This window comes from Barbus barbus, assembly GCF_936440315.1.
Source record: "Barbus barbus genome assembly, chromosome: 22".
Taxonomy (NCBI): domain Eukaryota; kingdom Metazoa; phylum Chordata; class Actinopteri; order Cypriniformes; family Cyprinidae; genus Barbus; species Barbus barbus.
In genome coordinates, this window is record NC_136750.1 from 5,001 (window position 1) to 130,000 (window position 125,000).

At 41.1% G+C, this 125,000-nt stretch overlaps 3 protein-coding genes across 4 annotated transcripts in view; 1 reads left to right on the plus strand and 2 right to left on the minus strand.

Annotated features, from left to right (window-relative positions):
- Positions 1–27,521: 27,521 nt before the first annotated feature.
- Positions 27,522–53,899, minus strand: LOC306888144 (uncharacterized protein). Its single transcript, XM_079446298.1, has 15 exons — positions 53,745–53,899; positions 53,300–53,444; positions 40,950–41,134; positions 40,772–40,876; positions 40,578–40,692; positions 40,317–40,452; positions 37,718–37,847; positions 37,000–37,155; positions 36,879–36,916; positions 36,739–36,768; positions 34,478–34,650; positions 30,829–31,250; positions 30,277–30,376; positions 28,057–28,306; positions 27,522–27,969 (listed from the first exon to the last, which is right to left on the minus strand). The coding sequence occupies exons 2-15, from the start codon at positions 53,429–53,431 to the stop codon at positions 27,905–27,907; spliced, it is 2,037 nt and encodes a 678-aa protein (XP_079302424.1). The 5' UTR covers positions 53,432–53,444; positions 53,745–53,899; the 3' UTR covers positions 27,522–27,904.
- An 11,916-nt stretch (positions 53,900–65,815) lies between these two features.
- On the minus strand, positions 65,816–79,330 carry taldo1 (transaldolase 1). Of its 2 annotated transcripts, none has more exons than XM_079446300.1 (8): positions 79,126–79,330; positions 77,278–77,401; positions 77,094–77,201; positions 68,722–68,853; positions 68,384–68,559; positions 67,545–67,742; positions 67,322–67,467; positions 65,816–67,028 (listed from the first exon to the last, which is right to left on the minus strand). In XM_079446300.1, the coding sequence occupies exons 1-8, from the start codon at positions 79,220–79,222 to the stop codon at positions 66,996–66,998; spliced, it is 1,014 nt and encodes a 337-aa protein (XP_079302426.1). In that variant the 5' UTR covers positions 79,223–79,330; the 3' UTR covers positions 65,816–66,995. The 2 variants fall into 2 exon arrangements, with proteins under 2 accessions (XP_079302426.1, XP_079302425.1); XM_079446299.1 differs by having other exon boundaries at positions 66,492–67,028; positions 78,642–79,293.
- Positions 79,331–114,159: 34,829 nt separating this feature from the next.
- tspan4a (tetraspanin 4a) overlaps positions 114,160–125,000 on the plus strand; it is a gene marked incomplete at both ends in the record, with an annotated part of 16,855 nt that continues 6,014 nt past the window's right edge. Inside the window, 3 exons of the mRNA XM_079446442.1 lie at positions 114,160–114,213; positions 116,409–116,600; positions 123,344–123,418. Coding sequence (XP_079302568.1) covers positions 114,160–114,213; positions 116,409–116,600; positions 123,344–123,418 — 321 coding nt within the window. The remainder of the gene's footprint in view (positions 114,214–116,408; positions 116,601–123,343; positions 123,419–125,000) is intronic.

The window sequence follows — 125,000 nt, forward strand, 5'->3', positions numbered from 1 at the left end:
GTTTTAAAAAAATCATGTGTTTCAGATGGACATTTTCATAAATCATGTACTGGAGCAAAACCCAGACCGGATTTTCAGGACGACCGGATTCTACGGTATTCTGGATTGCAGGAAAACCCGGACCGGATTCTGCGGACGATCGGAATTGGACTTTGTTTTAATTTTTTTTTAAGCCCTAACCCTGTTTCAGATGGACATTTTCATAAATCGTTGTCATAAACCATATATTTCAGATGGAAATTGTTTTCAAAACTCATGTGTTTCAGATGGACATTTTCATGAATCATGTATTTCAGATGGAATTTATTTTTAAATCATATATTTTAGATGGACATTTTCATAAATCATGTATTTCAGATGGAATTTTTTTTTTTAAATCGTGTTTCAGATGGACATTTTCATAAATCATGTATTTCACATTGGAAATTGTTTTAAAAAAATCATGTGTTTCAGATGGACATTTTCATAAATCATGTACTGGAGCAAAACCCAGACCGGATTTTCAGGACGACCGGATTCTACGGTATTCTGGATTGCAGGAAAACCCGGACCGGATTCTGCGGACGATCGGAATTGGACTTTGTTTTAATTTTTTTTTAAGCCCTAACCCTGTTTCAGATGGACATTTTCATAAATCGTTGTCATAAACCATATATTTCAGATGGAAATTGTTTTCAAAACTCATGTGTTTCAGATGGACATTTTCATGAATCATGTATTTCAGATGGAATTTATTTTTAAATCATATATTTTAGATGGACATTTTCATAAATCATGTATTTCAGATGGAATTTTTTTTTTTAAATCATGTGTTTCAGATGGACATTTTCATAAATCATGTATTTCACATTGGAAATTGTTTGAAAAAATCATGTATTTCAGAAGGAAATAATTTTCAAAAATCATGTATTTCAAATTTAAATTGTTTTAAAAAATCATGTGTTTCAGATGGACATTTTCATAAATCATGTATTGGAGCAAAACCTGGACCGGATACTCAGGATGACCGGATTCTTCGGTCTCCTGGATTGGAGCAAAACCCGGACCGGATTCTCAGGACGACCGGATTCTGCGGTGTCCTGGATTGGAGCAAAACCCGGACCGGATTCTCAGGACGACTGGATTCTGCGGTATCCTGGATTGGAGCAAAACCCGGACCGGATTCTGAGGATGACTGGAATTGGACTTTTTTTTTTTTTTTTTTTTTTTTTAAGCCCTAACTCTGTTTCAGATGGACATTTTCATAAATCGTTGTCATAAACCATATATTTCAGATGGAAATTGTTTTCAAAAATCATGTGTTTCAGATGGACATTTTCATAAATCATGTATTTCACATTGGAAATTGTTTTAAAAAAATCATGTGTTTCAGATGGACATTTTCATAAATCATGTACTGGAGCAAAACCCAGACCGGATTTTCAGGACGACCGGATTCTACGGTATTCTGGATTGCAGGAAAACCCGGACCGGATTCTGCGGACGATCGGAATTGGACTTTGTTTTAATTTTTTTTTAAGCCCTAACCCTGTTTCAGATGGACATTTTCATAAATCGTTGTCATAAACCATATATTTCAGATGGAAATTGTTTTCAAAAATCATGTGTTTCAGATGGACATTTTCATGAATCATGTATTTCAGATGGAATTTTTTTTTTAAATCATATATTTTAGATGGACATTTTCATAAATCATGTATTTCAGATGGAATTTTTTTTTAAATCATGTGTTTCAGATGGACATTTTCATAAATCATGTATTTCAAATTGAAATTGTTTAAAAAAATCATGTGTTTCAGATGGACATTTTCATAAATCATGTATTGGAGCAAAACCCGGACCGGATTCTCAGGACGACCGGATTCTGCGGTATCATGGATTGGAGCAAAACCCGGACCGGATTCTCAGGACGACCGGATTCTGCGGTATCCTGGATTGGAGCAAAACCCGGACCGGATTCCTTGGAAAACCGGATTCGGCGGTATCCTGGATTGGAGCAAAACCCGGACCGGATTCCGAGAAAAAAACGGATTCTGCGGTCTCCTGGATTGGAGCAAAACCCGGACCGGATTCTCAGGACGACCGGATTCTGCGGTATCCTGGATTGGAGCAAAACCCGGACCGGATTCTCAGGACGACCGGATTCTGCGGTATCCTGGATTGGAGCAAAACCCGGACCGAATTCTCAGGACGACTGGATTCTGCGGTATCCTGGATTGGAGCAAAACCCGGACCGGATTCTCAGGACGACCGGATTCTGAGGTATCCTGGATTGGAGCAAAACCCGGACCGGATTCTGAGGACGACTGGAATTGGACTTTTTTTTTTTTTTTTTTTTTTAAGCCCTAAATCTGTTTCAGATGGACATTTTCATAAATCGTTGTCATAAACCATATATTTCAGATGGAAATTGTTTTCAAAAATCATGTTTTTCAGATGGACATTTTCATGAATCATGTATTTCAGATGGAATTTTTTTTTTAAATCATGTGTTTCAGATGGACATTTTCATAAATCATGTATTTCACATTGGAAATTGTTTTAAAAAAATCATGTGTTTCAGATGGACATTTTCATAAATCATGTACTGGAGCAAAACCCAGACCGGATTTTCAGGACGACCGGATTCTACGGTATTCTGGATTGCAGGAAAACCCGGACCGGATTCTGCGGACGATCGGAATTGGACTTTGTTTTAATTTTTTTTTAAGCCCTAACCCTGTTTCAGATGGACATTTTCATAAATCGTTGTCATAAACCATATATTTCAGATGGAAATTGTTTTCAAAACTCATGTGTTTCAGATGGACATTTTCATGAATCATGTATTTCAGATGGAATTTATTTTTAAATCATATATTTTAGATGGACATTTTCATAAATCATGTATTTCAGATGGAATTTTTTTTTTTAAATCATGTGTTTCAGATGGACATTTTCATAAATCATGTATTTCACATTGGAAATTGTTTTAAAAAAATCATGTGTTTCAGATGGACATTTTCATAAATCATGTACTGGAGCAAAACCCAGACCGGATTTTCAGGACGACCGGATTCTACGGTATTCTGGATTGCAGGAAAACCCGGACCGGATTCTGCGGACGATCGGAATTGGACTTTGTTTTAATTTTTTTTTAAGCCCTAACCCTGTTTCAGATGGACATTTTCATAAATCGTTGTCATAAACCATATATTTCAGATGGAAATTGTTTTCAAAACTCATGTGTTTCAGATGGACATTTTCATGAATCATGTATTTCAGATGGAATTTATTTTTAAATCATATATTTTAGATGGACATTTTCATAAATCATGTATTTCAGATGGAATTTTTTTTTTTAAATCATGTGTTTCAGATGGACATTTTCATAAATCATGTATTTCACATTGGAAATTGTTTGAAAAAATCATGTATTTCAGAAGGAAATAATTTTCAAAAATCATGTATTTCAAATTTAAATTGTTTTAAAAAATCATGTGTTTCAGATGGACATTTTCATAAATCATGTATTGGAGCAAAACCTGGACCGGATACTCAGGATGACCGGATTCTTCGGTCTCCTGGATTGGAGCAAAACCCGGACCGGATTCTCAGGACGGCCGGATTCTGCGGTATCCTGGATTGGAGCAAAACCCGGACCGGATTCTCAGGACGACTGGATTCTGCGGTATCCTGGATTGGAGCAAAACCCGGACCGGATTCTGAGGATGACTGGAATTGGACTTTTTTTTTTTTTTTTTTTTTTTTTTAAGCCCTAACTCTGTTTCAGATGGACATTTTCATAAATCGTTGTCATAAACCATATATTTCAGATGGAAATTGTTTTCAAAAATCATGTGTTTCAGATGGACATTTTCATTAATCATTTATTTCAGATGGAATTTTTTTTTTAAATCGTGTTTTCCATGGACATTTTCATAAATCATGTATTTCACATTGGAAATTGTTTTAAAAAATCATGTGTTTCAGATGGACATTTTCATAAATCATGTACTGGAGCAAAACCCAGACCGGATTTTCAGGACGACCGGATTCTGCGGTATTCTGGATTGCAGGAAAACCCGGACCGGATTCTGCGGACGATCGCAATTGGACTTTGTTTTAATTTTTTTTTAAGCCCTAACCCTGTTTCAGATGGACATTTTCATAAATCGTTGTCATAAGCCATATATTTCTGATGGAAATTGTTTTCAAAAATCATGTGTTTCAGATGGACATTTTCATGAATCATGTATTTCAGATGGAATTTTTTTTTTAAATCATATATTTTAGATGGACATTTTCATAAATCATGTATTTTAGATGGATTTTTTCTTTTAAATCATGTGTTTCAGATGGACATTTTCATAAATCATGTATTTCACATAAAATTTTTTTTTAAAAAATCATGTATTTCAGAAGGAAATAATTCTCAAAAATCATGCATTTCACATTGAAATTGTTTTAAAAAATCATGACATGACATTTTCATAAATCATGTATTGGAGCAAAACCTGGACCGGATTCTCAGGACGACCGGATTCTTCGTCTCCTGGATCGGAGCAAAACCCCGACCGGATTCTGAGCACGACCGGATTCTGCGGTCTCCTGGATTTTAGCAAAACCCGGACCGGATTCCGAGGACGACCGGATTCTGTGGTCTCCTGGATTGGAGCAAAACCCGAACCGGAATCCGAAGAAGACCGGATTCTGCGGTATCCTGGATTGGAGCAAAACCTGGACTGGATTCCGAGGAAAACCGGACTCTGCGGTCTCCTGGATCGGAGCAAAACCCGGACCGGATTCCGAGGACGACCGGATTCTGCGGTATCCTGGATTGAAGCAAAACCCGGACCGGATTCCTAGGAAAACCGGATTCGACGGTATCCTGGATTGGAGCAAAACCCGGACCGGATTCCGAGAAAAACCGGATTCTGCGGTCTCCTGGATCGGAGCAAAACCCGGACCGGATTCCGAGGACGACCGGATTCTGCGGTATCCTGGATTGGAGCAAAACCCGGACCGGATTCCTAGGAAAACCGGATTCGGCGGTATCCTGGATTGGAGCAAAACCCGGACCGGATTCCGAGAAAAACCGGATTATGCGGTCTCCTGGATTGGAGCAAAACCCGGACCGGATTCTCAGGACGACCGGATTCTGCGGTATCCTGGATTGGAGCAAAACCCGGACCGGATTCTCAGGACGACCGGATTCTGCGGTATCCTGGATTGGAGCAAAACCCGGACCGGATTCCTAGGAAAACCGGATTCGGCGGTATCCTGGATTGGAGCAAAACCCGGACCGGATTCCGAGAAAAACCGGATTCTGCGGTCTCCTGGATTGGAGCAAAACCCGGACCGGATTCTCAGGACGACCGGATTCTGCGGTATCCTGGATTGGAGTAAAACCCGGACCGGATTCTCAGGACGACCGGATTCTGCGGTATCCTGGATTGGAGCAAAACCCGGACCGGATTCTCAGGACGACTGGATTCTGCGGTATCCTGGATTGGAGCAAAACCCGGACCGGATTCCGAGAAAAACCGGATTATGCGGTCTCCTGGATTGGAGCAAAACCCGGACCGGATTCTCAGGACGACCGGATTCTGCGGTATCCTGGATTGGAGCAAAACCCGGACCGGATTCTCAGGACGACCGGATTCTGCGGTATCCTGGATTGGAGCAAAACCCGGACCGGATTCCTAGGAAAACCGGATTCGGCGGTATCCTGGATTGGAGCAAAACCCGGACCGGATTCCGAGAAAAACCGGATTCTGCGGTCTCCTGGATTGGAGCAAAACCCGGACCGGATTCTCAGGACGACCGGATTCTGCGGTATCCTGGATTGGAGCAAAACCCGGACCGGATTCCTAGGAAAACCGGATTCGGCAGTATCCTGGATTGGAGCAAAACCCAGACCGGATTCCGAGAAAAACCGGATTCTGCGGTCTCCTGGATTGGAGCAAAACCCGGACCGGATTCTCAGGACGACCGGATTCTGCGGTATTCTGGATTGGAGCAAAACCCGGACCGGATTCTCAGGACGACTGGATTCTGCGGTATCCCGGATTGGAGCAAAACCCGGACCGGATTCTGAGGACGACTGGAATTGGACTTTTTTTTTTTTTTTTTTTTTTTTTAAGCCCTAACTCTGTTTCAGATGGACATTTTCATAAATCGTTGTCATAAACCATATATTTCAGATGGAAATTGTTTTCAAAAATCATGTTTTTCAGATGGACATTTTCATAAATCATGTATTTCACATTGGAAATTGTTTTAAAAAAATCATGTGTTTCAGATGGACATTTTCATAAATCATGTACTGGAGCAAAACCCAGACCGGATTTTCAGGACGACCGGATTCTACGGTATTCTGGATTGCAGGAAAACCCGGACCGGATTCTGCGGACGATCGGAATTGGACTTTGTTTTAATTTTTTTTTAAGCCCTAACCCTGTTTCAGATGGACATTTTCATAAATCGTTGTCATAAACCATATATTTCAGATGGAAATTGTTTTCAAAAATCATGTGTTTCAGATGGACATTTTCATGAATCATGTATTTCAGATGGAATTTTTTTTTTAAATCATATATTTTAGATGGACATTTTCATAAATCATGTATTTCAGATGGAATTTTTTTTTAAATCATGTGTTTCAGATGGACATTTTCATAAATCATGTATTTCAAATTGAAATTGTTTAAAAAAATCATGTGTTTCAGATGGACATTTTCATAAATCATGTATTGGAGCAAAACCCGGACCGGATTCTCAGGACGACCGGATTCTGCGGTATCATGGATTGGAGCAAAACCCGGACCGGATTCTCAGGACGACCGGATTCTGCGGTATCCTGGATTGGAGCAAAACCCGGACCGGATTCCGAGGAAAACCGGATTCTGCGGTATCCTGGATTGGAGCAAAACCCGGACCGGATTCCGAGAAAAACCGGATTCTGCGGTCTCCTGGATTGGAGCAAAACCCGGACCGGATTCTCAGGACGACCGGATTCTGCGGTATCCTGGATTGGAGCAAAACCCGGACCGCATTCTCAGGACGACTGGATTCTGCGGTATCCTGGATTGGAGCAAAACCCGGACCGGATTCTCAGGACGACCGGATTCTGCGGTATCCTGGATTGGAGCAAAATCCGGACCGGATTCTCAGGACGAATGGATTCTGCGGTATCCTGGATTGGAGCAAAACCCGGACCGGATTCTCAGGACGACCGGATTCTGAGGTATCCTGGATTGGAGCAAAACCCGGACCGGATTCTGAGTACGACTAGAATTTGACTTTTTTTTTTTTTTTTTTTTTTTTTAATCCCTAACTCTGTTTCAGATGGACATTTTCATAAATCGTTGTCATAAACCATATTTTTCAGATGGAAATTGTTTTCAAAAATCATGTGTTTCAGATGGACATTTTCATTAATCATTTATTTCAGATGGAATTTTTTTTTTAAATCATGTGTTTTACATGGACATTTTCATAAATCATGTATTTCACATTGGAAATTGTTTTAAAAAATCATGTGTTTCAGATGGACATTTTCATAAATCATGTACTGGAGCAAAACCCAGACCGGATTTTCAGGACGACCGGATTCTGCGGTATTCTGGATTGCAGGAAAACCCGGACCGGATTCTGCGGACGATCGGAATTGGACTTTGTTTTAATTTTTTTTAAGCCCTAACCCTGTTTCAGATGGACATTTTCATAAATCGTTGTCATAAACCATATATTTCTGATGGAAATTGTTTTCAAAAATCATGTGTTTCAGATGGACATTTTCATGAATCATGTATTTCAGATGGAATTTTTTTTTTAAATCGTGTTTTAGATGGACATTTTCATGAATCATGTATTTCAGATGGAATTTTTTTTTTAAATCATATATTTTAGATGGACATTTTCATAAATCATGTATTTCACATTAAAAAAAATTTTTAAAAATCATGTATTTCAGAAGGAAATAATTCTCAAAAATCATGTATTTCAAATTGAAATTGTTTTAAAAAATCATGTGTTTCAGAAGGACATTTTCATAAATCATGTATTGGAGCAAAACCCGGACCGGATTCTCAGGACGACCGGATTCTGCGGTATCATGGATTGGAGCAAAACCCGGACCGGATTCTCAGGACGACCGGATTCTGCGGTATCCTGGATTGGAGCAAAACCCGGACCGGATTCCGAGGAAAACCGGATTCTGCGGTATCCTGGATTGGAGCAAAACCCGGACCGGATTCCGAGAAAAACCGGATTCTGCGGTCTCCTGGATTGGAGCAAAACCCGGACCGGATTCTCAGGACGACCGGATTCTGCGGTATCCTGGATTGGAGCAAAACCCGGACCGCATTCTCAGGACGACCGGATTCTGCGGTATCCTGGATTGGAGCAAAACCCGGACCGGATTCTCAGGACGACCGGATTCTGCGGTATCCTGGATTGGAGCAAAATCCGGACCGGATTCTCAGGACGAATGGATTCTGCGGTATCCTGGATTGGAGCAAAACCCGGACCGGATTCTCAGGACGACCGGATTCTGAGGTATCCTGGATTGGAGCAAAACCCGGACCGGATTCTGAGTACGACTAGAATTTGACTTTTTTTTTTTTTTTTTTTTTTTTTAATCCCTAACTCTGTTTCAGATGGACATTTTCATAAATCGTTGTCATAAACCATATTTTTCAGATGGAAATTGTTTTCAAAAATCATGTGTTTCAGATGGACATTTTCATTAATCATTTATTTCAGATGGAATTTTTTTTTTAAATCATGTGTTTTACATGGACATTTTCATAAATCATGTATTTCACATTGGAAATTGTTTTAAAAAATCATGTGTTTCAGATGGACATTTTCATAAATCATGTACTGGAGCAAAACCCAGACCGGATTTTCAGGACGACCGGATTCTGCGGTATTCTGGATTGCAGGAAAACCCGGACCGGATTCTGCGGACGATCGGAATTGGACTTTGTTTTAATTTTTTTTAAGCCCTAACCCTGTTTCAGATGGACATTTTCATAAATCGTTGTCATAAACCATATATTTCTGATGGAAATTGTTTTCAAAAATCATGTGTTTCAGATGGACATTTTCATGAATCATGTATTTCAGATGGAATTTTTTTTTTAAATCGTGTTTTAGATGGACATTTTCATGAATCATGTATTTCAGATGGAATTTTTTTTTTAAATCATATATTTTAGATGGACATTTTCATAAATCATGTATTTCACATTAAAAAATTTTTTTAAAAATCATGTATTTCAGAAGGAAATAATTCTCAAAAATCATGTATTTCAAATTGAAATTGTTTTAAAAAATCATGTGTTTCAGAAGGACATTTTCATAAATCATGTATTGGAGCAAAACCCGGACCGGATTCTCAGGACGACCGGATTCTGCGGTATCATGGATTGGAGCAAAACCCGGACCGGATTCTCAGGACGACCGGATTCTGCGGTATCCTGGATTGGAGCAAAACCCGGACCGGATTCTCAGGACGACCGGATTCTGCGGTATCCTGGATTGGAGCAAAACCCGGACCGGATTCCGAGGAAAACCGGATTCTGCGGTATCCTGGATTGGAGCAAAACCCGGACCGGATTCCGAGAAAAACCGGATTCTGCGGTCTCCTGGATTGGAGCAAAACCCGGACCGGATTCTCAGGACGACCGGATTCTGCGGTATCCTGGATTGGAGCAAAACCCGGACCGCATTCTCAGGACGACCGGATTCTGCGGTATCCTGGATTGGAGCAAAACCCGGACCGGATTCTCAGGACGACCGGATTCTGCGGTATCCTGGATTGGAGCAAAATCCGGACCGGATTCTCAGGACGAATGGATTCTGCGGTATCCTGGATTGGAGCAAAACCCGGACCGGATTCTCAGGACGACCGGATTCTGAGGTATCCTGGATTGGAGCAAAACCCGGACCGGATTCTGAGTACGACTAGAATTTGACTTTTTTTTTTTTTTTTTTTTTTTTTTAATCCCTAACTCTGTTTCAGATGGACATTTTCATAAATCGTTGTCATAAACCATATTTTTCAGATGGAAATTGTTTTCAAAAATCATGTGTTTCAGATGGACATTTTCATTAATCATTTATTTCAGATGGAATTTTTTTTTTAAATCATGTGTTTTACATGGACATTTTCATAAATCATGTATTTCACATTGGAAATTGTTTTAAAAAATCATGTGTTTCAGATGGACATTTTCATAAATCATGTACTGGAGCAAAACCCAGACCGGATTTTCAGGACGACCGGATTCTGCGGTATTCTGGATTGCAGGAAAACCCGGACCGGATTCTGCGGACGATCGGAATTGGACTTTGTTTTAATTTTTTTTAAGCCCTAACCCTGTTTCAGATGGACATTTTCATAAATCGTTGTCATAAACCATATATTTCTGATGGAAATTGTTTTCAAAAATCATGTGTTTCAGATGGACATTTTCATGAATCATGTATTTCAGATGGAATTTTTTTTTTAAATCGTGTTTTAGATGGACATTTTCATGAATCATGTATTTCAGATGGAATTTTTTTTTTAAATCATATATTTTAGATGGACATTTTCATAAATCATGTATTTCACATTAAAAAAAATTTTTAAAAATCATGTATTTCAGAAGGAAATAATTCTCAAAAATCATGTATTTCAAATTGAAATTGTTTTAAAAAATCATGTGTTTCAGAAGGACATTTTCATAAATCATGTATTGGAGCAAAACCTGGACCGGATTCTCAGGACGACCGGATTCTTCGTCTCCTGGATCGGAGCAAAACCCCGACCACATTCTGAGCACGACCGGATTCTGCCGTCTCCTGGATCGGAGCAAAACCCGGACCGGATTCCGAGAACGACCGGATTCTGCGGTCTCCTGGATCGGAGCAAAACCCTGACCGGATTCCGAGGACGACCGGATTCTGCGGTATCCTGGATTGGAGCAAAACCCGGACCGGATTACTAGGAAAACCGGATTCGGCGGTATCCTGGATTGGAGCAAAACCCGGACCGGATTCCGAGAAAAACCGGATTCTGCGGTCTCCTGGATTGGAGCAAAACCCGGACCGGATTCTCAGGACGACCGGATTCTGCGGTATCCTGGATTGGAGCAAAACCCGGACCGGATTCTCAGGACGACCGGATTCTGCGGTATCCTGGATTGGAGCAAAACCCGGACCGGATTCCTAGGAAAACCGGATTCGGCGGTATCCTGGATTGGAGCAAAACCCGGACCGGATTCCGAGAAAAACCGGATTCTGCGGTATCCTGGATTGGAGCAAAACCCGGACCGGATTCTCAGGACGACCGGATTCTGCGGTATCCTGGATTGGAGCAAAACCCGGACCGGATTCCTTGGAAAACCGGATTCGGCGGTCTCCTGGATTGGAGCAAAACCCGGACCGGATTCCTAGGAAAACCGGATTCGGCGGTATCCTGGATTGGAGCAAAACCCGGACCGGATTCCGAGAAAAACCGGATTCTGCGGTATCCTGGATTGGAGCAAAACCCGGACCGGATTCTCAGGACGACCGGATTCTGCGGTATCCTGGATTGGAGCAAAACCCGGACCGGATTCCTTGGAAAACCGGATTCGGCGGTATCCTGGATTGGAGCAAAACCCGGACCGGATTCCGAGAAAAAACGGATTCTGCGGTCTCCTGGATTGGAGCAAAACCCGGACCGGATTCTCAGGACGACCGGATTCTGCGGTATCCTGGATTGGAGCAAAACCCGGACCGGATTCTCAGGACGACCGGATTCTGCGGTATCCTGGATTGGAGCAAAACCCGGACCGAATTCTCAGGACGACTGGATTCTGCGGTATCCTGGATTGGAGCAAAACCCGGACCGGATTCTCAGGACGACCGGATTCTGAGGTATCCTGGATTGGAGCAAAACCCGGACCGGATTCTGAGGACGACTGGAATTGGACTTTTTTTTTTTTTTTTTTTTTTAAGCCCTAAATCTGTTTCAGATGGACATTTTCATAAATCGTTGTCATAAACCATATATTTCAGATGGAAATTGTTTTCAAAAATCATGTTTTTCAGATGGACATTTTCATGAATCATGTATTTCAGATGGAATTTTTTTTTTAAATCATGTGTTTCAGATGGACATTTTCATAAATCATGTATTTCACATTGGAAATTGTTTTAAAAAAATCATGTGTTTCAGATGGACATTTTCATAAATCATGTACTGGAGCAAAACCCAGACCGGATTTTCAGGACGACCGGATTCTGCGGTATCCTGGATTGAAGCAAAACCCGGACCGGATTCCTAGGAAAACCGGATTCGACGGTATCCTGGATTGGAGCAAAACCCGGACCGGATTCCGAGAAAAACCGGATTCTGCGGTCTCCTGGATCGGAGCAAAATCCGGACCGGATTCCGAGGACGACCGGATTCTGCGGTATCCTGGATTGGAGCAAAACCCGGACCGGATTCCTAGGAAAACCGGATTCGGCGGTATCCTGGATTGGAGCAAAACCCGGACCGGATTCCGAGAAAAACCGGATTCTGCGGTATCCTGGATTGGAGCAAAACCCGGACCGGATTCTCAGGACGACCGGATTCTGCGGTATCCTGGATTGGAGCAAAACCCGGACCGGATTCCGAGAAAAACCGGATTCTGCGGTCTCCTGGATCGGAGCAAAATCCGGACCGGATTCCGAGGACGACCGGATTCTGCGGTATCCTGGATTGGAGCAAAACCCGGACCGGATTCCTAGGAAAACCGGATTCGGCGGTATCCTGGATTGGAGCAAAACCCGGACCGGATTCCGAGAAAAACCGGATTCTGCGGTATCCTGGATTGGAGCAAAACCCGGACCGGATTCTCAGGACGACCGGATTCTGCGGTATCCTGGATTGGAGCAAAACCCGGACCGGATTCCTTGGAAAACCGGATTCGGCGGTATCCTGGATTGGAGCAAAACCCGGACCGGATTCCGAGAAAAAACGGATTCTGCGGTCTCCTGGATTGGAGCAAAACCCGGACCGGATTCTCAGGACGACCGGATTCTGCGGTATCCTGGATTGGAGCAAAACCCGGACCGGATTCTCAGGACGACCGGATTCTGCGGTATCCTGGATTGGAGCAAAACCCGGACCGAATTCTCAGGACGACTGGATTCTGCGGTATCCTGGATTGGAGCAAAACCCAGACCGGATTCTCAGGACGACCGGATTCTGAGGTATCCTGGATTGGAGCAAAACCCGGACCGGATTCTGAGGACGACTGGAATTGGACTTTTTTTTTTTTTTTTTTTTTTAAGCCCTAAATCTGTTTCAGATGGGCATTTTCATAAATCGTTGTCATAAACCATATATTTCAGATGGAAATTGTTTTCAAAAATCATGTTTTTCAGATGGACATTTTCATGAATCATGTATTTCAGATGGAATTTTTTTTTTAAATCATGTGTTTCAGATGGACATTTTCATAAATCATGTATTTCACATTGGAAATTGTTTTAAAAAAATCATGTGTTTCAGATGGACATTTTCATAAATCATGTACTGGAGCAAAACCCAGACCGGATTTTCAGGACGACCGGATTCGACGGTATTCTGGATTGCAGGAAAACCCGGACCGGATTCTGCGGACGATCGGAATTGGACTTTGTTTTAATTTTTTTTTAAGCCCTAACCCTGTTTCAGATGGACATTTTCATAAATCGTTGTCATAAACCATATATTTCAGATGGAAATTGTTTTCAAAACTCATGTGTTTCAGATGGACATTTTCATGAATCATGTATTTCAGATGGAATTTATTTTTAAATCATATATTTTAGATGGACATTTTCATAAATCATGTATTTCAGATGGAATTTTTTTTTTTAAATCATGTGTTTCAGATGGACATTTTCATAAATCATGTATTTCACATTGGAAATTGTTTTAAAAAAATCATGTGTTTCAGATGGACATTTTCATAAATCATGTACTGGAGCAAAACCCAGACCGGATTTTCAGGACGACCGGATTCTACGGTATTCTGGATTGCAGGAAAACCCGGACCGGATTCTGCGGACGATCGGAATTGGACTTTGTTTTAATTTTTTTTTAAGCCCTAACCCTGTTTCAGATGGACATTTTCATAAATCGTTGTCATAAACCATATATTTCAGATGGAAATTGTTTTCAAAACTCATGTGTTTCAGATGGACATTTTCATGAATCATGTATTTCAGATGGAATTTATTTTTAAATCATATATTTTAGATGGACATTTTCATAAATCATGTATTTCAGATGGAATTTTTTTTTTTAAATCATGTGTTTCAGATGGACATTTTCATAAATCATGTATTTCACATTGGAAATTGTTTGAAAAAATCATGTATTTCAGAAGGAAATAATTTTCAAAAATCATGTATTTCAAATTTAAATTGTTTTAAAAAATCATGTGTTTCAGATGGACATTTTCATAAATCATGTATTGGAGCAAAACCTGGACCGGATACTCAGGATGACCGGATTCTTCGGTCTCCTGGATTGGAGCAAAACCCCGACCAGATACTGAGCACGACCGGATTCTGCGGTCTCCTGGATTGGAGCAAAACCCGGACCGGAATCCAAAGAAGACCGGATTCTGCGGTATCCTGGATTGGAGCAAACCCCGGACCGGATCCCGAGGAAAACCGGATTCTGCGGTCTCCTGGATTGGAGGAAAACCCGGACCGGATTCTGAGGACGACCGGATTCTGCGGTATCCTGGATTGGAGCAAAACCCGGACCGAATTCCGAGGAAAACCGGATTCTGCGGTCTCCTGGATTGGAGCAAAACCCGGACCGGATTTTGAGGACGAACGGATTCTGCGGTATCCTGGATTGGAGCAAAACCCGGACCGGATTCTCAGGACGACCGCATTCTGCGGTATCCTGGATTGGAGCAAAACCCGGACCGGATTCTGAGGACGACCGGAATTGGACTTTTTTTTTTTTTTTAAGCCCAAACCATGTTTCAGATGGACATTTTCATAAATCGTTGTCATAAACCATATATTTCAGATGGAAATTGTTTTCAAAAATCATGTGTTTCAGATGGACATTTTCATGAATCATGTATTTCAGATGGAATTTTTTTTTTTTTAATCATATATTTTATATGGACATTTTCATAAATCATGTATTTCAGATGGAATTTTTTTTTTTAAATGTGTTTCAGGTGGACATTTTCATAAATCATTTATTTCACATTGGAAATTGCTTTAAAAAATCATGTGTTTCAGATGGACATTTTCATAAATCATGTACTGGAGCAAAACCCTGACCGGATTCTGCGGTCTCCTGGATTGGAGCAAAACCCGGACTGGATTCTGCGGTCTCCTGGATTGGAGCAAAACCCGGACCGGGTTCTGAGGACGAGCGGATTCTTCGGTCTCCTGGATTGGAGCAAAACCCGGACCGGGTTCATTTTGTAAATCTATTTTAGACATGAAAGATTAATGTCTGTATGGGTAGTTGAAATAGAGATTCAACACAGTATAAATGAGGCCTTCATAGATTCATGATAAGATCATGTATACATGCTTAAAGCAAAGAAATGATTAAAAAGGTGAATGTGTGAATTTAAACATCAATAATTCAATTTGCTGAAAGTCAAGGAACTCGGATGGATGGTGGGCCCTAGGAGTGGGACCAGAACCGAGTGGGACTGGAAAGTGGACAGAAGGAGTGGAAGGACAGTGCACAACCGAAATTGGACTTTGTTTTAATGTTTTTTTAACCCTTAACCCTGTTTCAGATGGACATTTTCATAAATCGTTGTCATAAATCATATATTTTAAGATGGAAATTTTTTTCAAAAATCATGTGTTTCAGATGGACATTTTCATAAATCATGTATATCACATTGGAAATTGTTTTCATAAATCATGTATTTCAGATGGACATTTTCATAACTCATGTATTTCAGATGGAAATTGTTTTCAAAAATCATGTGTTTCAGATGGACCTTTTCATAAATCATGTATTTCACATGGGAAATTGTTTTCATAAATCATATATTTCAGATGGAAATGTTCATAAATCATATATTTTAAGATGGAAATTGTTTTTAAAAATCATGTGTTTCAGATGTACATTTTCATAAATCATGTATTTCAGATGGAAATTGTTTTCAAAAATCGTGTTTCTGATGAACATTTTCATAAATCATGTATTTCACATTGGAAATTGTTTTCATAAATCATGTATTTCAGATGGAAATCATTTTCAAAAATCATGTATTTAAGATGGAAATAGTTTTCAAAAATCATGTTTTTCAGATAGACATTTTCATAAATCATGGATTGGAGCAAAACCTGGACCGGATTCTTAGGACGACTGGATTCTGCGGTCTCATGGATTGGAAAAAACCCCAGACGGGATTCTGAGGATGACCGGATTCTGCAGTATCCTGGATTGGAGCAAAACCCGGACCGGATTCTCAGGACTACCGGATTCTGCGGTATCCTGGATTGGAGCAAAACCCGGACCGGATACTGAGGACGACCGGATTCTGCGGTATCCTGGATTGGAGCAAAACCCGGACCGGATTCTGAGGATGACCGGAATTGCACTTTATTTATTTATTTATTTTTTTAAGCCCAAACCCTGTTTCAGATGGACATTTTCATAAATCGTTGTCATAAACCATATATTTCAGATGGAAATTGTTTTCAAAAATCATGTGTTTCAGATGGACATTTTCATGAATCATGTATTTCAGATGGAATTTTTTTTTTAAATCATATATTTTAGATGGACATTTTCATAAATCATGTATTTCAGATGGAATTTTTTTTTTAAATCATGCGTTTCAGATGGACATTTTCATAAATCATGTATTTCACATTGGAAATTGCTTTAAAAAATCATGTATTTCAGATGGACATTTTCATAAATCATGTACTGGAGCAAAACCCAGACCGGATTATGAGGACGACCGGATTCTGCGGTCTCCTGGATTGGAGCAAAACCCGGACCGGATTCCGAGGACGACCGCATTCTGCGTTCTCCTGGATTGGAGAAAAACCCGGACCGGATTCTGAGGACGACCGGAATTGGACTTTTTTTTTTTTTTTTAAGCCCAAACCCTGTTTCAGATGAACATTTTCATAAATCGTTGTCATAAACCATATATTTCAGATCAAATTGTGTTCAAAAATCATGTGTTTCAGATGGACATTTTCATGAATCATGTATTTCAGATGGAATTTTTTTTTTAATCATATATTTTAGATGGACATTTTCATAAATCATGTATTTCAGATGGAATTTTTTTTTAAAATCATGTGTTTCAGATGGACATTTTCATAAATCATGTATTTCACATTGGAAATTGCTTTAAAAAATCATGTGTTTCAGATGGACATTTTCATAAATCATGTACTGGGGCAAAACCCAGACCGGATTCTGAGGACGACCGGATACTGCGGGCTCCTGGATTGGAGCATAACCCGGACCGGATCCCGAGGAAAACCGGATTCTGCGGTCTCCTGGATTGGAGCAAAACCCGGACCGGATTCTGAGGACGACCGGATTCTGCGGTATCCTGGATTGGAGCAAAACCCGGACCGGATTCTCAGGACGACCGGATTCTGCGGTATCCTGGATTGGAGCAAAACCCGGACCGGATTCTCAGGACGACCGGATTCTGCGGTATCCTGGATTGGAGCAAAACCCGGACCGGATTCTGAGGACGACCGGAATTGGACTTTTTTTTTTTTTTTTTTTTTTAAGCCCAAACCCTGTTTCAGATGAACATTTTCATAAATCGTTGTCATAAACCATATATTTCAGATGGAAATTGTTTTCAAAAATCATGTGTTTCAGATGGACATTTTCACGAATCATGTATTTCAGATGGAATTTTTTTTTTATCATATATTTTAAATGGACATTTTCATAAATCATGTATTTCAGATGGAATTTTTTTTTTAAATCATGCGTTTCAGATGGACATTTTCATAAATCATGTATTTCACATTGGAAATTGCTTTAAAAAATCATGTGTTTCAGATGGACATTTTCATAAATCATGTACTGGAGCAAAACCCAGACCGGATTCTGAGGACGACCGGATTCTGCGGTCTCCTGGATTGGAGCAAAACCCGGACCGGATTCCGAGGACGACCGGATTCTGCGGTCTCCTGGATTGGAGCAAAACCTGGACCGGATTCTGAGGACGACCGGATTCTGCGGTCTCCTGGATTGGAGCAAAACCCGGACCGGATTCCGAGGACGACCGGATTCTGCGGTCTCCTGGATTGGAGCAAAACCTGGACCGGATTCTGAGGACGACCGGAATTGGACTTTGTTTTAATTTTTTTTTAAGCCCTAACCCTGTTTCAGATGGACATGTTCATAAATCGTTGTCATAAACCATATATTTCAGATGGAAATTGTTTTCAAAAATAATGTCTTTCAGATGGACATTTTCATAAATCATGTATTTCAGATGGATTTTTTTTTAAATCATGTGTTTCAGATGGACATTTTCATAAATCATGTATTTCAGATGGAATTTTTGTTTTTTAAATCATGTGTTTCAGATGGACATTTTCATAAATCATGTATTTCACATTGGAAATTGTTTTCATAAATCATGTATTTCAGATGGAAATCCTTTTCAAAAATCATGTATTTCAGATGGAAATTGTTTTCAAAAATAATGTGCTTCAGATGGACATTTTCATAAATCATGTATTGGAGCAAAACCCGTACCGGATTCCGAGGACGACCGTATTCTGCGGTCTCCTGGATTGGAGCAAAACCCGGACCGGATTCCGAGGACGACCGGATTCTGCGGTATCCTGGATTGGAGCAAAACCCAGACCGGATTCCGAGGACGACCGGATTCTGCGGTCTTCTGGATTGGAGCAAAACCCGGACCGGATTCTGAGGACGACTGGATCGGTTCAAATCCTGAATTGGATTATGATGGGTAACCCATGATTCTTCTTTCTCAATGAAAAGTAATTACGAAGAATATTTTAAAATCTAACCCTTTGAAGAATACCCCTCATAAAATACCCTTAGAAATGTAGTAGATTCATAAATACAATTCATAAACACACTTTGGAAATCTATTTTAGACATGACACATTAATGTCAGTATGGGTAGTTGAAATAGAGATTCTACACAGTACAAATTACGCCTTCATACATTCATGATAAGATCATGTATACATGCTTGAAGCAAAGAAATGATTAAAGAGGAGAATGTGTGAATTTCTAACCATATTTCAGATGGACATTTTTATAAATCGTTTTCATAAATCATGTATTTCAGATGGAAATTGTTTTCAAAAATCATTTCACATGGAAATCGTTTTCAAAAATAATGTAGTTCAGATGGAAGTCATTTTCATAAATCGTTTTCAAATGTAAACATATCCAGTGTTGGGGAAAGTTACTATTAAAAATAATGCAATACAATATTGCGTTACTCCCTAAAAAAGTAACTAATTACGTTACTTAGCTACTTTTTATGGAAAGTAATGAGTTACTTTACTTTTGCTTTACTTTTGTGTTACTTTTTAAATATGAGCAGGGCTTGATTGTTTTTAATACAAGAAGTTCTAATTATAGCAAATGAACACTAAAAACACTTTCACACCAAAAAGTGTAATGAATAAACCTCAGACTGAAGGAAAAGGAAATTCATGTCTGTACAGTATAACTGGGTGGGTGGTGATGGCGCAGTGGATAAGACACATGCCTTTGGTGTGAGAGACCCGGGTTCGAATCCACTGTGAGACACCAATGTGTCCCTGAGCAAGACAATTAACCCCTAGTTGCTCCAGAGGCGTGCGACCTCTGACATATATAGCAATTGTAAGTCGCTTTGGATAAAAGCGTCAGCTAAATGAATAAATGTAAATGTAAATAACGCAATAGAACAAGGTTCAACACTCTTCAGCAATAAAAAAAAACAATGAAGCACAATTGTTAGTTTATCTAAAGTCATTTTTGCTTATTAGTATGGTTGAACTGGATCATCAGAGTTTAGCAGCAAAGACATTGGTTAATAAAATGGGATTAGATACATTTGTGTTGTTTAACATTTAATTACTACAGGTTTGCATCATATTCTGAGTTTGCATTTTAATTCATTATGATGAATACTAAATATGTTTTTTTTCTGAGTGGGATGAATTAATGCACATTCACATTTAGTCTAGAACTACAGTAACAGCATGTTCACACAGTGCACTGTCAGTCAATGGGAAATGGGAAAAATGTAACTCAGATATTTTCTTGTAAATTAAAAAGTAATGCATTAGTTTACTAGTTATTTGAAAAAAGTAATATTATTACGTAACTCGCTTTACTTGTAATGCGTTACCCCCAACATTGAACATATCTATATTTTTACGTTTCTTGTTTGTATTTGCTTGCGTTTGTGTTTTTCGATTTCGCCTTCGATCCTCTTTCTCCTGCCCTCTTTCTCCTGCCTCCTCTCCAACCTGAGCTAGAGTTGCATCTCGAGACCCGTCGCCTGGAAATTGATGCGGATAAGCAGATCAAGTTGCAGGAGCTCGAATTGAGAGTTGCCAGAGACGCACCAGCTCCTCCTGTCCCAATAGCCCCCGCTCTATTACAAGTTCCTCCTCCTGTGCTGGTGGTTCCTCCTGTTCCGAGAGTAGGATCGTCAGGGAGTACATTTGATGTAAGTAAACATATTGCTCTTGTGCCACAGTTTAGAGAGATTGAGGTTGACTTGTACTTTAATGTTTTTGAGCGAATTGCTTTGGCTTTGAACTGGCCTAGGGATGTCTGGTCTCTGTTATTACAGTGTAAGCTAATGGGAAAAGCTCAGGAAGTGTGCGCTGTTTTATCCCTAGAGGATAGTTTGGACAATGATGTTGTTAAAACAGCAATTTTGAGAGCTTATTAACTTGTACCCGAAGCTTATAAGTAGTGATTCAGAAATTATTTTAAAAAAACTCGAGCCAGACGTTCGTTGAGTTCACAAGAGAAAAGTCTATGCTGTTTGATAAATGCTGTGTAGCAAGCAAAGTTACAGATTTGCAGGCACTACGCTAATTAATTTTGCTCGAAGAATTTAAAGGTTGCATTTCTGATCTATTGCAGTTTACTTAAATGAACAGAAAGTAAGGTCATTGTCAAATGCGTCTGTTCTTGCTGATGAGTTTGCGTTGACTCATAAAACAATTTTTACTGCCCGTGCTGAAAAAGTTCCTTCTATCTCTCCTGTTTCGAAGGACCAGTTACGTTTTAAGTCTACCGGTACAAAAGTTAGGGAAGAGAGACAGTGTTTTTATTGTCACAAATCTGGCCATGTGATTACAGATTGCCTTGCTTTAAAATGCAAGTCGCAAACTAATCCTCCAAATGTTGCTTTTGTAAAGGGAAAGGGAAAGGGAAAGGGAAAGGGAAGTGGTGTGTGGCCAAGTATGGTGACCCATACTCGGAATTTGTGCTCTGCATTTAACCCATCCAAGTGTACACACAGTAGTGAACATACAGCCGGAGCAGTGGGCAGCCAATGCTGCGGCGCCTGGGGAGTCTTTGTAAAGACTGTTGATGTGATTGAAGATGAAAATCATGATAAAACAGATGTGGGCTATCAACCTTTTTTGATGGAAGGATTAGTTTCTACTGATGCTCAGTCCACAGAATAGGTTAAGGTGACGATGCTCAGTCCACAGAATAGGTTAAGGTGACAATGTTGCATGATACAGGTGCCATGCAGACTATCGTGGCTAAAGACGCGAGGTATTGGAATGAAGACTGTTAGAGTCCCTTTGCATCAGATTCATTTGCGGTCAGAGTTGTACACTGGAATGATTAAGGTTAGAGTACGAGAAAGTGTGCCTGTGTGCGTGGGAAAATTTATCCATGGTAATGATGTGGCTGGTGGAAAGGTTATACCTTTTTTAGAAGTTTGTGACAAACCCAATTTGTTCGATCAGCTTGATGAAATGTCTGAAAGATTCCCTGAAGTCTTTCCTGTTTGTGCCGTGACTCAAGCACAAGCTCGTAAACTTGTTGATGCAGATGATTTGGCTTCCACTTTTATGGCATCTACTTGGAGCGTGGTATTCTGATGGCTTATGAAGCTAAGCCAGAAGAAAAACCTGAGTCAATTTTGAATGATGTAGTGTTACCAGTGACTCGAGATAACATTGTTGCAGCTCAAGAAGCTGATGTGACTTTGTGTAAATGTTTCTCTTCTGTTGTGCCTTTAGAGATAGCAGGTGAAAGAAAAACTGCTTATTATATGGACAATGGGTTGTTAATGCGTAAGTGGTGTAGAAATGTCTTGGATGATTTTGAATGTTAAATTGTTGTTCCTGTATGTTACAGACAAGCTGTACTTTCGTTGGCCCATGATCATGCCTTGTCTGGACACCTGGGCATTACGAAAACTTATCAATGAATTCTGAAGTATTTTGTGTGGCCAAGATTAAAATCTGACGTAACGAAATATTGTAGAACCTGTTGTACTTGTCCGTTTTCAGGGAAGCCGAATCAAGCTGTTACTGTGACAGCTCCTATAAGACTCCAGATTGTGGTAATCTATCGTCCGCCGGGCCAAATACCACCAACCTTCCTAGACGAGCTGGACGGACTGCTGTCGTCTTTCATGGAGGATGGCACTCCACTCTTAGTCTTCGGCGATTTCAACATTCACCTAGACAGGCCTTATGCTACAGACTTCCAGTCACTCCTAGCTTCATTTGATCTCAAATGCCTCACCACTACTAGCACGCACAAATCTGGTAACCAACTCGATTTAATTTATACACGCAATTGTTCTACAGATAACATTCTGGTACAACCACTCCATATCTCTGACCATTTCTTCATTACATTTACGTTACATTTTGCAACTCAGGTGCCACAATCTCCCTTACCGGTTACTTTCAGACGCAACCTACGCTCCCTTTCCCCCTCCCTTCTTTCCTCTGTAGTATCCTCCTCTCTTCCCTCGCCTACCCATTTCTCTTCTCTGGATGTAAATGCAGCCACTGACACTTTATGCTCTACCTTAACCTCTTGTCTAGACGACATCTGTCCTCTCTCCTCTAGGCCAGCACGGGCTGCTCCTTCTAACCCCTGGTTATCCGATGTTCTTCGAGAGAATCGGACCAAACTCAGAGCGGCAGAGAGAAAATGGCGCAAATCAAACGATCCGTCGGACCTGAGTAGGTATCAGTCTTTGCTTTCATCTTTCTCTACTGAAGTCCACACTGCCAAATCCTCACATTTCCACAACAAGATCACCAGCGCTCCAGACATGCGTAATCTCTTCAGAACATTTAATTCTCTCCTCTGTCCCCCTCCTCCACCTCCCACCACTTTGATAACCGCTGATGACTTTGCCTCTTTTTTCACAGACAAAACTAGAACAATCAGCAACCAGTTCTCAACTCCGCAGGACCTCCGATCAACCACATCCACCGCTCTAGCTCCCATCTTCTCCTTCTGTCCCCTCACCGAGGCAGAAGTATCCAAACTTCTCCTCTCCAGCCATCCTACAACATGTCCTCTCGACCCGATCCCCTCACATCTTCTCCAAACAATCTCTCCCACACTCTTACCGGCACTCACACACATCATCAACACATCTCTCCTCACAGGCATCTTCCCCACAGCATTCAAGCAGGCTCGGGTAACCCCACTGATCAAAAAACCTACATTAAATGCTTCTCTTTTAGATAAATACAGACCTGTCTCTCTCCTTCCATTCATAGGGAAAACACTCGAACGAGCTGTCTTCAACCAGCTCTCGCGGTTTCTTTCACAGTACAACAAGCTGGATGCTAAACAGTCAGGTTTCAGGAGTGGCCATTCAACAGAGACTGCGCTACTCTCAGTCACTGAAGCCCTGCGAACTGCAAAGGCTGATTCCAAATCGTCAGTCCTCATACTGCTGGATCTCTCTGCTGCTTTTGACACTGTCAATCATCAGATTCTCCTGTCTACACTCTCTTCACTGGGCATCACTGGAATTCTACTTCGCTGGTTTGAATCCTATCTCACCGGTAGATCCTTCAGGGTGACCTGGGGAGGGGAGGTATCCAAACCACATCAACTGATCACTGGAGTTCCTCAGGGATCGGTTCTTGGACCCCTCCTCTTCTCCACGTACACTACATCGCTGGGTCCCATCATACATGCACATGGCTTCTCCTATCACTGCTACGCCGATGACACGCAGCTCTATCTCTCTTTTCAACCAGATGACCCAACGGTAGCTGCACGGATCTCAGGCTGCCTGGCGGACATCTTGGCATGGATGAAAGAACATCACCTACAGCTCAACCTGGCAAAGACGGAACTTCTGGTCTTCCCTGCCACTCCGACTCTACGGCATGACTTCACGATTCAGTTCGGCTCATCAATGATCACCCCATCAACTTCGGTCAGAAATCTTGGTGTAATCTTTGATGACCAGCTGACCTTCAAGGAGCACATTGCAAAGACTGCTTGTTCCTGCAGGTTTGCACTACACAACATCAGAAAGATCAGGCCCTTTCTGACAGAGCATGCTGCGCAACTTCTTGTCCAGGCCCTGGTTGTTTCTAGACTGGACTACTGCAATGCTCTTCTGGCTGGTCTGCCATCAAACGCAATCAAACCTCTACAAATGATTCAGAATGCAGCGGCACGACTGATCTTCAACGAGCCCAAAAGAGCGCATGTTACACCTCTCTTCATCTCCTTGCACTGGCTACCAGTGGCAGCTCGCATCCAGTTCAAGTCACTGATGCTTGCGTACAGATCTACCACAGGCTCTGCACCCTCCTACTTCCACTCACTATTACGAACCTACATCCCCTCCTGAAGTTTGAGATCTGCTAGTGAGCGACGCCTTGTGGTACCATCACAGAGAGGCTCAAAATCACTCTCCAGAACATTCTCGTTCACCATTCCTGGCTGGTGGAATAATCTTCCCACCCCTATCCGGAACGCCGGATCCCTGGCAACCTTCAAGCAACAACTGAAAACTCATCTCTTTCGGCAGTACTTGACTTCATCCTAAACTCAAAAAAAAAAAAAAAAAACTTTCCCTCTATCTTTCTCTCCACCTACTAGCTTGTACTTATTTGAACAATGACTGAGACTTGGTGTTACGAGCACTTCCTCTGCCTGACTGCCTCTTCAAGATGAATCGCTTTTTGTATTCCCCAATTGTAAGTCGCTTTGGATAAAAGCGTCTGCCAAATGACTAAATGCAAATGTAAATGTAAGTTGTTCTGCGCGCACCGCTTGTTCCTATACCTGTGATGGGGGCACCATTTGAGCATGTCATTATTTATTGCATTGGTCCCTTGCCTAAGACAAGGACTGGGAATCAGTACTTGTTGACGATAATGTGTGCAGCGACACATTTTCCAGAGGCGATTCCGCTGCGGAAAATAACGGCTCCTGTTATTATTTGTGCACTCGTGAAATTCTTTTCAACGTTTGGGTTACCGAGAATTGTACAGATTTTCTGTCTAAGCTTTTTGTTCAAGTATTAACAACTCTCATAGAATTGCAAGTGCGTACCACCTAGAAAGTCAAGGGGCATTGGAACGATTTCATCAAACACTAAAATCTATGCTTCGTAAGTACTGTATAGAGACTAGCAAGGATTGGGATGAGGGACCACCTTTGGTTTTGTTTGCGGTAAGGGAAGCAGTGCAGGATAGTTTGGGGTTTAGTCCTGCTGACTTAGTGTTTGGACATACTGTGAGAGGCCCGTTAAAGATGCTTAAAGACATGTTATCTCCTCAGACTACTTCTCAAATGACTGTGTTGGAATAAGTGAGTAAATTTCGTGACCGTTAGCATCACGCTTGTGCAATGGCGAACGAATCGTTATCAAAAGCGCAGGTCACTATGAAAGGCAAGTTTGATCATAAATCCGTTTCCCGTCATTTTAAAGAAGGAGACCAAGTGTTAGTTTTCCTGCCTGTTGTTGGTTCAACTTTGTCTGTGTGTTTTTCGTACGAAGTGATGAAGAAACTGAGTGATACAGATTATGTAATTCGAACACCTGATCGCAGAAAAAAATCTTGTGTGTGCCATGTCAATATGCTGAAGGCATATTGTGCGAGAGAGTCATCACCAAAGGTTGTGAGTATAAATGAGTCTGAAAGTGCTCATCCGCCTATTGTTACTCTTACTTGTGATGTTGTTACTGATAGTCCTGTTGACGAAGACGATGGGGTGATAGTTCGGCATACATATCAGCAGTGTGCCAGACTTGAGAACTCTGAGGTTTTGGCTAATTTAGATTTTTCCCTATCTCATCTTTCAGTTTCTCAGAGAGGTGATATTGAACAGTTAATTCATGATTTCCCTTCGTTATTTCATGATGTTCCGACTCATACAACAGTATTACAGCATGACATCCATGTAAGTAATGCCGCTCCTATTAAGCAACATGCTTATAGATTAAATACAGTGAAAAGTTCTGTCATGAAAGAGGAAGTTGCATATCTGATGGAGAATGGCTTGGCAAAGCCGAGTTGCAGTCCATGGAGTTCACCGTGCTTATTGGTTACCAAAAGCGACGGATCCGCCAGATTTTGCACAGATTATCGCAAGGTAAACGCTGTGACCAGGGCCGGCGCCAAGGGGGGGCACTCGCGAGCCATGCCCCCCCAAACGAGTTACCGTGCCCCCCCACTTTCCATCCTCTCCCCTCCTTGCTGAACGCAATCAATTTTGAAAGCGAAAGTACCGATAAAACAGCGCACATAAGAAAGCGATTGCACGCTTTAGCGAGCGTCAGCAACTGCACACGATCACAGATTGCACGCTCTGTGTTATTAATGAGAGTAGTTTAGCTTGGGTGTCAGATAAGCCGAAGCTTGCGGTTTTATTTCTACCTTTTTTGTTTGGTAGTTAGATTAGTTGGGTTGGGGTTTAGTAATTAGGGTTGTTTTGCTTTTGATAATTTCTTTGTTTTGGTGTCACTAATTTTTCTCTTTTTTTCCCCATATTTAAAGTAAAAATTCTTTAACGATTGTAACTAGTATTCCTCAAAATAAATTGAACTTGTTAAATGTGCTTACTTGCCCCCTGCTCATTTTCTTCCATGGTTGCTCCAGCGTCAGTTGTGTCTCACTTAAATGTTACGAGACATCCCCAAATATATCAAACACGTAACAATATATACACATGTCTGGCTGGGAATATATGTAGTATGTGCTGGTTTACCCATCTAGAAGTCTTACTGAAGCAGAGCTGTCTCTCATAAGCAAAAGCTCCGATCCATCATTCTGTTCTCTGACAAACAGAAAGTGAGTCTTCTCTACTTTCAGTACATTTTTTAAAGAACATGTCCTGCTGGCTTCTTGTTTTCAGAAGTGAAATATGGTGTTAATTCATCAGAAAATATAAATTCTTGGCCCTCATTAATAAAATGTGCCAAAATCCATCAACATTCATATTTGTAAAAATGCTCTTTGACATGGATAAGTCCTTAGTGCCTTGTCAGGGCCTAAGTAGATATACACCTCTAAAAGAGAAGAGAAGCATCAACATTCTGATAATCATCTTTATTCTTTCATACTGGTTTGGAAAACATGAGGGAGAATAAATGCCAGAAGTTTCACATTTTAATTTAAATCTTGATTTCTTTATTCTTGATAAAAAAGGCATAATATTATAAAATTGTATAATGTTATTATAGTTGCTTAAAAATAAAAGATAGGAAGAGCAGGGGTTGATGTATTTCTTGATGCTACCCAAAATTTGTGAATGACCGTAAAATCATTAAGTTTGTTTTACTACAATGTGTTTTTACGTGATCAAAGGATATATAATGAAACACTGTAATGCAGGTTAGGAAAGAAGAAAAGATTATTTTCGGTTAGTCACTGATGAACTGCTCTACAAAGTTGTCCAATGCGTCTTCATAGCTCATAGGAGATGCATGAGCACAAGCAATGACACAGCGACTACCCAGAATGCACCTGTATCTAGAGCTGAAACAGAGAAGAGCAAAGATACTGTGATATGTGGTGTGTCACAGAAATGTGCACTATGCCAATATTAGTGTGTAAAACACTCACGGCGAGAGGCAGCAGCTGTTGTGGCCTGGCCGGTGGAAGGCTGAGCGACTGGAGTAGCAGATTGCGGTTTAGCCGTTGTAGCGCTGGTTTCTGTGACTTTAATGAGGGAAACGGGCCCTGAGCGCACAGTGTAGCTGTGGGTCTGAACGCTGTCTACTATGGTCGGGTCCGGCGTTCCCATACAGGGATCAGAACATCTGTCGGTTTGTTTGGTGGTAACACAAAGGTGCACTACACACTCAGCATACATCTAGAGAAACAACACAACAGGGTTTAACAACAGACATGCAGGAAAGATCCACCTGAACACAGAATGGACATCATCACCAGCTACAAAACACCACCCCCCAGCACTCTGGAGAATCAACACCTGCCAGATGACTTAAACGAGTTCTTTTGTCGTTTTGAACGATCACCCCACACCCGCCCAGAACACCCCTCCACACAACCATTCACACCTCCAGCAACCCCTCTCTCCCCCACACCTACAATTCAAATCAGCGAAGAAAATGTGTGCCAGGTCTTCAGGAAGAACAAAAGAAGGAAAGCACCTGGTCCAGATGGTGTGTCACCAGCCTGCCTAAAAATCTGTGCTGAGAAGCTGGCCCCCATCTTCACACAGATCTTCAATAGATCACTGGAGCTGTGTGAAGTCCCCTCATGCTTCAAACGCTCCACCATCATCCCCGTCCCAAAGAAACACAAAATTACTGGACTTAATGACTACAGACCTGTGGCCCTAACGTCTGTAGCCATGAAATCATTCGAAAGACTGGTTCTGGCTCATCTGAAGGACATCACTGGACCCTTACTGGACCCCCTGCAGTTTGCCTACAGAGCAAACAGGTCTGTGGATGATGCAGTCAACATGGGACTGCACTTCATCCTGCAGCATCTGGACAGACCAGGGACTTATGTGAGGATCCTGTTTGTGGATTTCAGCTCTGCTTTTAACACCATTATCCCGGAAACCCTTCAAAATAAACTAACTCAGCTCTCCGTCCCCACCTCCGTCTGCCAGTGGATCAACAGCTTCCTGACAGACAGACAGCAGTTAGTAAAGCTTGGCAAATTCACATCCAGCACTCGCACCATCAGCACTGGAGCTCCTCAGGGCTGCATTCTCTCCCCACTGCTCTTCTCCCTCTACACCAACGACTGCACCTCTAAAGACCCCTCTGTCAAGCTCCTGAAGTTTGCAGACGACACCACACTGATCGGCCTCATCCAGGACGGTGACGAGTCTGCTTACAGACAGGAGGTTAAGGAGCTGGCTGTCTGGTGCAGTCTTAACAACCTTAGTGGATTCAGGACAAACCCCCCTGCTCTCCCCCCACTCACCATCATGAACAGCACTGTGACTGCAGTGGAGTCATTCAGATTCCTGGGCACCACCATCTCTCAGGACCTGAAGTGGGATATTCACATTGACTCCATTGTCAGGAAGGCCCAGCAGAGGTTGTACTTTCTTCGCCAGCTGAGGAAGTTCAACCTGCCACAGGTCTTACTGAAACAGTTCTACTCTGCCATCATTGAATCCATCCTCTGCACCTCAATAACTGTCTGGTTCAGCTCAGCTACCAAATCTGACCTCAGAAGACTACGGAGAGTAGTCCGGACTGCTGAGCGAATCATTGGTACAACCCTCCCCACTCTCCAAGAACTGTACTTATCCAGAGTGAGCAAAAGGGCTGGCAAAATCACTCTGGACCCCTCACATCCAGCACACAACCTCTTTGAACTGTTACCGTCTGGTCGACGCTACAGAGCTCTGAGCACCAGAACGACCAGACACAGGAACAGTTTCTTCCCTCAGTCAATACATCTCATGAACACTCAATAAATAAACGTGGAACACACAACTAATTCATTATCCATTCACCACACGCACTTATTTTATTTTTATTTTTCTCATTTCTAATTTGCACATACTTGACCTGTACATACATAGTCGCCTATATTATATATTATATATTGTGTATTTTTTATTTTTTTGCTGCTTTGTACACTGGTTATTGGCTATTTCTTGTTATTTTGTTTTATTACCTGTGTCCTGTCCTGTTACTGTCTTTCTGTTGCACTGTGGAGCTTGTCACTACAACAAATTCCTTGTATGTGTAAACATACTTGGCCAATAAAGCTCATTCTGATTCTGATTCTGATTCATTCTGAGAACACGAGTTTATAGGGCATAATGAAAGCACAGGTAATGAAACATACCGTGTCTCCCTTTATTCCCAGAGAACCAAGATATAAGCGGAAAATCCGAACAGTTGAAGTTGATGTCAGGATCTCCAAGGTTCCATTTCCAGATACACAGCTGAAAAACAGAGAGCCATGTGACTGAATAATTCAGATTAATGATGAAAAGATGTGATTAAAAAACATGGAGTACATGAAGCATGAGGAGAGGTGCTATTAAATCTGCTGAATTATCTTAATGTGAAATTCCACCCATTATATCACAAAAAAAACTTAGAATCAGAACTGCCCTGAATCTTTTGCTTTTTACAATTATTACATATAGTACAGAAGTCTGTATGATACAGTCATGGATTTATGGCGGTGCAGAAAGATATGGAGGCACAAAAGGTTTCTGAGGTTTTTAGTGTGTTTCTATTCGCCACTACTGAGTTCTGGGTGGTTGCATACAGACCCAAATGAAGTCTTTACGATATTCTTGTCTCCCTTCTTTTGAGCACTTGTTCAAACGACTAACAGAAACTATTAGCAGTAGAAACAGTTTTTGATTCAGCTGATGTTGCTACTAACCCCTGGTTCAGCAGAGGCCTTGTGTTTGTGAAGTCCTCTGTTTCTGACTCCACACAGCGGCCGACCATGAGCTCAGCACGAGCCAAAGAGCAGTTGGAGAACACATGCAGGTCCAGCATGTCCATCCGGTCTGTAGAACGTATCTCTCGAGCCGCACGCCCCAGCGGTGAACCGCGTAAACGTGGCAGACGTGTCTTGTCAGCCATAGGACCCTTTCCAGGAAAGTGGAACTCCAGCCAGAAGGACACGGCACCAAACGTTTTGACTTCTTCAGGAATGGAGATTTTAAAAGCTGGACCTTTAGCTTGTTGAGCAGGAATCCTGCAGGCGAGCGGCAGGACGAGAGTGGCCACGCGGCTTATAGTGGAGTTAGGATTGATGCTGCGTAAAATGTTGGTGTACAGCAATTCTGATCCTAAATGCTGGAAAATATAAAAGAACAGATAATCAAATTAAATTAAAATGAAACCACAGAAGATGGGACATTTAAAATAAGCAGCATTCATACTTCATGCTGTTCAATGACTTTCTTCATTAACCCTCATTCTGTTTGTAGATGACATTTTTTCATGTGCGAGTTTAATTTCTCAGCTCTTTCTTGGAGTTGGAAATTAAACTCACACATGACATTTTAATGCTATTTTAATGTATTTCACTCTTTGTACACACACTACTTTTGTGATATAATGTAATGAGTATTATATTCAATTATTTGTTTAATAAATGTTCATAAAATTTAATTTCACCAACCATAAAATTTTGAACTCATTTAATAATATTGTTTACATTATGAGAAATTACATTATTGTTACGGTTGTGTGTGTGGCAGGAAGGGAAGGACGCAGCAGACAGCAGGTACAGTTCACCAATGCTTCTTAGTTTAATAACATAAATAATAAACAAAGCCAGACGGGCAACAAAACGTAAAAAGACAAGTGAACGGACAAAGACTCAGGACTTATAAACACAGAACGTAATCAGTGAAAACAGAAACAGGTGAGGAGTAATCAAGGAATAATCAAATTAACTTAACAAGAACAGGAAAATAACCAAATAAGGAAACTCAGGAAGGACAGGGGAAAAACAAGAACAAGGAGTCCAGAACCATGACATGGAGGCTAGACCAGGATGGAGACACGGGAGACCTCCAGGGCGACGCAGGAAGCTCGGACGGCCATGACGGGTCCGGGGACTCGCGAGGCCATGGCGGATCAGGTGAGTCTGTGGCTTTGGCCCTTGGCCTAGCCACTATGGCCATGACGATATGGACCCCCAAAAAAATTTATTGGGGAAGTCTATAACATCTTGGCGGCACTCGGGATGCGCGGGCACTTGAGGGCACTCGGGAGGGCACTTGCGAGGTGCGGGCTCTGGAGCGGGCACTGGAGGGCACTCTGGGGTAAGGAGAAGTGGCGAGAACTCCGGGGGTAGTGCCGTATCCAGGAGCTCTGGGGTTGGAGCCGGCGGGTTCAAGGGAGCCACGGGCGGCGGCTGGCTTGCGTTGGACGTGAACGGCGGTCTTGACTGAGCCACGAACGGTAGGCTTGACTTCACCACAGACGGCGGCGAAGTTTAACCTGTTAACGTTCACCAGAGCGACGTCGCACTGAACGCTCTTTGTTTGCATGTGTCATTGTTTTCTAATAGAATAAATGAAACGGGACAAAGTTAATCTTGACAAACTATATATCATTCTGAGGGTCTAAGCCTCAAGCATCGACGACAGATCGCTCTTTTTCGATGGAAAGCTTATAAGGAATGAGTGGCACAAATTTGCTACATTTGTGTAAGCAGTACACATCCAAACACGCAGAGTAAAAAAGCAGTACGTACCTTTATCATTGTAATAACGAGCCACAAACGCGTCCACTGCTGAAATCCCAGTTTAGTTAGAGAGGTAAGGGTCCACAGAACAACATCCCAGCGAGCACTTTTAGTCCAGCGAAACAATAACGTTGTAATAAGGATGAATATTCCTTTGTTTACGTTTCATTTCTTCAGAGAGTTATTGTTCGCGTCCGTTATGGAATAAATTACGCTCAAAAACAGCGTCTTGGTGGTAAAAAAACAACACTGTGTTGCAGCATACGGTTTTACAAACATAATGAGACCGTCTACGGAAAAAAAAAAAGTCTCAGAAAAGCGGAATATAGATTATTTGAATTTGGCGCTCCCTCCAGCCGGCAGTGACGCAACTGTCATCTGAGCGGGGCGTAACTTAGCGATCTGCTTTATCCATAAAAAAAAATTTTTTTCTTCTACATTTTTTATATGTGTGTGTGTGTATTGTGTGGGGAATGTGGCCGTGTCTGCATGATTATAATATGTATGGACGCACATCAGCGTGTTTATTAGCGAATCTATGACGGCTATCATTGTGATTCATTGATCAGCTATTATTGATTATATGGCCCATCTGTTTGATTATAATCTGAATGGAAGCACATCAGCGTGTGTTTACTGACTCTATGACCATGTCTGGCAATATCACTTCACGTCTGGCAGTGATATTTATCATTGTAATAACGAATAACGAAGAATACTTCAGTATACATACTATATACAAAGCATTTTTTTTCTATTTTTTTTCCTTTTTTATTACTCAAATAATTATTTTTGTATTTTTTAGTGCTCAAATAAATCTGTCTATTATTTTATAATTGAAAAACTATGCAGGAACATGTATAATGACTAAAATAGCTTGTATAATTCTGCAATCCATTTGGTGGTTATTTTTCCTTCCTTATAAATAGTTTCAGAAAAAATATTGCAGGAATCTCATTTTTCATGGTATCTTCTTCAAATTTGAAATATGAACTCATGAAACACATGGCTTTCGATCCATTACTTTTCTGGATTGCTCCAGGACTTATTTCATGTATTTGTATATGAAATAAAAAAACATTCAGTGTGGAAAAATATTTTTCAAGGCACGTCAGTGCCTATAACTTTTTATCTTTTTGAGCATTATCAACTCTGGATGATAGATAGTAAAGCCCAGAGTCTCTTCTTTCCAAAGATACCTAATTTGTTTGTGTAAGCACACTTTGTCACAAACTGTTACCATTTTAATTTAGGTAGGTTATTTTCACCTGCGAGGCCACAAATTGGGGTGAAGGTTAACAGGTTAATAACATAAATTATAAACAAAGACAGGCAACACAATGTAAAAAAGACGAGTGAACGGACAAAGACTCAGGACTTATAAACACAAAACGTAATCAGTGAGAACATAAACAGGTGAGGAGTAATCAAATAATAATCAAATTAATTTAACAAGAACAGGAAAATAACCAAATAAGGAAACTCAGGAAGGACAGGGGAGAAACAAATAACAAGGAGTCCAGAACCCTGACATTTATTAACTCAAATGGTAAATTTTCCAAAATAAAAGAATAGAATCCTTTAGGACAAGACCCCTTTGCAGTTCCTTTCAGGTTAGAAATGTATTAATTAATTTCATTAACTACAAAAAATAAATAAGTTTTTTAAAAACTTCTCAACATCTAAGTATACTCACAAAGATAAATATTTAAAGAAAAAATAAATAATGAAATAAACTCGATGTGACTGCTAGAAATACAAAGGCACTACTAACTGTATCTATGAAGTATCTAAAATATATCTATGAAGTGAGAAGGTTTCATACCATGGTCTTGGTTCCGCAGCCAGTCAGAGGGAAGGTGGCGGTGATGTGGGTCGAGTTATAAAACACTGGACAGGTCGGATCATTCAGCTGGAGAGCAGAGAAATGCAGGTTCTCCAGGAAAGAAATGGGCAGCACTAGAGACATCTGAAGCTCACGCTCCTTACATTTCAACTCTGACAGAAAAATACGCATGAGAAACATCTTTACATTTGAATGAGATGTGGGTGAGACACTTATGACGAATGAGACTTCTGAAGACAGTCCTGCGCTTTAACTAGTCAGGATGGTTTTGAAACAACAGACACATGCAGAATTGCTAGTGTTTTCTAGCACTGGCACTGTAGCACTGGCCAAGAAAGCACAGCAGCATCTCTACTTCCTCCGCAAACTCAGAAGAGCCAGAGCCCCGACCCCCATCATGTGCACCTTCTACAGAGGCACCATCGAGAGCATCCTAACCAGCTGCATCACTGTGTGGTATGGCGCTTGCAACGCATCCTGCCGCAAGTCACTTCAGCGAATAGTGAGAGCAGCTAAGAAGATCATTGGTGTCTCTCTCCCCTCCCTCCAGGACATTTACAGCACCCGTCTCACCCGCAAAGCCCTCCGCATTGCAGGTGATCCCACCCACCCGACACACAGCTTCTTCAGTCTGCTGCCATCAGGGACCAGCAGACTGAAGGACAGCTTCATACATCAGGCTGTCAGGAAGCTGAACTCCCTCCCGTCCCTGACCCCCCTCCCCTCTTTTTACCCCATACAACACTGAACTCTGACACTATGAGACCCCCCCCCCCCCCCCCCCCCCCTCCGGCTCCCCACACCCCCAGGACCAGCCACCCCCACCTACTTACAAACTGTGACCAGCACCTCCCACTTGTGCAGCATTGGACTGATCACTACCTCATCCAGCATTGACTGCAAACTACCTCCTCGGATAGTCTCATAAAAAGACTGTTCTCCTGTCAATTTAACAGACTGACAAGCTCTTTTTTCACTACACACATATCTGCACAGTTTTTGTTTTATTTAACTGGTTTGCACTCTATCTATTCTGCCATGTCATTATCTATCTTTTTTATTTTTCTACAATGTCCTCAGACTGACAAGCTCTTTTTGCACTACACATATATCTGCACAGTTTTGGTTTATTTAACTGGTTTGCACTCCATCTATTCTGCCATGTGCCTTATGTCACTTTATCTATCTTTTTTATTTTTCTACAATGTTCTCAGATTGATAAGCTCTTTTTGCACTACAAATATATCTGCACAGTTTTGTTTTTATTTAACTGGTTTCATAAGGCGCATCTGCCATGCGCCTTATGCCACTTTATCTATTTATTTTATTTTTTTTCTACAATGTCCTTACTTGTATAGCTATAGAGTTGTATGTACATATGTTTAAACTGTATTATCTGTATTTGAACGTGTTTAATGTTAACTGTTTACACCAAGGGTCTGAGGGTAACGCAATTTCAATTATCTGTATGTATGTGCCGTACATGTGGAAGAATTGACAATAAAGCAGATTTGACTTGACTTGACTTGACTTGTTTTAGGTTTTTCGTGTTATAGTTTTACATAAGTTTAGGTTTTTTGATTCTCTTCAAATAAAATGCTGCATTTTTACATTAGAAATAAAACTGTGCACAAGAATAAAGATAAAATCAATCCAATACCCTTGGATTGTAATGATGACTATAGATGATGTATTAAATGTATACAAGGAACACAAAACAAAGTATGATTCAGAATGCAAACAGACGTAAGAAAATCATCACTCCACTATGCAAACAGTGACAACATTTGCTGACAGCTGAATCTGTCGGGGGAGATTTAAAAAAAATAATCTTATATTTCTTACAAACTAACAAAAATCAAAAACAGACAACACATCTCTAGTGTGATAAATCATTACCGCTGCGGACACGAGGTAGCACTATTGTTCAGCAGGACAGTGCATTAGAGTATGTTTTTTTGTTGGTGTTTTTTGCTCTGTTCTGGCGTGTGAGTATAGTGTCCATGTGCTCTATAAGAAAGCTTTAGTTTGTTTCTGATTTTATTTCAGATGCCTGTCACTGTTACGTACAGTGTTACATAACGAATACTACAACATCTGAGGCTTACAGTATCTTCAAAACCATTCTGCACATTAAGCAGTACAGGCTGAAAACAACTGCGGAAGTGTAATAGTAAAGTGTAAAAATAAAGTGTTAGCTTTAATGATTTACAAAAAAAAACAACTAACAGAATTATTACCTGTTCCAGGCGGCAAAGGATCTGTTTGCGCTGAAAGAGAGTGGAACTACATGAAATAAAGACTACAGGCATTTGATCTCCCATCGCCAGTTTTTTAAATACTAACAGGAAAACACAGAAAATGAGTAAAACAATCTTACTTTGTTGAAGCCATATACATCTGACGTTAGACTGCAGGCTGTGAAACAAACATTAAACAGTTTAACTGAGCTATCAGTTGTGAATTTGTTTTATGAAGAATTCAAGTTGATTGCTGACTACCTCTGAGTATTAGCAGCAAAACAAACGGACAGCAGATGTGCGAACTGATTTTGACCTCGGACCCAGGACAGCGTGACGGAACTCTGGAAACTCTGGCCTATTTCCATTGGTGATACGAAGAGGCCCGGTGGACCAGTCACGGCAATTTCAGACACACTGCATTGAGAAATGACCAGGGATTTCAACTGATATACTGACAAAATTATTTAGCATGAAGTATTATGGTGCTTGTGTTTTTGGGGTCACAATGTCTGAATGATATGAGAGTTTAGATGATTCCCTTATACTAATGAGAAGAATATACATCCAAACTGAAGCGTGCCATCAAAATGAATGGAAATAATCACAGCTACACACTTCAGTGCACTAATGTCTTTATTCTGAATGGAGCAAACTGATCTGAGTAAAAGGAATTAAGAATTAATTTATGCACACTGAGTTTAATGAGCACTCAAATTAAGTAATTTGGGTCAGATCAGGTCGAGGACAGAAAAGAACCTGACAATTCCTCTAGATTATGTCTCAATCTTCTTCAAAATGTCTTTTTTGTGTTCAGCAGTAACAACTGTTGAACATCTGGGTGAATTTAAGCAACATAAATTAACATGGCATTAATCTCTAGAGAAAAATTTAATTTGTTGACATTAATCTGAACATGAAACAGTACAAAACTCAAATATGATTGCCTAAATATAGCTCTCCTGTGCTGTCAGCTTACCTCTGTACTCTTGAGTCCACTGTAATGTTGACATGGACCTCCTCGAAGGGCAGAACGTGGATTACAGCGCCTCCTGCTGGACTGATGCCTGTGAACTCCGGCACGACTGAGCAGCCGGCTCCGCTTTCAACTGCAATTAAACAACATTTCACATTGAAAAACTGCCTACAAAAGTGCATGTCACAGTCCTATCTTATTTGTGTGTACATTTACATTTATGCATTTAGTCTTATAGTCTCATGTAGCACACAAAACCTATAAATACACAGACTGCTTCACTACCTAGAGAACACTAGTGAGATCCATTCAAAACACTTACAAACACCTCCTTTTGGAAATCATCAATCATTTTGCAAGACGGTGTCTATTACAGTATAACAAATATAGGAGTGCAGATACAGTGTAATTCAACAATAAGTTTTATTTATATTACATTAATGTAAAAGATTTTACAGTAGATAAAAACACTAGAAAAGATAAGTTCAAATATAAACCAATTGAATATTAACCCATTATGCAACAATACAGTATAATGTCAATTGTTAAATTCAGCATCCTCTGCCAGATTGCATTACAGTGTTTATTAATGACCTTATTTGTCTAGAGCAGTTTCTTAATATTCTGACAAAACACTCTCTATCACCCCTAGACAGTCATCCTGCAAAAACACCGTACATGTAATAAGTACAGATCAGTTACGAATTTGCAGGTGCACGATGTGCTACAGTACTTATTGCATACAGAATAAAATTTCTCATCAAAATTGTGAACTGTAATTATACTGTATGTGTAATTATTGTAAAATCGCTGTAGATGAGCCTGTAGGCCAGCTTCCCTCATGCTCATTCCTGCACAACCATAGTGCTTTGCATTTCATCAAGAACAAATAACCTTTGACCACATCCCATTAATTTCTCGTCCCCTCCTCTTCCTCTTTATCTCCCACCTCTAGGATTAATTTTCCCGAGCACATATTGGCCTGTGCTCCTGTTTATATCATCCTGATATATCATCCTGAGTTGTGAAGCATGTTCCGAGAGAAAGGTACGGTGGCCGAGAGAGCTCAACACGCTGCAACTTCAGAAAACACATGCAAATAGACAAAACACCAGCAAATCAAGAAAACATCTTCATCATTTTGACAACACATGCGCTGCAAATGCTCACAACACATGCAAATTAATAAACGCTGCAAATGCTCACAACACATGCAAATTGAGAAACGCTGCAAATGCTCACAACACATGCAAATTGAGAAACGCTGCAAATGCTCACAACACATGCAAATTGAGAAACGCTGCAAATCCTCACAACACATGCAAATTGAGAAACGCTGCAAATCCTCACAACACATGCAAATGTCCTTTCTTTCATTAGCCTACTAAAAGAGCCTGAATAAATTTTTAAATATTATTCTTACTGACATTTTTATTTTGACCTGGTTTTAACAATTAATGAAGCATTGCAAATTTATTTTCATTAACCTTGAAATTATATTTAGTTGAGGATAAGTTAGCCATCTTACATAATAACGTTAATCGTGTTATTTGTCATTATTAATCTAATAATATCCAAAAGACAAAGAAATCCCAGCTGGTCCGTCACTTTTTTTGGGTCCCCTTGAAACATTTCCATTGTGGTCCATGCAGCACGTTTTTGTGAGGATTTGCAGCGTTTCTTAATTTGCATGTGTTGTGAGGATGTGCAGTGTTTCTCAATTTGCATGTGTTGTGAGCATTTGCAGCGTTTCTCAATTTGCATGTGTTGTGAGGATTTGCAGCGTTTCTCAATTTGCATGTGTTGTGAGGATTTGCAGCGTTTCTCAATTTGCATGTGTTGTGAGGATTTGCAGGGTTTCTCAATTTGCATGTGTTGTGAGGATTTGCAGTGTTTCTCATTTGCAGCGCATGTGTTGTCAAAATGATGATGTTTTCTTGATTTGCTGGTGTTTTGTCTATTTGCATGTGTTTTCTGAAGTTGCAGCGCGTTGAGCTCTCACGGCCACCGTAGAAAGGGCCTGATCTTCTTAATATTGTATAATGCAAATCTGCAGGACCTCGCCGTTTTAGCAATGTGGTCTGAGAAATTCAGCGTATCATCAATCATAACTCCAAGGTTTCTGGCTGTTTCTGAAGGAGTTATGGTTGATGAGCCTAACTGGATGGTGAAATTGTGATGAAGTGATAGGTTTACTGAAACACTGAAACTACATCTGAAACTACATGATCTTAAGGCTCTAATGCAAGTGTGTGGCAAACATAAGAACATCTTCAGTACTGCTGAATTTAGTTGGTTGAGAGAATCTTGACAGAAAAGAAGCTAAAATTCTAAGATAATTTTGATTTGATTTGTTTGAACATTATCGCTACATAATTCCTATATTTCAGATGGGTTATAGAAGCAGCTGAATTATTTCATACATCTATAATTTTGCTACTAAATGTAACTATTTTGAAATATATGACTGATAGAATGTATATCTGATGTAGTTTCAACCATAGCAGATTTTTCAGTAGTTATATTGTTGACTGTTTATTTTTACTGCTTCAAACAAGAGCAATTGTTAATTTCATGGTGAATATCGAGATGACATGCTGACCTGTTATTAGGAGATGCACAGGTACAGTGGAGAACGGCTCTGCCTCACGGTCAGATGAAGGAAAATCCTCCACCATGATCAGAACTGAATATTGACCCAAAGGCGCTCCAACTTCATACACCAGTGTACATGTCTCCTTTCAGGGTTAAACACAAGCATTTTTGGAAGAAACAATATAATATCAAATATTGAATGTACTGAAAAAAATTATGTTATTTGATTGAAACAAATCCAAATATAGGATGAGTAAAGATGACTGACTTCATTAAGCTGCAGAAATTCACCAAGTTCAGTCTTCTTATAACGGCAGCGAATCTCATCTCCATCCAAATCCATCACATTCACCGGGATATTCTGAGGACAAGCAGCTTGTAACCTGACACAAGAGATGCACAGGTTTCAGACATACAGTATGTTTTCTGTCAGTATTTCTGGACGTCTGAAGCGCTGTTCACCTGACTGGAGGAGGAAGAGCCACATACGGAGGCTGGTTAACACGTTTAGTGTCGGCTCTGACAGACAGATCTGCTCGTGAATGCAGTGGCACGACTCTGTCAGATCTGAAGGGAGTGAACACAGTGTGAGATTTCAGTCACTCCACAGGTGATCGACTCGGACAGTGTGATCTCTCACCCAAGCTGAAGAGCAGTCGTGTGGTGTTTAGGGATGTTCTTCTGCCACTGATGAAGACACCAGCCGGGTGAAGGTAAAGCTCCTGTCAGAGGAAAGGTGCTGAGCTGAATACAGTCTGCTCCATTACACAGCTCATTCAGGGCCGGACAGGGCAAACTGGACACTGCACTGTAATGAGCCCTGACCTGCAACACAGAGACCCCAGAGTTTAAGCCCTGCCTGTGGCTCTTTATCCCTCGTTTAGCCTGTTATAGTTCAGTTCTTTGTCTGTTCTTGTCTATATATTGTGACGAGTCGGCTGCCTCCCCCCCTTATTGTCATCACCACCCCGTCCCGTATTCGCCGCCCTTCACCAGGCTCCCGACGGGAGTGGGTGTGTGAGAGAGGAGGGGCGCTGAAACAGCCAGGGCTGGCGGCGTGTGATGAGGCGCACCTGATGTGAATAGAGCCTCATCACCGCTGCCGTTTAAATGCAGAGCGCGCCTTTCCTCGGGAAACCGGTCTCTTCCCACGTACATGCACGCTGGTGTCCTCGTGGGTCCAGGAAGGGAGCGTCGAGTAGGAAGACTGCCGCACCCGTTAGATGGCCGACGGGCCAGGATGCCGGGCCGTCGAGTCCCCCAGAAGCTCCGGGGGCCCAGGAGTAGGACGTCGCCGCTAAAGGAAGCCGCCGCCACTCGCTCCCGGACACGAGAGGGGAGCGCGTGCGGCCATCGGACTCCGCCCCTTCCCTGGACCCTTCCCTTCTGAACACTGCCCTCCGTCACAAGCCCCGCAGCACGACGAGGACTCCAGATCCCTGTTTATTTTGGACACTTTTCCCCCTTTGGACACTTTAGTTTAATATTTTGTTTAATAAAAACCTCTCCGAGGCCTGACGCCATGCCCACTGTGTCTGTCATTTGCTCCTCCCACCACAATATATATATATATATATATCATCACCACCCCTACACTACATTTGTATATGTAGGGAAGATGTAATGGGTTCTCTCATCCTTTGGGGAGAGCTGTGTGTTGTTTCTTATTAGGGGAGTGAGCCCTTCTTTTCACCCACAGTTCTATTTTCATTGTGAAAGGCTGTCGCCATTCTGTTATGCTGTGAGAGTGACTGTGTGGAGAAAGGAGCCAAATAAAAGGAAGCTGCTCTGTTTGACTCAACGATTTTGGTGTCCTCCTCATTTACTCCTCACTTCAACACAATGCAGACATTTGGGGGAGCACACCGACGAAGAGGCTTACATCTTTGGTGCCGTGACCCGGATCGGAACGGAACGGAAGTAAGCTTTTGTATAATTAGTGTGAATAGAGTGGAGATAAAGTAAAAAAAAAAAAAAAAAGAAAAAAAAAAAGAGAAAAGCATAAGAGGAAAAAAAAATTATTACTGCACCTCGCCTTTCTTTTGTTTTAAAGTGGCATTGTTAAATGTATTTTTGGACTGAACTGAGTTTTGCTTAAGGAGTATTTTTTCCCTTTCTGTTTCTGAGCTCTTGATATTGTGCAGTAGGAGTGTTAATTTGTTCTTCTGAGCAACAAATATGTAAGTTGATGTGCTTTTTGAAACCATATCCTTTTTCTTGTGCATTTGATTAGTATTTGAGTATATTTAAAGTGCTTAAGAAAAGTGGGTAATTATTATTTTTTTCTCTACTTTTATTTACCTTAATTCTCAATAAAGCGCTTTGTGGATAGAGGAAAAATAAGAAATACATAACGCATACACTTGCTGCATTAATTTGCATTTGTCTACATTTTTTCTTAAAATTACCTTTGATAACATTGCACATAGTGTATTGCACACTACATACACATTGTGTGTTGCACAGGCAAGAAGAGTCAAAGAAGTGAAAAGAGAAATGCAGAGGCTCCCTGAAACCACCCCTCATCGACCACCTCCCTGTCCCCAAGTACCACTAAGGCAGCCCTTCCAGGCCACCCCATGGTTACCAGTAAAGCAAGACAAATTCCAACAGTTTGAAATAAGCATGCCTGTCAATTTGAGCATTGAGACTATGTCCCAGCCAGACAATAACTCTCAACAATCTGTCAGGCCAAAGTCGGAGCAGTTAGTAGCGCACAGACAGAATGTACCTCCATCTGCAGTGAGCTGGCATCAGTTGGGAACCCTTGGATTGCTCATCCACAAGCCTCTGATAACGCCCCCTCTGGACTTCCAACCACTGTGCACATGTCTTCTCTTAGCCACCACCCACCTAATGTGCCAAATGCCTCATCACAAACTAACATGCATGACAATGCCACTACCATTCATGTTTCACCAAACATGGCCAGCAGAATGCCAACTGACACGCCCACTTCTCCAAATGACTCTCACATGACCCAAGCATCGACTATGCCACCTAAAGCCCACATTCCTACTTATCCCGACATGTACTCATCTCCATATGGCCTGCATATTCCTGCTGCAACTGTTGTCTCATCCAAAACTAACTTGACTGGCCATCCAATGACCGTTCCAGCCCCTGTATCCTCCTGCTATGGTGTACCAAATGCTATGTACTCGAGACCTTCTGACTCATTTCTGCCCCCAGCACCTCCTGTCTTGTCTGGAACCAGCTTTCCTCAAGAAACAGATCCCGTTCAAGCACACCAAACCTTCAATGATCAGCAGCACATTTTACATTCAAGTTGTGCCACTATGCCAACCCCCCCAACTCCTGTGTATGCTCCTTTGACAGTGCCGGTATATCGTGGTTCAAATATGTATGCACAACAACCGTTCCCCATGCAACTACCTCAGATTGCACCTCCACGGGTGGCTTATCAGCAAGACGCAAACTCCCATAGCTCTGCGATGAACATGCCACAACCCAGTTTTACACAGACACACCAAGTACGAAATGTGCAACTATTCAGCGGTGGTCCTGACTGTAGGATACTTATTGAAGACTGGATACGGGATATGCAGTATCTACTTGATGCTGGAGGGATACCTGCCAATCTGGGTTTTGCTACGGTGGTGCAACATTTGAGTGGTGAACCCAGGAGGCTAGTTCTGAATCTCCCACCTAATGAGCAGACTACTGGCAGGGCTTTTGAAGAACTACAGGCTGAGTATAGTGATATGGAGACATCTCTGGACCCATTAGCAGGCTTCTATGAGAGATGCCAGTGCCATGGTGAATCGGTGTGTTCATATGCCATCGCCCTGGAGGCCACTTTACGTTCAGTAGAAGAAGCACAGTATGGAGGCCAACCTTTTCCAGACGGTGATAGCAAACTGACTCGTCAGTTCTTGAGAGGATTGAGTGATGAAGAGGTTTATCACAGGCTTGCGCCAATGAAGCCAAGGCTTCTAAGTTTTCGTGGGCTTCAAGCGGAACTTCGTAACCTGACTCGGGAAACAAAGAAGTTTCAGTCACAGCCAAAGGCTAAAAAGACGTATGCTCAGGCTTAGTTTACAACTTCCAGTTTTAACCAGAGTGGAGAAAACTCAAGAACAGACAAAGAAAACAAACTGAACTCAGATATGTCTGAACTCACAGCCATGGTAAAGAAACTGATGAGCTGGCAAGAAGATCAGATCAATAGGCTGATCCAGTTAGAGGCTCGAGTTGGAGCCTCACCACACGCTGTACTTCCTCAGCCCCAGAGATCTCAAGGGAGTAGTGACACTGAAGTAAGGGGCGTAGTATGCTATCGTTGTGGAAAACACATTGCACGTCTGTGTCGGACATTGATGATGGACGAGGTGGCCCCAGCTGAAAATGGAGCAGAGACCAGGCAGGATTTAAATGTGTAAGGCCTGTGGTTACCGGGGCAACCACAGGCATGCAACAGAGTCCCCAGCAACATGAGATGGCCACGTCTAAACCAGCTGACACACCGCTGGTAGGTCCGTGTAATGAAGGGGTGGTTGAAGTGAATGGAGAGATTTGTAAGGCTCTCATTGACTCTGGCTCTCAAGTAACCACAATTACTGGCTCACAATTACTGATGAGTTTTGGCGACGACATCCTGTCCTTTGTACTCAGGAATTTCAGCCATCAGACATCCCCATTGAAGGTGCCTCTGGCCAACCTATATCTTATGTTGGTGTGCTTTGTATCAACCTAAAGTTATCGGGAAGGGTCTACTTTAATGTTCCTGCTTTCGTTGTCCCTGTGACAGAGTACCGGTCCAGTGTTCCATTGCTTATTGGGACTAATGTAATAAGGGTTTCCAGAAATGACCTCCAAGCATCATATGCCAGAAAGTATCTGGCCAGAGTAAAGATGACTAATCCTGAGTGGCACTCCTCATTCTTGGCTGTTAGTAAAAGTGAACCTGGTGGAGCTAAGGGTAAAGTGGGTCAAGGACAGTATGCTGGCCACAGAATAACAATACCTGCTGGTAAGGAGCAGGATGTTTTCGGCAGAGTTATGGGTGGACCAAAGAGAGTACAGTACACAGTTCTGGTGGAAAGTGATTCTTCCAAACGGCTACCAGAAGGCCTTATATTTGCCAGGCTGCTTGCTAACGTGAAGGAAGGTTGTGTGCCAGTCCGCCTCTTGAATCTGTCTGAAAAGGATGTAGTCGTCAATCCAAAGACACTACTTGCAGATGCTTTCCTCGTCAAGAATGTCGTTGAGGAAGGAGAAAAGTGCCAAATGCCCTGTCAGAACCAGTTCATGTGCCAAAATCAGTGTGGGAGTTCAGTGACGGTGTCTTTTCAAAGTCATCAGCAGACTACTAGCGTTGAGTCTAATGATGGTATGATATGTGGAGTTGATCTTGGTGCTGCAGCAGTGGAAGGTGAGGAGCAGTTGACATTGCTCCAGGATTTGTTGAGGCGAAATGCGGATGTCTTCTCCAAACACTCTATGGACTATGGACATACTACCACTGTACAACATGAGATACCCCTCATAGACCCAAAACCTTTTCGCCTCCCTTATCGGAAAAAAAACCCCATCTCAGTACCAGGAGGTACGGAAGGCCATATCACAGATGAAAGATGCTGGAGTCATTCGTCCAAGCAAAAGCCCATATGCATCTCTGATTGTTGTTGTCTCAAAAAAAGATGGCTCCTTGAGGATCTGCGTGGACTACAGGAAACTGAATTCCTGCAGTACCAGAGATGCTTTTCCTCTACCAAGAATAGAGGAAGCATTGGAGGCATTGGGACAGGTAAGGTTCTTCTATACTCTAGATCTTACATCTGGCTATTGGCAGGTTGAAGTGGCTGAACACAACAAGCACAAAACTGCGTTCAGCACACCGATGGGATTATATGAGGCCAACAGGATGTTGTTTGGCCTGCAGAATGTCCCATCAACCTTCCAAAAATTGATGACCTGCTGTTTTGGTGATTTGAGTTTTGAGAGCCTCCTGATCTACCTCGATGATATAATTATCTTCTTTAGGACCTTCGAAGAACACCTTGAGCGGTTGGAAGTAGTGTTCACCCGGCTCCGTAAACATGGTTTGAAGCTGAAGCCTCCAAAGTGCAGTCTGCTGAGGAATCTAGTTCAGTATCTGGGACACGTTGTGTCTGCAGAGGGTATTCATACGGATCCTGAGAAGATAAGTAGAGTCAGGGACTGGAAGCAGCTGTCGAATGTGAAGGAAGTGCTGGGGTTTGTTGGTTTTGCAGGGTACTACAGGCGGTTTATCAACGTATACGCAACACTAGTGGCACCCCTGTATAGACTTACCTCTGGTGACCCAAAGAAAAAGAAAAGAGAAGTTAGAGGAACTTCTTGACCTGCAAAGCCGTTTGAGTGGTCAGAGGAATACGAGAAAGCATTTGAAGCATTGAAAGAGAGATTAATTACGGAACCAGTTATGGGTTACCCCAACTACAGTTTACCGTTTGTACTGCAAACTGATGCTTCACGTGAGGGTCTTGGGGAGGTCCTTGCGCAAGTTCAAGATGGTGTGGGAAAGGTGATTGCTTACGCAAGCAGAGGTTTGAGACCTCCTGAAACCCGCTATCCCGCACACAAGTTAGAGTTTTTAGCTCTAAAGTGGGCGGTTACAGAAAAGTTCTATGACCACCTCTATGGGCATAAATTTTCTGTGCTGACCAGAGGTGGGTAGAGTAGCCAAAAACTGTACTCAAGTAAAAGTAAAAGTACTTGTAGAAATATTTACTCAAGTAAAAGTAAAAGTAATAGTCTGAATAGTTACTTGAGTAAGAGTAAAAAAGCATCGGATAAAAAAACTACTCAAGTAGTTAGTTACTAGTTACTTTGGATCATATACTGAATATAGTCTATTTTTATTTAGATATATAGATATTTAGATACAATTTACACACACACACACACACACACACACACACATATATATATATATATATATATATATATATACACATATACATATACATACACACTGCCATTCAAAATATATATTTTTTTATGTAGTTTATTTCAGTGATGCAAATCTTAATTAGCCTTTAAGCCAGTCTTCAGTGTCACATAATCCTTCAGAAATTATTCCAATATGTTGATTTATTATAAATGCTGTTCTTTTAACCTTCTATTCATAAAAAAAATCCTTAACAAAATGTCACGTTCCAAAAAAAAACTGCAAATCCCTGTTGAAAAAACCAGCATATGCTGGTATAGGTATGTTTTGAAGCATGGGATGCTGGTTTGAGCTGGTTTAATGGTCCGACCAGTTTAAGACCAGCACATGACCAGCATAAACCAGCATCCCAGCTTCAAAACATACCTAACTAGCATATGCTGTTTTTTTCAACAACACTGATAATAAATCAATATATTAGAATGATTGCTGAAGGATCATATGACTCTGAAAACTGGAGTAACAGCTGATAAAGATTCAGATTTGCATCACTGAATTAAATTATATTTTAAAGTATATTAATTGTTATTAATGAATTATTATGTATTATTTATATGTATATAACCTCTGACACGGAGAAGAGAAAAATTTCCTCACAAGACCGCTACAGAACATCTGAACATAACGAAATAAATGCATATGATGGATCTTCTTCCGTCTGTTCCGCAAGATGTAAACAAATGTGGCCTTTATTTCTGCAAGCGTAAATATTGTGAAAATATCAATATTAATTGTGTCTAAGCAAAGGCATTCCTCCTGGAACTAACGCGGGTTTGGCGGGTGTTCATTTCATACTCTGTGACAGCTTATTTACTGAATAAATTCTGGATTGCATTTAATGTATAAGGTACATTTATAACTAACTGGTAATGTCATAGTGGTATCGTGTAGTCAGTGCAATCGAATCTATACCTGTGGAACCGACAGCACTGTTCATCTAATAAAGATCTTCAAAGCTAGCAAACCATAGCCTTTTCAGATTTGCTTTCACCTGACTGTAGATCCAGAGCCACGTCTTCATCGCTCTTGATGTTCTTAAACTTTCTGTTATCTGAGAGAGAACCGCTTCAGACGACACTGAACTAATCATTCAAACTGATTCACGAACCGATTCACTGGTTTGCGAATAGGTTTGTTCGAGCCTTCGAACAGAATTGACTCAAAAGAATGAATCATTCGCGAATGGGCATCGTTCATTGCCCAGAGAAAAGTAGACGGCGCGTTTGGAATAAACTGAAGCATTTTTAACTTTATTATTACGTATTGCAAATAAGATAAAGTAACGAGAGGAGCGTCGCCCACAGTAACTAAGTAAAAGTACAGTTTTTTTCACTAAAAATGTACTTGAGTAAGAGTAAAAGTACCCATTTTTCAAAATATACTCTAAAAGTATTAGTTACCCAAAATATTTACTCAAGTAAATGTAACTCGTTACTACCCACCTCTGGTGCTGACTGATAACAATCCTCTTAAATATGTGATGAGCACCGCAAAGTTGGATGCCACAGGTCAACGCTGGGTATCACAACTTGCTATGTTTGACTTTGACATTGAGTAGAGGCGAGGGAAGTCTAATGCTAATGCCGATGCACTCTCGAGGATGTCAAGGCAAGAAGTTACAGAAACCCTTCAGTCATGCCCACAGTGGATTCCCTCCACTCAGCAAGTCCAGTCCTGCGAAGATGATATAGGGGGAAATGAAGCAGTTGTTAGTGAGCAAGCGGAGAGAACTGTTGTATGCAAAGAGGGAGAGTATCTGGACAGTGTGCCAGCTGACCCATTTGATGGAGCGGGAACTGATGCACTGCCTGTAATGACAAAATTAGAGATCAGAGGATGTCAAAAAGAGGACCCTGTCATTGGGCTGGTCTTGCACTATAAAACACTTAACAGAAAGCCAAGACGTGGAGAAAGATCGGAGAAAGGGAAAGATGTGCTGCTTTTATTAAAAGAATGGAGGAGGCTGGTGGTCAAAGATGGGATTCTCTATAGGCAGGTTAAAGATGTTAAGGGACAGTTTGTTGCTCAGATGGTCCTACCAGAGAAAACGAGGCTTCTGGTTAAAACGAGTCTTCATGATGATTCTGGTCATTTATGATTTGATCGTACCTTAAATCTGTTCCGGGAACGATTCTTTTGGCCAAGAATGCATAATGAAATAAAATCCTGGTGTGAGCAGTGCGAAAGATGTTGTCTGAGGAAGACTCCCACAGCTGGAAATAGGGCTCCACTGGTCAGCATTCACACTAATGCCCCTATGGAACTAATCTGCATGAATTTTCTTGTCCTGGAAAAGTCTAAGGGAGGAATAGAGAATGTCCTGGTGGTAACCGATCATTTCTCTAGATTCGCCCAGGCTTACCCCACAAAAGACCAAAAGGCTGTCACTGGTTCCCAGCAAGACTCCACGCAGATCAGGGCAGACATTTTGAGAGTACAGTGGTCAATGAGCTGTGCAAGTTGACTAGAATCACAAGGACTCATACCAGCCCCTACCACCCACAGGGCAATGGGATCACAGAGAGATTTAACAGAACTCTGATGAATATGTTGGGCACTCTTGATCCTGATCAAAAACCCAAGTGGCATGAATACGTTGACGCATTAATACATAATAATAATAATAATAATAATAAATTTTATTTGTAATGCGCCTTTCTTTAACTCAAAGAGCTACAACATGTACAAACAAAATAACAAATCAACCAAAACTACATAATATCAAAATAAATTCACAGTAAATAATCACAAATTAAAAGCTTTACTAAAAAGAAGCGTCTTAGCGTCTTAAGAAGTTTCTTGAAACAATCCAAGGAAGCCGCATTCCTAATGAACACAGGTAATGCGTTCCATAGCTTAGGCCCATTATAAGAAAAAGCCCCCCCCCCATGGTTTTCAATTTACAATGAGGCTGATACAAGGAGAGACAACCAGCAGAGCGAAGAGAGCGAGGAGTAGAAAGAGTGACCAAATCACAGATGTAATCTGGAGCCAGCCCATGCGTACAACTGCACTCAACATGATTCGACTAGTTTCTCCCCGTACTTCTTGATGTATGGCAGACATCCACGACTGCCTGTTGATCTCCTTTTTGGTTTGTCATCTGCAAAAGAGCCATGTGAGTACAGTGAATATGTCCAGACGCTGCGTGAGTGCTTGACTTATCCCTATGGCGAGGCAAACAAAATGTCAAGGCATGCTAAGGACCTTCAGAAGAAGCACTATGATAAGACAGTCAAGAGTAGTGTGTTGGAGCCTGGTGATAGAGTGATGGGGAAACTGTGTTATGTTGAAGGGAAACACAAGCTGGCTGACAGGTGGGAACCATGTCCATATCTATCTGTCTGTCTGTCTGTCTGTCTGTCTGTCTGTCTGTCTGTCTGTCTGTCTATCTATCTATCCTAGAGGCATGCTAATAACTTGCCAATCATGCTAGCAACATGCTAGTCACTTGCTAATCATGTTAGCGACATGCTAATCATGCTAGCGACATGCTAATCACTTCCTAGACATGCTAGTAGCATGTTAATCATGCTAAAATCATGCTAGTGACATGCTAGTAACACGCTAATCATGGTAGCGACATGCTAATCATGCTAGAAACATGTTAAGAACATGCTAATCACTTGCTAATCATGCTAGCGACATGCTAGTATTATGCTAATCAAGCTAGAAACATGATTGCAACATGCAAATCATTTGTTAAACATGCTAGCGACATGCTAATCATGTTAGAAACATGCTAGTGACATGCTTACAAAATGCTAGTAACATGCTAATCATGCTACAGACATGCTAATCATGCTAGAAACATGCTAGTGACATGCTAGTTACTTGTTAATCATGCTACCAACATGCTAATCACTTGCAAATCTTGCTAGCAACATGCTAGTAACATGCTAATCATGATAGCGAGCATGCTAGTAACTTGTTAGTCATGCTAGCAACATGCAAATCACTTGCTAATCTTGCTAGCGACATGCTAGTACTTACTTACTTACTTTACTTTTAGTCATTTAGCAGACGCTTTTATCCAAATCGACTTACAAATAAGAAAAAGTAACTAAAACTAAAAGTTAACACTCTGTAAATACTCTATACACACCCATTTAAGAAAATACAGAAATTAAATAAAATTGACAAATGCATACAACAACATTTCAATAGTAAACATAAAAAAGTAGCATGCTAATCATGTTATTAGCTAGTAGCATGCTAATCATGCTAACGACATGATAATCATGCTAGAAACATGCTAGTGACATGCTAGTTACTTGTTAATCATGCTAGCAACATGCTAGTCGTGCTAGCAACATGCTAATCACTTGCTAATCTTGCTAGCAACATGCTAGTAACATGTTAATCATGTTATAAACATGCTAGCGACATGCTAGTAACTTGCTAATCATCATTTCTGACAGACTGTATTGCCTTTAAAACATTCAAACTTTAAGCTTTTAAAACAACTTTCAGACTGCAAACCATCAAACTTAAAACTTTTTTAAACCTCTTAAACTTTTTAAACTTTTCAAACTTTTTCAAACTTTCTGGTCCGGCTTTCTCAAGCCAACTTAAAGTTTGTCTCCACAAACTTTTCTATCTAGTTATTCTTCTTCTTATTCTTCTTCTGGACAAAAATTTGGCGGGCTACTCCTCCTGCACCGTTTGTCACAGACCCATGAATGAGGTGTCAAATCGACACACAAACACACACACACACACACACACACACACACACACGCGCAGGCCCTTAGGAAGCCTTTCTCTCTCTCTCTCTCTCTTTAACTCACACACACTCATTTGACTCATCTTTTAAGTAACCTATGATCTTCAGAGCCACACCCTAGCAACCACTTACAGCACCTTAGCAACCACCCCATAGACCTCCATTGAAAACAGATCAAAAGGGATATCTTTGGATAGAAGTGTCGTAGAAACATGCAGGTATTGTTCCTTTGACTTGTGATCGCAAACAGGACTTCCCTCAAGCATGTTACACATGCTAGCAGTGAATAGGTACATGCTAACAGTGATTAGCTAAGTGTTAAACTAGGCTAAGAACATACCAAGAACTTTATAAAAATACATAGTAATGATGTCAAATCATGCAGCATATTGAGGAGAGGTGTGCTATATCCTAGGTGGTTGTCCTGCATCTTCAATAAACAAGCTACAGATAGTCCAAAATGCAGCGGTTAGAGTTCTTACCAGGTCAAGAAAATATGATCATATTACCCCAATTTTACAGTCTCTGCACTGGCTACCTATTAAGTTCCATATCAGTTACAAAATATTATTACTTGCCTATTACTCTCCTGCGTACCTAACTCGTCTTCTACCACGCTACAATCCAACCCGCTCCCTAAGGTCGCAAAACTCTGGACTTTTGGTAGTACCTAGGATAGCAAAGACCACTAAAGGAGGTAGAGCTTTTTCACATTTAGCTACCAAACTCTGGAATAGCCTTCGTGATAACATTCGGGGTTCAGACACACTCTGTCTGTTTAAATCTAGATTAAAGACACATCTCTTTAGCCAAGCATTCACATAATGCATCTTATAATCTTGTACTGCAGTTATATCTGATCAAATTTATATAATTATTATTCTTTAGCTTGGGTTGAACAAATCATTTTTGCTTAGATGGAACAGCAGCTACGCTAATTATGTCTCTATTTGTTTCTCTGTTGATTAACATCCCGTGGTAACTAGGAATTACAGAAGCTTCAGTCTGGATCCAACCCTTAAATGATCTGAGATGACCGAACACCTGAGAAAAGATGATGCCAACCCCTCAGAGGACCTTAGAGGATGCCAACGCTCAGACAACATACAGAATTACCAAATTTTGCCATAAGTTAAATATATTAAGGTTCTGCAATATATAAATATATTGTGGAAACTTAATATCCTGTAGAGCTGCTTTGCAACGATTTGTATCGTAAAAGCGCTATACAAATAAACTTGAACTTGAAAAGATGTTTATTAATGTGCGGAACAGAGAAAGCAATATTGCAATTTTGTGATGGTCTCACCGGCTGGGATCTGTCCTGATCAAGCAGCTCAATGTTGACAGCTGCGCCCAAAATAGATCCGGCAGTGATTCGGACCAACGGCAGCAAACCGACGGCCAGAACCCAAACACTGCAGCTCAGATCCAGCTTCATCACAGCCACCGGCCTGATCCAGACCAAGACAAACAGAAAATATCCTTCACATTTCCTTCTGCTGACAGTAATATAGTCAAAGTGTTAACCATCAAAAATCATCTAAACGACATCTTTGTTGACTTAAGTTCCTAATTCAGTTTTATTTTGATTTCTTCTCAAGTAAACATTTTTTCTTATCATGATAAAATATATGCACACGCTTCATTCTTCAGATTTTACAATATCTTTGAAAAAGCTTGGTTTAGCAGTTAAACAGTCCTTTAACAGACGTATCTCATGTCATGACTGTAAAAGAATCAGAAACACTGACCTCCTGATGTCTGTCCGTCTTCTGAACGCTTTCCCTTCACTCTTATTATCACTAGTTTGTCAGTAACTTGGATATTTTGGATAGATTAAACAACGTCCCAAACTCCTGAACATCTTGTTTCCTAGCATCAATGCGAAAGTAAAATGTTGTAAGAGAGGATGCCAAACTGGCTTGGTGAGATTTGTTAAGGCATTGTTGTCTATTGTTAAGCGATTACGTGTCAAGGAATGTGAATGCCAGGAACAGACCATGTGTCGAGAAGCTTAACATAGAAAAAAAAGCCAAACCTGTTTCCTCTTTGAGTCCAAGACTGTAAGGTGTTTGTTATCAAGACACACAAGAGCATGAGGCTTTCTCAAGAGATGTTGAGCTGATTCACTGCTCTCATGCGTCTCATCATCACTGTTGCCAAGTCCCCTTATTATACACGACTTTGGGCTTCTTTTATTGTTAAGTTGTGTGAAAAAATCCCAGGTCACGGGTTGTGGTTTTTTAGGCTTATTTTAAAAAATATGGTTGCTTGTTAGGAAAATCTGACAAGCAACTTTGTTTCTTTACATTTATGGTCGCCATTTCCTCCAGTTCTTTGATTGACTCTTCATCTGCTCTCAACTTACTGATTAGCCAATCAGTGCATTAATATAAACTCTGTAGCCTAATTGGTCAAGCATTCCACCCCCTCCTCCCCCTCCTCATTGGAGTAAAATCACATTCAACATGAAGGCGTGTGATGCTGTAATCACAAGCGAGTAGTTCATGTAATAAACATGAAAATTTCCACAAACATGTCACCAACAAAGTGGTACAAATATGGCAAAAAGTACAACAAAGACAGAGAAAATGATACACAACTTAAAGACTGGACATGTCAAGTGGTCAGTGATTAAAGTAAAGAGGTAATGTAAAATAGAGATTCGTGCTCACCATGCAGATCTCCTACCACATGGAAGCACAGACAAACACAAGAGAAATTCCAAGCCATTTTCGTCAAGCTCATGCAAAAGGAGCCCCTACCAAATATTGAATACATATACAGTAAATTAACATACTTTCCAGAAGGCCAACAATTCACTAAAAATGATTTTTTTTTTTTATTGGTCTTATGAAGTATTTTAATTTGTTGAGATAGTGAATTGGTGGGTTTTTGTTAAATGTGAGCCTAAATCATCACAATTAAAATAACCAAAGACTTAAACTACTTCAGTCTGTGTGCATTGAATTTATTTAATTTAATTTTTACACGACATTCTAGTTTATTGAGATGCACCTGTATATATATATATATATATATATTTTTTTTTTTGTGGTAATAAAAATAGATGCAAGTGAACAATAGCCTTTAAAATTACTTAAAATACATATATAATAGCAATGATGCAAAAATAATTAGATGAAATAAAAGTATCAAAAGCAAGAAATCATGGTTTTATTGAACAAAACAGTTAAAATACATAATGTATTCTAAACAATAGAGCTAATGTAGATTACGCATAACAAAGGCCTGCAGGATTGTTTTTACACATTACTGTGCGATCTAATCCTCTTTAATACTGACCAAACACCATTTAATTCAAATGTCCACGTAATCTTTAATATTTGGCCATTTCTTTAGGACAGAAATGCTACAGCCGCAGTAATTAAATGAATATGTGGACATCAAAACCTGTAAACTCAGAGTGAGGGTTTGAGCTTTTATTTTGAACCCGCAATGTATTCTCCTGTGTTTGTTTAGATTTATAAATGATTTACCTCACAAATCTGATGAAGTGGCACACATTGCATTCCCGGATGAACGTTATAATAAACACAAACTCACAAAAACATGCAGAGATGGACATGTAAATAATAAGAGTTTCTGTGGAACTACTGTGACGCACGAGCTTAACCTATACAAATGTAAATAATTAAAGCGCATATACTGTATTAGAACTGCATCGCATATAATTTTTTTATTAAATCATAGCGTTTGTGAATTTACAATTATGCTTAATTATTTTTAAATGGATTTAATATACCTTGCAGCCTTGGAAAACAGTCTAATAATGTGTTTTATGGACTCTCGTCAGTTAAATGCGTCACTTCCGATGTTTTGCCGGATAGACGACGCCTGCAAAATCAAGTTGAGGATTTAAAAAAAAAATGGAAGTGTCAAAAAAAAACAAAAAAGACGAGTAGACTATTATTAAATATAAATGTTCTGTAGAAACAACAGCAGCTTTCAGTCTGTCACTGTGATGCAAACATGAAATATCAGACATACAGCAGTAGTTACAGGTTTTTTTATTCGATTGCGCTGCTTTTCCATTGTTTTTTCTGTGTAAACATGGACGTGTTTGACTGTTGCGCTCTTGTAGCGTCTCTTGCATGAAACGGCTCTTAAAACGCAGCACTCAAGTTAAAAGAAGTTAATTCCCATCTTCTTGCATTTTTTCCTCCTCTACAAAAGTGCATTCTGTGTGAATGGCGCCGAGTGATATTTATGATGCTTGTGAGCGGTTAATCATGTGTGGTTTGATCATTCTTTTCTCTTTGTTTTCACTGGCATATTGTTATATTGTAAGTTGATGATTTTTAAAAATCAAATAGTCGAAAAAAATCGACAAATTGCGACAGCCCTACTAAAGACCTGGTGCTTGTGTGGTTTGATAGCAGGACACAGTCATCATACTACGGGAAGGGAAGAACGGGATCGTATTAAACTGGTGCTGTAGTATTGTATAGTGTTATAAACCACTGGAGGGTGTCTGAATCATCTGTGGTAGAGAAGTCAGATTAGTTTTGTATATATTAAGATGTATTTGTATTGAGAATTCCCAGTACAATAGCCATTTCATTTCCCAAGCCTGCTCTTTCAGGAACGCTGATTATATAACGCTATGATCCTGGATCCTACAAAACAAGACTTCTGGTTCAAAACAGTAAATAAATCATAATATACAGTTTGACATTGAATAGTAGCCGATAATGACGCGCTTCGCGCTCTGCAAACAAATCTGATTCTGGAGAGCTGTCTCAACTTAAATCTAGTCGTTTGGGTTTATGAGGCTTTGCCTGAAGAAAATCTGAGCCAGTGAATAAGAAATGAGTAATAAGGGAAAATATAAATAATAATATAGTGCCTGCAGACCTCATCCTTTATTTGAGTCTCCAGACGAACATTTAACGCTGAAATGGTGTCGTTCTCATGACCTGCCCATTAACATGAGTTTAGTGTAAATCACTTACTTGTGATAAATAACTATAAATCATTTTAATTAGTTAATCCTAATTAACATAGAAATAACTGAAAATATTGGGACAGGATTGAGTCTACACTTACACATCATGACTTTTCATTTCTTAAAGACTGATGACAGAAAAGGCCACAGATCAAAGCAACACAGATTTTACACTAAAGAAAAACTGAAAGAAAACTGTCAGCCTCCTTTGTCCCAGCACTGATGAAAATTCAATTGTATATTTTTTTCCTTCCGTTCAAGTGTATATTTTTTCCCTTCCGTTCACAAGATGGACTAACGAAACAGAGCAGGACTTACAAGCCTGTTTCGACCTCACTGATTGGACTGTTTTTGAAGCCGCTGCCACCGATCTGGACGAGCTCACAGAGACTGTGACATCTTATATCAGTTTCTGTGAGGATATGTGCATTCCTAACAGGACTCATCTAATTTACAACAATGACAAACCATGGTTCACTGCAAAACTCAGACAGCTCCGTCAGGCCAAAGAAGATGCTTACAGAAAGGGGGATAAAGTCTTGTACAAACAGGCCAAATACACACTGGAAAAGGAGATCAGAGTGGTAAAGAGGAATTATTCTGACAAGCTCAGGAAAAAATTATCTTCCAGTGATCCTGCTTCAGTGTGGATAGGAAGGAAGGATATCACCAGTTACAAGTCACCATCCCCCAGCACTCTGGAGAATCAACTCCTGGCAGATGACTTGAACGACTTTTATTGTCGTTTTGAAAGCTCACCCCACACCCGCCCTGAACACCTCTCCACACAACCATTCACACCTCCAGCAACCCTCCTCTCCCCCACACCTATGATTCAAATCAGCGAAGAAGATGTGTGCCAGGTCTTCAGGAAGAACAAAAGAAGGAAAGCACCAGGCCCAGACGGTGTGTCATCTTCACACAGATCTTCAACATATCACTGGAGCTGTGCGAAGTCCCCTCATGCTTCAAATGCTCCACCATCATCCCCGTCCCAAAGAAACCCAAAATTACTGGACTTAATGACTACAGACCTGTGGCCCTAACATCTGTTAGCCAAAGTCAACGCCAAAGTCTTTTGGATATCAGCAACGCATACGAACATCAACTCTCACCGGCGGCTACTGAGAAGCTAAGAGGCCTTTGTTTACTGCTGGAGCCGGACCTCGAGACCGCGGCCTCGCCTACTGACGCTACCCGCACAAGGCAGCGTCGCAAGCGGGGTGAGAGAGGACGTAAGTGCGGAGGTATACGAGCTAGGCTAAGAGCTAACCCCACAAGACCGGCTCTTCCAACACTCATGCTCTCAAACGTTCACTCTCTGGAAAACAAACTGGACTTAATTCAACTCAGTCGGTCTGCATGAGGCAAGGGATTGTTGTGTGTTTGTTTTCACCGAAACATGGCTAAACGACAACATCCCGGAGTCCGCCATTCAGCTGCACAGACTAACCAACTTCCGAGCGGATAGAGATTCATCACTGTCTGGTAAGACCCGAGGAGGTGGCTTGTGTGTGTATATCAACAAAGACTGGTGTAACAATGCTGTGGTATTAACAAAACACTGTTCATCACTGGTGGAGTTTATGTTTGTGAAGTGTCGACCGTTCTATCTGCCGCGGGAGTTCAAGGTCATTGTTATTGTTGCGGTCTACATCCCCCCGTGTGCAAACGCTAAGGACGCGCTTCGTGAACTGTACAGCGCCATCAGTGAACAACAAACAAAAAACCCCGACGGCTTTTTCATCATAGCCGGTGACTTCAACCACACAAACTTAAAGACAATTTTGCCAAAGTTCTACCAACATGTGAACTTTGTAACAAGGGGAAACCACACACTGGACTTTGTTTACACAACAGTAAAGAACTCCTACAAGGCTGTACCCCGCCCCCACCTCAGGTACTCAGACCACATCATTGTTATGCTAATCCCAGCATATAGACCACTTCTCAAACTCGCCAAACCGGTTCAAAAGCAGATCACCGTATGGCCAGACAATGCCACTTCAGTACTGCAGGATTGCTTCCAGGACACAGACTGGAACATATTTAAAGAGGCAGCCACCTATAACAACCACACAGACCTGCATGAGTACACTGAAACTGTGACTGCTTACATCAAAAAGTGCACTGATGATGTGACAATCACCAAGACCATCACCACACTTGCAAACCAGAATCAGAATCAGAATCAGAATCAGAATCAGAATGAGCTTTATTGGCCAAGTATGTTTACACATACAAGGAATTTGTTGTAGTGACAGAAGCTCCACAGTGCAACAGAAAGACAGTAACAGGACAGGACACAGGTAATAAAACAAAATAACAAGAAATAGCCAATAACCAGTGTACAAAGCAGCAAAAAAATAAAAGATACACAATATATAATATATAATATAGGCGACTATAACAACAGAAGCCATGGATTACAGCAGAGGTTCGTGGGCGGCTAAAGACCAAAGATGAAGCATTCAGATCAGGAGATAAAGCAGCCCTCAAAACAGCAAGAGCCAGTCTGTCCTGTGGCATCAAAAATGCAAAACGGTCATATGCTCAAAAAATCAACAACCACTTCACAGACAGCAGAGACACACTGAGCCTGTGGCAAGCCATTCAGACCATCACTGACTACCAAAGAAATCACCTGTGTCCTGTATCAATGACTACCGTCCCATAGCACTGACTCCAATCATGATCAAGTCAAGTCAAGTCAAGTCAGCTTTATTGTCAATTCTTCCACATGTACAGCACATACATACAGAGAATTGAAATTGCATTACTCTCAGACCCTTGGTGCATACAGTTAACATTAAACACGTTCAGATACAGATAAATACAGTTTAAACAGTTTAAACATGATGAAGTGCTTTGAGAGGTTACTCATGCACAACATCAAAACCAGCCTCCCCAACACACTCTACCCGCTCCAGTTTGCATACCGTCCAAACCGCTCTACGGACGATGCAATTACCTCCACCTGGCTCTTACCCACCTAGAAAATAAAGACTCCTATGTTAGAATGCTGTTCATTGACTTCAGCTCGGCATTCAACACAATAATCCCACAACAGCTCATAAATAAACTAAACCTGCTGGGCCTTAACAATTCCCTGTGTAATTGGATCCTGGACTTTCTAACCGGAAGACCTCAGTCAGTCCGTGTCGGCCACAACACCTCGAGCTCTACCACACTGAGCACAGGGGCCCCACAAGGCTGTGTGCTCAGCACGCTGCTCTTCACACTGCTGACCCACGACTGCACAGCCAAGTTCAGCTCCAACCACATCATCAAGTTTGCTGATGACACAACAGTGGTAGGTCTCATCAGCAACAACGATGAAACGCACTACAGAGAGGAAGTGGCACAGCTGGCTGAATGGTGTGGGACTAACAATCTGTTAGGAGGTTGTGATGGACTTCAGAAGAAACTCCGTTGACCACCCTCCTCTGACCATCGACAGCTCGACTGTGGAGAGTCTCCCTCCACCCATCCTCACCACATTCTACAGAGGCACCATTGAGAGTGTGCTGACCAGCTGCATCACTGTCTGGTACGGGAACTGCAGTGCTGCTGACCGCAAGACCCTCCAGCGGACAGTGAACACAGCTGCAAAGATCATCGGTGCCCCTCTCCCCTCCATCCTGGACATTTTCCTTACACGATGCGCCAGCAAAACCAACAGCATCATGAAGGACTCCACCCATCCCTCCCACAGTCTCTTCCAGCTCCTACCATCAGGAAGACGGTACCGGAGCATCAGAGCCCGCTCCGCCAGACTGCTCAACAGCTTTTTCCCCCAGGCTGTGAGAGCCCTGAACTCAAATCACCCCGCCCCCCTCTGAAACCCCATGCAAACCCCTACCTCCTGAAACCCACCCCCAATGCGGAGCTGAAGTCCACAAACAGGATCAAGTCAAGTCAAGTTGAGCTTTATTGTCATTCCGCTACATGTGGGGACATACAGTGGAACGAAATGTCGTGCCTCGCAGGACCACGGTGCTACATAAATACAGACATACAACAATGAAACACTATAAACCTATACACAACTAACCTACTGACAGATTTAACAATAAGTATACTATATATAAGTATTTACCCTATACAAACTAAAAAATAGAAGATAAAAAATACAAACTATACGAATGCTTCACAAATACTGTACATGTGCAAAGAGAAACATTTTGAGTCAAGCATCTGGTTGGGGAACAGTGCAGGATGATTTGTAGTGCATGAGCATGTAAACATACATATATTGCTGAGTCTTTTGTGGGATTGTGTACACGCAGCAGTGTGTGTAAAGTGTCTAGTGCACATAGAGGAGAGTGTGTTACTATAGGTGGTTTGTACAGGCCCACTCACATGTGTGTACATCCACATGGATTCTTATTGGCATTTTTTATCATTCATCAGCTGGAAAAAAAAAAAAAAACACACACACACACGTATACATGAGCGTTCAGCCGGACACTAGCGGTATATATTTAGTGTTCAGGAACTAGTCAACAGATCAACCGTCTCATCATCATGACAATGCAGAAAGCCACAGAAGGGAGTTTCATCCAGCGCTGCTTCCTTGTGTAAAAACAAACACTGAAATCACTGATCGGAGTTTCACAAGACAGACTTAGGCAATACAATCTGATGCAAGTTACAGCCGTCTGATTCATAGAACAAGACATTCTGGATTTGATCCAAAGCTCATTTCTGTGTCCTGGACAGACTTACAGAGACATACTGTCAAGAGCAACTTACAAACTCTGACAAAGTCAAGTCTGCCTGTTGACATGAGTGGAAAACTGCTTTAAATGCAAACTAAAACCAGACAGAATTCGCACAGTCTTGTACAAAGTTAATGTGTAAAACAAGATTAGGCTTTGCATCAATATTAGTGATTGAGTTGGTCAGAAACTAATACATTTATTATAAGATGAACTATTCTCATGTTTTAATCAATCCGTTGCTTTCAGAACTTCCTACTCGAAGTTATCAGCCAAATTCATAAATATTAATTAAGCCACGCACGTCCTGCAGCGCCATGCACGTAAGAGGATTAATATTAATAAGCAAAGCATTCAGTGATTAGTCATGTGACAATCGCCCACTTACAAAGATCTGCCTCTGGACCAATCAGATACGCCGTCTCTGTAGAACGCTTAATATTCATGAGATGAGCCGCGTTTATCCAATGACTCTTCACTTCCGGGTCTCGGCACGATTCCATACAGTATTTTTTCTTTCCTCACCCAGATTTTGTTTAATTAAACCAATTACCGAGATCACGTGTTTTACTCAGCTCTAGTAAACTCAGCACGACACGTTTCTAAGCTTTCATTCATATCAAGCGTTCCGCTGAACATAGATAACTGTCCTTCATATCTTAAGTGTAGCATAATTGCGAAAACAACAGTTCCTCTCTGCGGGTTAACTTTAGCAATCATTAACCAAATAAAGTCCAAGCGTTCTTCTTAGAAGAAAAGGGAAGAAAAGATGAGAGTTTTGTGTAAACAGAATATTTGATCGCGGCTGTCAGTTATAAACAGCTCTCCCTGAGCGACAAACTGACACAACATCAACAAAAACGTTAATATCTATAAGAAGAGCACAGACATTGCTACGGTAAAGTACCTGTGTGTAGTAGTGCATTATTTCAGTGTCTCATTGAACAAAATTGTTTCAACATTTTTGGGCTTTGTGGATATGGAGGGAGAGACAGCAGAAGCAATCGCCACAACACTGTTTCTTGACAATATTGGTCTTGATTTCAAGAAGTGCTTCAGCATCGGAACTGATGGCTGTAGTGTCATGGTTGCACGGAAAAACTCTGTTTATACTCACCTTCTCAAAAAGAAAGAGAAACTGCAACTGCTTAAGTGCGTGTCATTCAATTAAACTTTGTGTCAGCAAAGCCATTGAAACTGCCTCGCAATCTTGAGTTTTTAAATTCCCATTCACACACTTGGTTTTCTCACATATGACTGCTGTGTTCGTGTACTAAAGCAATGGGATGAGCTGAAGTTACATTTTCACCTGTGCAAAGATGCAAAACGATGCTATGATGCAGAAGTACTGAATGAATGAATGAATGAGGCATTTATATAGCGCTTTTAATGCGTATTGTTGTACACCCAAAATGCTTTACAATCAAATAGGGGGTCTCTCCTCAACCACCACCAGTGTGCAGCATCCACTTGGATGATGAGACGGCAGCCACAGGACAAAGGCGCCTGTGCGCTCACCACACACCAGCTACAGGTGGAGAGGAGAGAGAGATTGAGCCAATCAAGTGTATGGGGATTATTAGGAGGACATGATAGACAAGGGCCAGTGGAGGGAATTTGGCCAGGACACCGGAGTTACACCCCTACTCTTTACGAGGAGTGCCATGGGATTTTTAATGACCACAGAGAGTCAGGACCTCTCATCCGAAACGACGGTGCTCTTTTCACAGTATAGTGTCCCCGTCTCTATACTGGGGCATTAGGACCCACACAGACCACAGGGTGAGCACCCCCTGCTGGCCTCACTAACACCTCTTCCAACAGCAACCTAGTTTTCCCAGGAGGTCTCCCATCCAGGTACTGAACAGGCTCAGGGGGCAACCAGTCTTGGGCTGTAGGGTGATATGGCTGTGGCTACTCTACCAGATGTCCCGTGATCCCTTGAACAAACTGCACCTGGAGTTTCTTATACCCATCTTACATGAGTTTTCTAGAGTCAACAAATTGTTCCAAATTGAAAATGGGAATGCATTCAAAATGCTGGACTGCCTAAAGTCATTTTTTTGTACACTTATCTCAAGAGTAATCACACCCAGCACCATTCCTCCCTCTGATTCAAAACTCAATTTGAATGACAGCCAATCATCTGCCAGTTAGTTTTCTATTGCTCTATCAGTATCAGGCAATCATCTTCCTGGAGAGAAAAACAAAAGATGACTGTCAAGCAGAACAGTTGTGGACGGATGTTCTGAACTAGAATCAGAATCAGAATGAGCTTTATTGGCCAAGTATGTTTACACATACAAGGAATTTGTTGTAGTGACAGAAGCTCCACAGTGCAACAGAAAGACAGTAACAGGACAGGACACAGGTAATAAAACAAAATAACAAGAAATAGCCAATAACCAATGTACAAAGCAGCAAAAAAATAAAAAGTACACAATATGCAGGAAGGACAGCAGTGGGGAGCGGTGTTTTAAAGACCCTGTTTGCACTGCCTCTTCTTGCAATGATTTTGAGAAACGTTGACGTCGAAAGGGTTTTCTCAGATGAACTATGTAAAATCTAAACTGCGGAACAGAATGGGCCAGAAGACTCTCAGTAGCATATTGTGCATTTGCTACAGCCTAAGAAGACTTGGTATTTGCTGCAAGGACTTTGTCCCGAGGCAGGAGATGTATGTTGGGATGTACAGAAATGGAGGAGATGATGGACAGTGTGGCATAGGGGCAGGATTACCTTTCATTTTTACAATGTTTTTGTAATGTATTAATTATCACAGGCTATTATAATAAAAAATCATACTAATACTAACACTAGATACATATGGCTCAAATATTTTTTATAATTAGTGACAGAATTTTCATATTGGGGTGAACTAACCCTTTCATGCGCTTGTCTTTTTCTCCCTGCATCTCTTCAATCCTCTTCTGCTCAGAGATGATCGGAGATGAGTGAAGAGTGCATGCCCTCCCACTTTGTTGCAGTTTGCTGATTTTTGTTCTGTTTGCTTTTTATTTTCAAATAAAAGAGTGGTTTCCTTGCACTGGTCTCCTTGCACTGGCTACCAGTGGCAGCTCGCATCCAGTTCAAGTCACTGATGCTGGCATACAGAACGACCACAGGCTCTGCACCCTCCTACTTCCACTCACTATTACGAACCTACATCCCCTCCAGAAGTTTGAGATCTGCTAGTGAGCGACGCCTTGTGGTACCATCACAGAGAGGCTCAAAATCACTCTCCAGAACATTCTCGTTCACCATTCCTGGCTGGTGGAATAATCTTCCCACCCCTATCCGGAACGCCGGATCCCTGGCAACCTTCAAGCAACAACTGAAAACTCATCTCTTTCGGCAGTACTTGACTTCATCCTAAACTCAAAAAAAAAAAAAAAAAAAAAAAAAAAAAACTTTCCTTCTATCTTTCTCTCCACCTACTAGCTTGTACTTATTTGAACAATGACTGAGACTTGGTGTTACGAGCACTTCCTCTGTCTGATTGCCTCTTCAAGATGAATCGCTTTTTGTATTCCCCAATTGTAAGTCGCTTTGGATAAAAGCGTCTGCCAAATGACTAAATGTAAATGTGGTTTCAGTTTAATATGTTGCAGGCTCATTTATTGATAAATTATTTATCTGCAGTTGTTTATTTGTCTCGCAAGAGTTGGACCTAGTGCTCATCATATAGTCTATTGTAATGCTAGCCAAAGGATGCCAGAAAAAATAAATACTACATTTCATATTTTTAACTTTAAAGCTGCAGTCTGTAACAATTTTTTTTTTAAATGATCTGAAATCCATTTTTGTACATAAGACAGGGTTCAAAATGATCTCCTTACCTTGAACCGATTCACAACAATAAGCTTATGTTTTCTTATTTGAGTGGTACTGGTAGGAATTCGTGGGTAATTCGAGAATGCTGCTGTGTCATTACATCACATCTGAAAACAAAGAATTCCTTCACCTTTGGCCTTGAAATCGTAATAGTTTTTAATACTATTATATTTACAAGGCTTGACAGTTTAAGTTATGTTTGTGTATATGTATTTCTATCTTAATACTTGTGCTAATAAGTTCTATGTATTATTTTTATTTAGGGCTTTCAAAATTAACATGTTAATTTTATTATTTTCAGTTTAAATCGGCAGTCTGTAAGTTTTGCCTCTTGGTCTCCATCTCTGTAACCTGCAAATGCAGTTATTTGTGGAATCTACACTACGTGGGTTGTGCTCCGGCACGGATGAATCTAATGTTTTGAGTTGTGTTATGTGTGTGGTTACATGCAGATTTTAGTTCCCGTACAGTCTAATCTCTAATTGTCATGCAATTCTATTTTCATCTAAAAGAAATGGTTTTAACCCAAAAAGCTAATTATTCTTCTTTAGAACTGGTTCTCTTTCAAACGCAAACTGTGTAATTCCACCTAGGCTATCTGTTATCAGATGCACATTTAAAGCTGGAATATAATCTAACTTCAGTCACTTGGGTTTCATAAACAATCCTTTTGGATAACAATCCTCCATCAAAATGATGTTTAATTATTCCATCTGCTGTTAGAAAAGGCTATAAACCAGGGGTGTCAAACTCAGTATTGTATCGCGTGTGCGTCTACCAGGAACTATCCGGGAAAATACTGATCTATAAGTCTTCCTGTGGTCTAACGCCATTACGCAACACATCTGGTCTTTGAATATGATCGGCTGAGGCGCGTTTTGTAAGATCACAGTAAAGTACAGTGTTTTGGAGCTTATTGCTTACACTGCTGAACAATCACAACTAAGCTCTAGAAAACACAGTAAAGGAAAAGTGTGGATTTCCGTTTATACACTCTGATAGAAGCAAATAGACAACAAATAGAATAAGAAAGAAACCATAACAGCTAGAATGAAGCACTTGTGCTGAAAAAAGGATTTTAATGACAGATACACGATCAATCATTTCTCATCATCAGAACGTGTGGGTGGCTGGATAGACAATACTGATGCACTTCCCATGCCAATTTTGTAGAAATGGATAGAGCTAGTGGATTACAAACTATTAAAGCTACAGTAAACTTCAAAGCCATTGGTCCTACAGTAAAAGCACAAAGTCTGCTGGTCTGCCGAGAGTTAGTCTGGGTTTATGGTTTAATCCGAGCACTCCATTAAGGGTTAAAGGATCAGTTTCCTGTTAAAATGAATGGCTTATAAATACTGCACGCTGTATTCTTTAAGACTGCAGTAATTCACAACTTCTGTCCAGAGTGTGCAGCTAAAGCAGCCAATCAAAGCGGGAGTGAAGGGTTTGGTCCTCGAATGGGTCTCTCTGCTTCACTACTGGCCGTTCTTCACGTTAAACATCCTCTCCTGAAGCAAACAGACGGAAAAAAACATATATATATATATATATAAAATCAATCTGCATTTGAACATCACCCTAAAAGTGCAAACAAGACAACATATGATTTATGGGCTAACCCAATGGGTTTAATTGTACTATAAAACTACAGTTTCATTACAGAGCCTCGTCAAGGAGCTTTAAATCACCCAGCAGCGTAAACAGACTGTCTTCAGTTACAGAAGCGTTCAGATTACACTTCTGCATTCTGCAAATGGGATCACATTTCATTTCTCAAATGAAGAAAAACGTGTTTTTGCACCTTGATCATGGTCTCGAGTTTGATGGCGTCTGCAGCAAATTTGCGAATCCCATCAGAGAGTTTCTCCACGGCCATACGATCCTCGTTGTGCAGCCAGCGGAAGCTTTTCTCATCCAGGTGCACCTGCTCCAGATCGCACTCCTTCGCTGAAAGAGATCAGTTTGCTGAAAATCACTTCACCCAGATGGTTTAGCGTGAGGGAGGCGTGTCAGCTGATGCTCACCTCCCTGCGGCGTGAGGGAACAGGTCACTGCACTGTGGTCCTGGCTGAGCTCTCCCAGCAGCCCCGGGGAGATGGTGAGCAGGTCACAGCCGGCCAGAGCCTTCACTTCCCCCGTGTTCCTGAAGGAGGCGCCCATCACCACCGTCCGGTAGTTGAACTTCTTATAGTAGTTGTAGATCTTGGTGACACTCTGCACCCCTGAGAGAAAGACATGGACACAAGACAGACGCTGACTGACGAGTGAAAGCGTGATATGGTCTGGTGACTCTCTGCTTCACTCCGAGCACCATGTGCGCTCGAGTCGATCAGTGTTTCTGACGCTCCATTGAGTTTGAATTGCTTCGGGTTAACGCTTATAATTATACTAATATAGTATACAAAAAAAGTAAATATAATAAAGTATACTCCATATGGAGAAATGTTTTAGCATCCATCACTTTTCTGAGCCAGGGGTGTCCAAACCGGTCTCTGGAGACCACAGGGAGTTCAGCTGGAACCCTAATTACCCCTGAATCAGCTAATCAAGGTCTCCAGACTTCAGGCAGGTGTGAGGAGCTGAAGTCTGCAGGACTGGACACCCCTGCTCCCTGTTCCACCACTTTTCCATAAGGTAAACGTCAAACCCTTTGCGGTCACTGTTGAATATTTTTGCCTGTAAGTAGGTTAGATTGACTGCTTTGGACTGCTGCCTTGAACCTGAGCAGGAGAGCACACGATACGCCCGGCGTGTGATATCTGTCCTGCTCGAGAGGCTTCACAACACACATTAAGAGAGATACGAGATGCTGAATGTTTCTCTACGAGCTAAAAAGAAAAAGTTCAGTTATCGGAGAACATGCCTGGATCCTCATGGGGCTCGTAGGTTTTGCGGTCTGTGTTTTCTTTGTACCAGTCCAGGATACGCCCCACAAAGGGCGAGATGAGGGTGACATGAGCCTCGGCACATGCGACAGCCTGAGCGAACGAGAACAGCAGAGTCATGTTGCAGTGGATCCCGTGTTTCTCCTCCAACACCCTGATGAAAAGCCAGACACACAGACGTCAGCAGAGAAGCACTCACTGGGTTTATTAACAAACGCTGCATAAAAGAATCATTGATGACCACAAACTAGCAAACAGGTGCAACGCATGAATATTATCTTATCTTAATGGAGTTGACTGTCGTGAATCCACTCACTGTCCGGCCTGAATGCCCTCCCACGTGGAGGAGAGTTTGATGAGGATGCGATCCTTACTGACCCCTGCCTCCTCATAGAGAGAGATGAGCCTCCGGGCACGAGACACCATCTCCTCTTTATCAAAGGACAGCCTGGAATCACACGCCACATCGCCGACACACTCTGATCATTCAAAAGGTATGTTTTTGTCTTTCTTTTGAGTGTGTATTAACAGGTAAATCTCTGGTCCAGACTGCAGCACAGTATGTGGCAATTATGAACATTAACATTTGTGTAAAGAAAAGCAGCAGCAAGCAGCCGGTCACCAGACACAAGGCCTAATCTCATTGCCTCAGCTCCATCTCGTTAGGATGCGAGGAAATGAGGATTCAAAAGAAAACGTATTTGTGAATGGAATATTCTTTATCACTCAAGAGTCACCAGGGCTCGACATTAAGCACTCTCATGTGGTTGTCCTTCAGACAAGTACATTTGCCATTTACTTAGAGTATAAAAGTTACTTGCCTGAAGGGAGAAAAAAAAAAATAAATAAATTGGGAGTTATAAAATATAATTTAGTTACACAAAAAAAAAAAAGTTTTATTTAGATTTTTCTTTTTAAATAAAAAAGGTGTGATACTATTATATTTTAAAATAAAACTGAAGTATTAATTACAATTATATTAAACTTAAAAATCAAATGATAATACACATTTATATATACAGGGTTTCAACACCTTTTCCATTTAAAAATTACATACTTTCAGACTCAAATTTCCAAACCTCGCGGTAGATTTTCAGACCATGTTTAACATAAATGGTTCATATTTTCAGCTTTATATTAGGTATATAGTAGCCATCTGTAAATATTTTTATTTTCTCAGGGTTTTTTTTTCCCCCCTCATTGTCTCGAAGTGACAACATACAGAGTCCCTAATATTTATAAAAAAAAAAAAAAACTGACTTTTAAATGCACACAAGAAACTTTTCACACGTGCATGGGAATTTTTTTTGCATGCTTACGCATTACAACTTCTAATTTTATATAACCCATTTCCTTTGTGTAGTAAGATGGCAGTAATATGAATAAAACGAGAGCAAAGGATGCACATGAATTAATAGATATCTACCAGCTCAATTTTGCTTTTTTTAATGGTAGTACCTCTATCAAGGCCTGTCCAATTTAACATCCTCTGTGGTGCAGAAACCATGACACAAAATGGGCTGATGGCATAACATTTGCCAAGTTCAAGGGTCTCCATTTAAAAAAAAAAAAAAAAAAAAAAAAAAAGTTTAAGATTTGGCTTTGAGTTATGTAATACGGTGCTAAGAATATAGTGTTAAGAAACCCAAAATGCTTCTAACTAGGGCTGGGGGATTTGGCAATTTAAATATCGATTTTTTACCGAAGTAACTTTCTTTACTGACCCTCTAGTTAAAGAAACTTATATTCCCCAAGTGCAGCACACATGAAGCTGTCAACATGTGAATGTTAAACAAATCACTTATTAAATATCTTTGCAGAAAAATTGCATGAACTACAACTACATATTGTACAAACTTGTCTTATACAAAAGGTGTTCAGAAATAATACTAGGAAAATGCTTTATAAAAGAAAAAAAACAAAAACTCAAGTGAAGGTAATTCAAAATGACTAAAGGTATAACTCAAGTAGACTATTATGAACTACAAATGTTCTGTAAAAACAACAGCAGCTTTCAGCCGGTCACCATGATGAAAACATGAAGTATCAGAATGAATTGCGCTCATTTCCATTGTCTTCTCGGTGTAAACATGTGTTTGACTGTTGCATAAAATGGCAGTCTAAAAACGCTGCGCTCAAGTTACGAGGTTCACTCCCATCTTCTTGCATGTTTGTCAACACAAAAATGCATTCTGTGTAAATGGCGCTTAGCGATATTTATGGTCCTTCACAGAGCGCGTCACACATGAGCGATAATCACGTGCGCCAACATGTGGTTGGATCACTCTTTTCCCTTTACGGTCATCATTGGCATCTTGCCAAAGTGTCTAATTCTAACATTTGGTAATATTTCTATTCAAAATCGCGATTCCTCGATTTCTAAAATTAAAATCATGGCAAAACATTAAATTCAAATTAATCGATCAATAAAAAAAAATAAATAAAAAAAGTCAAAAGTCTGGAAACACATTTTTCCATACTTTTCCAAAACCACGTAGGAACCCTGTGCATATGAATTTTCAAACTTCAATTAATTTTTTTTTTATAAATTTAATCAGTGAATTAGTATAATAAGACATTTGGGTGCCTACCAAACAAATGAAATCAGGATCAACAAGATTCATCTTTGCAATGCAGAGGAAACACAGAAGCTGCATCTGAAGTGGAATAGATATACTTAACCACTGTTTAATGCAGCTCTGAAGGACATGGAATGCTTTAACCTACAGTTACAAATGAATAAATGCTTTGATTCATAGAACGTTGAATACTGATATTTGAAAAAAAACAAAAAAAAAACAAAATTAAAATGGCCACTAGGTGGCATCAAGTCACTGTTAATAAGTTAATCATTGCGATTGAATCCTAGATGGCGGCGCAGTCAGATGCAGCGGCTACTCCGGGTCCCAAAGACGGTGCTTTTATGTCTTTATTTGGAGACGAACAGAGGACATTAAGTGTCAGTTTACCGCTAACTCATAAGGCAATCACCCCAAAACTCATCTATGATCGCCAAAGTCTTTTGGATATCAGCAACGCGTACAAACAACAACTCTCGCCGGCGGCTATGGAGAAGCTACGAGGCCTTCGTTTACTGCTGAAGCCGGACAGCGAGACCGCGGCCTCGCCTACTGACGCCAACCACACAAGGCAGCGTCGCAAGCGGTGTGAGAGCGCTTCGTGAACTGTATAGCACCATCAGCGAACAACAAACAAATAACCCCGATGGCTTTTTCATCATAGCCGGTGACTTCAACCACGCACACTTAAAGACAGTTTTACCAAAGTTCTACCAACATGTGAACTTTGCAACAAGGGGAAACAACACACTGGACTTTGTTTACACAACAGTAAAGAACGCTTACAAGGCTGTACACCGCCCCCACCTCGGGTACTCGGACCACATCACTGTTATGCTAATCCCAGCATACAGACCACTTCTCAAACTCGCCAAACCGGTTCAAAAAAAAAAAAAAAAAAAAAAAACACTATGGAACTTTTTGTGCAATTCGAAGTGTGCTACACACAGGTGAGTGTGCCTGTACAAACCACCTGTAGCAACACTCTCCTCTATGTGCACTAGACACTTTACACACACTGCTGCGTGTACACAATCCCACAAAAGACTCAGCAATATACACTCACCTAAAGGATTATTAGGAACACCTGTTCAATCTCATTAATGCAATTATCTAATCAACCAATCACATGGCAGATGCTTCAATGCATTTAGGGGTGTGGTCCTGGTCAAGACAATCTCCTTAACTCCAAACTGAATGTCAGAATGGGAAAGAAAGGTGATTTAAGCAATTTTGAGCGTGGCATGGTTGTTGGTGCCAGACGGGCCGGTCTGAGTATTTCACAATCTGCTCAGTTACTGGGATTTTCACGCACAACCATTTCTAGGGTTTACAAAGAATGGTGTGAAAAGGGAAAAACATCCAGTATGCGGCAGTCCTGTGGGTGAAAATGTCTTGTTGATGCTAGAGGTCAGAGGAGAATGGGCCGACTGATTCAAGCTGATAGAAGAGCAACTTTGACTGAAATAACCACTCGTTACAACCGAGGTATGCAGCAAAGCATTTGTGAAGCCACAACACGCACAACCTTGAGGCGGATGGGCTACAACAGCAGAAGACCCCACCGGGTACCACTCATCTTCACTACAAATAGGAAAAAGAGGCTACAATTTGCACGAGCTCACCAAAATTGGACGGTTGAAGACTGGAAAAATGTTGCCTGGTCTGATGAGTCTCGATTTCTGTTGAGACATTCAGATGGTAGAGTCAGAATTTGGCATAAACAGAATGAGAACATGGATCCATCATGCCTTGTTACCACTGTGCAGGCTGGTGGTGGTGGTGTAATGGTGTGGGGGATGTTTTCTTGGCACACTTTAGGCCCCTTAGTGCCAATTGGGCATCGTTTAAATGCCACGGCCTACCTGAGCATTGTTTCTATGTTAAATGCAGAGCACGAATTCCGAGTATGGGTCACCATACTTGGCTGAATGTCACTTCACTTCACTTCTGACCATGTCCATCCCTTTATGACCACCATGAACCCATCCTCTGATGGCTACTTCCAGCAGGATAATGCACCATGTCACAAAGCTCGAATCATTTCAAATTGGTTTCTTGAACATGACAATGAGTTCACTGTACTAAAATGGCCCCCACAGTCACCAGATCTCAACCCAATAGAGCATCTTTGGGATGTGGTGGAACGGGAGCTTCGTGCCCTGGATGTGCATCCCATAAATCTCCAACAACTGCAAGATGCTATCCTATCAATATGGGCCAACATTTCTAAAGAATGCTTTCAGCACCTTGTTGAATCAATGCCACGTAGAATTAAGGCAGTTCTGAAGGCGAAAGGGGGTCAAACAGTATTAGTATGGTGTTCCTAATAATCCTTTAGGTGAGTGTATGCATGTTTACATGCTCATGCACTACAAATCATCCTGCACTGTTCCCCAACCAGCTGCTTGACTCAAAATGTTTCTCTTTGCACATGTACAGTATTTGTGAAGCATTCGTATAGTTTGTATTTTTTCATCTTCTATTTTTTAGTTTGTATAGGGTAAATACTTATATACAGTATATTTATAGTTAAAATCTGTCAGTAGGTTAATTGTGTATAGGTTTAGTGTATAGGTTTATACTGTTTTTTTTAATAGGTTTAAAGTGTTTTTTTACTTCATTGTTGTATGTCTGTATTTATGTAGCACCATGGTCCTGCGAGGCACGACATTTCGTTCCACTGTATGTCCCCACATAAAGCGGAATGACAATAAAGCTCAACTTGAACAGATTGATTCATTCAGGAACAAAACACCATGTTGCTCAGACAAAACAGTACTGTGGCTGTTTGGAATTATTTTTGTTGGTGAAAGAGCAAAAACAGGAAATAGTGTCTAAAACACAAATCTCTTAATGTTAACTAATTATTAATATTAATTGTAAATTTCCTACAGTAAATATATCAACTTAATTTGATTAGTAATATGCATTGCGAAGAACTTCATTTGAACAACTTTAAAGGAGATTTTCTCAATATTTAGATTTTTTTGCTCCTTCAGATTCCAGATTTTCAAATAGTTGTATCTCAGACAAATATAGTCCTATCATAACAAACCATACATCAATGGAAAGATCATTTATTCAGATGATGTATACATCTCAATTTAAAAAAAATTGACACTTAAGACTGGTTTTGTGCTCCAGGGTCACATATTCCATACAAAATATCCCCACAAAAGTACTGCATCACGATTTTTGGTGGTATAAACATTTTATTCTGAAGCTATTTTTTCCAGTGTTTTATTTACCTTCACAAAGGACAATTTTTAACCTTTTTTAAATGTATGCATCATGTCAAATTAGTACAGTTTATCAATAAATTCAATATACACTATAGGGCTGTTACCAGTAGATGTTTTAAAAACATTTATGAATATGAAAAATGTTGGGGGGGGGGGGGGTCATACTTCAACATACTCACCCACCAGTAGGTGGCGGTAAATCACTTAACGAGCGAGTCAATCAAGTCATTCGCTGAATCATTCGGTAACAAAAACACCGCCAAGTGTAGCTTGGAGATTGTGCAATACTTCTGCTGTGATCTTTGTTTGGAAATATTTTCGTTGGTGAAATATTACACATATATATATATATATATAAAAAGCGAACAAATTATGTGCTCGTGCGACCAACTGAGAAAGTTAGTGGCAAAAATGTGACCAGTGGGAAGAATGAGTCTAGAGCCCTGTGAAAGTAATAAAATCAGAAGAATCAGTCACGCGTTTCAATGCGTCGCTGGGTATTTGTGTCAAGTTATAATCGGGCAAGTTTTAAACTAGCTAGAAGGCTGGTCAGCTTGCTGTAGCTCGACCTACGATTATTATTAGGGATGCTCCGATCAGGATTTTTGCAGCCGATACGGAGTACCGATTTCTTGTCATGGTGATCGCCCGATACCGATGCCGATTCTGATGCTTCAAGCTTTATATAACATATGTAATAATGTTATATAAATAATCAAAAAAATTATTCCTTATACAGTGAATTTTAATATTCCTTTAAAATGGTGTTTATGCATAACGTGTATCAGGATACTCAATATAAGACAAAAATAAATGCAAACAAAATGTTTCTGATGCAACCCAAGACAGAGATTGTCTAGGACTCGAGTCGCATGTTTATAGCCTTCAGACTTGACTTGACCTGAAATGACTCCAGACTTTACTCGACTCGAGGAAAAGGACTTGTGAATATTTAAAAGCAACTCGAGTCTTTTATCCTTAAATACTTCTATAACTGATTTTCAAAAGGCGGACCTCATCCGCACCCTGCCATCCATCCGGACCGCGAGCCGTAACAGCAGCACCATTTTAAGTGAGCAGCATGTCAACAGCAGAGAGATTCACATAACAAGCGCTCAGGGTCATTTATGGTAAATCTCTTTCTGCGCTATATACTCTAGTATTTTTTATCTAAAGCTAAACACTTTATTCGAGCCCTTTCAACTCCGTGCTCTCTCTCCCGACGTGCGTCGGCACCAAGTTTAAGAGCTGCCGCAGTTATTTTAACAACGACAGAAACATGGCGAGAGGCAAAATTATACATTACTTTCACTAAAATACAGCAGCAAAAAAAAAAAAAAAAAAAAAAAGCTGCAAATAGTTATTTTTCTTACTATTTATCTATCATTTAGCCTCATTAATCTACAAGTACATATATATATACACATACATACATATATATATATATATATATATAAACACCAATATGGAGAAGTCTGATGTAACTTATAAGGTTAATACTGTTCAATATAAGACTGAAGAGGAAAAAAGAAAATCGAAACATTAAAACTACTGAAAGAACAAAACTGAGTAGTTTGATCACGGTTATCCACGGGCGCTGCGGATTATTTGCGGGTGGGTCGCAGGTGGATCAAATAAATCACAAATGATGCAATATTAACTACATTTTTGTAAAATAATTTTCTTCATTAGGCAGATGATTTCATTTGTGTATGTGTGTTCGCCTGATCGGGAAGTTGCAGTGACAGAAACGGTGACATTCCAGATAAAGTTTAAAAGGAGTAAAGCCTCTGTTAATGCTATTGAGTAGGCTAATATGGTCAAAGATGATATTATGTTTTATAAATAAATGTTCATAGAGCAGCCGCGATCAGCTCCGGTGCCCGACACGTGCAGTGATCGCAGATCAGCTCTAACGTCACTGAATCTGCTGTTAAAAATGAACCACCCATTCATCATATCATCATGCAAAACATACACCACATAACAAATTTTTCATTGTTTCTCGAAACGTCATAGCATTTCCACACTGGCGATGACTTGCAGCATATGTCCCCACGCATCATATACGTCATCACGCGTTGATCATCAAATTGCGATTGGTTCCTGAGATCGGCCAAATGTACGAGTACCGATCGAGTCATAAAATGTGAATATCGGCCGATACCGATCTCCGGCTGATCGATCGGAGCATCCCTAATTATTATTATTGAAAATATATAAACCAAGAAGGGTAGTTTGGCCTGTATTCTGCTGCAGCAATTTTGTCTTATGACGCAGTAACTACCGCGGGAGAAAAAAAATTAAATAAAAATAATAATCTTCGGTCTGTTGTCAGACTGAAGATGATTTATCAGTAATGTGACCAAACATTTAAGACCCATCGATTCTGAATTTAAGATATTAAGACTTTAAGGCCTTTTATTAGGAAAATGTTAAGACATTAAAGGACTTAGTAATGTATGCGTGTACTCTATAGGTGTGTTTTGTTTGATTCTTGCAATATACTCGATAAAACGATTACAAAATTTATCACAAACGATATCACACACCCCTATAACAAAGGCTATATTATAAATAAAGGCAGTTAATAATGTTTCACTCACCCGTCCAAAACATTCACAAGCGTTAATGTCAAACCCTGGTCACTATAAAGCATCATCAGCTGCACTCAAGGGATCTATTATGTAGTTTGCTCATTTAACAATTAATAACAAGTTGCCCTGTTGAAATAGGTTGAATAATTATACTGCAAGGGTGAGTCAGGTTTTTGATAAGAAACACTTCCACACAGCAAACATCTGTGTATCGTCACGTTGATACAGATTACTGGCATCACTAGTGCAGATCATGTAGACTCTTACCTCGCATCGACTTCAGTGGAGACCCGGCCAGGAACCTTCTTTAAGATTTCCAAACCGAAGTTCACAAACAGCTTGTCCATGGCATTGGTCACCTGCTCCTCCTCACTCCTGCGATTACAGAAAGATGCACATTAGGCCTGTGAGAAGCTCTCTAACAGCACATCTGTGTATGCCGAATCCTTACCCGCCGTTAGCAATGCCGTATTTGATGGCCTGCTCCACCTGCTGCTGGTAGGATGGCATTTTAGCCGCAGCCAGGATCAGAGAAGGATTGGTGGTGGCATCCTGAGGCTTGTACTCGTCAATAGCTGCAGACAAGAGAAAACAAGGAAAATTACAGCAAGTGCAATCTTAAGTGTTCTTGAAGTATTCGGTCACATAAACAACAGATGATACGTCGATCAGAGAAGATGATAACAGCGTTTATTACTTGCGTCAGTTCTAAAGTCTGCCGATGGCTGTGGATAATGGAAGAACAGTATAGTGAAGAGAAAGTAAACGACATCGAGTGTGATGGAAATGTTCTATGTAATGTCCTCAGAAGACGTCTAAAGGGTATTAACAGAAATATAATGATGAGACCGGATTGAGTGTACACTTAACTTTCATCATGACATTTCATTTCTTAAAGCAAACAGATCAAAGCAACTGAAGAAAACTGTCAGCCTCCTTTGTCCCAGCACTGATGAAAATTCAAGTGTATAATTTTTTCCCTTCCGTTCACTATTAATCCCAGTATTTACATAATTCACTGTGATTGAAAAACTGCAGACCAGATGCATATTTACATGCCAAAACAAAGCAATTTGTTGTCTGCCACATGGATTCTTATTGGCATTTTTTATCATTCATCAGCTGAAAAAAAACAAACAAAAAAAACACACTTATACATGAGCGTTCAGCCGGACACTAGCGGTATATATTTAGTGTTCAGGAACTAGTCAACAGATCAACCGTCTCATCATCATGACAATGCAGAAAGCCACAGAAGGGAGTTTCATCCAGCGCTGCTTCCTTGTGTAAAAACAAACACTGAAATCACTGATCGGAGTTTCACAAGACAGACTTAGGCAATACAATCTGATGCAAGTTACAGCCGTCTGATTCATAGAACAAGACATTCTGGATTTGATCCAAAGCTCATTTCTGTGTCCTGGACAGACTTACAGAGACATACTGTCAAGAGCAACTTACAAACTCTGACAAAGTCAAGTCTGCCTGTTGACATGAGTGGAAAACTGCTTTAAATGCAAACTAAAACCAGACAGAATTCGCACAGTCTTGTACAAAGTTAATGTGTAAAACAAGATTAGGCTTTGCATCAATATTAGTGATTGAGTTGGTCAGAAACTAATACATTTATTATAAAATGAACTATTCTCATGTTTTAATCAATCCGTTGCTATCAGAACTTCCTACTCGAAGTTATCAGCCAAATTCATAAATATTAATTAAGCCACGCACGTCCTGCAGCGCCATGCACGTAAGAGGATTAATATTAATAAGCAAAGCATTCAGTGATTAGTCAGGTGACAATCGCCCACTTACAAAGATCTGCCTCTGGACCAATCAGATACGCCGTCTCTGTAGAACGCTTAATATTCATGAGATGAGCCGCGTTTATCCAATGACTCTTCACTTCCGGGTCTCGGCACGATTCCATACAGTATTTTTTCTTTCCTCACCCAGATTTTGTTTAATTAAACCAATTACCGAGATCACGTGTTTTACTCAGCTCTAGTAAACTCAGCACGACACGTTTCTAAGCTTTCATTCATATCAAGCGTTCCGCTGAACATAGATAACTGTCCTTCATATCTTAAGTGTAGCATAATTGCGAAAACAACAGTTCCTCTCTGCGGGTTAACTTTAGCAATCATTAACCAAATAACGTCCAAGCGTTCTTCTTAGAAGAAAAGTGAAGACAAGATGAGAGTTTTGTGTAAACAGAATATTTGATCGCGGCTGTCAGTTATAAACAGCTCTCCCTGAGACACAACATCAAGAAACGTTAATATCTATAGAAATATACCGTTAAAGTCGCCCGTGTCTGCAACGACCACCGTGTATTTCTTGATCTGCTCCAGCGCAGACTCCATCTTTCGCCGTTTGTCCGGTGACACAGACATGATCCCGAAAAACCGAGCTTTTATAGCCGTACACAGAGACACGAGCGACAGCAGCACGGAGAGACAGCGGGAGCGCGCGCGCTGCGTGGGGGCGGGGCCACGGCTCGTGACGGCATCGCGTAACAGCCAATGACGGAGGCATGGAGCCACACGCCTCAGTTTCCTTCACATCTCTATGAACACTAATAAATACTGTCTGTACATTTATGCATATGCACTATAATTGTTTTATATATTCATTTAATACTTGAATATTGTTTTTGTTTTTCCCAAAAAACAATATTTCTATTTTCCTTTATATTTCTGAGTTTCATTTCACAGCCAGCATTCATTAATACAATGACTCTGGATTGCGATAAATAGACCTCTGAAGACTCTTCTGTGTTCTGGCTCAAGAAATAATAACAGAAGTGAAGAAACATTCATCTCTAGACTTAGATTTGGTCATACTGCACTTAATAATCAACACTTAATAGAACAGAACAAAATAAACTGTAGCATGTCAGAAGGATCTGTCCAGGATATAGTAATGAAAAAGTTGAAAATAATGCGTTCTACAGAGAAATGCACACAATCAGAGTTTTAAACTATTAACGGAGTATCTGAACATAATGCATCGCTTCCAAAAACAGATTGTATTGTTTCTGACCCACCAGCAGGTGTCGCTGTTCCCGGCCCCGCCGCCAGAGGGAGACACTCTTGAGTTTATAACAATAACAGTTTGTTCATAAACAGTGAGAAGTGGAGGAGGATATCTGTGGATAAACAGTGCTTCTACGTGTAACCACTGATCTATAATCGAGAAGAGATCAGAGCATCCGGGCATTAGAGCGTCGTTACGCTTTAACACTGTTCGGTGATTTCATCATAATCCAGAAATATAATATCAGAATGATTCAGTTCAGCACACCTACAACTAAACCAACAGCTAAACTGTATTTACTGTGAAATGTTAGATAGCTAGAAGACAAAATATACTGAAGCTTAAATACAAAAAAAGTCTGCCATGAAAGTATTTATTAGCCTACTGTGAATCTAGATTATGTGTGTTTGAGCAGCAGATGTAGTAAAAATGATTATTTCAGTTGATTGAAAGATTGAGAAAGTCTTGTTTGTCTCATCACTAATGCAAACAGCTTTTTAATCTGCACTATATATGAACACCAAGCCTCAACACTGTTACAAACTCATGTTCAGCTTCACTTCAGCTTATTTCTATTGCACTGAGATGTTAGAGGAAAAACCATATTTCTCGTTTGGCTCTGTTCGAAGGCGGTCGCATTTTTCTTCCCTCCCTCCCTCCTGAACTTCCCTGCTTGCTCTCTTGTATTGTCCTGTCCTCTTAAGAGACTCTCGCTGCACTATTTGCAAAACCGAAATTATGGATCTGATCAACTGGTCTCTAAATGCAATTGACACCATCTTCTCGACTAGGAAAGCGGGATCTGGAGAACCGGAATGTCCCGCTGGGACGTTTGCTGCTGGCTACACGATGGACGCATGGGAGAGATGGCGGGTCGTGTGTCTGGCGGCTCTCTCCGTGGAGGACATTGAAGACATCTTCTTATTCGGAACAATGATAACTGGGTTTCTGCTATTTGGATTAGGCGTTGCCCTAAATTATCAGAAAATTAAGGAGATGGGACTGGCTGTCCAAAACCTCTCACGGCTGCCCGTCATGATGGAAGCTGTAGGCAGAGCGGTCGCCTCGGAGACTGAGGCGATTAACCGCAATATGGATTCAATCACGGCTAAGCTCTCGGCTTTGGAAAGAAAAATCGACGGACATGGAGATCAGAATGGACAATGAGAATTAGCTGTGAAACTGGAAGACAGCTGTTCGCACTAAGACAAAACAATCTTATCTCTTTCCGGCTTCCCACAACAGAACGGCTTGGCAAGGCCGCTCTGGTATCAACTCTCCGGTGAATACTGCAGGGAGACGCTCTTTCTTCCATTCCCTCCTCCCAAAAACACCTTGTTATTGTCGGGCGCTTGTGCTCTGTCCAAGGTCGTTTCCATGGCAATTGCTATGTCGCATCACGACCTGCGAACTGTGTCGACTGGTTTGGAGTGCTGGCGAGACGGATTTCAAGGCATACGAACTCACACGAACTTACACATACACACACTCATACACCTCCCTACCCCCATCCCACGCCTTCGTCGCTTCATCCTGTCAGGTGTTAACGGGTCCGTGGGTTGGCGCTGCAATGGCTGCTGGCCGGATGGCTGTTTCGTCTGAACTAGGATTACTATGCAAGTTATGTTTCTGTGTTGACTGTGCTTTATGCTGAGGTTTTTTGTCTGTTCTCTCACTGCACCCTCTTCCAAGGACGTAGTGGGAAGACACTTTTTTTCTCCTCTCTTTCCTCATGTTATGCTGTATCTCTTCTTCTCTATTGCATTTCGTTGCCTTGTACCTACATGTGCAATGACAATAAATTGAATCCAATCCAATCCAATATTCTAGTCCACGCAGAGCATAAAAACAGAGTCTGAGTTAAGAATAAGAGCATTCTTGAGATGCCTGCCGTCAGTCTGACCAGAAGCAGAGCGATCAAACACATGAGAAACTTCACTAATAAACAGCTTCTGAGACACAAATCAAAGACAGCTGCAGAGGTGAGTAAAACAGAAAATCTGTCGTTTTGTTCAGTTCAGATAGTGAATGCTGTTAGACAAAGCAATCATTCAAACTAATATCTGCTAAAATCACATTTCAATACATCTGACTCTATTGCTGCTTGCTCTTTTCTTCTGGCTTCACAGTAAAACACTTTAGTCCAGTTACAGTGGATTCATTACTACTGGTTAATTACTAAAAACAAATGTAAAATAATTATGATAATTGTTTGCAACATCTCTGCCACAATATCAAGTTATGCATCTCACTGAAATAGCTTCACAGAGAGTCTAATGGTTCTTCTAATGGTTGTTGAAAGGAAAACTACTATGAAATACATAATATATTGTGTTAAAATATATCAAAGCAGGCACTAATTTTAGAATTAAAGGGGTCATATGATGCGATTTCATGTTTTTCTTTCTCTTTGGAGTGTTACAAGCTGTTTGTGTATAGATAAGATCCCTGAAGTTGCAGAGACTAAAGTCTCAAACCCAAAGAGATATTCTTTATCAAAGTTAAGACTCATCCACGCCTTCCTAAAACGGCTCATTCAAACTCACCCCACATGCTTTTTATTCTTGGTGCGGTTCGCTTTCACACGGAAATTTTCTAAACAGTCCAAAATTGTTAATACAAGTCACGTGCGAGTAAACTGTCCTCTCATTGGTCCAAGTTCCCCAGAGCTGGAATGATTAATTTGGAAAGAGAGACAAACAAACTCTCTCTCTCTCTCTCTCTCTCACACACACACACACACACACATGTTGGTTTTTGTGGTTTATGGGGACTCTCCATAGGTGTAATGGTTTTTATACTGAACAAACTGTGTGTGCTATTGCCCTACACCAACCCTACACCTAAACTTAGCCCTCACAGGAGACTTTGTGCATTTTTAGATTTTCAAAAAAACACCATTTAGTATGTTTTTTAAGCCTTTTGAATTACGGGGACATAGGCAGTGTCCTCATAAACCACCTTCATATTGTAATACCTCTGTCATACCCATGTCATTATACAAATTTGTGTCCTCATAAACCACATAAATATGCACACAAACAAACACACACACACAGACGTCAGGATGGAACGACAACAGCTTTAAGGGCTTATTGTTTTTTTTGGTTTTCTTTGTAGCTGTCAATATATTTATTAATTTATCATTTTGAGCAGGAGTCCAGGATTCGTTGGCAAAACATTGTTAAGATGCACCTATACGAAGAGCATTAAGACGGCATTATAAAATGAAAGGTGCACTTTGATTTTGATTGGTGAAGACGTGCACAACCACTGCTTTTCACGGAACTTACATAATTACCCAGTGTGATATACCTGGTTCATTGGTCTGTTGGATCGGATTGCTTTCTCACTACAACTGAACCGCTCCAGAGTTCATTTTCAATCTCGTTCAGGCGGTCTCAGAACGATTGTTTTGGATCCGAGCGAGATTGCCGTGTTCACATATGCCCAAATGAACCAAGCTAAGGAGGGAAACGTGCCAGGTTCCGAAACAACGGGCCAGGTGTGAAAACACCCTAAGTCATTAGGTGATTTTATACATATATTTTATGATATATATACATGGGGAAGTCGTGGCCTAATGGTTAGAGAGTCGGACTCGTAATCGAAAGGTTGCGAGTTCGAGCCCCCGGCCGGCAGGAATTGTAGGTGGGGGGAGGGAATGTCCAGCGCTCTCTCCACCCTCAATACCACGACTGAGGTGCCCTTGAGCAAGGCACCGAACCCCCAACTGCTCCCCGGGCGCTGCAGCATGGCTGCCCACTGCTCCGGGTGTGTGTTCACGGTGTGTGTGTGTGTGTGTGTGTGTGCATTTGTTCACTACTCACTGCTGTGTGTGTGCACTTGGATGGGTTAAACGCAGAGCACCAATTTCGAGTATGGGTCACCATACTTGACAATACGTCACGACAAAAAAAAAAAAAAAATGTGTGCTGTCAGTCTAAACCTCTGGAAATGGAGTTTCTCAGTCTCATTGATTCATTCTAGGAGTGACCCCGAATAGTCGATGCTTCAATACGAGGAGCCTGATTCGACTCCCAATCATGCCATTTTGGATATGTGGGGGTCCTCAAATCTTTGATTTCACATAAAACTACCATTTTTTTCCCAATAAGTTAATATACAGCCTATTAAAATAATGCTGTAAATACAGTTTTTTTACAATCACTTTGCTACTATTTTCAGAACCTTGATGTCATTTTTCACAACTCTAGACACAAAACTCACAACCAATGATCAAAATACACATTTTTCAAAACTCTAACCCTTTTGTCAATTGCTTGGATACAATACACATAAAACTTACATCATTTGTTCATTCAACAAAAATCACCTGTTCAATATGACACAACTTAACATCAAAGTACTACTATTTCAAAAGGCAATTCACACATTACATTTCAAATGAGTGTCTATTCATTTCCTTACAATGATCTAACTATCAATTGATACAACTGCTCAAAATGATAAGTAACTGTTGCATTACTCTTAATGCATAGTTGTATGGAAACAGACAAACAATCTTCCATGTTTAAATCATGAAAGTTTCAAGATACTGTAACGAGATTCATTGTCACCAATTAGCATGGAGCATGAACCAATTAGACTACAATATCCATGGATGTAGCCTAATATTTTATCATATTGCTTCATCAGACACTGTGTCTATGGTCCCAAATACTGTACCACCTTTTCAGACTATTTACAGTATTGACAGTACTGCACTGTATAGATGCAGGCCCTTGTAATTGCTTGTCCAATTCTGCCAACTCGTTACTGATGATTGAGTGCACATTGTGGAATGAGTATATAAAGAGTTGATTGGGATCCAATTGCAAGAGAATAGTGATACGTAACATGGAGCCAGCAGGTGATCCAGGTCACAATGGAGGTCAAGCAGTGGTGGGAGGAAGACGAGGAGAGACATGTTTGTCAAAGGAATGGTAGAGGACAGGCACCCCTTCTGAGAGGTGGTCGTGGGCCTCGTTTGAGAGGTGCGGGGGAACGTGGTAGAGGACAGGCACCCCTTCTGAGAGGTGGTCGTGGGCCTCGTTTGAGAGGTGCGGGGGAACGTGGTAGAGGACAGGCGCCCCTTCTGAGAGGTGGTCGTGGGCCTCGTTTGAGAGGTGCGGGGGAACGTGGTAGAGGACAGGCGCCCCTTCTGAGAGGTGGTCGTGGGCCTCGTTTGAGAGGTGCGGGGGAACGTGGTAGAGGACAGGCGCCCCTTCTGAGAGGTGGTCGTGGGCCTCGTTTGAGAGGTGCGGGGGAACATGGTAGAGGACAGGCGCCCCTTCTGAGAGGTGGTCGTGGGCCTCGTTTGAGAGGTGTGGGGGAACATGGTAGAGGACAGGCGCCCCTTCTGAGAGGTGGTCGTGGGCCTCGTTTGAGAGGTGCGGGGGAACGTGGTAGAGGACAGGCACCCCTTCTGAGAGGTGGTCGTGGGCCTCGTTTGAGAGGTGCGGGGGAACATGGTAGAGGACAGGCGCCCCTTCTGAGAGGTGGTCGTGGGCCTCGTTTGAGAGGTGCGGGGGAACGTGGTAGAGGACAGGCGCCCCTTCTGAGAGGTGGTCGTGGGCCTCGTTTGAGAGGTGCGGGGGAACGTGGTAGAGGACAGGCAATAATCAGAACTTTCCGCAATGAGAACCGGTAAGTTATCAGCATGCACTAAACATTATGCTACTCTCAATTGTTAAATGACTGCATACCAATGTGTATCACAGAATAGGTGATGTGACCAAGTGTCTTCTTACTCTAATGTTCCCTGTAGAATTGTGACCAGGCCAAATAGTGGAGGCAGAGGCAAAATTCTAACTGACCAACAAGAGCAGGCTGTGGTCGATTTGGTTCGGGCCAGAAATGATATTCGCCTTACAGAAATTCGCCAGCATATCTTGGACAATGAAGACATGTTCAACAATGTGGGATCCATAAGTTTGCCGACTATTGCACGCATACTGAAAAGGCACCAGGTATCTATAAAACAACTATACCGTGTGCCTTTCAAAAGAAATGCAGAGTGAAGCAAATGAGGACTGAGTATGTTCAGGTAAGTTCAGTTTCAAGATGGCTGTTGTAAAAACATTCCCAAAAATTCTACATTGTACAATAATCTCTAAATCTCTTTCCAAAATGTATGTTTAGAGGGTGATGGAGCTGAATGCTGATGACGACCATCACAAATTCATATATTTGGATGAGGCAGGTTTTAATCTGGCCAAGATAAGGAGGAGAGGTCGGAATTTCATTGGCCAGCGGGCAACCATCCAAGTACCTGGACAACGTGGGGCCAACATTACCATGTGTGCGGCTATATCAGAAGATGGTGTGGTGGGACGCAGACCTCATATTGGACCATATAATGCAGCTCTCCTTGTCACCTTTCTTGATGAGCTCGATCAGGTTTGTAGAGCTGAAGGTGTGACCTATGTCATTGTGTGGGACAATGTCAGGTTCCATCACGCTCATGTGGTGCAAGCATGGTTTCAGGCCCGTGCACAATTTACCACCCTGTATTTACCCCCATACTCTCCCTTCCTTAACCCGATTGAGGAATTGTTCTCCGCATGGAGATGGAAGGTTCATGATAGGCACCCTCATGAACAAGTCACTCTTCTCCAGGCCATGGATGACGCCTGCAATGACATCACAGCAGACCAGTGTCAGGCCTGGATTGGCCATGCCCGAAGGTTTTTTCCAAGATGTTTGGCTAATGAAAACATCCATTGTGATGTAGATGAGAACCTGTGGCCAAATCCACAACACAGAATTGATGACAATGTAGAAGTACAGTAATCACTCCTGTTTTGTTTCTTACAGTACAAGCAAGTTGAGGAACACTGCATTTGATGTTTTACAGTACTGTCTTTTCTTTTCTATTTCATAGCTAATTACTGTATTTTTGCTTTGATTCAAATAAACCTATGTTGTGATTGTACTGTAGTGTTTTGCATCAATATATTACAAACTTTGTTCAATGATTCCACTGTGTCTGTAGTATTCTCTCTACTACTGCAGTACTTTTACAGAGATGTATTTACTGTACATGTATTACCATAATGAAACCTGTATCACCTATTTTGTTCTACAATATTTAATGATTGTACGAACAATGACACAGTGAAACTATCGGTTGCTTGTGTGTGGGTGATCTATAGTTGTTTCAATGGTATTTCACAGTAAATTTGTTTTTTAAACCAATGATTGTGATTTCTTTAAAGATGTGAATGCACAATGCAATGTTTTGAACATCAGACAGCCTGTGTTACAAGTGATAACCGTTTTGAGTTTTGTGTCTAGAGTCGTGAAAAATGACATCAAGGTTCTGAAAATAGTTTGATTGTAAATGATTTACAAATGATTGTAAAAAACTGTAAGAATCCGAAAAGAAAGAAGCTTCAAATAAATATTTTAACGTGTGTTAATAAATCCAACCAACCCTATAGATTTAAGTTTCACTTTCTATAATCTGTGACAGACAGAGGAGCATCTTGGCTTTAACAAGACTCTAATCGACACAGGCAGAGTGAAAGATTGGATTTTTTCGATCAGGTAGGGTATAAGTGATTTCAAAGCGTTTCAGCTGGTTTATATCGTGTAGCTTATAATTTATCTCGTATATAATGCATTTGGTTGAGTTGTGCTGCAGCGCTTCATTGTGGTATGGTGATTCATTTCTCTTCAGCATGCAGCTCGAGCAATACAAACAACAATTGCAGAATATTAATAACTATGAATGGGACTGTCATATACATAACACTATAATGAGAACACTATTATAATAAAACTCTGTGAATTTTTAGAGTTTAGTTGTTGTGTTTCTGCACGTTGTTGCATGAAGAACGGTCCACAAAAGGAGTTCATTCAGAGCTGCGCAGACACGTTCATGTGCATTTCGTGCAGATAGCCTATAAGCCATTATATTTACGTTATGTTGTATAAATAACGAAGCGTACTCTATATGAGATAAATGATGAGTTAAATTCCATTGATTAAAACCCTGCTGTCAAATGCTTCACTCTACTGGTCATCTTCAGCGCGTGCAGCTCAAAACAGAAATGCAGAACATTAATAACTACTATCATATACATAACGTTATAATGAGAGCACTAATGTAAAACATGTTGTGAATTCTTAGGGTTTCTCTCAGCTAAGTTCTGATTCTTCCCACTTTTGCCATGACTTCACAAACACCTTTAACAAGGTGTGCTTGTCTCTGTCCCTGGAGTAATTTTTACCTGACTTGGATGCTGAGCAGCATCTTAGTCTGTTTAATACTGCCTGCTCAGAGGTTATAATACCACTGCTCCTCTTAAACCTAAGTCAAAACCTAAAACTGAACCATGGCTCAGTGATAACATCCGCTCTCTGAGGTAAGCTTGTAGAAGAGCTGAACGAAAATGGAAAAAAAGACAAATTGCAAATTTCATATGAAATGCTTAAAGATTGTTTTACTACATTTCAGAAAGCAGTGAAATCCGCTAAATCTAAGTATTTTTCTAATTTAATTGTAAAGAATCATCATAGCTCTAAAGCCTTATTTCCTGTTATAAATTCTCTGTTAAATCCTCCTGTAAATGTGATTTCAAATCCCTCAGTGTCATTATGTGAAGGTTTCTCAAGGTTTTTCTGTGATAAGATTACTACTCTGAGATCTCAGTTGCAAACACTTGCCAACGTTTCACCTGAATTTTGCTGCTCTTCAGCCATATGGAGTGATTTTTATCCAGTTTCTCTCCAGTCTCTCAAAGAAACTATCGACCATTTGAAACCTTCTTTTTCTCTTATGATGTTCTCCCTCCACGTAAAACAAATTTTCGACTCGGTTGGACCTAGTTTAGTGTCGTTTCTGAATAAATGTCTAGTTTCAGGGACTATACCTGATATCCTCAAAGAAGCTACTGTGACACCTCTTCTTAAGAAACCTTCTCTTGATGCTAGTAATTTTAATAATTTTCGACCCATCTCAAATCTTCCGTTTATTGCAAAAGCACTAGAGAAAACTGTGTTTATACAGTTACAGTCTTTCCTTAGTGCAAATCATATTTTTGAAGCTTTCCAGTCTGGTTTTAAGCCTCTGCATAGCACAGTCTGCTTTATTACGGGTCCTTAATGACACTTTGTTGGCGACTGACTCTGGTGACTCTGTTATCCTAATTCTGTTAGACTTAATCTCGGCTTTTGATACAGTTGATCATAAAACTCTTTTATCTCGACTAGAATATTTTGTGGGCATCCAGGGAACTGTTCTTAGCTGGTTCAAATCATATTTAACAAATAGAAGTTTCTCTGTCAGATTGGGTAATTTTTCTTCCTTGCCTGCTAAACTTTCCTGTGGAGTGCCGCAGGGTTCTATTCTCGTACCCATTCTTTTTTCTTTGTATTTACTTCCTTTGGGCTCTATTTTCAGAAAGCATGGTGTATCATTTCACTGCTATGCAGATGATACCCAGATTTATCTATAAACATGCTGCACTGCAATCTCTTTTTGCATGCCTGGATGAAGTGAAAACGTGGTTCTCTCAATTTTTTTTATTTCTGAATGAATCAAAAACTGAGGTTATAGTCTTTGGCCCTAGTGAAAATTCAGGGAGCAGAAGTATCGATCTGGACTACCTTGCTCCTTTTACTTCTTCCTGTATTAAGAACCTAGGTGTTTTCTGGGATTAGAGTCTTAAATTTGATAAACAAATAAATGCAGTTATTAGTTTCAGCTATGCCTTCTCTCCAAAATTAAATCTTTTCTCTCTGTGAAAACTTTAGAGATTGCTATCCATGCGCTCATTACAACTTGCTTGGATTACTGCAACTCTCTCTATCTTGGCATTTCTAAATCTTCCATCACTTGTCTGCAATTAGTACAAAACGCCGCTGCTAAATTCCTCAAAGCAAAACGTAAATTTGATCACGTTAGTCCAATTCTAAAATCATTACATTGGTTACCTGTGCATCTTAGAATTGAGTTAAAAATTCTTCTCTATGTTTTTAAATCTATAAATAATCTGGCACCGAGCTATCTATCTGATCAACTTTATCCATACAATCCTACTCGAAATCTGAGTTCTGGGGATCAAAGACTTCTCTCTGTCCCCAGATCACGGTTAAAGCATAGAGGGGATAGAGTCTTTGCGGTTGCTGGCCCTAGGCTGTGGAACAGCCTTCCAGATTATATCAGATCGGCACAGTCTTTAACTGTTTTTAAATCATCTCTTAAAACCTATTTCTTTTCTCTGGCTTTTAATTCACTCTGAGTTTATGGTATGAATCTGTGGGTTGTCCTGTGTTCTATGTCTTTGTTTGTTCAGCACTTTGGTGAGCCATGCTTGCGGTTTTTAAATGTGCTATATAAATAAAACAAACTCGAAACTTGATTATAATCAGTAATTATGTCCTCACTGAATGCAACAAATGCCTTGTTTATAATGGGTTTTATTTTATCGCGCTTGAGGTATTCGGCCAATCACAACGCACCGGATAGCTGGCCAATCAGAGCACGCCTCGCTTCTCAGAATGAAGAGCTTTGTAAAAATTGACACGTTTCAGAAAGGCGAAGTATAGAGGATCAACAATAATGTACAGTATGTGGGAAAGAATGTGCTTTTTGAACCTTAAACTGCATAAACACATTTCATTACACCAAATACACAAAATAATGTTATTTTTAGCAACATCATATGACCCCGTTAACACTCCAAAATTAGTAAGAAACAAGTACTGGATTTCATTCAGTAAATATGATGCAGGGCGGTGTAATCAATACGGATCTTATACTGTCAAGTCATTTGTCATTTTTTGATCACTATAACATTGATTTTATATTTCTAATGCCTTGTCACATTTTGCAAATAATTGTAATATATTGTAAATGTATTAATATATAGTTTAAATAATTTTTGGACTTGATGTTTTATCCTAGTAGATAGAAAAGCTGAATGCGGGCCCTGGTACCTTGCTTTATTAAAGCGAATGGGAAATTAAGGAGCTTAAGGTAATTAATTCAAAAAATTCTACACATTGTTTGATTGCATTTGATTGCATATGTGTTTTTAAATCAAATCAGGTGAATGTATATTCCTCTAAAATATATGCACCATTGTAGTGATTAGACAGGTTTAGATTGGATCAGAAGATCTGCGCAGAGAGAGACAATGGTTAATGATGGCTGGATTCCTGAGGTTTAGAGAGACTCTCTGCTAATGAGGTTGGCTGCATTAATGTGAGTTGGGAATAAATGCGTTTAATAGGAGCAGATGAGACTTTCACAAACCTTTGCACTGCAGGACCTAACGCACAGATAACAATATTTTGACAGATAATGTTTTTATATGAACACTGTAGGCCAGGGATCCTCAAATCTGGCCCACTCCTGCAGAGTTTAGCTATAACCCTAATCAAACACACCAGAGCATGCAAATCAGAGTCTTCAAGATTAAGATTTGAGGAACCCTGCTGTAGGCTGACAACAGCACGACTGAATGCTTTTGCTTTGTACTAGTAGTTTTGTATAATTTGAATATGACAAGAAAACACACTAAAGATGTAACAATATGTTTTCAGAAGAAGAAATATGTTGAAGGAACTGATTCAAATAATGAGCTCTGTAATCCTGAATCTTTTGTTAGTGGGTTAATTAGCTCACTCAGATGCATCCTGCAGTCAGAAGAATCTTAATTATGAGATGTTATTTGTGCAAATCACAGTATCAAAACAAAGGCACACACTGACATTTACTCTAACGGTGATGAATGTCAGCGAGCTGTTTCATGCTGATACACCCCAGCAGCTCATGAATACAAGAGAAAAACAGGAGGAGGAGGAGAGGTGAAGAACCAGAAATGAAAAAGTGTGTTGCAGAGGAGATATTCTGCATCACACTCCTGTAATCACTAGTAAGGATTGGTGTGGACTGAGGAGATGTGAGATACAGAGAAGCAGTGTGGAAGGAAGATGGCGAGCAGCGGAAGACGATTGGATGAGCAGTGAGGAGGCGTGGCCAGAATCTGAATGATTTGTGCGACAGTTACTGGAGAGAGAGAGGCGAGAGACTGTGTGTGTGTGTTTGAGGGGGTGTACGAGCGCAGGAATAATCGCAAGAGAGACACAGAGAGACGGGTGCTGTGGATCCTGCTCTGCGGCAGCTGTTGGGTTCTTCATCCCGTGAGGATCAGTCTCTGCTTTATACCTGGAGTGAGCAGCGCTTGATGCAGAAGAAGACAGAAGAGGGTCGAAGGAGTGAAGCGGTTAACCCTCTGCCGGACCTCTGAATCCTGAAGAAAACCTTCCCAGCCGAGAGGGACATAGACGCAGACGTAGAGGAAGAGGCATCGAGAAGCGGCATGGATAAGGGATGTCGAATTTAAGAAAAGAAACTGACTGTAGGTTTGCCAGAAAATGAAAAGCAGGATAAGGGACAGGTTGAAGAGATGATGCATTGGGGCAAAACTGAAGATTGAAACCTCGACTGGCAAAGCAGTACAAGCCTCTGTGTATTAAAAAGCGTGTCGGTTCATCTGTATTCATCTGTTCATTCATGCTGTTTGGGAAACCTTCAGATGATTTGGAGGTCAAGAAAATACTGGATTTTTTTGCATGGTCCAGCCGTGAGCAGGACTTCTCGTTGCTCCCTTAGTAGATGTCAAACAGGGCAAGGTTTGTTTATTTGTTAGGAGGCCAGGCCAGAGGCACAAGTGTCAGCATGCACATGTCAGAAATGAATCAAATGTATGGTTGTAAAGAGGTGAACTGCCATGCATCATTGTGGAAAGGCATCTTCCCTAATGAAGCGACATTAGAGCACCTATGCCATTGATTGAGGGTCCAGAAAGGAATAATTGCATTGCAGAAAATTACTGAAGTGCATCTGAATGATATTGAATCTGAAATTTAAAGTGATTAAATACTTATAAGGACTGTGGGTGGACCTCTGTTGGACTTTATTGCTACACTACACTTGCGGACCAAAGACCACTGAGTTCCTCATTTAAAAACTGTATACCCTGATTCATCAAAAAAACAAATAATGGCAATGTTTTAAGGGTTGTGGGCTTGTGCTTTCCAACTTGCTGGCTTATCACTTTTTTTCACTTACTTTGTGACTCCAGTCTTGCAAAAGTGGGGATCATTTGGCCCCTGGGGGTCCGGGCTGCGGCCCCAGCCCCGGCCCCCAAACCAAAAATGCGTCGCTCAAGTACAGACGAAACGCCATACCGCCGCAGTCCCTCTCTGGACAGCAAGTCCGGCTCGCCGCCGCTACGCTACAGTGGGGAATACGAGTACCACAGCTCGCCCTTCGTCTTCGGCCTTCGCACCACACCAGGGCCAAAGAAAGCTAAAGCCAGCTACACCACCGCACAGGGCCGGAAATATGTGGTGTTTTACCTCGACCTGTCCTTCATCTTTCTTCTAGAGCTGCGGCGCTGCAGGATGGCCGAGGGCTGCCTGAGGGCTCTGAGATACGGGATGGTTTTCTTCAATCTGCTTTTCTGGGTGAGTTTGATTCTGGGTGACTTTGATTTCATCTCTGCTCTTTTTCAGTTCAAACGGCTCTGCTTGAGAGAGAATGTTAAACGAATAGTTCACTCCGACAGTTCAGTATTTACTCATGTGGTCCAAAACCTGAATAATAATAAAAATCTTTTTTTTCTATAGCACCTTTGAATGTAACATCTCTAATGAATGTAAGTGAATGAAAGTGGTTTACATAAACAAGTAAAACAACAAAGTGCACCGTTTGAAGATTATAAAATAAGCAAGAAAATAAAATATTAATTCAAAACACAATTAAAAATAAAATAATGCCAAATTAATACCAAAAATTTAAATGAGTTTTAAGGCAAGATTTTAAAATGCTAAAAGAATTTCGTTCAAATGGCTGATTCATTCAGGAGTGAAGTAAATGGTTCTTTATGAATGGTCCATTGAATCATTAGGCTTGTTCAACTTGAAGTGGATCATCAGCATCAGATCGATCGGTATGTGACATCAATGTACCGCGAGAGCTATAGAGAGCAGACGGCTCCTTATGCTTTTGAATCGCTCTCGCAGGACTTTGATGTTATACACCGATCGGTCTGATGATGATGATGATCCACTTCATATTCAACAAGCCTATGGCCAATGGTTCAACACACCAAATGGTCCACCCAATTCATTCAAAACGCACATTAAGAAATGAAATGCAGCTGTGTGTTGCTCGGAGACAAACAGTTCTGCTTTCTCTTTATATTTCCGTTGGCAAAATTGAGCAGTCAACACTGTCTAAAATAACACACTATTAACTTCTTACTGAACTGTTGTATAAGATCAGTATCACATTTGCACTCGTGTGATATTGCACTTAATGACGTTTTATTAACAAAGTTCGGGAGGACCACGTTCAGATAATTAACCTAGTTAACACGAGAGGAGCACAATCAGTAATCAACCCAGTTAACAAGATAAGAGGAGTGTATATATTCAATTAAATTAAATTAAATTCAAGTTTATTTGTATAGCGCTTTTTACGATACAAATTGTTGCAAAGCAGCTCTACAGGAATTTAAGTTTCCACAATATATTTATATATTGCAGAACCTTAACATGTTTAACTTATGGCAATATTTGGTAATTGTGTATGTTGTCTGAGCATTGGCATCCTCTAAGGTCCTCTGAGGGGTTGGCATTATCTTTTCTCAGGTGTTCGTTCATCTCAGATCATTTAAGGGTTGGCTCCAGACTGAAGCTTCTGTCATTCCTAGTTACCACGGATGTTAATCAACAGAGAAACAAATAGAGACATAATTAGCGTAGCTGCTGTTCCATCTAAGCAAAAATTATTTGTTCAACCCAAGCTAAAGAATAATAATAATGTACATTTGATCAGATATAACTGTAGTACAAGATTATAAGATGCATTATGTGAATGCTTGGCTAAAGAGATGTGTCTTTAATCTAGATTTAAACAGATAGAGTGTGTCTGAACCAGTGCTAATTTTGGCAGGCATTTTTGATTTAGTCTTAGTCTTTATCTTGAGACGAAAATGCTTAATAGTCTTAGTCACATTTTAGTCATTTGAGTCTTTCATAGTTTTAGTCTAGTTTTAATCGACAAAAAGTCATTGCATTTTTTTCAACTTTTAGTCAAACTGCAGTTACCAACATTTATTTTGGTAGCTATTTTATATGTAGTATTCAAACAAAAATAGCCATCAATTCTTCTCTCTTTAGACCAAATCAATTAAGCTTATGAGAAATTTGAATCAAGGATTGAATTTGGAAAAACTGGAATAAATTGGTAGAGATATAAATTAAACAATTTTTTTCAGATACAGTAGGTTTACTTAACAAGTATACATTTATTTAACATCTTTTGTTGGTTAACATTTATGGCAGATAATTAGGAATGCTGTCCATTTAAGACGGAAGGTATGTATGTAATAGCCTACTGACATACATTCAGTTTTCACCCACCTGTTTAAGCTCACTTAAACCATAACGGACTATATTTCCGTGAGATACTCTACATGAGAGACATGTGGACTGCTGTGTGTGTATTTGAGCACTGAGAACTGATCGCGCGCTGTATGACAACTGAAGAAGTGGAGGGTGCGCGAGAGAGAGCACTTCTATCAGTGCGTTTCCGCCTATCGCACCTTCACTGACTTTAAGTTAATCGACAATGAATTGTGACTCCCAGGAAAAACGGGACGTCTGGTCACCCACTCCCTAACCCTTCGTGTGCTGAGGCCATTGTTTCAGATCGCTAGTTCGTGTTTTGGTAGCCTATCCGTCCACTGCGGCTGCCATGCAAACGCACCTTATCCAATGACAAAGACGCACATTTTGAAAGACAAGACAGTTAATTTAGCCTATAGGATGTATTTTGAAGGTCCGGTAGTCCTCAAATAACATTTTAGTCCCGTCTCATCTTGTTAATGAAGATGCGCATAAATTTTGTCATAGTTTTTATCATCAGATATTAGTTTTAGCTCGTGCAAAGTGTTAGTTTCGTCTTGAGCTATTAGCAGTCCTACCTTATTGGCTGGGCTGATCAGAAGCCGGCAACAGCGACTGTGAAAGTATTTAAACTGCTCGTCGCTGCTCTAAGGTTGGGAAAGCCGATTAGTCACCAGAAGAGACGGACTACAGCTCGCAGCGAAGCATTCAGCCTCCTCGTGTGAAGACCAACGAGTGTAAAGACAGACGACTTTTTCCTGCGCGACTTTGACCGAGCAACAACACCGAGCGCACACTTAAGTATCCTTTATATCTTCCCTCACGCTTTCCTATCCTCTATCATGTGTTTCCAAACCATTCCAGTTCTCTCTCTACCTCGCTCTAAAAATACATGCAGAAGGTCACGTAACCCTGCCAACCTGCGCACATCTTCTCTACATCTTCCACTGCACCTCTTTCTTTCTCTGTAGGTCTTTGGAATTGCCAGTCAGCTGTCAACAAAGCCGACTTCATTTCTGCATTTTCCTTACATTCCACACTCAGCATCCTGGGCTTGACTGAGACCTGGATCCGTCCAGAAGACACGGCAACCCCAGCTGCTCTCTCTCACAATTTCTCTTTCTCTCACACCCCTAGGCAAGTTGGCCGGGGTGGGGGCACTGGCTTGCTCATTTCTAACAATTGGAAATACTCTACCCACTCTCCCCTAGGCAATCTCAACTCATTTGAATCGCATGCTGTTACTGTGACAGCTCCTATAAGACTCCAGATTGTGGTAATCTATCGTCCGCCGGGCCAAATACCACCAACCTTCCTAGACGAGCTGGACGGACTGCTGTCGTCTTTCATGGAGGATGGCACTCCACTCTTAGTCTTCGGCGATTTCAACATTCACCTAGACAGGCCTTATGCTACAGACTTCCAGTCACTCCTAGCTTCATTTGATCTCAAACGCCTCACCACTACTAGCACGCACAAATCAGGTAACCAACTCGACTTAATTTACACACGCAATTGTTCTACAGATAACATTCTGGTACAACCACTCCATATCTCTGACCATTTCTTCATTACATTTACTTTACATTTTGCTACCCAGGTGCCACCATCTCCCTTACCGGTTACTTTCAGACGCAACCTACGCTCCCTTTCCCCCTCCCTTCTTTCCTCTGTAGTATCCTCCTCTCTTCCCTCGCCTACCCATTTCTCTTCTCTGGATGTAAATGCAGCCACTGACACTTTATGCTCTACCTTAACCTCTTGTCTAGACGACATCTGTCCTCTCTCCTCTAGGCCAGCACGGGCTGCTCCTTCTAACCCCTGGTTATCCGATGTTCTTCGAGAGAATCGGACCAAACTCAGAGCGGCAGAGAGAAAATGGCGCAAATCAAACGATCCGTCGGACCTGAGTAGGTATCAGTCTTTGCTTTCATCTTTCTCTACTGAAGTCCACACTGCCAAATCCTCACATTTCCACAACAAGAACACCAGCGCTCCAGACATGCGTAATCTCTTCAGAACATTTAATTCTCTCCTCTGTCCCCCTCCTCCACCTCCCACCTCTTTGATAACCGCTGATGACTTTGCCTCTTTTTTCACAGACAAAACTAGAACAATCAGCAACCAGTTCTCAACTCCACAGGACCTCCAATCAACCACATCCACCGCTCTAGCTCCCATCTTCTCCTTCTGTCCCCTCACCGAGGCAGAAGTATCCAAACTTCTCCTCTCCAGCCATCCTACAACATGTCCTCTCGAACCGATCCCCTCACATCTTCTCCAAACAATCTCTCCCACACTCTTACCGGCACTCACACACATTATCAACTCATCTCTCCTCACAGGCATCTTCCCCACAGCATTCAAGCAGGCTCGGGTAACCCCACTGATCAAAAAACCTATATTAAATGCTTCTCTTTTAGATAACTACAGACCTGTCTCTCTCCTTCCATTCGTAGGGAAAACACTCGAACGAGTTGTCTTCAACCAGCTCTCGCGGTTTCTTTCACAGTACAACAAGCTGGATGCTAAACAGTCAGGTTTCAGGAGTGGCCATTCAACAGAGACTGCGCTACTCTCAGTCACTGAAGCCCTGCGAACTGCAAAGGCTGATTCCAAATCGTCAGTCCTCATTCTGCTGGATCTCTCTGCTGCTTTTGACACTGTCAATCATCAAATTCTCCTGTCTACACTCTCATCACTGGGCATCACTGGGATTCCACTTCGCTGGTTTGAATCCTATCTCACCGGTAGATCCTTCAGGGTGACCTGGGGAGGGGAGGTATCCAAACCACGTCAACTGGTCACTGGAGTTCCTCAGGGATCGGTTCTTGGACCCCTCCTCTTCTCCACATATACTACATCGCTGGGTCCCATCATACATGCACATGGCTTCTCCTATCACTGCTACGCCGATGACACACAGCTCTATCTCTCTTTTCAACCAGATGACCCAACGGTAGCTGCACGGATCTCAGGCTGCCTGGCGGACATCTCGGCGTGGATGAAAGAACATCACCTACAGCTCAACCTGGCAAAGACAGAACTTCTGGTCTTCCCTGCCACTCCGACTCTATGGCATGACTTCACGATTCAGCTCGGCTCATCAATGATTACCCCATCAACTTCGGTCAGAAATCTTGGTGTAATCTTTGATGACCAGCTGACCTTCAAAGAGCACATTGCAAAGACTGCTCGTTCCTGCAGGTTTGCACTACACAACATCAGAAAGATCAGGCCCTTTCTGACAGAGCATGCTGGGCAACTTCTTGTCCAGGCCCTTGTTGTTTCTAGACTGGACTACTGCAATGCTCTTCTGGCTGGTCTGCCATCAAACACAATCAAACCTCTACAAATGATTCAGAATGCAGCGGCACGACTGATCTTCAACGCGCCCAAAAGAGCGCATGTTACACCTCTCTTCATCTCCTTGCACTGGCTACCAGTGGCAGCTCGCATCCAGTTCAAGTCACTGATGCTTGCGTACAGAACTACCACAGGCTCTGCACCCTCCTACTTCCACTCACTATTACGAACCTACATCCCCTCCAGACGTTTGAGATCTGCTAGTGAGCAACGCCTTGTGGTACCATCACAGAGAGGCTCAAAATCACTCTCCAGAACATTTTCGTTCACCATTCCTGGCTGGTGGAATAATCTTCCCACCCCTATCCGGAACGCCGGATCCCTGGCAACCTTCAAGCAACAACTGAAAACTCATCTCTTTCGGCAGTACTTGACTTCATCCTAAACTCAAAAAAAAAAAAAAAAAAAAAACTTTCCCTCTATCTTTCTCTCCACCTACTAGCTTGTACTTATTTGAACAATGACTGAGACTTGGTGTTACGAGCACTTCCTCTGTCTGATTGCCTCTTCAAGATTAATCGCTTTTTGTATTCCCCAATTGTAAGTCGCTTTGGATAAAAGCGTCTGCCAAATGACTAAATGTAAATGTAATGTAAATGTCAACGTCTCGTCTTAGTCACAGAAAAAAGGTTCGTTGACGAATATTTTTCATCGCCGTCTTCATCAACGAAATTAACACTGGTCTGAACCCCGAATGTTATCAGGAAGGCTATTCCAGAGTTTGGGAGCCAAATGTGAAAAAGCTCTACCTCCTTTAGTGGACTTTGCTATCCTAGGTACTACCAAAAGTCCAGAGTTTTGTGACCTTAGGGAGTGGGTTGGATTGTAGCGTGGTAGAAGACGAGTTAGGTACGCAGGAGCTAAACCATTTAGGGCCTTATAGGCAAGTAATAATAATTTGTAAATGATACGGAACTGAATAGGTAGCCAGTGCAGAGACTGTAAAATTGGGGTAATATGATCATATTTTCTTGACCTGGTAAGAACTCTAGCCGCTGCATTTTGGACTATCTGTAGCTTGTTTATTGAAGATGCAGGACAACCAGCTAGCAGTGCATTACAATAGTCCAGTCTAGAGGTCATGAATGCATGAACTAGCTTTTCTGCATCAGAAACAGGTAGCATGTTTCGAAGCTTGGCAATGTTTCTAAGATGGAAGAATGCTGTTTTTGTAACATGGGAAATATGATTTTCAAAGGACAAGTTGCTGTCTAATATAACACCCAGATTTTTGACTTTAGACGACTTGACAGTGCATCCGTCTAGTTGCAAATTGTAATCCAAGAGATTCTGTGTACTGTTTTTTGGTCCAATAAGTAATATCTCTGTCTTATCTGAATTTAATAGGAGGAAATGATTGGTCATCCAATCTTTTACATTTTTTACACAATCTATTAGCTTAGATAGTTGAGAAGTTTCATCTGGTCTTGTTGAGATATATAGTTGAGTATCATCAGCATAACAATGAAAACTAATCCCGTATTTTCTAATAATATTACCAAGAGGCAACATGTATATTGAAAATAGCAGAGGACCTAGGACAGATCCTTGTGGTACTCCATACTTTACTGGAGACAATTGTGATGACTCTCCATTTAAATGAACAAAGTGGTAGCAATCGGACAGGTAGGATCTAAACCATCTTAAAGCCTGCCCTTGAATACCAGTATAGTTTTGTAATCGATCTATGAGTATGTCATGGTCTATAGTGTTGAATGCAGCACTAAGATCAAGTAAAACTAGCAATGAGATACAGCCTTGATCTGAAGCAAGAAGCAAGTCATTTGTAATTTTAACAAGTGCAGTTTCTGTGCTATGGTGAGGCCTGAAACCTGATTGAAATTCTTCATAGAGATAATTTTGTTGCAAGAAGGAGCACAGTTGAGCAGACACAACTTTTTCTAAAATTTTAGACATAAACGGAAGATTTGAAATGGGTCTGTAATTTGCCAGTTCATTAGAATCTAGTTGTGGTTTCTTAATAAGAGGCTTAATAACCGCCAGCTTGAATGGTTTTGGGACGTGACCTAAAGATAACGATGAGTTAATAATATTGAGAAGCGGTTCTTCTGCTACAGGTAACAACTCTTTCAGTAGTTTAGTGGGTACAGGATCTAATAAACATGTTGTTGGTTTAGATGTTTTGCTTGACTCCAAAAGAGTTTATTAGGTCAGTAAACGCAAGTCCTAACGCATCATTTGTATTATCAACGTGAATGTTAAAATCACAGACAATTAGCACTTTATCAACATTGACCAATAGACCTGAGAGGAAATCTGCAAATTCTTTTAGGAAATCTGTATATGGCCCTGGCGGTCTATACACAGTAGCCAGAGCAAGAGATAGGAGAGATTTGTTTTGAATATCTAACAGTGTAACATTAAGCAGAAGTATTTTGAATGCGTTAAACCTCCTGTATCCTGTTTTCTGAGAATATCACTATATATTGTTGCCACACCGTCGCCACGACCAGTCTGACGGGGCTCATGTTTATAACAGTAGCTTGGTGGAGTAGACTCATTTAGACCAAAATATTCATTTGGTTTAAGCCAGGTTTCAGTCAGGCAGAGTACATCAAAATTATTTGAACAGACACAGTCTGTATAGATTAGACAATGCAAATACTTCTATCATTTAAGTGGGTAGAACAAAAGTCATCATAGTAGTTATTTGAGAGTTGGCTTACTATTCAGATGGAGCGTAGCATCCTGGAGATGTTGTCCAACAGGAGTTCCGCTCCGACTCTGCTTGGGTGCAGTGCTGTTGAACATATATTTCAGTAATAATAACCCTTCCTGCATAAGAAGAATGACAGTAAACCTGAAGCACAGTGATATCAGCTCTGCTCACACTGCTTCTGCTACATCTGTGTTTGTATTTGAGTGTGTGTGTGTGTGTGTCTGTGTGTGTGTGCGTGTGTGCCTGTGTGTGTGCGTTTGCGCGTGCGCACTTGTGTGAGAGAGAGTATGTGTCTCTGTGTGTGTGTGTGTGTGTGTGTGCATGTCTGTGTGTGTGTGTGCATGAGAGTGTGTGTGTGTTTGTGTGTGTGTGTTTTTCTCTCTGCTGACTGCATCTCTGGATGTCGCCTGTGCTCCGTTGCTCAACATAAATGCCTTTATAAGAATAAGCAGTCATTTTGCCCGCTGTGTGTAATTATACCTCGCTGTCTAAAACCATGTCCGTCAACACCCTTAGTTTAAGAGCAATTAGTAAATTGCAATTAATGAAGAGCAATTAGTGTCAAAATGATACAGTAAACAGGACAATTTTAATGTCAGTACACAAACGTTAGCAGTGTAAAAATACTCTGGTGTTTCTAATGAAAGAACACTGGCTAGTTCTGTTTAAAAAACCACCAAATACAGCACATCTAACCGCAGAGACGTTACTCGCATCATATTTATATTTTGCTGGAGCCGTGTGACCTTGAAGTTGAAAAAGGGTTGAAAAAAAGACAAATACAATTTTTTGTCAAAAAAAAATTGTCAAAACACTACACACAGTTCACACATCTACACACACAATTAGCAGAACATCTCAGATGTTTTGCTAAATGAAACACTTAATTCAAAACTTTACAATAATTCAACAAAATCCAGTTTTGGTACCGTATGATACACACATGGTTCATACAGTTGGATTCTGTTTGAACCACTTACACACTGCTGTGCTCAATCTTAAACACTCGTTACATTTCTACCTTTCTAATGATACAGTCTGGGTTTGATTTTTTATTTAGATTTATTTTTTTTATGATATTGTTAAATAACATGAATTGACCAAACACAATACTCAAGACAAGTGTTGCACACTGATGAAAGTATTTACTTCTCACAACATTGTAAAATCCTTAAGTACATCATTGCAATTAGGCTGAAAATCAGAACATATTCTAATTACAATATAGTACATAAACTTTTGCCGAGACAAAAACACCTTTTCATTTTCTCTTCGTATAGCTGGATATGGCTACTTCATCCACATTACAGGCAATATCCAGGCAAATAATCTTCTTGAATGGTGACTCCATCCTTACACAGACTCTGCATCTATTACAGTAGGTCACAGGCCTCCTCCATAGCTTCAATATGGTCAGAGGTCATACTGTAAACCTTTCACTATCATGCAGAAGGGAAAAAGGAAAGGAAGGGAGAGTGTTGTGGGAGGTACTGGAATAATGGAAACAGATACCTACTCTAGTCTATCCAATACTTAGTCTGTCTAAAAACGTGATGTGGTCGGTGTTGTAAGGAGCTATTATGGCATGAGGACCACATTCTGTGTGATCGCAGCACATAAAGTGATGTTACCACCATGTTGACCCGGGACATTCAAAATAGCTTTGTGGCCAAAGATATTTCTTCTTACAGTATTCCTCTTCCTCTTACTGCAACACTGCCTTTCATTTTTGTTGGATACAAAGATTCACCTGTTGCCTTTTTATAGTGCTTACACCTGATTGTTGAGTTTACAGTCAAGCACCTAAGTGTCTGCACACCTGCTGGCCGTGTTTGATCAGTCGGTTCATATGTGTAGTATTTTGGAAAGCAGTGCCTTGAAATGGCAAAGAAGTGTCATTATGTTAGATTTCTGTGTCTAATGTAGAGAAGTGTGTTTAGTGTTTTGCAATACAATGTGTGTAATGTTTTGCAAAAAGTGTGAGGCTGAGAATGTGCTTATTGTTGTGCATATTTGGGCTGAGGTTGTGTTCCTTGAGTGTAAGGTTTCACTAACTGTGTGTTATTTTTAATTTTAGTGTGTAAGCAATCGTAAAAGAAAACTGTAAAGAAACATTATCCTATCCCACTTTCAACCACTTTTAGTTCCAGCAAATGTCTTAAAATGTGTAAATACTTTTTATGAACATAAAAAGATTCAAAGCCTAATCTGGCCAGGTCTCATGGAAATGATGAGCAGAAATGGGGTTCAGAATGAGAAATGGCAGTGAGTATCAGATCATCTCGTCCTCATGGACATAGATCTGACAGATCTTCTGTGTTTCTCCACTCATCTGCTGGTTTTTGGATGTGGTTACATGTGGTTTATCACTGTCTTCTGGGGCCAGTTGCATAAAATGCTTAGAGTGGTCCCACACTTAGTCATTTTTATTTCTCTGTAATACTGGTCATAACTTTTTATTTTATTTTTTAAGTCAGTTACATAAAAACAGATTAGTCTAAATTGAATATGAAAAACAAGACTGATTAGCTCTTGGCTAACTGCTAGTTGGTCAGACTAGTTTCCTAAGTCTTAACACAGAGGCCCAACATAGTTTATGCAACTAACCCACCTGGGTGTCTCTTTATTGACATCTTTAAGTGATTTTAACTCTGACATTAATTACCTACAGTCTGTGAGCATTTAAGAGCTTTTCACATTTGAACTAGTTAACCCTGGGCCCTTCTGAAAATTCCACACTGCTCATACTTTACCTGGGGTTAACCGTTAACCCGTGTATTCATAATCTATGGTTAGTTGCATAAAGCCAGTATAAACGGTGTGATTTCCATCTGATTTTGAGCTGATTTTGTACGACTCGTTCTTGAGTCGGGCATAATTTCAGCGGTGTAGAGACAGTCGGATGAATCTCTGACGTGTCAGTTCCGGGTTTGGCGCTCTCACATGTTTGTTTCGCTCATATAGATTGAGCAGTGAAGTTTATCATAGAGTGAGCACATCAATCCTGAGCTCTGGCTTGGCATCGCATGCGATTTACTCGTACAGTGAGAGAAATCGTACTGTGTATGCCGGCTTTACATAGCCACGATGTTAAAGCTGTGTTTTAAAAACTAGTCTGACCAACTAGCAGTAAACAAGGGGAAATCAGTCAAATTTCACATTCAGATTAGACCAATCTACCTTTTTGTTACTGAATATAAAAATAGTTATGACCGGTCTCGAAGAGAACTTTTTAAGACTAGACTAAGCATTTTATGCAACCTGTCTCAGATGTTTAACCCTGGGTTAACGTCCTTATTTGCATATTTGTGCTGTCAGAGTCATTGATTGGATGAACGCAGCATGTCAGCTATTTTCATAACACCTATAGTTGTCACGGAATGACACTCGGACAAAGGAATAAAGTTAAAACAGGCGAGTTTATTATCAGCAATGGGTGCGGGTGCAGATGAAAGGTGAGTGTCCTGAGAGATGAAGGGTTTCTTGACTTGAAGCTTGATTCTTGTTTCGCAGGAGATCGTGGGACGGAGATGGAAGTAAGCACACACCTAGGATGAGTATGGAGATGATCCACAATGCGATGGAGACTGAAGAGGACATTGGAGCTAGGAGCAGAAGGTAACTCTGGAGAAGACACAACAGGTAAGTATCTCAATGTATCGGTAGGATATCATGGAGAGAGTCCACTATGTCTGAACGAGATGAGACATCGAGTGAAGGGAGGTGTGTACTTATAAATGCTGGCTGATGAGGGAGTTGATGACTTGCAGGTGCGTGTGGTTAATACTCAGGTGATGGAGTGCGTTGTGATTGGGTGAGTGAGCCTGACCGATCTGTGACAGTACCCCCCCCCTCCATGGCCCGCTCCTGAGGGCCGAGGACCCCGACGTCGTGGTGGTCTACCTCTCCCTCGGAGTCCTGGACGATCTGGATTGGTAGAGTGAAAGTTATCCAGTAGCGTGTGATCAAGAATGTCATTTCTGGGGACCCATGACCGCTCCTCTGGACCATAAACTTCCCAGTCCACAAGATACTCTAAGAGACCACCACGGCGCCGGGAGTCCAGAATCTCATGGACCGTGTAGATGGCGCCTTCCTCCTGGATTACACTGTCGGGCCAGGCTCTGTGGAAACGGAAACAGGAGGGTGGTATGGTTTGAGTAGTGAGACATGGAAGGAAGGATGAATCTTGTAATCTGAGGGGAGTTGGAGTTGATATGTGACGGGGTTGATCTGCTTCGTGATGTTAAAGGGACCAACGTATCTGTGACTAAGCTTCTTGCAGGGTAGGCACATCCTGATGTCCAGGGTGAACAGCCAGACCTTCTGACCCGGCTGGTAAGTGGGAGTTGTAGCCCTATGAAGGTCGGCTGTCGTCTTGGTTCCGCGCATTGCCCATTGCAGCTGATGGTGTGCTGCGTCCCAGACCCTCTCGGAACCAGTAATCGACAGATGGTACCTCAGACGGTTCCCCTGACCAGGGGAACAGGGGAGGCTGGTAACTGAGGACGCACTGGAAGGGAGTGAGTCCAGTGGATGGTTGACGAAGTGAGTTCTGTGCATACTCAGCCCAGCCTAGGAACTGGTTCCAAGAGTCCTGGTGGCCATGGCAGAAGGTTCGCAGGAATCGTCCGACTTCCTGAATCTTCCTTTCCGTCTGCCCGTTTGACTGAGGATGATATCCCGATGAGAGACTTATGGTCACACCTAGGAGCGAGAAGAAGTCCTTCCAGACTCTGGATATAAACTGTGGGCCGCGGTCTGAAAAAATGTCTCTGGAATTCTGTAGTATCTGAAGACGTGAATAAACATAATCTCAGCGGTCTCCATGGCAGTGGGCAGGCCCTTGAGTGGGAGAAGTCTACAGGAGAATCGATCAATGACGACAAGGATACATGTGTTGCCACCCGAGGCTGGCAAATCTGTGATTAAATCAACTCCTAGGTGTGACCAGGGGCGATTGGGGACAGGCAGCGGAAGGAGCTTGCCGGATGGAAGATGGCGCGGACTCTTGGGGACGGCACAGTCGGAACAGCCCTAGACGAACCTTCTCACATCCCTAGCCATATTAGGCCACCAGAAGCGGTCCTTTAGCAGAGAGAGGGTGCCGTTGGCCCCTGGCTGGCCAGTGCCCAGGGATGTGTGAGTGGAGTGGATCAGAGGGGTGCGTTGTGCTCTGGGGACATACTGCAACCCCTGTGGACAGCCTGACAAACTGGCTGTGGAGGCATTGGAGGGAGACGCTGAACTGGAGGTCCATTGGATGGGGTTGATGAAGATTGTCTTGGGAATGATGGTCTCTGGTTCCTCACTGACCTCTTCAGGAGCACGCTTTAACATTCTTAGGCCCTGGGCGGTAGGAGATGGTAAAGTTGAATCGGGTGAAGAATAGCGCCCATCTAGCCTGACGCAGGTTAAGTCGCTTGGCATCTCGCAAGTATTGGAGATTCTTGTGGTCAGTGAGCACGATGAATGGGTGTTGAGCACCCTCCAGCCAATGCCTCCACTCCTCTAGGGCTAACTTGATAGCCAGGAGTTCACTGTTGCCGATGTCATAGTTTCTCTCTGCCGGGCTGAGCTTGCGGGAGAAGGTGCATGGATGGAGTTTGGCTGGAGTCCCCTGCTGCTGAGAAAGCACCGCTCCTACCCCAATGGTGGAGGCATCAACCTCAACTATGAAGGACTTATTGGGGTCTGGATGGGCAAGGAGCGGTGCACTGGTGAAGGCTCTCTTGAGGGTTTCAAAGGCTTCTATGGCGGTTGGTGACCAGGACAGCGATTTGGGCTTGCCTCTCAACAGACTGGTGAGTGGGTTGGTTATGGAGCTGTAGTTGTGGGTGAATCTTCTGTAGAAGTTCGAGAATCCCAGGAATCGTTGAAGTTCCTTGATGGTAGTTGGAACTAGCCAATTCCTGATGGCCTCTACCTTCCCCTCGTCCATCTGGATGCCACTGTGATCGATGATGTATCCAATGAACTGCACTTAGGATTGGTGGAAGGAACATTTCTCGGCCTTGAGGAAAAGATTGAAATCTCTCAGGGCTTGCAGGACCTCCGCAATGTGGTGGCGATGTTTGGCCATGCTCCAGGAGTAGATAAGGATATCAATGTAGACGAGGACAAATCGATGGAGATACTCCCGGAGAACCTCATGCATGAAGTCCTGGAATACGGAGGGGGCGTTTACTAATCCATATGGCATAACGAGATACTCATAGTGGCCAGTAGGGGTGATGAAGGTGGTCTTCCACTCGTCCCCTTCACGTATCCGGATGAGGTTATACGCGATGCGGAGGTCTAACTTGGTGAACACAGCGGCTCCGCGGAGATGAGGGGAAGTGGATACCGGAATTTCACCGTAACCTTGTTGAGTGCCCGGTAGTCTATGCAAGGCCTCAAACCTCTGTCCTTCTTTGCCACGAAGAAGAAACTCGAAGCAGCAGGGGACGTAGAAGGGCGGATATAGCCTTGTTGCAGAGCCTCCTCAATGTACTCCTCCATGGCCTTCTGTTCAGGGAGTGATAATGGGTATATCTTCCCTCCGGGCACTGACTCACCCTGAAGCAGATCAATGGCACAGTCCCATGGCCGGTGCGGGGGTAACTGGGAGGCCCTCTTCTGGGCAGAACACATACTTGAAGGAGGCATAACAGGTGGAAATCTCCACTGACTGTTTGACGACGGGGCTATCAATGGAGGTAGAGTTGACTGGGAGTGTAATTGATCGAGGAGACTTGGGTTGAGGTGTATGTGGAAAACAGTCAGGGAAGCAGTTACTGTCCCACTTCAGGACCTCACCAGTTTTCCAGGAGATGATGGGATCGTGTTGCACAAACCAGGGGCACCCTAAGATCACATCAGCGTTTGAATCCTCCAGAACCAGCAGATGTAGCGTTTCCTCGTGTAACTGTCCTACACGCAAGTGAAGAGGTCCCACGTGATGACACACCTGTCTTCAACTGAGTGGTTTGCCGGTTACCGATTGGACTTGGTAGATGATTTTGGTGGAGGTGGTCGAGAGCCTGAGTTGGCGGCAGAGATTCCCGGAGATGAAATTACCGGCTGACCCGGAGTCGAGGAGGGCTTGTACTGCAAGGGAGACACCGGAAGCAGTAAGGTTCACAATAGCGGTGAGGGGCTGCATATTTAATATATCAGGCTTAATGACACTCACCATGGGTCTTGGTGGATGGACTGGGCATGTAGCGATCCCATGCCCACCGGAACCACAATATAGACATAAACCAAGGGTTAGCCATCTCTGCTGCTCTGAATAGGACAGTCGAGTGGTATCAATTTGCATGGGTTCTTGACCTGGTTCTGGAGGGCTGATGAAGTCTGGCCGGCGAAGGAGTGGGGTGCATGAAGATTGCAGCTGTTCTTCAAAGATTGCATGCGATTGGCACATCGGATGGATAGCTGTATGAACCTTTCCAGACCACAGGAGTCATCGTAGGCTGCAAGTTGGAGCCACAACCTTGGCTCGAGGCCTTGTCGGTTAGTAGTGAGGAGTGAGCGCTCATTCCAGCCGCTGGCCGCTGCAAGGGTTCTAAATTTCAGAGCATAATCATTAACAGGAAGGGAGCCTTGGCGGAGATGATAGAGTTGTTCACTGACATTGGTGTCACTTGCCGGTCTGCCAAACACTTCTCTGAAATGAGCAACAAAATTATCGAAGGAAAGGGTTACAGTACCAGCTTGTGCCCATATGGTTTCGGCCCATTGCAGCGCTCGCCCCTTCAGCAGGGAAATCAGAAATGCAATCTTGGCTTTTTCGGTTGGATACAGCTGCGGTTGCATCTCGAGAACCAGCCAGCATTGAAGCAGGAATCCATTGCACTCCTCCGCCGAGCTGGTGGTGGAGTGAGAACCCGCTTGAGGGCATCCACGATCTCCTGGAAAGGGTCGGGTGCACTCATGATGCTGACTCCTTTGTGGGTCTGATCTTCTGTCACGGAATGACCCCCAGACAAAGGAATAAAGGTAAAAGGTGAGTTTATTATCAGCAATGGGTGCAGGTGCAGATGAAAGGTGAGTGTCCTGAGTGATGAAGGGTTTCTTGACTTGAAGAAGCTTGTATCCTTGATTCTTGTTTCGCAGGAGATCGTGGAACGGAGATGGAAGCAAGCACACACCTCGGATGAGGAGTATGGAGATGATCCACAATGCGATGGAGACTGGAGAGGACGTTGGAACTAGGAGCAGAAGGTAACTCTGGAGAAGACACAACAGGTAAGTACACAAGGTAGGTATCTCAATGTATCGGTAGGATATCATGGAGAAAGTCCACTATGTCTGAACAAGATCGGACATCGAGTGAAGAGAGGTGTGTGCTTATAAATACTGGCTGATGAGGGAGTTGATGACTTGCAGGTGCGTGTGGTTAATACTCAGGTGATGGAGTGCGTTGTGATTGGGTGAGTGAGCCTGTCCAATCTGTGACAATAGTGTTGTGTATTCTCATATTATATATTGCCCTGTTTTATTAATTTCCTGAATGGACTTTTTAGACTATAAAGGGTACTTCAGTTCATGTATTTTTCATCACCACTTGACATTTTTTCCTCTCAAACACTGAAACTACTGTTTATGTAATGCGCTGTGTTTCTGTGATGGCACAAAGCTTGTGAATATGAGGCACAGCTGAGGATGTAACATTAAAGTTAATTTAGAAAGAGTTCATGTTATCATTGGAGTACAGTCTATTATCTCATCAAATCGCTCTGATGAACTTTAGTATAAAAATGGAGAAATTGTAATATTGAGAGAAATGATTAACTGCTTGAACTCTGATGATGTTTCAGCACAGTCAACCATTGAAAGGTTGAAATAATAAACTTAGAAAATATGAAAGTCATACTATGAGCCACCAATGCTTTTAAAGTGTCAAAAAAATGAGAGTGAAAGAAAAGGGAAAAATACAAAAGAAGAACAAAAGCACATGGAGGCTCATCCTGCAATCTAAATATAGTGATAATGCCTGTTATATGGCCTAAAAAATCCATCTTACATTTCTCTGAGTCTTTCATAAGGCCGCAGTCAGTATCGCCATGGCAACTATTTTTCATTCAAGTATTTCCCAGCCGCTCATGTGAGTGCAAGTAAACTAAAACATGTCCATTATACCATTTGTGCTGCGGCAGTTTTAGAATCTACAGATCATTCAAGCCCTGATTTTTATCCTGAATATGAATAATTAGCCTGCAGTCAGTTCCACTTGAATATATCACTAGTTTTCTCTCTTTCTTCATCATTCAGTACCATGATAAATGATTTTTGGGGTGAAGGCATTATGTTTTCTTTTGTTTTGTTGAATCACATGAAATGAATCACATTGTGCTAAAGTGGGAATGTAAGCTTTGAATGGCCAAGGCCCGCCAAAGAGGCCATATGACTGACAGGTAAAGCAACCAATCATGTTTTGTTTTGTGCCGCGTCATGTTTAGGGGCATGGAAATATTTTAAAGATTCTATGCCGCGAACTTAAAATTGTTCACATACTTTTGAAAATTCAGTGTTTAGTTGATCCTGACAAGCGTTTGTCGTCACAGTTGTAAACACGACGGCTTTCTTCTTTTGTGAGGGTGTTTGGCGTCATGGCATTTTTGTTTCCAGGCAGAACGATAAAGAACGCGACACAAGTCTCCCAGAAATCCTGTATAATCTAACCAATCCAATGACGACTTCAAAACTCCTGAAGTGTTTCCAGCTAAGTGTACCGTATGCATCAGACGTTCAGCCAGCGGTCCGAGAGCGAGACTGCTGGCTATGCATTCAATATCTCTATGACTTCTAACCCAACTGGAAATGGTTTGATGACATTATTATTGGTCAGGACTTCAGCTATGAACTGATTTAATTTAGGCTTTTATTCACATGTAAACATTCATCAATGCACACACATAGAGCCCATCAAAAATGGTCAATTTCAGCTCAAATGTGACACTTCATTTTACATTTCAATCACTGATATATGAGCATGATCAGAAACAAACGTCCAAATCTGACCTGAAAATATTGATTATGATTTTTGTGACAATATCTTGTAGGCAAATTATACAGTACAGTATTGTTGAGTTTACTGCATCTAAAAACAAAAGCAGTTCACGGTTTAACAGAGAAGCATCTGTTCATGTTTAAAGTCCAGCTAAATGATAAAGTGTCCCTCCAACATTCAGATGTACTTGTTAAAGTGTAATGTACACATATATCCATGAACAATGATTATTTTAATGGATTTGTGATGTAAGCATCATAACAGGTCAAGTCACCTTTATTCCTACAGCAATTTATACAATTGTCTCAGCTTCACCGAAATGGACAGGAACCAGTGATGCAAACTTTAACAGATATGAGACAAATTCACATTCAGCAGTGAAGCAATGTACTGAAGACAATAGAGTCATTATTCAGATCAGTTCAGTTCAGTGTTATTAATCTGCACTAAACCAACAGTGTGAAGTTCATCATTTTTAAAAGAGTTAAATTCAGCTATAAAGCAGTTCTCAGATCAATTCAGTTGACGTTTCATTCTCATCCAAAGTCAAACTGATGATATTAGTGAATATGAAGTGTCTTTCAGACCCCAAATAAGCAAGGAACGAAAACTTAATCAGTTTCACTGAAACTTAACTGTTCACTGTTTCTATTTAAATGAATACATGTCGTTAACTGCATCATTTGTGTAATCTACATTTCTGCCATATGAGCATTACTCTGACAGTCACCTGATTGCAGATCACTCTTAATTATAAAGTAGAAATATCATTTTCTGTGAAGCTGCTTTGAATTATGTATTGAGAAAAGCACCATACAAATGAATGCAAATTGAACTGAATATGTAACTGCGTACCTGAGGGCACTTTGCCTGGAAAGGCTTGAAAGCAGCTGTTGTAAAGTGTTCAGTAACATGTGAATGTATATGCGCTGTTAACACTAACTGAGCCGTCTGAGGAACCAACAGGATTTTGGATGCTCTATGATTTTCTTGGCTTTGGGAAAGCTGTTTAGCACAATGGTTCTCCACTGGACGTCAACTGAGCAGAAATCCCTAGAAACGAGCAAGAAAATCCTACACAGCAGACTTTAAACCCTGCATTACAACTCTTCTTTTCACAGATTTCAGACGGAAGAATCCAGTGCCACACGTTCTCTGTGCTGCCGTGTTGTTTGAGCATCACAGGACAGTGTTCTTTCTGAAAACAGTTTGAGATGCATAGTGAAACACTATTAAAAAATGCTCCAGATCGCACTGAGCAAAACATTCAGTGACCGCCAGAAGTCGTCACCTTTATTTATATAGCGCTTTTACCAATACAAATTGTTTCAAAGCAACTTCACAATATCAAAATAGGAAAATAGTGTGTCAATAATGTAAAATGACAAGATTAAACACTCAATTTTCAGTTAAAGGCATTTCATTATTGAATTCAGTGATGTCATTGTCCAGCTCAGCTCAGTTCAGTTCAAATAGTATCTGTGCAATCAGGTCGATGATATCGCTGGACATGAAGTGTCCCCAACTAAGCAAGCCAGAGGAAACAAAACTCCATCGGTGACAGAATGGAGAAAAAACCTTGGGAGAAACCAGGCTCAGTCGGGGGGGCAGTTCTCCTCTGGCCAAACAAACCAGCAGTTCAGTTCCAACTGCAGCAAAGTCAGATTGTAAGGGCTCAACTGCTTCCAGTGGTCTTTTCCTGAAAGCTGACGTACTTCTGATCACAGGCCTCCTGATCTCTTCATTGGCTTGCCGTGTCACATCACTGCTCTGCTGATCAAGCTGTGTTCAGCATAAAACTGTCGATAGACGGCTTGACTAGCCAGTTAACACACATGACTTCATTCCCTGTACAAATGAATAAAGGTGGCATGGGATCGAACCACAACTGTAGCTTTTATCTTGGTTCTACAAAGATGGCATGAAAAATGTAATGCTATTTTGTTTCAGTGTTGCCGAGCTCCAGAACATCTGCTCCAATGTAGGTAGCATTTTAAGGCATCATAATTGTAAGCAGTATTCAAAGATACTTTATTTTGTCCAAATTCCAAGGCAGCATCCCATACGTTCTTTGTAGAGAAGTAAATCCCATACTGCATTGCGACAAACTCAGTATAAACATCTTTCCAAGATTGTGGAGAGAAATGTCAAATATATAAATAAATATAGTTCATTTAATACTGAAAAGCACTGATTAAAACTATAGAAAATGGTAGTTTACTCAGTATTTTGTTTGCTGTGTGTTATTGCTTATCTTACAACAAAGAATTGAAATCAGTTGTGAGTGGGGTCTCCTGTTCGCTTTGTGTAACGAGTGCCACTTCATAAGTAAAAATTCAAACTCCAGGCTAATATATATGACAAACATGGCATTGATAGGCTGTGTGTGTGTGTGTGTGCGTGTGTGTGTGTGTGTGTGTGTGTGTGTGTGTGTGTGTGTGTGTGTGTGAGACTAAATGTATCATGTTTATGACATAAAAATCACGTGTTTATGTATTTTGAATGGACTACAGGATGATCACAGAATGGCAGATCAGAGTCAGAGTCAGATCAGTATGTGTGCTCTGTGTAGACGAGCCCAGCATCTCACATCTCATCTAACGGCTCAGCGTTCTTCTGTATAAATATTGCAGTCAGGCAGCATCGAGCTCATGCAGCTGCAGCACGCCGTGCCCCGGGGACACGCTGACCCAAATCAGCAAGACAAACACGCTTCACAGCTGCATAAACGAGTTAGCAGCCGCTAATGATGACACAGTGAGCCGCACTGTCTGCTAACGAGGCAGGAGGGTGTAGAAAGCAGAGTCTGTGTGAACCGCATGAATGAAGGGATGAAGGAAGTGAGAGAGAGGAAGAGAGAAACAGAAGAACAGGTGTGTGAGCAGCAGAGTGCTGGAGAGACTAGAAGATGCCTAGGAACAGATCCAGACCACCTGCATCCTCACACACCGGCCGCGAGTCCAACCATCCTCAGAGCATCACTGACATCAAACAGTCCAGCCAAATGTGTCAAACGTAGGTGTATATTTCTATAGAACGGTCTAAATCCTTTAGACCTGAGAGAAAAGCACAAAGCAATTCAAACCAAATGTTTCAGATGAGTCTCATCAGATCAGAATCTAGCTTTAGCTTTTTGGTTTTAACTCTAGTTTTTAAAAATGTGAAGCTGTTTTTGCTTTGAATCATCTCATCCGATCTTTGTGCTCATCAGATTTCAAATAAAATGAAATAATCAAATGAAATGAAGCATCTTTCATTTTCATTTGCAATGAGATAAAATTACAAATCAAAAAGTATTGTCAAAATCCAGAAATAACCCTGCTGTCTCTTTACAGTATTCTGTTTTATCTAGTGCTCAAACATGTTTACATGAAAACTGCTTACTTTTGTTCACATGGTCTTCAGGTTAATAAGAGTTAAGTGATGGTTCAAATTGATTTTTGGTCATCTAGGTTATTGGAGCAAGCTGTTATACATTTTTTTTCCAGGATGTGTTATTTATGCTTTTTATTTATTGAAGATGTTTCGCTATTTCATCTCCTATTGGCTCGCTCACTAACTGTGTTCACAGACCGTAACATTATTTGACCTGTGATTCTCTGATGCTGTGAATGGTGATTGCGTTGTAAAATGACTCAGTTACAGATGAAAGGACTGTGATGTAGCGTTTGAGCCGTTACACGTCTGTAATAACAAACACAAACACATAATGAAGCAGCAGCGGCGCTCAGACACGGAGACAGAGAATAAACTCACATCAAAGCCATGTCCAAAGATACAGTCTGATCTGAAATCATTTGATTGATTTATTATTTATAAACACAACACAATCAGAAAGCACATGAGTGGAAGTCATTGACGGCAGGGTCGGGTGGATCAGGGTAGTTTTTGGGTCATAAATGGGTGCCTGACAAAACTGTGCAATGATTGATCCACGTTTACTGATTCTGTGAAGATATTTAAAAGTCTAAACTTCAGTATGAGGTGCCTTAAACTACTATGTACATAGTTTCATAAATGAAGCATTAGATACAGTGTGCTAATGTACACGTTCTTGAGAATTCTTGTGAGATGGGCTTTGATCCGGTTGAGTTTGGATACGCGTACGAGTGTGATTGTCTGAGTTCAGAAACTCTGTAGTGATCAGAGCGTAATTCACCAGCATCTCACACACATACCTTTTAACATTAATGAAAAGACAGACACAGGTTTGGACTCATTTAGACTCATTTCCATCCAAACACTGTGACTAGTTGACACTACAGCAGCACATTTGGCCTTTATATGTGAAGGACATTTCTTGCAAGGAATCTCACATTAACATTTAAATATTAAGCAAATAGCAGCTTAAGAAATTAATCAACAGTATTGAGCCAACAGTACTGAGGTTACAGCAAAGGCAAACCTCAATCATCTTATTCCTGCCTCTTTTTTGGCCTCGGTTTCAGATGGTGACGGTGATCAGTTAAAGAAGGTGATTTCTTCATTACTCGACTGGTGAATATAATGATTTTAGCATAATTGTTGACTTCCAGTTTCATTTGTTTTATAATAATCGCTAGCAAATCAGAATTCATTACAGTTAAAGGGAACTGCCTGCCTCACAATCACAACTTTTTAGACAATACAAACACACACACACACACAGCTGATCTGCTGGATGGCTGTTTAGAGTTAAATTTTAATTTGAACTAATGTTGATCATTTTGACAGGATTTTGGTTAATTAAGAGCGCATGCTTGAGTGAGAACGGGTCAATCTGACATCTTAAAGGACTGAAACAGACCCTTTTCAAAAGTTATTTTAAAGAAGACAACAGATATTGTGTCACTACGTTATTCTACAGCACTTTACATCCGCCGCACTGACAGACTCTATTTTAATGAGCCAGAGCAATGTTTTATACACATTTCTCACACAGTGTGGAAAAGAACATGCTCTATTTAATCACTAGAAATGTCAAATTCTTGATTAGTGGCACTAAAACGAATGCATGTCGATTGTATAATGAATGTTTGTTATTGTGTTGTGAGTTCCTCCTTCAGCTCGGTGTTGTTTTCTCTCTCAGCTGGGCGGCTGTGGGATTCTGGGAGTGGGAGTCTGGCTTTCCATCACGCAGGGAAACTTCGCCACGCTCTCCTCGTCTCTGCCCTCGCTCTCCGCCGCCAATCTGCTCATCGCCGTCGGCAGCATCATCATGGTGATTGGCTGCCTGGGCTGTGTGGGCGCGGTCAAAGAGAACCGGACGTTACTCCTGAGTGTAAGTAAACTAAACACACTAGCATGCTTCACAAGGAAGGAGCAAACTAAACATCCTGTTTGAGTCAGTACAGTACATATGAGATAATACATAAACTACACATTGTACGAATCAGAAGCATAAGAAATATGGTTTCATCTTGACTTGATGTGTTTGTTTGACGTTATTCATCTGAACCACAATGAGACTTTCTGCTCATGGTTCAGATAATAAGATGTGGCACTTGAGGGGCAATATTGACGTCGATTATAGTTTGATGGCTGCTGTAATAGAGACACTAGCAGGAATTCATATTAGCATCCGCGGGTAACACAGGAAAGCTTATTAGCATAATTGCACTCCACGAGGAACAGGTGAACATGAACACGTCTGTGAGGATTCAACCCAGCGTTTCTGCTGTGAGCTGACAGGACAGCAAGATTATTTACAAAAGCTAATTGCCATCATCTCTTGGTGTTTATAAGGATTAATAAGAAAAATTGAGAGGTAACAATTTTAACCAGCATACATGACAGCATAGTATTATAAGCTATAGTTTTTAGATCATTCAAACATGACCGTACCGTACAGCATGTCATCATTCACTGTGACACTGGGCCAACAGTACAGGTCAAAGTGGAAACATCATAAAACAACAACAGAAGTCATGACATAATAAAAAGGCCTCTACTAAACCATAACGGTTGGTTCTGGTCCTTGGATCTGATTGGACGAGAGGCACCACTGAGTGCTGATATTCCTTGGATCTGATTGGACGTGTAGAACCTTATTGAACCAAGACCAAACAATTATAGAATCGTGCATACCAAAGAGGAAACTAAGACGATTCCCTCCCTTCAGTCCGAAAGGGACCAAGCCTACTGACGCCTTCCTGTCTAAGAGGATAACTATCGTCTTATCTCCTGAGACCCATAAAAACAGGAGATATTTGAGAAGAACATCTGGATGTCTTTAAAGAACAGAACCTTCAATGTTCGTGACCGGTTTACCATAAATAAAGTCGAACAGTACAAAGCCATGGCATCTGGAAAGGATCCAGCACAGACCACCCTGATAACTCCTGATCCTGTAATGCAGTAATTCAATGATGTTTTTACGACACACTTCCAAGCTAAGAAAATCTCCAGGTCTCCCCAAACGTGATAGTCTCATGTTTCAGACAACTCTCCTCTCTCCTCCTCACATTCCAGAGGAACACGCCTTTTCTGCTTATTAACAGACAAAGAGACTCAAACCTTTACTTAAGCATTTCAAAAGGGACAAATTATAATTGTTGCTGCTATTAAAGCAATATACTCAGAAGTAATATGTACAATATATTTACAATATACATTCAGGTTGTATTTCATGAAATTAAGCTTGTTGTGTTATTGGAACCTATGTAATCTTGTAATCTTTTGATGTCTAATTTTTCCCGATCACTATTGTTTAGTTTCACATGCTCAAGATTCAAGATTTTTTATTCGTCACATACACAATTATACAGAGTATAACCAGCAGTGAAATGTAAGTCAGGTCCGCTCCAAGGACAGTGCAATTGTATAGACAAATATTAAGAAAAAGAAAAGTAAAAAAAGACAAGGACTAGTTTCCAACGGGACATAAGGGACTGTAACATCCTTTGTTTGTCAGAAACGTGGCTTTCGTCCTCGGTCCCGGACACTGCTGTAATGCCGAGTGATAACTTCTCTGTTTTACGGATGGACAGAACAGCAGAGGTCGGTAAATCCAGGGGTGGAGGAGTGTGTTTCATGATTAAAAAGAAATGGTGTGATCCCAGGAATATCTCCATTCTGTCACGTTCCTGCTTCCTCATCTGGAACATCTTTCCATTATAGAGAGAGTAGAGCAGGGGACTAAGGACACAGCCCTGTGGGGCTCCTACATTCAGGGTGATGGAGTTTGAGGTGAACTGGCCAACTTTCACCACTTGAGGTCTACCGGTGAGGAAGTCTTGAATCCAATTCATTGCAACGTGTGTGTTTGTGTGTTACGTATTCTGTTTGTGTTATTTAGCTTAGTAGTGTGTAGAGTAGTAAATAAACTTTGAAATTATTAAGAAATCTTTGTCTGGTGCTGTGTAATTCCCAAGTCTTAAACTATTTGCCAAAGATCGCGTTACCTATGCTCAAAATTTACCTATGCTCATGAATTTTGATAGAGTACTATTTGGTTTGTTTTATTGTTGGCCACAAATAAAATAAAACTGAATTGTTAAAAGATAACTTACTGATTTTAATGCTTGCTGGACAAGTCGTTAATGAGGTATCATTAACAAGGTATAAATTGGACGTTTTGATTAATATCGATTAATCATGTAAATATCAATATTGAATCTTAATTCCCCGAAATGTAAATTAAAATAAGGGCTAATCCTTTACAGACGAGAGGCACCACTGAGTACTGATATTCCCTGAAGCCGTAGTCATGATTTCCCAACTCACAAACTTCTCAGGAGAACTTGAACGCACCAAAGGAATGTGGGAAAAGACATTAGCATTGCCAGTCCTATCAAATACATCTGATTTAACATCCAGGTCATTCCTCAGTTTGGAAAGGCAATGTAAAGCGAATTGAATTCGATATAGTTCTGACATAGAAAGAACAGTACAGTATCCGATACTGAACACAGCCAATCACCCTTTGATTTTATGGTTTGGAATTTGTTTGTTGATTTTCATTTTTGGATTCCCTGCGTCTGAAAGAAACTCTACCTACATATCCCACAATCTTTAACATTATTTAACATTAGTCCTTGAGCAAACTGCAGGCTCAGGTCAGGTCTGCTTTATTCCTTCGGAGCCCGAGGGCTCAAACACCGCTGTCCCTATTTATTATTTATAATGAGCAGCCATACGCGAATGATACATAACTGCTGACTGCTTTTTTTTCTAAAGTTATCTGTTTATTCCTATAGTGAAAGTGAAAATAAATTATGGATTTGAATATTTTTAGAAAGAAAAAAAAGCATAAAAGTTGCTGTATGTCTTTAAGATTACTTAAAAAGGAAGAATCGCACATCTAAATGTTTTGCTGGGTATTATGTATGTAAATGTTTTTAAATACATCCTTAAATTAAATACCAAATTCAATACGCTGAGATTATAATGTTTAGCCCTAATTGCTGATGTTGATTTAGTCACGTTCTCCATTGTTCTGCTCTGTTTCCGGTTCACTGCTGGAACGAAGCGAATGTCAGAGCAGTCTATGAATATATAATGCTGTTCACCTCCGAGACTATCATAACCTGAAGATGATTTATGATAAAATATTCTCATGTCCACATGGGGATGATGCTGTTGATGTCAGACGGCCTGTGGTCTCCTGTGTGTTAAGTGCTGTGATTACAGCAGCGTTATGATAACGGCCATCACACAAAACACATCTTTATTCCCCGACTGATGAAACCAGGAGAAGTTAAAGACAGCGTACCACAAAATACATTTTGGGCTTTTCCACTGAATATTTTTTCTTTCCAGCTTTACTTTCCATTAGCTGATAATAGTGACCCTTGGATGTTTTTCTAGACATTTACATAAATGTCTAAGTGGAAACCGCTTCAAAAACACGGATCGGCAGAAGCCGTGCTCCAAAACACAGACCGTATCTGTTTATGACAAACACTCTTCTGTGAACACCCAGATGATTCTGAAGACACTGATTAGCATGCTCAGGTGTGTTTGATTAGGGTTAGAGCTAAACTCTGCAGGAAAGTGGATCTTGTGGGCCAGATTTGAGGATCCCTGCAGTACAGTATGATATAGTAATACATAACGCATACAGTATGATATATCTTGTGTGCAAACCAAGAACTTTAGACGTCAGAGATGACCATCCTGTGGTCTTCTGACAACAACAGCCAGTCGCTTCGCCTGATCTGAATGGGCCAAAGAACGGTCGGTGGTCAACTAATAGAAATGGAATTATTTAGAAAACCAAGGGGTCTCTGAAACAGAAAAAGTTCTGCATGTTCCAGATTACAAGTCCCTGTTCAAGTTCAACTTACAAGGAGCTTCTCTGTGCTCCAGGGCCCGTATTCATGAAGAATCTTAGTGTTGCTCCTAGTAACAAAATTCTAAGAAAATTCTTAGAAATGTGGGTGTTTCCACTTAAAATTAAAGAAAAGATCCTAGTAAAGAAAAAAGTAATTCAGAAAGCATCTTAACCCTTAGAGGTCTTAAGGTCCAAAATTGTTAGGAGTACGGACGAGGACTTTTAAGGGTCTTAAGAGTTTCTTTAGCAGCGGAGAAAATGGACGAAACATGAAGAGGGAGAAATGTGTTGCACAAAATGCATGACAGTGAGTTAATAAGATGCTACACATTAGATCGTGCAGGGATCATGTTTGTGACCGATCTTATTAAAGACATGCTAACTCCGACACCGCGCAGAAATGCCATAGCACCAGAAATGGACGTAATCACTACATTAACATATTTGCCAACTGGAAAAATGCAACTATGCAGCAGCGATGATTTGGGTCTGTTACAGCACTTATTAGGCTATGTCTCTGTTCATTTCCTATAAAACACGGTAAGTGTGACAGCAAGGTAAATAAAAAAATAAAGAATATATATACATATATAATATGTGTGTGTGTGTGTGTGTGTGTGTGTGTGTGTGTGTGTGTGTGTGAAAGAGAGAAAGAGCGAGAGGAAAAATTCCGCCTGTAATTTCAAAGTGAAGGCTTATAATAAACCCTACTCTTAAAAGCGCTCTTTTATTTCCTTCTTTGACAACCAACCAATCACAGTCTTCAAAAGACTGTGTCATTCCTAGCATTCCAGTTTTTGTCTTTTCCTCGCTCAGAGTTGCTCTCAGATTGGTCCTGAATCACTCTTAAGCTAAGACTCCTAGTTAGAAATTTTTAAGCTAAAATAGGAGCTCTCTGAGAGGATTCTTAGAATCTTTATGAATACAGGCCCAGGAGTTTAGCATTTCTCAGCACTACATCTTCGGGGCTGTTGAACCAGAATCTGTCTCTTTCTCCAGTGTCAGGTGTCACTGCCGCTGGATTCATCATTCAATCATATGAAACACAAATATCACTGTCCAAACCTCCTCCAGAGACCGTGGCATTAGTGTCAGCTCACACTGAAATCTTACATTACAGATGGTTTTGGATCAAGGTGATTGTCCAGGGGAAGTCGTGGCCTAATGGTTAGAGAGTCGGACTCGTAATCCAAAGGTTGTGGGTTCGAGTCTCGGGCCGGCAGGGATTGTAGGTGGGGGGAGTGAATGTCCAGCGCTCTCTCCACCCTCAATACCACGACTGAGGTGCCCTTGAGCAAGACACCGAACCCCCAACTGCTCCCCGGGCGCCACAGCATACATGCCCACTGCTCCGGGTGTGTGTTCACTGCTGTGTGTGTGTGTTCACTGCTGTGTGTTTGTGTGCACTTTGGATGGGTAAATGAGCACAAATTCTGAGTATGGGTCACCATACTTGGTTGTATGGCACGTCACTTTTACTTTTCAGATTCTACAATGATTTCTGGGTGAATGGGTGAATGAATATGATCTTCTCAGTTCACAGCATGATAGAGTTTGAGTGCTGTAGTGAGTTTCTGAGGCACAAGATCAATGACATGAGAAATGAAGGTTAGCTTGACAAGCAATTAATCATTTAAACAGCCCCACAGTCGGTGCAGTGCTGGTGAATCACATGTACGGCGTCCCAAATCACTGCTCCCTGTATAGCCATGATGTTCATACAGTCTGTTAGTGCATAGTGATTCAAAATATGAAGATATTTCCTATAAAGCACAGTCCTATTCAAAGTGGTCAATTTTTATACACAGACATATGAAATAAAGACTACAAGAATAAAGGAGCAAAAATTAAGCTTAGCAGTTTTCTTTACCCTGTATTATTTCCAATAAAGCGTCTTTGAGGACACAAATGTTCATTAGGTGTGCGATATGTATCATCTATGATAATGTCATTTATTGTTTTAATGATGCGCAAGCTGACATTATGGGGAGATTACTCACTTTACAAAAAACAAAAACACCCCTTGAGAGCTTTATCAGCACACTTCATCAGTACAATTGCATATGTGGCATTGATTTTATACAACAGTTCAATAAAAAAATTAAGTGGGTTACAATTTAGACAAAATTTTCCAATGAAATTTTGCAAATGAAAATATTTCCCATAACAGAACAGTTTTGTGGCATTTTGTTTCTGAATGATTCTGTATTTTTGAATGGTTTTGAAACAGTTAAGTGAATAACTCAACGAATCGTTCATAACTCATTAAGGCTGTTACTTGCTGCTACCTACTGCCAGTTTTAGTTACATTTTTATGTATAATCCCATTCTTAAATATTTTTAATATAAAAACTTAATTTTACACTTAATTTTTGCCACATTAAGCAGTCTTTGTAAATGCACTAAAAACACTTCTGTCCACTTCTGGAGTGCAAAGATGGATTTTGTTGTACTGATTTCACTGATTGATAACAGCCCCACAGTGTTTTATAATGCTACTTGAATTTATTGATCAGATGAAAGAATTTGAAAGAATCATGAAACACTGCATCAGGTTAGAAAATGCACTTCTAAAACTAAAATGTCCTTTGAAATCCCAGCTGTGAGCAACAGGCCGGAACAGCTGAGATACCAGCACAAATACACAATCAGCAAAATACTGTCTGATTACCGTCATGACAATATGCTGGAAAATATTGATGTATCATTTCTGATATATCATGTAACAATCTCTGTTTGTGTTTCTACAGTTCTTCATCCTGTTGCTCCTGATATTACTGTTGGAGATTCTGTTCATGATTCTGTTCTTCGCATATCAAGATGAGGTACGTGCAGAATGGAGCGGTCTTATTCATTATTTTATATTATTTCATGGATTGTGTTTGGTCATTGGCAGCATTCAGCACTCACATATTTAATTATAATGTCAGAAAAGTTCTTTAAGCTCACATAATCAAGTAATTCACACCCAAATCAATATTTTATGAGCATGTATTTATTTGTCCTGTAGCCATCTAGTAAGTGGAGTAATGTATGGTCAGACAGTCATTATCACAAAACACGTATAACCCCAAATCCCTATAATTCCCAGAGCTCAGATCCTCTATAATGGCTGATCAGGTTTGACATCTAATATCTTTGGTGTCTGTGTTCCTCATGACCAAACATCACTGACAACAAATTTCGAGAGCTCCATCATAATCATAAGGGTTTGAGATGAAGATGTAGATCCATGTACTTCTTCGTGTAAAACTTCAATCTTACCTTTCTTGGCAGGTTCACATAGGGATAGTTTTAAGTTGAGTTATTTATTGGGTTAGTATCATCTAACGCTTCAGAAAAGTATTAATTCAAAATAATCAAGAAGTCTTGAATGTATCTCTCTCTCTCTCTCTGTGAGTCTCTCACACCCAAAATGCCGTTGTTTTCTTGGCCGTTCTCCTCAAAGCACATATGGCAGCATAGTGTGATGGGCATTTTCAGAGACACTTCCAGTGATAGCAGCATGTTTCCGCCGTGGACCAGCGTACAGTAATCTCAATACTGTCTGGCATCAGCACTCACAAAACACACCATCAGTTCACATTCCATCAGTCTTTAGGCCAGGTTTACTGACAGATTGCGCCAGCACAAACCATCTTTTGGTGTTAAAATAGTACTGTCAGGATTTACTAAAGACACGCAGTGAAGAATTAGCACTGAATAGGCGTGACCTTACTGAATATGCATTTGTAGGAGTTTCCCTTTCAGACGCAAAATTTATGGGAGGAGAGTATTAAAATGAATCACGCAATTTACTAACATTTGCACTCATCAGATTACTAGTATTTGCACCATTATGCATGTCTTAAAGCAGGCGGTAATTTGCGCTGCTCTCAGTAGATTGCACTGGTTTTTATGGAAATGATCTGCTGCGTCTGTGATATTTAATGTCAATAAATCACACGCAGAATTTTCCCATCGCCGCTTTTATAGAATTGCGCTCTAATGCTAATTTGCCCTGTTTAGTAAATCTGGCCCTTTATTTCCTCAAGATTAGACAAAAAAGTTGTATCATGAAGATAATTAAATTTATTAAAACATGCTGTTAATAAAAAACTAAATATTAATTAACATAGTTTTTCATTACAACGATGCAAATGTATTCAAACTAAGTTGCATGCTAGTCAGTAAGTGGAGAAAGTTTTGTGAGTTAGGTGAGAGGTTTTTACAGCGAAACAGTTTTCACATCTTTAAATAAAAAATATAAAATGTTTTAGTATTTGGTTTAATTTTGCACGTTCTCAATTATTTGTTATGCCAAATATAAATCTGTGAGCAAGATGGCTCTGCGAATGTCAGCCACAGCGCTGAGCTCCGCCGTTCTTCTGCTGTTTTTGTTTGTTTATTCTGGTTTTTGTCATTCTT

Bases quoted from the DNA above. Each gene is read 5' to 3' on its own strand.
- taldo1 (XM_079446299.1), bottom strand. From the start codon at position 78,756: ATGGAATCGTGCCGAGACCCGGAAGTGAAGAGTCATTGGATAAACGCG. The intron at 68,854-77,093 runs GTAAGAGTCTAC...GTGTGATTCCAG, and splicing joins TCCACTGAAGTCGATGCGAG to GCTGTCCTTTGATAAAGAGG. The intron at 68,560-68,721 runs GTGAGTGGATTC...GCTTTTCATCAG, and splicing joins GAGGGCATTCAGGCCGGACA to GGTGTTGGAGGAGAAACACG.
- LOC306888144 (XM_079446298.1), bottom strand. From the start codon at position 53,431: ATGAAGCTGGATCTGAGCTGCAGTGTTTGGGTTCTGGCCGTCGGTTTG. The intron at 36,917-36,999 runs GTAGTCAGCAAT...TTTGTTTCACAG, and splicing joins TTTGCTGCTAATACTCAGAG to CCTGCAGTCTAACGTCAGAT. The intron at 30,377-30,828 runs GTTAGTAGCAAC...TCTGTTTTTCAG, and splicing joins AGGCCTCTGCTGAACCAGGG to CTGTGTATCTGGAAATGGAA.